This window comes from Rousettus aegyptiacus, unplaced genomic scaffold (genome assembly GCF_014176215.1).
Source record: "Rousettus aegyptiacus isolate mRouAeg1 unplaced genomic scaffold, mRouAeg1.p scaffold_m13_p_11, whole genome shotgun sequence".
Classification (NCBI taxonomy): Eukaryota; Metazoa; Chordata; class Mammalia; order Chiroptera; family Pteropodidae; genus Rousettus; species Rousettus aegyptiacus.
The window spans coordinates 16,166,458-16,285,238 of record NW_023416286.1 but is presented as its reverse complement, the minus strand read 5'-3'; the positions used below and the strand labels follow the sequence as shown (position 1 = coordinate 16,285,238).

The following is a 118,781-nucleotide window of genomic DNA, read 5'->3' as shown; positions in this document are numbered from 1 at the left end:
ATGGGCTGGACTTAGTGATTGCTTAGAGCATAGAAATGGAACATTAGACCCAAACAGAGCATGGAAATGGCACATTAATAACTTTACAGTGGAGAACCTTACAGACACTGCCTTAACCAAATGATCAAGGTTAATAAAGTAATGTCATGTTGAGATCACTTTCTCCCTGATATGATGTGAAGGGAAGAGCACGTCTCATTATGAGGAAAACATCAGACAAACTCAAACTGAGGAACATTCTACAAAATACATAACAAGTACTCCTCAAAAATGTCAAGGTCCTGAAAAATAAAGACTGAGAAACTGTCAAAGACCAGAGGACACTAAGGATGACTAAATGTAAAAGCATAAATAAATTCTGTGGAAGTGAAGGTCTATACCACAGTTTTTGTGTTAAAATTTTTTTTAAATGTTTAAATCTTCAAAGATGTATGTATTCCACATTTCAGCAGATCCTTATTAATGATTTTACTGTAGTTTCACAACTATTTTCCTCCTATTCTTCACTTGATCATTGTTCCCTTTATATCACATCAGGTCAGGCTTATGCTGTTCTCACACCTGCTCCTGTGGGATCCACTGGGAACAGCCTCTTTCTCCTTTAGTAAAATATTCTTGCCTCACAAAGCATCACAGAATTAAATGACAGGACCCAGTGTGTCACGGTGACCCACACATGCTGGTATCCTATCCCCTCCATTAGGTCCACAACATTCTAGTTTCTGATACTTTCCATACTGATTCCTAACCTGTGGCCCTATCCCTTTCTCATGTACAGGACTGACACCTTCTGACAAGATATAGAGTCTACCTCACTCTTCCCATGGCAGATCCTCTGACCTGGGCGCTTGTGTGTATCCTAGGAGGGCCTATATTTAAGGACAGCTAGCAGTCAGTGAAGATCATTGAAGACCACTGATTACTACCCTGTGACCAATGAAAAACTGCACACATCATTGAAAAATTGCACACATTATATTTAGATCCTCAAATTTTTAGGAAATGTAAAAAGAGGTACACAGTAATAAACACAAGTCCTAACAACACAAAAAATAACATTATGGACTGCTGTCATGCTCTACCGTCAGCATCCCTAAGAGGTAGGCATTATTATCCTCATGTTATAGCTGAGCAAATCCAGACCCAAAGATGTTACTTTCCCACAATCATACAAACAGTAAGAAGTAGCATCCAATTTCTGTTCTGACGCAAAGCCCACAAAGCTCACACCCATTATGCTACACTTTCTCCTTTGAATTCAAAAATTCACAAGAGTTGTAGATTTTTTTTTAACCTCATAATACTAATCAGGAACAAGTTTAAATATTCACAGTTTCCCCTGTTTCCGAGGGAAAATATACATTCTGTGAGCTAATATTAATTCCTCACTTTAAACATCTATTCAATGTGACTAAGAAACATTTCCTTGGGCGTTAGCCATCAGACGCTCCTTGCCAGCCAGCTCGGTGCTTCAGTTCTGACACCCAGTCAAGGCTGTCGTCTTCCTCCTCAAAGTCCCTGTGAAAAAACAATGTGGATGTTAATCCTCCATGTTAGGGGCATGGTAAGTATTTGTTCAAAGCTGAACACCACCACAACAATATTTACATTTTTGAAAAGTGAGCTCCATAAGGCAACTGAACAGAGAAAAAACTGTCAGCTTTTCCAAAAGATCACTTATTTCACGGTCTATAATTTTTCAATGTAAAATCTAATATATTAAAAAATAAGTCCAAGCTGAATGATTATAAACACATGGCTCAGTTAGGAATTCTGTAATTACCATTACGCATTACCTATCTCAGACAAGATCAAGATGTAAATATTCATTTATGATATAAAATAATATATCCTATTATTATCCAGCTCCTATTAAGCCTGAAATTATTAAGGTATAATTTAAATTACATGGATACAACTAAAGCTTTCTAGGTATATCAAGACGTACGTGTCCTCCTCATTCACTCCAGGTTCAAGTCTCTCTGGATCCAAAATGACAGAATCGTAACCTCCGTCAACATTGTCTGATGTTTCTGTTTCTTCAGACAGGGGGCCTTTCAAGAACCCTTCTGAACCTTCAGAGGAATATTGACAGAAATCATGCTAATTTAAACAGTATTTACTTATTTCATACATGTTGGACAAAACCCCCCAAATGCTTGCTAGCTGAGGACAATGCCATGTTCTGTATTTCGTTTGCATGCCTCCCCACATTACCCAGCATGATTTCTGGAATAAAACAGGCCTAGTAAGCATAGGTATGTGTATTAAATTTAAAAATATGCCTTTCTTCAATAGCAAGAATTCAGAATACAATTAAAAACCTCATTTATTAAAGCATTAAAAGTTATCTTTAGATAGTCAGATTATAGTTTTTTACTGTGAAGTCTGAACTGTAAAGTCCCTAATGTATCTGCATAGGAAAAATGGGCTACTCTTCAAAGAAAATAGTCACATGATTATTAAAATAAGCAAACAAATGGGCAAATAGAAGTACTACAGCTCTGTGGAAATTTTTAATTATAGCTTAAGACTAGCTAGAAAAGATTCAAGAAAACCTAAAAGTACAATGCTCTGAGTTATTTATAACTTTAAAATCAAAGGTTTTCTGGGAGAGGGCAGTGGGGAGTTATTGTTTAATGAGTACAAAGTTTCAGTTTTGGAAGATAGGGAAAGTTCTGGAGATGGATGGTGATGACTGCACAACAATATGAATTACTTAATGCCCCTGAACTGTACACTTAAAAATGGTCAAAATGGTAAAGCTTGTTATGTATATTTATGTATATGTTATGTTATGTATATATTTCACTATCATTTTTTAAAAGTCAAAGGGTTTCCACAGCTACATAATAGATATGAATCACCTGGTCTATATATTGTGTATGTCTGAAACGCCGAGCTGAGATCAGCATTCTGCAGGATGTTCAATAAGGTTTCAGGAGTCTCTTTGAGCCACTGCCTACGGGTATTATTTCCACTGTACTTTATTACAGAACCACCTGGTTGTGAAGAGAAAAATTAGGACAAAATAAGAAAGATTTTTAGCACATATCTTTCAGATCATATTTCAAACAAATTAATTACATTTTATTCTCTACTAAAATCTATTTCACTCAACTGGCTGAGCCATGCTCTAATGTGTGACACCAAATATCCTTCACGGAGTGACATTTAAAAAAAAAATGAAAAACTCTCTAGCCCATTAAATCACTATTAGAAAATATTCTGTAATAGCAATATTCAATCTGACTGCTAACCTCTATCGTCCTCCGCCGTTAAACTGGAGGTGAGTATAGATGCATTTTCCAAAGCTGTAAGTGCTGTATTGGATATGTTTTTTTCCCACTGTCGCCGGAGAGGACTTGGTGAACTGACTTTCTTCAGATGGACTGATTTATTATCTGGTTTTAAAATATAAAAAAGGATTGCTGAGCATATTCTTTTATTTATTGCATCTATATCCACATAGTATTTATCTAACACAGAAGTAATTCTTTTCTTTCAAACTCAGCTCTAACAATCTTCTTCAAGTCTAAGTACAAAAGGAAATGAAAATGAAATGAAAAATAAATTCAGATGAAAAGGCAACACAAATCATTAAGGTGAATTTTAAAAAATAATATCAGTAAGTATGTACTTAACATACTGAATGCCATGCTTTTATGGTGGGGAGCGTAACAAATACTAGTTTTTCTAAAGGCTCTTATTAATAAACAATATTCTCAACTTTTTTATGGGTAGATAAAACATTCTTAAAATAAATAAATTACAGGATAAGCCAACAAAAATCCACCTGTCCATTTGTTTGTGACACCTACAACCTAGTAATGTAAAAACCGGTATTCCCTCTATACTCTCCAAGCCCTGACTTCTACAATGATTAGAATTTGAGTAACTTACCTTTCTCTTCTCTGTTTACTCTCCTCAATGCACTTTCAACTGAATTTTTATTAATACTTTCTAAATCAGTGTGGCTACACTTTCTGTCTTGTTCTTCCCCTTGCTTTAAAAGAGATTAAAAATAGTTTAAACAATGCATGAATTGCTACAGAAAAAGTAAACTATGTGAAGTCAGATATTTTAATTTTAAATAAAGATTAATGAACTGAAAATTAATATCCATAGAACCCTACATATAAGTGTATATTAACAGCCATATTACATATATATTAAAATCATATATATTCATGCATGTATATTAAGTTATATACATTACTAGCTGTTAAGATTAATCCTGGCAATTATGAAGAGAATATATAAAAACAACAAAGATTATGAGAAATTTTTATAGAGGAAATAATAAAAAATTTCAATATGGTTTGCTATACTGGGCTTTTCATGCTGGAAATATCAAAATGAGATATTTTATAAAGTTGTTATATAAGGCCAAAATGTTCCCACTTAATTTAGTATTTTTCCAAATACCTACACTCTTGATTTCATTACGCATAGGAGCACACTATCTAGTCTTTAAATCAGCATGCATTTTGAGAAGGAATATATATCCAGTGCCTTGATAGTCCCCAACACATAGGTTCTCAATGATGTGTTAAATGAATCAATAAATTAAACATTAGGCTGTAGCTAGCACATTTTACTTGTTTCTATCTGGTAGTTCTCAACCTTTTTTCCCCACACATCCAGAGGGCATGATTTCAAAGACCCCTCCCCCCCAGTAAACAAAGACATCTCAATCTTGGAGGGGTGGCTGTGATGAGCAATTCTGAAAAGCTCTTGGGGGATTCCCAGCTTCCATCCAGCTCAGAGTCAGTGCTCTATGCAGAGACCAGCTTCCCACACCACTCCGGGCCCAGCGACACCCAGCTCTGCCTAGATGCCCATCGCACCTGCGGGCCTGCCCAGGACTCCTTTCCTCCCTCAACTCCTGTTACCTAACTTACTTTGTTGCCTCTTTCCCCATTTTGTTTACATATCGTACCTTTTTCATCCTGTGAAAACACACTGACTGACACCCACTCTAGGTGGTATTAAAATCACAGAAGTGGCGTCCGGCCTGGGACGGGAGTCAAGACTGGCTACAAAGGGCCAGAAGAAAACTTTTTAGGGGCATGGAATTTCTATATCTTAATTGTGGTAGTGGTTATATGACTATAAAATTACCAAAATTCATCAAACTGTATACTAAAAAATGAGAAAATTTTATGCATGTAAAGTATGCCTTGATGAAGCTGGAAAAATTATTATCATGCAAAGAAAAAAAAGTACAGAGGCAAGATATACTCCATTTACAGTGACATAATTATGGTGAGATATTACTATTTACAACCTAAGATTCATTCAAAAATTTATAAATTACTAGTACTTTCCATAAATAGAATAATTTGTTAGTACACCCTTTCCTTTTTGTTTAAAGATGGATTAAAATGCTGAAGAAAGAAAAAAAATATCAATAGGACACAATTTAATGAAAGAGCTGGGACAACACCAGGAAGTAGATGGGCTGTTATGAAGCCTGACTTTATTGCTGCTTTAGTGTAAAAGTATTCACAGCTGCCTAGGGCTACACAATGAGTAGGACTTTGAAGGCCAGGCTGAAAAATGTAGTTGATTCATGGGATAATGTGAGGCACTAAAATTTTTTAAACAGAAAGATGTCAATAGCAAAACAGTGATCTAAATAAAACGGAAATTCTGATACATGCCATAATGTGAATGAACCTTGAAAATATTAGCCGAAGCAAAACAAGCCAGACACAAAAGGAAAAACATTGTATGATTCCACTTACATGAAATATCTAGAATAGGTAAATTATCTCCTAGAGACAGAGGGTAGAAAAGAGGTTACCAGAGACTGGGGTGGGTGTGGAGGTAAGAAAAGAATGAGGAGTTACATTTTAATGTGTACAGAGCTTCTGTCTGGAATGATGAAAAAGTATTGGAAACAGATAGTAGTGATGGTTACACAATTTTGTGAAGGGTTAGAGTTAGGGTAATTAATACCACTGAATTGTATATATAATACCACAGAAATGGCTAACATGGTAAATTTTGTTATATATATTTCACCACAATAAAAAACAAATCAAAAGTGAGGCTAAAATGAAATTTTCATGACTGAAAGCTGAACAAAGTTCTCTCACATTTATATTAAAACTACTTGTCGCCAATAATTAAAAACGAAAAAAAATAAATGGTGATCTAAAGTGGCTCACTGGCAGCACAGGACAACAGCTACCAATTACTTAACATGCCTAAAGATGAAAAACTATTAAACTGGGGAGACCAGGTTACATTACAGTCTTCCAAATATCCCATAACACCTAACAGCACCAGTACCCAGGAGATAGTTGTTTCATAAATTTAATTTTAAAGCATTTACCACTGTCCTTGCTTCTTTTTCCAAAGCAGTCCTGATTCTGCTGGGGTCTGCTGAAAGATAAAAGAGAAGGTAAAAAGAGAAAGCACAGAAAGGCTCACATTTTTAAGCTGCTAATGTGATTTGCATAAAGCTTAAGGACAAATGAAGACACGTGAAGTTTTTAAAGTCAAAGAACCAAAGTATTAGCCTGACTAGCGAGACCAAGCTTTAACCATCTAGTAATACACCTCAGCTGTTTTATTCCTAACGTAATCTGAAAGCTGACATCTGTTTACTTACGCTAACTCACTTAGACTCTAGGAGGTAAGATACTCTGCATACTGAAGTCATTATCATTTTCAGCGCAAGCTAGCTATGAAGTCTGAGCTTTTGCTGACAGCTGTGATAGCAGGTGGAACAGACGTCCATCACAAGGGACCAGCGGCAGTCAGAGCGCACTCAGACAACAGACCCCTTTGGTAAGGATGGCTCCTGCCCGGTTTTCCTCTAGCAGAGGCCTGTACTCCGTGTTCCTCATCCATTCCACATTTTAAAAACTTGCAATTTGAGCATCTACAATGACAAGTACTGAAGACACAACAGTGAGCTAATGAGACAGGGTCCCTGCCCTCACATAGCTATTATTATGTTTTGGTTTCGCTGTCTATAGACTAGATGGTGATGCCACCAGACACACAGCCCCAACATGGTGACACCTTTCCGCTGGTTTACGCCTTTTTAGAAACCGTAAAACTACACTTTTCCAAACTATCTTGAAACTTTTCTTGGACGCTTTAGTTGTTGTTGTTGCCCAGCATTTTAAGACTAATTTCCCACCACCCTGGGATATGAAAAGCTACATAATAACAATACCTTAAGTGAAATGTACACTAAAACAAACTGGTGAAACAAAGATTACTGGCAACCTCTTAAGTCATGGAGAAAAAGGCTAAATTGTAAAACTGAAGAGTTTACATGACTAAAAGGGTTTACATTACAAAAATAACATTTAAAATTTAACTCTAAAAGTGTTTCTTTTGTAGTATATAACCCTGAGATAATGAGCCACCAAACTGGAGGTTTTGCAACATGTCCTTGCAGTGGATGACCTTCTCTATGTCTTAACTCTTCTCTTTTATTCTGGTCATATATACTTTCTTTGTTGGATCTCTTCAGATGGAAGATCTGAGTCACTGATGACAAATGAAAAGGAACAAAAATAGCTTTGAAAAAATTAAGAGATGGCAATTTCCAGAGATAGTAAATTAAATTTGCTATTTGCTCAGGAACGACAACAGATGTATGAAAATTTTGTGCAGCTATTATGTTAACAGTTCCAACTTTCGTAAAGGCTCTGTCTTTAAGAATTTGTTCACAAGACAGTTCTTTAGAAACTTGAGGATAAAATTTCCTATAAGATTAACATTATATTTTCATGGCTGGATTCCTAGGCTAATCCACAGAAGCCAGAGTAAACATGTTAGTAATAATGAAACAGAGAATAATCTTTGTATCACTAAAATCTCCAAACTGGGCTTTTCAATTCTAACAAACTACGTGTGTAAGATTTGGTATGGAAATATGTCTTAGGTAACAACAACAAAAAAAAAATTGTTGATTTGAGGAGTATCTCTGAAAAACCTCTCTAATAACTAGAAATTATGTTTTTCTTTTTTGGTATACTACATTTAAAAGTAATGTCCAGTAAAAAAAAATAAGCTTTCTAAAATTCTTACCCTTTTTTCTTAGTGTACTATGTTTAGATTTTTTAGTTTCTTCCAACACCTGCTCACCATATTCTGTGATGATCTGAAAATTTAAAGCAGAGAATCTAAAGAAGTGAAACATACTTTAGACACTGCCATGTCATTTATCAAAATTCTTCCCAATATTGAAAGTTGAAAAGTAAAAATGCCATTTAAAAATACATATAATATAATAGACACACAGACAGATACTTATATATATCTGAAAGAATATGCAAAACTACTTGTGATCATATTTGGGGAATAGCATTGTGGAAAGGAGAAGAGAAAAAAGAAGTTTTAACTTTTTATGTCTTTTATACACTTCTGCACTACTTGAGTTTTTATAAGCATGTATAACATGTAACTGTTTAAAAGATAAACTGTTTTACCATACACTTGAAAACTGTTCAACCAATCACACAGAGCATACCTCAGGTGTTAAGCACTTCTGGATAAGCCAAGCTAAAGCGCCTCTAGAGAGAAGCGTGGTCGCTGAGGGACGATGGGAGGGATTCCTTTTAAACATCTGCTTGATTAGATGCTGAAGCTCATAGGAATAATGAGATGGCAGTGGGCTCACAAACCCCTGACATATTTTGAGGATAAGACTTTTCCAACTATTTGCCTGAAACTAAAAAGTAAAGCAGATACAAGGGAGAATGAAAATAAGAAAATGCCAGTGGAACTGAATTCATATGAATTATTTTAATTCTATAAATATATACATGTAAAAATGCTGCCTGGTCATTTTTCTTTCTAGAGGTGTCCTTACGACACTATTCAAAATCTTATTATGGTTCAAGAGAAAGGAAAACATAAGGAATAAAAAATACTTCCCCATCCAGAAAAGGTCTCACCATTAACACCAGCTTTGGGTACTTTATTACTTATAATCAATGTTTTTACAGATACACATTTTAAATATATTTTAAAAATCAAAGTAATACATACATACGACTTTTTAAAAAGTCAAATGACACTAAAGGCTTATAATTAGTACTGGTTTGCTTCACTCCTCCCCAGAAATACCCAGGCCTGCTCCCTGGTAAGACGCACTCAACTTTTCCAGTTTTAAACATGTACTGCAAAATCCTTTTTGCCTTTCATGTTATCAAAGTAGCTATTAAAATCTGACAACAGAACGAGATATAAAAATGACATACCAGAATAACAATTAAAAAGTTTTCACTGTACAATAAATACGAGAATTAACATTAGATGTCAGCCTTGATAATACTTATGTAAGAACATATTAACATTCTGCCATAGAAGTGCATTATCCTATTAATAAAATATTTGAGTGACGATATAAAAAAAGAAAACTCAACATATAACAAAGGAAAAGTTCATATAATGAAAAATAAGATTGAATCTGCTTTCCCTCAGGCTTTTTAACCATTTTACTGAGTCTTTCTGCATTTCCTAAAGGCTTGAGAACTACTTTTGCCTTAAAGCAGACGACAGAACACACTGTGTGTCATATATTCAGGGCACTATACTCATAAACTTATTATTGCTACAAAAAAATAAAAACATGCATATGAAAGTTTAAGAAAAAGACAAAATCAGGGAAATAAAGAATATATTAATAAGATATCAGAATTTTCAAATAATTTTATTTGTATACAACAGTGGTTTTCCACTTGGGCTTCACATTAGAATCATCTGTTTTAAAAACACTAATGGGAAGAGGAAAAAATGGCGTAGATGATAGAGGCTCTGTTTATCCCCTGGCAACCAAATCAAAGTTGTGATGGAAACAAGGAGCAGCAGCAAAGAAAAATCGTCTGGAATCTAGATGAATAAGCTATACAACTAGGGAGAAATTCAAGAAATCATCCTGCAACAGCATAAGGTAGGACGGGGCGAGGACACGGGGCTGCCAGATCCCGAGCAGCTGAATGAGATGGAGGCTGTGGCAGATGCCACTTAAGGGGCTGTGTCCACAAGCGGATTTTCGCAGTGATGGACCTGCTCACTCTGAGCACCAGTGCCCGTTCTGCTGCGCACAGCAGGAATAAGGGATTTACAGGGAGACATTGTCAGAGTGAGGGCTGAGGAGAGACTCAATCTATACAGAAGTACTAGCGGTATCCATTGTTCGCTGTGGAACTCTTCCCCACTACCGCTGCACCAGACACAGTGCCACCATAGTAATGACGTCATCAAACTGGATAACAGAGGTCACTCCGCCCGAGGAGTCCCTGAAACCCGTCTCTCCCTACTCGGGCCCCCACCCAAGCCACATCCAGGTATATCCTTAGCGAATCAGGTGCTCCTTGCTGAGCACTGTCTAGACTCACACTGGTGGCAGCTGGCCTCAGTTTCTGGTGTGGTTTCTTGAGGCAACTATAAGCACAGCACCTGTGGGTTGCTTGCTGAATCTTAACAGGTGGCCCTGGAGGGGCAGAGGCTTGGACTAAATTTGGCCTGCAGCTGAACCCCTCTCAGGACTGTGCCACAGGACACCTACTTCACAAAGCCACACTAGCAAGACCAGGAGACTTAGGAGCTTTGCTTAGTATATAGAAACAGACACGAAAAGGCAGCCAAAATGGGGAGACAAAGAAACAAATCATATGAGAGAAGAGAATAGAGATCCAGATATAATGGAGTCAAGTAATCTAACAGATGCAACACGGCTTATAAACACGGGTTATAAAGATGCTCAATGAACTTTTGGGAAGTGTAGATAAATTCAGTGAGAACTTCAATAAAGAGGTAAAAAAACTTAAAATTGAAATAGAGATTATAAAAGGGAACCAGTCTGAAATGAAGAATACATTATCTGAGATGGGAAGTATATTAAATGGAATAAACAAAGTGAATAAAGAAGAGGATCACATGCCCTGTCTAGAGGATGGGAAAGCCAATCAGTATACTCAATCAGAATGGCAAGAGATAAGATGCCAAGACTATAAAGATGATTTAAGGAGGATATAGAACACTATTAAGGCTCCAAATATTCATCTGCTCAGCATAAGTGAAGAAAATCACGATGTTGAACAGCTGTTTGAAAAAATAATGATGGAAAACTTCCCTAACCTGGTGAAGGAAATGGACATAAAACCCCAGGATGCTGAGAATTCCAAATATCAGGGATCCAAAGAGGCCTACACCAAGACACATCATAATTAAAATGCCAGCCAAAAGTTTAAATACAAAGAAAGAATTTTAAAAGGAGCTAGAGAAAAAAAAAATTACATATAAGGGAACACCCATACGATTGGCAGCTGATTTCTCAAGAGAGACTATGCAGGACAGAGGGTGTGGCAAAGATATTCGACAGGATGAAGACCCAGGATCTACAACCAAGAATAATTTATCCAGCAAAGCTCTCATTTAGAGTTGAAGGACAGATAAAGAGCTTCCTAGACAAAAATAAACTAAAGGAATTTATTGTCACCAAGCCAGTATTACAGGATATGTTGGAGGGACTTCTTTAAGAAGAAAAAACATGTATCAAAAACAAGAATAAAGAATAGTAACAACTACATTCCTATCAATAAGTACCTTAAATGGAAAAGAATTAAGTGCTCCAACCTAAAGATAGAATGGCTGAACAGATAAGAAAACAAGACCCCTACATATGAAAAGAAAGGGAATGGAAAAAGATATTGCTGTGATGAACCTAGAAGGTATTTAAGTCAGACAGAGAAAAAAAAATATATCATATGATTTCACTTATATGCGGAATCTAAAGAATAAAAAGAACAAATTAATCAAAAACAGGCTCACAAATATAGTGGACAATTTCACGACAGACAGAAGAGAGGAGAGAAGGGGAGATCTGGGGAGCTGGGAAAATGGGGTGAAGGCTTAAAGAAGTACAAATTAGTAGCTGATGGATGGTCACGGGGATGGGGAGCACGGCATAGGTATTGCAGTTAGCATTAATGCGTTGGCTAGGTGGAGGGTTAGGGGAGGGAGGGAGCAATTGGGAGATCATTTTACTAACTATATAGATGTTTAACCAATGTACTGTATACTTGAAACTAATTAAAATTTTTTAAAAAATATAAGTACAGAGACTAGAATACCCATTATAGAGGTTAAAAATGAAATGGCAATTAATATACTTTAAAGCATGAGGAAAAATCAAATAACTCAAACCTATGATTCAAATTAGGGGCCGAGAAAAATTTTTTAAATTTTAGTTGCTAGTCAACAAGCTATTCTAATGATAAACAGAGAAAATAAACTTCAAGCAATGTGTTATTTATGCCAAATTCAGAAGCTGAAATGCATTGATAAAACATGACGAAAGAAAATTAATAGTCTAGCCATTACTGAAACAATTCATATGCTTCTGCAAAATGATTAGGGGAAAAACAACCTGTTCTTTCAATATGACATGAGTAATCACTTTAAGCAATGTAGTCCAAGAAAAAAATTTATGAAATAATCCAAGATTAAATATGATTAATTCTCTTTATAAAAACATTAAAACAAACAAACAAAAACCACTAATGCTCAACACCCTCAGAAATTTTAATTCAGTTAGCCTGGTGTGGCCTAGGCATCAGTATTTTTTAAAGTTTCTCAAGTTGTTATAATTATGCAGCTGGCCTTATAAGCCATTCACATTCAGGGAAAACTACCTCTCATTAACACTGCCCTCAGTCTGAGTTACTTTCATCTAGTGGTGATGAAGGATTTTTCTTATATAGTCCCTCAAGAGCTCTATGTGCTCTTAAGCACACCTGTAAAAATGCTTGCTAGAACCAAGTGTTAATCCGTGCCCAAAGAACAGAATTTATTTCTATGCAAAGCTAATACCTAACAGGAATCAGAGATATGACTGCTAATTCTGTGTAATAAACAACTCCTGAGCAAGAAGGACAAGTTATTTCACCTCTTTTTGGTTAAACTATTTCTTAAAATATCTTGAGAAAATATATAATAGGGTTGAGTCTATTTTCTAATAATAATTCAGTTAGAGAAGAAACTCACATAATAAGTGAAATCTAACTACAAAAAGATAAAAATGGTGCTGCCACTCTGGAAAACAGTTTGGTGGTTCCTCATAACCGAGCAGTTCCACTCCTAGGTATACACCCCAAACAACTGAAAACAGGAATTCCAAAGATATTGGTGCACCCATGGTCACAGCAGCATGATTCACAGTGGCCAAAGGTGGAAACCCCCTAAATGTTCTACAACAGATGAATGAATAAACACATGGCATAAACACACAATAGAATATTATTCAGTCATGAAAAGGAACAAAATTCTGACATATGCTATGGATGAACCTTGAAAATCTTATGCTATGTGAAGTAAGCCAACACAAAAGAAAAAATGTTGTACAATTCCATTTACATACAATATCTAGACTATGGAAATTCATATAGACAGAAAGTGGATTAGAGGTTACCAAGGCTGAGGGGAGGGGGCTACAGGTACAGAGATTGTGTTTGGGGTGAAGGGAAAGTTTTGTAAATAGGCGGTCATGATGGTTGCACAATATTGTGAAGTAATTAATGCCACTGAATTGTATATTTAAAAATGGTTAAAATGGCAAGTTTTAGGTTTTATGTGTGTGTGTGTGTGTGTGTGTGTGTGTAGCCCAAAAAATTAAGAATAGCAAAAAAGGGGGGAAGGGAAGGGGAGGGAAGCTATAAAAAAACTAAAGACTGTAAATTCCCTATTGGTATCTGCTACAAAAGTGGCTCAAAAAAAGATAATAACAATGGAAACATATGAATTCATCCTAGGGAAGCAACCTTCCTATTGCAGACATGACAAGAGGCTGCCTTTTCCATTTTGCCCACCATACTTACTGGATGCTTCAGGGTACAGAGTTCATACAGAATACAACCCAAGGACCAGATGTCACTGGAAGCATAAAGAAGCAATTGTGGGTTATGAGTTATATGAAAATATATATACTTTCTAATATGAAAAATGAAAAATTAACTTTAATAAGAACAGGTATCACAAGTAATTCCTAGCTATTAAAATAAAACGTGGTAATTTTGGTCTAATACTTAATTACTAACAGTAATGTTCACAATAAACTCTCTGCTTCCCAACCCCCCACTCGTCCAAATCAGACTGGTTCACTTCAGTAGCATTTGGTGCAAGAGGGAATCTTTGTGGAATCTTTGATTATCATAGTTGGAAAAAAGACTTCAGAAGTCCTCCAGTGCAGCTTCCACCCAGACCATCCATGCACAACACCAGGCCTTTGATCACATCTCCTGATGGCCAGCAAGCTACATCAGGCACAGTCTGCAGCCCTGTTGGAGGGCTCTAAGACACAGCGTTCTTTATCATAAGCCAAAATGTGTCTTCTGGGGACTCTCTCCATCCCATTAGCTCTACATTCCAAAATTAAGAGATTACCCATTCTTCCACAAAAAAGCTCTTCAAACATCATGTCTACAGTGTCCCCAGTACGCTCACCCTTGTTCATGTTAAGCATTTTCATCATCCGCACCTCCTTGCTGTCATCCTCCAGACTTTTTCTAGATGATACTCAAATTTTAATGGTTTTAATCAATTGTTTCCCCAAATTTTAATTTTTTAAAAGTTTGAAACCTACAGAAAAGTTATAAACACCCACATGCTCCTTTCTAGTTTCTCACTATTAACATCTGCCACGTTTAAGTGCTGTTTCCCTCCTCCATTCATATCTGAACCTCCTGGGAAAAAACTGCAGATATCAAACACTCCACTCCTAAACATGTCAGTACTAAGAGCAAGGACACTCTCCCTCATAAACACAGTATCATTATCACATTCAAGAAATTGAACCTAAATTCAATAATATTATTTAATATTTTTGTCAAACTGAAAATTTCCCAACTGTCCTAGTTAATCCCTTTATAGATATTTTGTCCCCAACTCAGTCAATTTTACTCTTAAAGAAACTATTCAGTATGGATTATCATACTCTTTTCAGAAAGCAACTTGACAGAGAGTAATAAGAGCCTTTAGGTGTTGCTACTTCTATGAATCTATGCCAAGAATATGATACAAAACAATTACATATTTATGCACAAAAGGTGTATTAATCACAGCACCATTTATGACATTGAAAACTGGAAACCACACAGGAATGCTACATAAATTTTGAAAGAGCCATGTAGTAAAACATTATGCAACCATTAACAATATTTATGAAGAGTTTACATACGGGAGAAAATGAATATGAAATGACAAAAAGTGAAATAAAAGCAAGATACCAAATAATATAGAGAGTACAAAACTAGGTTTTGGCGGGGGGATGAATAGATGAAAAAAACACCAAAATGTAATTAATAGTTGTGAAAATGGAGGTGATTGCCATTTCCTTTCTTGTACATCTCTATATTTCTAATCCCCCCTATCCACCCACTTGTTCGATGGGCGCATATTACTTACATTCAGAAAAAAAAATTAAGTTTTAAATCATAAAGTCTTCCTACTATCTCCTTGTAATCAATCAATCAATCAACCTATCAGTCAAGAGCCTGTTATCTAGTCCTAGAAATGTTAACTTGGTGACCCAGTCCAGTGATTCCTGAATTTTGCTACTTATTGGAATCACATGGTAATCCTGGAAAATTACTGACACCTGCTTCAACCCAGAAATTCTTATTTAACTATAATGCTTGCGACCTGCACAATGGGATTTTTAAAAGTAAGAATAGCAAAGTTGTAGAACCAGTGATATAATTCACACTAGAAATGATCAGAAATGCCTCTTTCAGCATTTACATCTAGCTCCTCTCAACTCTGATTAAAACCGTTGGAAAACCATGACTTCCATCTAGAAATCTGCTTTCAGATATTTTATTTAAAACCGAATTTCATTTGTAGGCTATAATGCCTGTCACTAGACAGTTATACTTACACCAAATAAGTACATCGCTTACCTTTTATTGTTATAAGGCATATTTTCCCATATTTCTGGGGGCACGTAATAAGGCGTTCCCACATATGTACAAGCAAATGCCATGGGACTAAAACCACAGAAAGGCAAAAAATGAGTACAGAGCATTCCCGAATAATGGGTATTTTGATTAGTGTTACTACTATAGAATAGACATACATACTTGGAGAGAAGACGGGCAGATCCAAAATCTCCCAGTTTTACTTTTCCATTTTGGGTGAGAAAGACATTCTGCATTAAAAAAGAAGAGTTCCATCATTCAAATATAAGGCAGAGGACTCCGGAGAAGCTGTCTTTCAAAGCCTGCTGACGATGGAGATTAAGGATAGATGCTGATAGCTGAGCTCCCAAGTGGAACACAAAAGACAAGATAGCCTCCTAACAGCTACACATCCCCCTGCTTGGGAATTTAGGATGACTGCTTAGAAATTTAACAAGCAAGCTTCAAATTATATCAGCAGACCCTGATCAACCAGCTGGGAATCTATGCCAGGATAACTCCATGTGGCAGGCCCAGGTCACAGCTGTTTTCCATCTGAGAATATATGGTCTTAGTAAGCAGTCACTAAGAGAGCTTGGAATATATTAACATATACTACTAAAAAGACTTAATGACCTTTTCTGGGGTAGTACCTTATTTGGCTAGTATGAATATTAGGTTGACAAATATTTCTAAACTAAAGAAAAATATCCCAAAATGAAACAGAATAACATAGAAAAAAAGACTAAATGAAATAGTTTGGGTTTATGGGGGGGGGGTGGCCCAAAAATGTATTCCACTTACCTTGGATTTGATATCTCTGTGTAACACATGTTTCTTGTGAATATGATTTACTCCAAGGCACATTTGTGTAAACCAGTTCAGTATCTGTAAGATAAAAGCATGAAAATCTGCAAGAATGCAAAAACTGGTGTGTGTTAATCCAAAAATCCTCGAATCCTCACTAAGTCTTAATTGACTGGGTTTTACATAGGTAAATATGGAATTCCTAAAAATGACACAGTTCAACTAAGATTTGGTGTTGCTGGAGAAAGTCAGAAAAGCTATGAATTCCATGTTTTATGTATGGTCCAAATAACAATTTATTTTAATAAAACTCCCACTATATTTTTCTTGTATTCAACCAAGGTATTTCTTAAATCCACATATAAAGATAGTTTACCATTTAGAAATGAATATGCTGTAAGTTTATGGTGTAACCAGTACATCAGATTTTCATTTCCCTTTTCAGAATATTCTTATATTAACAATAAAAGATCTCATATTGTCAACAATCCTTTGAGGTCAGTATTCTGTTTATAAATCCCTAGTTAGCAGTGCCCAGAATTTCCAGGTGCCTACAATTAAATGTCAAGCTGATTTTTTTTTTCTTTTTTGCCATGGAGATTCATCCATTGGAAGCCAAGTTTGACTTTCTATAGAATCTATACTTTTAACAAAACAACTGCTGATTAAAAAAAAATTCCTTGATAATTTAAAAAACTTATATATCTATTTTAATTCCTAAAAACATCCCAGGCAGCCACATCCTGACAACACTACACAGCAGCACAGATACAGAAATGAGGCCTAACTAGTGTGTAATCACGGATATCATGCTTTTATTTAAATTTATGCAGATTTTATAAGAAAGTTGCTTCTAAATCTTGAAGGAAACCATGTAATTCAGTTTCTTACCATATCTTCAGGAAACAACTTTCCTTGCTGATGTTTAATCTTTTGCATGAGGTCTCCTCCATCACAATATTCCATCACGATATACAGATGTCCTTCAGCTAAAACAAATATAGGACTCTTTAGGAAAGTACAGTGGCCATAAATCAAATTCAGAAATGTACATACATGGGGGGATTCATATTTACCTTCAAATGATTCTTTGAAAGCAACAATATTGGGATGTTTCATTTTGGCTAACAGAACAGCCTCCTTCCTAGAATTCTGGGTATCAGAGAAAGACTGGAAGAAGATTTTAAGTAAGTGTAAATGTAATACTTCATTTTAAAGTAGAGAGATTCTCAATAATATAGTTTATTTGATACTTCAATGCTAGATGCTGTGTTACAGCACTGCACCTTGAGACAACTTGAGTTTATCAAACTCAAAACATGTGATGATTTTTCAACTATGGCTATATTTTGCATGTTTAAGCTGACCCCTTATATCCTCACAAGTGTAACGTAACATCAGCCTAAGCATAACCTGATTTGGAGAGTTATGCCATTAACAATGGTATATCCTTATTAAAAAAGAGAGAGAAAGATTTCATGCTTTTACTGTCTGTATCATTTTACCAGTCCGCTGGCTCAGATAAAAAAGAATATACTGGTGTATTATTGCAGCAAAGATGGACGGCCACATGCAAAGCAAGTTTCCAAAACTGTTTATCTCCTAACTTACTTTATGAGGATGAAATCCTGAATAATTTCAATTGAATTGCAATTAAGAAACACAAAGGCCTAGAGCCATGCCATCCTGAACACGGCAGATCCCATCAGATCTCAGAAGCTAAGCAGGGTCAGGCCTGGTTAGTACTTGGATAGTAGACCACCTAGGAAGCCCAGGTGCTGTAGATGTAAAATAATTAATTTAAATTTTTTTTTTTAAAAAAAGAAAGAAACTACACAAGGGTTCTCAGACCAGCAACCTCAGCACCAAATGCGAACCTGTTAAAAATGCAAATTCACAGGCCCACCCAGACAGCCTCAAGCAGACACTGGGGGGTGAGGCTCAGCAATCTGGTTTAACAGGCCCTCCAGGTGATTCTGATGCCCACTTAAGTTTGAGAATCACTAAATGAGGACAAGAAGGCAGTTGTGAAAAAAATAGCACTCTGGGAATTTTATTAAAATGTATTTTTTAAAAATTGATCAAAACGGTATTAAGCAGCCTCCGTGGCAGATTCTTTCACATAACAACTATGGTACATAGTGATAGTGATAAATCAGTACCTTTCTCAGCTTACAGGAAAATAAAACCTAAAGTATTCACAGAATAGTTTCCCTGATACCAAAAATTAGCATTTTAGATCTTTGTTCTTCACTATATTTTTATGTTCCTTTTTCATTAACATTGCACCTGAGTTATTTTTTGGCAAAAACTCCCTACACCCTTAAGTATATGAAATTGGAAATTATTTCAAATTATTCTTATTGAGATAAACAGCAATCATCTCCTATGACTATTTTTCTCCCTGTTGTTAATTACAATATCCTAAGAACCACATAAAATATATCAAGACCTTATAAAGCTAATGAATAAACCCATTACATCTTTTGCATTGAGAAGCAATTCCACGTTAAATCTCAAGAACTTATCTTCCTATATGAATTGCATGTACACTTTCAACATGAGCTAATTTCTTCAGCAGTGACCTTGGGAAGCCTGATTTCCTTCATGGCAAACATCCAATTACTGCTGTCCTGCTGAACCAAAAGGACTCTGCCAAACGAGCCCTCCCCGATCACTCTCAGGACTGTGTAGCCGTCCATGCTGGGCACCCACGCAGCCGGCTCCACTCCCGCAGTCACACAGGCTCTCCCAAACTATATTTAAAAACAGAAACATTTGAGAATTACACTTATTTTCAAAAGGCAGACTTAATTCAAAGTAGTTCTAATCATCATGACAGGACAACAGCAACTTACTCCTTTATCATTCAACAGGTAGACACTGAGGACCTGCGCCAGGTTTTACAATCCTGCCCAAATCTCTCATCATCTCTGCCCTCAGAGACGCCCCAATGCAGACAGGACCACAGATCTCAACAATGCGGGGTGGTAGGTCTTACATAAACAGCTATGCTGGCACACAGCAGAAATGTCTAAGGGAATTAGGAAAATAATATTTAAGCTGAAGACTGAGGGATGAATTGAAGCTGGCGAGGCAGAGGGAATCATATATTGAAGAGCAAATTAGATTGTGTTCAATTTAAGGAACTGAAAGAGGACTGAAACAGGCTGGTTAGAGCAGACAGGGCCTGTCTGAAGGCCACTGTAAGCCAAGTTCAGGTAGCTGGATTTTATCCTCCAGGTAACTAATGGGCTGTCTCTGAAGAGTTTTAATCAAGGGAGCAATACAATCATATCTGTATATTAGAACACTCACTCTGGCTACAGAGTGAATGGACTGGACAGGGGAGGGGCAGGAGGGCCAATGTGGAGACTCCAACAATAGGTAAGGCAGGGAACGGAACAGGGTGGTGGCAATGGGGATAAAGATAATGGGCAGGAAATAGGTATAAAAATTGGCAAGATTTTTGGTGATAGATTTATGCGGGACAAGTAAGGAGAAGGGGTCAAGGTAGACTCCCAGGTTTCTGGTGTAAGTGGGTTAACAATGATGGCATGAGCACAACAGTTGTATGTGTGGTTTTGTTGGATTCTTCTGGCAGTGGTAATGTGACAGAGGTGGAAAAAGGCAGGTTGAGTTGGCGGTGACAGGGACTAAGAAGAAATATTAAACACACAGAGTCTTTGAACTTCAGTGTCTCCTATACTTCCAGGATGAAGCAGCTAGTTGGATTGCTTAATATAAAAGAGAATAAATATAAAGTTCCTAGTACTTTGGTACATAGGAGACTCCAAATAAATGGCAGTTATTTATTATTGTTATTAAAATCTTAGAAAGGTGTTTTTCTTTTCATTACAGAAAAAACACTGGAATGAGTCTACTTGGTTTTCAGGAAGCAAGTACTTGTAGTGTTTTGGTTTTGTTTTTGTTTTTGTTTTTTTTTAAATCACACCACAGGGAATTACGAGGCATAAAGAGTAGGGTAGGTCAAGAAAAAAAAATCACAAACCAAACCTATAGTATAGCGCGACCTGTAAAACTGTATTCCTGTTTATCATAGAATTACCAGGAAACTCTAGAAATAATTTCTCCATACAACCAAATCAGATGCATTGTCTTCAAGATAACTTTCAAGAACGGTTAGGTCTTTCAGTATATTTAGGGACCTGAAAGAAAAAAAGTTCTCTGCCAGTATTCTAAGTGATCCCTGGTATTACATGATTTAACAAGGAGGCCAAATTTTCTCATATTCCTATTCTTTTTTTCTTCAAGGTCTTTATTCTATGTAATAGACGGCAACCAATAAACACAGCAACCACAGACACTCTTGGCTGAAAACCACATTTGATCTCTGCCACATTTGCCCTGTTACTCAACATTACACCCATAAGATTAGTAAGAGACTTGTATATACTCTGAATGTGACAAAACTGTCTCTTCGCATGCCTATGCAAACACCAAGAAAGTGATGCCCAGAAGTGGGATCACGGGTGAGATACAGGTGAGGCTGAGAAGGCGCGTGCGGGGTGACTGCACCATGGGGGAGACTAACCATCCAGTTCACCCGCGACCAAATCCTTGCTCGCGGGGATCCCGCTCACCTGGCAGCCCCGCACCCGCGCCGCACCCCGGGGGCTGGGGGCCGCGGGCGTGCAGCCAGGCCCGGGCGGCGTGGGGCGCGGGTCCTCCAGCGTCCGGGGCGACTCTCCCACGCGCCCCCACCCCGCGCGGGCGCCGCCCGGGCCGCAGGCCCCATGCCCGGCCACCAGCCGCGTTCCAGAGGCCGCCCGCCGCACCCGCCAGCTCACCCAACTCTCGGCGACCGGAGGCCGCTCCTCCGCCCCGCGACGCGCGCGTTTCCGCGGGGCGGGCCGCCCGGCCGTCTCTCGGGCTGCCGCGCGGGAGGCTTCCCGCGGCCGGCGGGAGGCGCGGTTCCGGAGTAGGCGGGTCTACGAAGGGCGCGTGTTAAACACTGTTCCGCGCGGCTCTAGAACAATTCCAACAGTACTGAGGGAAAGCGGCCGCCAGTAACATCAGTTTTGTCTCCAGTTTATGTGAACAGCCCACGTAGGTAAAAGTTTCACGGGCACAGCAGCCAGTTACTGGCTGTGGTCTTGGGCAAGTATGGAGAGAGGAACAATACCCTACCCCCGCAATAATACCCTTTCCGCCCCCGCCCCCACACTCACATCGCACTTCCTGGAATTTGTGCATTTGTTAAATTACATGGGAAAGGGGAATTAAGCTTACAGATGGAATTAACGTTCTAACTAGCTAACTTTAAAATGCAGAGATTATTTTGGATAATCCCAATGGGCCCAATGTAATCTCAAGTGCGCTTTAGGTGAAAGGGAGAGGCAGAAGAGGCGGCCTAATCCGAGTGAGATCTGACTGTGGAGGAGAGGAAAGGGCCACCAGCTAAGGAATGCAGGTGTCCTCAAGAAGCTGGAAAAGGCCAAGAAAGGGATGGCCCCCTCGAGCTTCCAGAAGAAACTCAGTCCTGATGATAGGTCGATTTTAGTCCAGTGAGATCTATTCCAGACTTGAGACTTCCAGATTATAAATTTATGTTTTTTAAGCCACGAAGTTTGTGCTAATTTGTCATAGCAGTAATCAGAAATTATTACAGCAAGTAATTAAAATCTCTCTATGTAAAAGTAAAATACCTATTGCATAGGACTATTGTGAAAATTAAAATATATTAAATATGTTAGGATGTGTATGTTAGAGTATATGTTAGAATTATATATTAGAATTTGTACATAGAACGATGTCTGGTTATAACTTGTAAGTGCTAAATGTACATACTATAATATGTCAGATTTAATGTACAATCATTCTGCAGTGTAGTGATAAGAGTAGCCGTATAATGTTTTAAATGGTCAGCACTGGCAACACCTGCACCGCTTGCTTTCTTTGCACACAGTGAAAGAGACTTGTTTCAATAAAGAACAAAAAACAGAACCACTGCATGTGCCTATACCTGCTACAGCTTAAGTGGCCATGAAGTGCTGTGCCTGCAGATTGAGCAACGGGCACAGAACACAGCCATGAATGATACAGTCATCACAACATCGGGGAAAAGGTAATAAAAGCGCCTAACTCTTTCCTTTCCCACTTAGTGTGGACAGTCATGAAAGAGACTCCTTCCCTTGGTCCACCACTGTATTAGTTTGCTAGGACTGTCATAACAAAGTACCGCAGACTGGGGGGCTTAAACAACAGAAATTTATTGTCTCACAGTTTGGGAGGCTCGAAGCTCAAAATAAAGCTTGGCAGGATCAGTTCTGAGGCCTGAGGGAGGGACCTGTTCCAGGCAGAGCTGCGGCCAAGGTCCTCTTTGGCTTGGAGAATGCCATCTTTTCCTTGTGTCTCTTTACATTATCTTCCCAGGCATATTGGATCAGGGGCCAGCCCAAAACCAATATGATCCCATCTTAATCACATCTGCAATGACTATTTCCAAATAAGGTACATTCTGAGGTAGTGGGGGTTGTGGCTCTAACAGCCTTTAGGGGTGACAATTCAACACATAACAATCAGCAAGCATAGACTGGTAAGGATGAGAAAGTGGGGACACTGAGTTCAGATCTGGCCCCTCTTCTCTACAGCTATGGCCAACCTTGGATCCCAGCCAGGGAAGCCTCTGAACTGGGTAGGGATTGGAAATAATAAAATATTATTATTATTGATGATATATATAAGTTGCTAGAGGTTAGGCACTGTTTTAAGTGAGTTAATACCTATAAAGTGCTTAGAATAGGACTGAATAAATGTTAGCTATTAATTCATTTAATCTTCAAAATAACCCTAAAGATAGATGCAATTATTATCACTGAGGCACAGAGAGGTTAAGTTACTTGCCTCACGCCCCACAGCTAGTAAATGGTAGAACTAGAATTAGAACATAGGCGGTATGGCTCCAGAGTCTCACTCTTAACCGCTACACTACAATAATGTTGCATTAGTAAAGTGTCAAAAGGTGACCGAGTTACAAAGTCTGATGAGGACCCATTAGATTTAGCAATAGGAGGTCATAGGTAATCTTGTGAAAGGGAGAAACCAGATTACAGTAGTTGAGGTGGGATGGTCAGAAGAACCAGAGAGTATAGGATACTTTCAAGAATCTTAGCCATAAAGGGAAGGAGAGAGGGTGATAACTATGGGTAGAGAGAAACACAAGATTATGAGAGTATTTTATTAATGGGGAAATTGTAGGTACAGTTATATGTTGAGAGATAATAAATCAATGGAAGTAAAGAAAAGCTGAAAATACTAGAGGCAGAGACCAGAAAGGTCTAGTTGAGACTGAAGCAATCCGAAACTAATACAGGAAGTAATTAAACCTTTCTATGTAAGAATCCAATAAGAAGATTAGCCTTAGACTGGATAGATGACTGACAGATTTGCTTCTGAGACCAGAGGAGGAAATAGGGATGTGTATTGATGTAGACAATATTAGAAAAGAAGGAATCTTGAGGGACTCAATTTTCTCTATGAAATAGAAAATTATAAGTAATGTATATAGTTTGGGACAGAAATCTTGAAGAGGAAACTTTTTTATCAAGATTTTAATATTTGTTTATAAGTTAAATACAGTACAACTCTGAGTAGTGAAGTTTTGATTATTGTTGTCAGGATATGAGAGGAAACTAGTGTGGACCAAGGCTTCTGAGCAGCTCAGAGGTGATGCCAGTGCATAGCTATGTAATTGTCTCTAGCACTGAGGAGGTTGGATTAATCTAAAATTGAGATTATACAGATAAGCAAAACAGAAGAACACTGGGACGAAAGAATTGGGGGTGCCGTTGTAAGAATGGTTGGAATAACACACCTTGGCATCTATTCCTGTGAAGGAACTGAAGTCCAGACTGGCACCATCCAGTATGTGGCCACGAGACATGTGTGGCTTTTGAGCACTGGAAGTGGCTAGTCTGAATAGAAATGTGCTCTAAGTGTAACATACACAAAGGATTCTAAAGAATTTGTACAAAAAAAAAGTAAAATGTTCCATTGATAGTTTTGTGTATTGATTAATGCCGAGCTGATATTTTGAATATATTGGGTTAAGTAAAACATTATGAAAATTAATTAATTGTACCTGTTTCTTTTTACTTTTTTAAACCATGGCTACTAGAATATTTTAAATTACATATGTATCTTGCAATATATTTCTATTTCTAGCACTGGTCTAAAAAGTCATGATATGGGGAAAGGAAGCATTTGATGAACTAGAAGTCTAATGAAGTAAAAAATACATACAGAGAGAGCATGGGAGAAAGAAAGCCAGCAGGAGAGTAGCTGTGAAGAGAACAGGACCATAATATCAAGATTTCAGAAGTGGAGCAGTTTTTGGCAATCCCCAAGTCAGTGTTGTGGCCTAGGAATCAGTTGCTGAAGTAGGAGGCAACGTTCATTGGAATGAGAGGTGATGGAGTGACTGAGCGTCATTAGATAGCATTAACAAGGACAGAGAAGGGGGTCATGTAGTTCAGGGCTTCTCAACCTCAGTGGTGTTAATAGTTTGTGCTGGATAAATTTTTGTTACGGGGGCTGGGTGGAGTGGGATGGTCCTGTGCTTTGTAGGATGTTTGGTAGTGTCTCTGGCCTTCTCCCACCCCTGCCCTCACTCATGACAACTAAAACTGTCTTTTAATATTGAAAGTGTCCCTGGGTGGGGGTGGGGATGGGGAGAGATGGAGGCAATGCAAAATCACCAGATTGAGAACCACTAATATCGTTGGATGCTCTGAGCCCCAAAAGAAAGTGGAAAAGTAATGGTCTTCAGGCAATAACACAGTAGGCAATTGCAGACATCGCTCTCAGCTTTGTAGTACATGGGGTACAATGAACAGGCAGGAACTGATTAGAGAGCAAGATTTCTGTCCTGTTAAACAGTATAGATACAACAAACATTTTCAAAATATTAAATTACTATGATGCCCAATGACCTTTGAATTTCAAAGTTAATTTTCCTGAATTCCTAATAAGTTTTTTAAATTCCAGGCCTTGTTAATAGAGAAAAAAGAATTGTCTTAATTTTATAAGCTTTCTCTTATGTCTCAAGTGAGCTAGGTCTTAACATAGTTTCACTAAAAGCCACGAATATAGAAATGAGGGATGCTATAAGGGCAGTTTTAAGCAGGCACAAAACACTGCTCTGCTTCTGAAACATTGATGAAAATAATTCAGACCTGAGAACCTGCTCCACTTAGCATCAGGTGGGGGTAGCTTGAAGGGTGGGAGCTGTAGTTATCAGAGAGGTGAGTTCTCTCTAGTTCGCCATTTGGGCTGGAACAGCTGGAGCTCCCCATGCATCTGTGTGATTAACTCCGTGGGGTTGAATACCTTGTCGGATACCCCTACTTCCTCAAAATGGTTGGAGATACATAATCTATTTTTATGTTTTTAGTAGATATCCTTGTTTTTAGAGGTAAGAGTATACTGTTTTGAGATATGATTTACATATGATACAATTCACCCATTTTGAGAACATTTCAATAAGTTTTGGCAAATGTATAACCATGTAACAATTAAAATACAGAACATTTCCATTACTCCCAAACATTTCTCACCTCCAATCCCCGGCCCCAGGTTAACTTCTGATCTGCCTTGTCAATGTTTTTTTTCTAGGATTTCAGATAAATGGAATCCTATAGTATGTAACATTTTGTCTGGCTTCTTTTATGTCTTAATTTCCATTGTGTGGACACAGCATACAATGTTTTTTCATCCTAGTTGATGGACTTTTGGGTCGTTTTGTTTTTGGCTAATATGAATAAGACGTCTTTGTGTACAATCTTTGTTGGGGCATGTTTTCATTTTTCTTGATAGGAATGGAATTGCTGGGTCCTACCCTCACATTTTATATTTTTCATATTTAAACCCCTAGTGCTTAACAAGAGTACACATAAATTTCTGCATCCTGCCCCCAAACAAGCTGGTTAGCAAAATTAGCTTTAATTCTCCGCTTTGACACTTCTCCTGTTGAAATCATTGGAATATTTTCATTTCATATCGTTTTTATAATCTACAATTATGTAGACTTCACTTTTTTTTTAACTTTTATGTGCCTAACAATTCTTTTAAATAGACTTACCTCACTGGAATAAAACCTTCAGGAATACTTTCAGAGAAGTTTATGAGCAGTAGACTGAATCCTTGCATGTTCGAAAGTTATTTTGCCCTCAACATTGAATAATATCTTAGGCATAGGGTTCTAGTTTCACAATCCATCTCCTCACAGAATTTTGAAGATTGCAGGTGTGGTAATTGGTCTGGATCCTGAATGTCATGCAGTCGTACACAGAGGAAGAACTAGTCCTGCTAAGTGCTGCTTAAGTCTGTGTGCTCTACCGTACCTTTTAAAGATTCCTTTAGAAATGTCTTGCTTAAGAAAGCTCTATCCTAAGGAAAAAAATGTCTTTTACGTTTCCTCCTAATATACTTATTTCTTCTACCTGGAATTTATTTTTGCAGGTGGTATAGAGATTGAAATTTCTTGCTCTCAAAATGGTTGGGTGGCTCAGTCATTCTTTACTTTATTGAAATGTAAAATTTATCATTTACTAAACTCCCATGTAGTCTTAGGGTTACATTGATCTATGCCAATGAAAAGTTCCTTGACTTAGTAAATTAGAAAAAAAGCAAGCTGCATAACCATATATAAAGTATGGTGCCATTCATATCCAAAGCAAAATCATCCACAAAATCTACATACACACGTGTTTATGTACTTGTCTATGTATATGTTAAATACAGAGAAAAAGTTTGGAAAGTTACCATACTAATTTTACATTTAGGATGGGTAGTGAGATTGGAGTAGAGGGACTCTGGTTTATCTGCATTCAGATTTAACATGAGTATATTTGTATACACAACTGACTGTCAGTAGTAAAACTCCAGGCAGGAATCTTTTTCCCTGGGTAGTTACTTTCTTGTTCCATTGACTGGTAACCTTTGCTACCCAACCTTCATATGATCATCCAGTGCCTCATACTTACATATTTCAGGTCTAACTACATGGAAAAGATTGGTTGGAAGTCCCGATTCCAAAAACTTATGAAAAGGATTCTGACAGTCCAGCTTGGGTCAGGTATCCATTTTGGCCATTCAACCAGGGGGGATAAGCACATGACATGGTACAAAATGACCAGAAGCGATTATCTCCACTTTACCCTTCACAAAGCCAAGGTTCAACTAAGTAATTTCTCCAGGCTAACTTAACTTTTAAGGGAAGGCAGGAGTCAAGATTTTGAATATAGTTGTCTGTTGGACTTCAAAGCTCATGTACCATATATCACATCCTTAAATGTCACTGAAATATTATTATGTAGACATTTTAATTTATTGTATTCATATTGGGTATATAGTTTAAAAAACAACAATTCTATTCTCTAGAGAGAAAATAAATAGAAAATAGATGCTATTATACAAATGGATATATGAATGTAAATAAGACTATGTGTGAGATTTTCAACCACATTCATATTACAGTTTTAAAATTATCCAATCTTACAATGACCAATTACTTATTTGAACAGTTGAGTTGGTAGAGGATCTATGCCACTTAAATATCAGTTCAAAGACATAAAAAAAATTTCATTGGTAGTACTTATGTGTGTGGGGAGAAGAGAACTGTTAACAATATTTAACTATCATGTTTCAAGGGACATGATTTAATAGTGAAGTTTTTATATTACAAAACAAGATTACATGTTAGTTATTTTAGAAACACCAGTGAAACATGAATGACATTTATTAATCATATTCAAGGAACATAGTTAACTAGTTGACAAAATTTACCTATCTTAGAGAAAAATCTTTGCAGAGATAATGTAGGATTTAGCTTTCTGACGCATAGAAGGCAACACCTACTATAATGTCAATGTTAGTGAAAGAGCTTACTGCCACGAATACTTGGGTACCTGGCCAACTCCTGACCTAAGACATACAAAGCCACAACAAACAAAACACCCCAGGAATAAAATCCTCATTCCTTAGCATAGCCTTATTTTTCTTCTGTTGTTTCCATCTCTGTATACATCCGGCACAGTGCTGCATTAGGGCGGCATATAAAAGCATCAGTTTCATCTCCCAACTCTGTTAACTGTTCCAATGAAGACACGCAAGGATAATGGTCTTTTAACATATCTGGCAATTTAGAATTCTTGTCTTGAAGACGTCGAGAACGTCTAACTGGTGTTAGAAACTTAAGCTCTTTAAACATAGAATTCATTTCATCAAACTGAATCTTCTTTTTTACACTAAAAAAAAAAAACCCACAAAATTATTTGCATAATTAAGAAGCATGTTAATATTTTTACTTTGTAGTTTGATGCTATTTGTCATACTCTAACTTATGATGTTACAACCATGTGATTCTCTTATAGAAAAGAGGTACTGCAAGCTCCTTGAAATAAAGAACTTATTCTTTTCTCTATTTTTGTTATAACTTATAAACAGTAGGTGACCTGAATATTTGTAGAATTGGCTAACCGATGAATTATAAAATCTGTTATCAATAGTACTGTCAGTAATGAAATAAAATGATGTAAATTTTTTTTTTCAAAATGGCAATATTTACAGAAAGCAAATACGATATTTAAAAGGTGAAATGTCCCAATGACATTCAATTTGTTTGAAACCTTTCTATTAACAAACAGTACTTCTAATCAAGAAGCAATCTTAAAGATCTTAAAATACCATATTAATTCCCTTAAGTGTAAAAACAAATCATAGCACATGACAGTTTAAGAGCTTACCTTTGCAAGTATGGTGTAGTAGACACATTATATTTAATTAAGCAACTCTCCCTAGTTTCTGTACTAGGGGTTTTAATATCAGTGGTTGGATGTTTTGTTTTGTCATCTTGCTCTATTTCACAATCTTGAAATACCACATTTTCTATTTCCGGGTTTCCTGACTCTAGATTACTACCACCAATATCTTCAAAGTTGACTTCTTGGATTGGTTCCTTGGTTGCACAAGCCTCCTCAAAATTTTGTCCTATAGAAATACATTATAGATTAAGCTTTCAGTCAAATTTAAAGAACAAAATCAGAAAACACTAAAGTATGCATAGTAGGCCAGATTTTCAAAATAAAATAACCAATCCATCTCTTAACCATTACTTTTCATAAGCAAATACTGCTGACAACTATTTAATAAATATTAACTCTCATGTTTCAGGGATTATAGATACAATATAAGAATAACATCACTCCTGTTCTTTAAGTTCACATTCCATGGAAGAGACATATAAAATAATTATAAAACAAGAAAAAGGCTGTAATTGAAGTAAGAATCCATTAAAAGAATTAACTAACTTTGCTATGGGACAGGGAGATGGCTAGGGAAGGGTTCATGAGTGGCATTCATGCTGGATCTTGAAAAATGAGTACTTGACAAGACCAAGGAAGATAACCTTGGTATGAAACTTAAAGAAAACAATCTCTTAAGACAACATTAAAGGGCCAGTGTGCTCTGAATACAGGATAAGGAGCAAGGTCAGAATGTGGGTAGGAGGTGATGAGTTTTGATAGGTAGGAAGGGGCTAGATTGTAATGAACTTTATGTGTAAGAAGTTTGGTAAAAAAAAAAAAAAATGCACTGGAGAGAGAGAAAGATATAATTAGATTTGGTCACTATAAAGGATGGTTTAGAATGATAGGGAATGAAAACTAATAATATGTGATGGTAAGAAGACAAAGCTGTTAAAACAGCCTAAGCAAAGCGTCAGATATAGGCAGTGAAAAGGAAGAGCCCAATATAAGAGTTTTTTCTGAGCTAGGAGTTAATAAACAAATGAATGCATGTGTATATCTCAATTAATGTACATATTAGGAGCAACCCTTCAACAATTTCTTGCTTAGGAGTCTTTAATGACAAAAGAGAATTTTTTTCTTTTTCCTTTCTTTTTGGGAGGAAGAGATGGTGGTATGGGGAAGCAGTAAAGGAAGACGAAGAATTCAAAATAAAACATGTTAGATGTAAAATACTTGGGATACATCTGATAAATCCATTAAGCTGAAAAGACCTCTAGATTTGATTATTAGGAAAATATTAGAGGTTTTAACTAAGATATTTCAGTTAAATGACAAAGTGAATGTAGTTCTTTTAGTGGGAAGAAGTTGGAAGTGGAAGAGAGGGAATAAGAATTATTTAATTCAACAAATATTTATGAGCCAAGCATTGCATTAACACTGGGGATGCAATAATGAGGAAGATCAGACACTGTCCTTGTCTATTAAGTTTACAGTGCAAAAGACAAGGCAAACAAGCAATCAAGTACAATAATACTGCACGGAGAAAAAAACAGGGAGCACAAAACAGATACATCTAATCTAGTTGGGCCAGGAAAGAAAGGTAGCTATTGGAGAATACTCCAAGGGGTAACATCTGAATTGAGGTCTAAAAAATAAGGAGCAATCAGGTTAAAAGTGGAAGACTGGCAAGACCCAGAGGCAAAATAGATAGATAGTATAGTCCTTTCCAGGAAATAAAAAAAACAAGTAAAGAAGGAAATTCAGGTATGTGAAGGAGTGAAAGAATGACAGGCTGGAGTCAGGAATTTAAGCAGTTAAGTGACAGGGCATTTTGGTTGCGGTGTTGAGAATGGATTGAAGCAAGAATAGAGAAGCAGGTAAGGTATGGGGACTATTATTGTAGTCCAGGCAAGAGCTGTAATGAAAGTAAGGGTGAAGAGGAGTAGATGGATTTTAAGAGATGCTTATGAAGTTAAACTGAATTTGACTGGCTGAGGAACAAGAGTGTGTTTGTGGGAAAGGAGTGAAATATAATATAATCCCAAGGTTTCTGGCTTGGAGAGCAGTATGAGTTATTGAGAAAGGGAACCAAAAGAAGGATAAGGTTTAGGGGGAAATGATGTGTTCAAGTTTGGATATGCAGGTTATTGAGGTATCTGAGATACACACAAGTAGTACTCGTCTCTCTTATTTGTCTTCTATTTCCCAATGCTATTTAGAAATAATCTTAATTTGTAAAATTGATTTTAGTTCTACCACTTTTAATTACCTATTTCAGAAAGCCAAGAGTTTTATCAATAGCATTTCTTTTTCCACCTAAAAAATATTCTACCTGCTAGAAAAGGTTCCACTAACTAGTATTACTCTATTAAGGAAAAATAAGATAGAAAACTGAATCAGATTTAAATACTGTTTTCTCTCTTTCCACATCTCTCTAGAGCCAGTAAGAATTATGAGAAAGAAGGCTTTTTAAATGAAATTCTTATTTCCACTTTGCTCTCTTTAGACCTAAGACACAGGAATGATCAACACAATAGGTCTAATTAACATCTGATCTATACAGTTACGAGATTATTTTTTTATCATAAAGACTTTTAAGATCTATTTTTTGTAAATTTCAAATATGCACTACAGTCTTATTAACGGTAGTCATGCTGTACAATACATCCCCATGGCTTATTTATTTTATAACCGGAAACTTCTATACCTCTGGACCCCCTTCACCCATTTCTCCAAGTTGGGTTATTCTTAAACTTTGAAATCCTCCTTGTTTGTGGTATACTAGTCTTTCCTGATTTTTCCTTCTATCTCCCTGACCATTCCTACTCCAGCTCCATCATTAAATATAACTAGTAAGATCAGATCATATAAATCTTCTGTATGTCCCCTGGGGGCATATTTACAGTGACCATAAATTGAAATACTCACTGTTAAACTAAACATACTGCCAATAAAAGATAACCACCCCCACACATGCATAAACATTAGCATATTAACCTCATTGAAGGGGTTTTTTTTGGTAACATGTAACAAAAATGTGTATAACACACTTAGAATTTCAATATGATCTTTGATTTTATTTAAAGTTTAGCCATTGACATAGGTCTCTATATTTTAAATTTATTTTGTCTACTGAAAATAAGGTACTTCTAACTAATCTGGAAAGCAATTTAGCAGCATGTCACATGAGCCGTAAAAAATTCACTGTTTGACTTTTGAAAATTATTCAAAAGAAACTAACCAAATATAAGCAACATGACAGGTGCTCAAATATTTGTGATTGGGTAATATAGTTACAGTTAAAAGCTGGTAATAACTCTAAATAAGGAAACAAATTAGCTCGCATTTATGTAGTGATTTCTCCTCTCTCATCTAAGCTAATTAATATTAATGGCTAAAGTTTAATGAATTTACTATGTGCCACAGAATTTGATACTTATATACATTATTTCGTTCAATGGTCCCAGCAATCTTGAGGAAGACAGTAACATTATCCTATTTTACAGATAAGGGGTTAAATTTCCTGTAAAAGTTTACAGCAATTGGCACAACCTATATCTGAATCTAGAAAACATTTACATTTTATATACTTGACAGCTAATGAATCTTTTATCACCTCTCAATCTACTATTCCTACAAAGAGAATTCCTAAATGAGCTTCTCTATAGCATAGAACAGATGACAGAATTTAACATGTAAAAAGTCTTTAGATATCATCTAGTCACACTGCCTCATTTTTAAGACAGGAAATTAAAGCCTAGATAGGTAAGGTAACTCCCATAGATACTCAATGACAGATTTGGGTTTTGAATGAGACCTCCTAATTAAAAATTCTTTATACTATACAGAACCACTGAATCTCAGAGATATGTCAACAGGACTATGAGGAAAGGTTAACCTATATATTTAAAAAATTAAAAATAATAAAATAAAAAGTTTAGCAAAGAAATTTAGTAAAATCAGAATTCGCCTGAAGAAAACAAAAAAACAAACTTACCAAATTTAACTTTTTCTTGACTCTTCATTGTTAGAATATCTACAATTGCATGTCGCATCTCTTCAATAGGCTTGATTTTTTTAAATGAAGAAAGCAAACCCATATAAGTTTTATATTCTCAGACCAGACATTAACTATGTTGTTCAAGTTGAAAATATTAAAACCAGTAATTATAAACCACTTACTTTGCTATTCAAATTGAAAAACTATGGCTGTCTTTTCTAATTTATACAATAAAAATGAACTTAAAGGAAAGAATTTTATCAGTTTAAACTTTTTCTCCATAATTTTTCTTAAGCCTTAATTAAGCCACTTACTGTTTGCCTGATACGAACAAAATTAGTGAACAAGTAGAAAATTAACATTATTAACATCTATTAAAGAGCTGATTATATTTAAATTTACTTTAAATTTTTATTGTTTACACCTTTCCTCCTACATTCAAGTACATAATTATATTTTTGTTTTGCATGGTATTAAATGCATCTTTGAACAGCTCGTTTCAAAAATTCAACAGTTCACTAAGTATCCATCATATGCCAGGTACTATGAGTACTTCCTGTGTTCCTCTGAACTACCACGCCTGCTAACGCAATAAATTAAAGACATTATATAAAAGGAATATTCTGGCTCATATTCTTAGTTTTAGTACTTAGTCCTGAACTACTCGTCCATCCTGCTTTCAGTTTTCTTGGCTAATTTTGATCCTTGTTTTCCAATTTCTGCTCTAGTGTCACATCTTTCTCTTTACACCGCTGCTTTCTATGAAAACCTTTGCTACAGTTATACATCCTAGTTATACTGCCATAAGCCACCTTAAGTAATATCCCTTCTCCTTCAGTGTAGTAGGGACCTAACAATCCCTTCCAGGTGGGATTCTTTCAAATGCAATTATCCTTTGGCAAAGTGATTTATACATAATAGCTCTTGAGAGAATAACTACTGAATATTTGATTTCTGATTCAGGTGAAAGGTCAAATAGCATTTGTTGGTTTTGTTGGGACTATGGTGAATGGACCTTTTAAGCTTAATGAAGGGCTAAAAAGAATTTTTTTAAACTCTTTGTAAACAATCTCCAAGAATACATTTTTGAGAAACCTGGTCTAAAGGAAATACATTTTAGAAACATTTCCCCATAAAAACAAAACAAAACAAAAAACGAAACTAACCCAAAATCCTCAAGATACAATTTATTCTACCCAGGGTTTTTTGTAGCAAGAGTTGGAAGAGGTGAGATTATGGTATCAAACCACTATGGTGGTAAAAATGTCAGAGAAACTAGTGTATTGCCATTTTCCATATGTGAGCAGGACCAAACATATGGCATATAAATGTGAGTTCATTAAGATACAATCCTAAAGTAAGAGTTCTCTTACAAAGCCATCAGAGCTTGCTAACATTTTAAAGTTAATTTAATTCCATTGGTGTTATATTCAATAAATTTTAACATTAAAAATTCAATTTCCCAGATTTCTTTATCAATGAGGAATGTGCAAAATGACATTTTATGCTAAAATGTTTCTTTCTCCTGGCAAGTTTCATTAAATGTACATTTCAGCTTACAGTTTATCCATTTTCTAAGGTCTGATTATCCTGACTATATAAGCAAGTTTTAGAAGGTTGAGAAACAGCTTTTATAACATGCAATCTCTGTGGCCTTTAAACATTCATTACCACGACATGTATTTCCAGAAATTTTATTGTTATGATGTGTTCCAAATAATCCTGAATCATTTACACTGTAATTAATAAAGAACAGTAAGTTTTTATCTCACCTGAGCTCCCGCCAGAATGGCCTTCTCATAGATTGCAATAATATTTTCAATAGGACTTGTGAGTGATTCAATACGTGCCAGGCATATCCAATATTTAACAAGTTTTTTAGCATCTGGAATATTTTTAATCAGGTCATTTAGTGTGTCCAATATTTCCTCCTTTGGGCATCCCTAAAATATCAAGAAATAAAGTGAGTGATATTTTTTAGCCAAGAAAGTATGAACAATTAATTAAGCTTTCTATAATCAAGATCATTGATAGGGAAAAAGTTGATAGAAAATTATCCATAAACATATTCATATTCATTATCACTTACTCCAAATTTATTCTGAATAGCTAGCAAAAAGCATTATCAGTCCTAAGTACAAGGCACACATACACAAAAGAAATACTAGTTGAGAAAAATATTAGTAAAAAAATGACTAATATTTTATTTGGTCTTGATGTTTTTCCCTTATATATTATGGGATTCCATTTATTAATACTTTATTTAGTATTTAGAATTTTTTTTATCTACCAAATGTTTATGAATAAAAATAGCACGCAAGTTTTTTTTTTGTCAAACTGTCAGGTTTTGATAGTAAGGTTAAAATGAACCTGTAATGGTTTATGTAGTAAGAGCTATATATAGGTAAGTAGTAGGACAGAAAAATTCCAAAGTATCAATAAAAAAATCCCAACTGAGCAGAAGAATCAGAGTTCCCCGGACTGTAATTTTCACTGGTCCTCAGAACTACAGAAAGTTTAAGATGCTCAGGAAGACCAGAGTAAGGTCAGAAATTACACTGTGTGTACTCAGTCTTGCTCTGGATCTTAGACAGTAGTGTGTGACGAAAGCAAGATTAAAGATAGTCAGGAAATAAAGAAAACATTCTGGAGTTACTTTTTATAGTCTGTCAGATTTTGGTCCAAATTGTAAAATTCTACAGTGATGATGTTGAATGAGATTAAGGGATTTTGTTTGCAAATATTTTAACTTGAATTTAATCTATGATAACAATGCCTCACTAATTTGTTATTGTAAGTCTTTGGCAAATTAATAACATCTTAGAGGAATACAGTATTTATTACTCAAGTAAAATTCTATCCCTTTGATATATTTATATGAACTCAATGAAAATGCAGTCCATTAAAAGCTAAAGAGAAACAATCTCACAATTAACATTAAGTCTACATAAAATCACTGACGCAGAGTCTTGGTCAAAAAAGACTGATGATGTAATTTAATGAGATCATATTTATGAAAGTAATTTGCAGCTACAAACTACTACACGAACATAAGCTCTTCTACCTCATTAATCAGGTGAAGGCATTCAGAAAACGTTTTGTTTACTCTTTCAGTAAATAATCTTTGTTCATCTTCTTCTGCCATGGTAGTCCAAAAGGACCCAACTGGTTTTTCATTTTGTCCTTCAGGTTCAGGCTGGGTAACTACTGAGCTAGGAGGCCTTTTCAGCACTCTTCCTTTGCCAGCTCTCCACTCATTCAGACGAGCTCTACAATTAGAAGCAGAGGATAAAGATTACTGTGATATTGCTGATAGCATTGCTAAATAGAAGTTAAAAACATTTCAGGTCTTTAAGTAGTTACATGCTAGTGGCATACACAGTTCACAAATTTGAAGAAAAAAATATTAAACATATCAATGTTAATTATATTCTCAATGACCCAAGAATGAATTTTTAAATGGGAGGTTAGAAAATATTTCCCAATGTTATTAAGCATTTTAACTGATGTTACATGAAACAGCCTAATAAAACAAACAGTATAACTTATGTTGTACTGTTCCACAATATAAACTTGCTTAAATTTGTCTTCATATGACAGAGACAATCCACACCAAAATAGTTCTAAGACATTCAAGGAAATTATAAACCAAATTCACCAATGGCACGATATTGAAAATTAAGATAATTAAATCACACCTACTTACTTTCTCTCTTCTGCAGTTTCTTTGGGCTGAGCCGACCTACAATTGATAGTTGCCTTTGCTATAGTATGTCTGCGCGGGTCAACAATTTTTGCCTTTTCCATCAGTTTGGTATTAGCAGATGAAGCAGGCCTGGCTATAATTTCAGATGTGAGGCTTCTTGATAGTGTCTTATTTCTTTTTACTTCCTGAGAACTGGTTTTGATACTAGATAAAACTGGATTTAATTGCAGTAATTTTTTCTCATGAGGCCCTTTCCGAATTGTAACATTGACAGAGGTTCTACCAATGTCTTGTTTCACAGCGTCCTGGGTATTTATGTGGTGATTTCTAATGGGAGGACGCAAAAGTTGTCTGTTCTGAGGTACAGTGTTCACACATTTAGTGGTGGTCATCGTATCTGAGGCTTTGTCACTTTTCACCATCACATCGTGGGTGTTTATAGGCTGAGGCTTTGTGGCTTTAGAGATAGTGGTAGAAAGTTTCTTTGTTGGTGCAGAGCTCTCATCTTTGACTTGTACAGGTTTTCTAAATGAATTAACCTTAGACTGAACGATCTGGCCACGGTAAGATCCAAGCACGGGTTTCTTGAACGTGTTAGCATCTTGCTTCGGTTTTTCTGTAGTCATTGGTTTCTTTTTATTGTTGTTTTTAATGTGAAATGCTTGGCTTAATGTAATACGTTGACTTTGGGGCTCGTCTTTAATTGGTAACGACTGCAGAGTTTGATTATTATTCTCCAGATTATGTGTATCAATTGTTATATTTGAATTGGTTAATTCATTAGAAGGTTTTAAAGGAATACAAAGTGTTTCCACTGTTATATTATTTTTGCTTCTTGTAGGTCTACTGACATTCTCTTTATCAGCCTAAAAGAGTTATTTAAGACAAATCAATATTTCGGAACTCATTTCTTTCAGAAAGAGTTTAGGAAAGAGAAAGGGGGAAAAGGGACAGTTTATGAGGACTATGGCCATATCTTACCATTTTTGTCTTAAGTTTCAGAACTTTTGTTTCTTCTCGGACCTGACCCTCCAATGTCATCACTCCTTGGTCTCTGCTACTCAAAAAAAAAAAAAAAAAAAAAAATTAACCCTATACCAAAGAGATTTCCTTTGTTGGGGGTGGGGAGGGGGAGGAGGGAAGAGATAGAAAACTTAATAGTTACCAAACTTCATTTTAAACTGAGGCAAGAACTTAAGAGATTTAGCTGTCCTAAGCAATACATATCTATATTATAGGGTTATTAAAAGGTATAAACAAGATTGCTGAAAAATTTAAAGCTATTTTCTTAAAAGTCTTAATAACCTACCCCCCACAGAATATGTAAGCACTCTAAACCATTCCATTACAAGTCATTCAGATAAGTCTTCAAAAGCTTTATTAAGCAATACTTTCTTTGATTAATTTTAGTTTTAACTACTCGGTAAGAGATTTACACTAAGAAAAATATTTAGTCTTCTTAAAAGAAATACAAAATTTTCATACATACACATCTAGTTTAATTTATTAAGAATAAGGACTTTACAAGACCAGATGGCTTTACCAATGAATTCTACCAACCATTCAAAAAAGATTTAATAGCTATTCTCCTCAAACTCTTTCAAAAAATTGAAGTGGCAATATTTCCCTACTTATTTTATGAGGCAATTATTACTCTGATACCAAAACCTGGTAAAAAATAATACACAAAAAAGAAAACTTCAGACCAATATCTCTCATGAACACAGATGCAAAAATCCTAAATAAGATACTAGAGAACCAAATACAGCAACATATTAAAAAAGATTATACACCACGATCAAGTGAGCTTCATCCCAGAGGTATAGGGATGGTTCAACACACGCAAATTGATTAATGTGATACAGCACATAAACAAATTAAAAAATAAGAATCGTGTGACCATATCAATAAAAGCAAAAAAAGCCTTCGACAATATACAGCACCCATTTATGATCAAAACACTTAAAACAGGTATAGAACGAAAGTACCTTAACATAATAAAGGCCACATATGACAAATCCTCAGCCAACATTATACTTAATGGTAAAAAAAAAACTAAAAACCTTCCCTCTAAGATCAGGAACACTATTGCCACTGTTATTCAATATAACATTGGCGGTCGTAGCAAGTACAACCAGGCAAGAGAAAGATATAAAAGGCACCTAAATAGGAAATGAAGAGGTCAAACTGTCACTATTTGCAGATGACATGACTCTCTATATAGAAAACCCTAAAGATTCCACAAGAACACTACTAGAAACAGTAAGCAAATGCAGGAAAGTTTCTGGATTCAAAATAAACATTCAAAAATCTATAGTATTCCTATACTCTAATAACAAAGTGTCAGAAAAGAAGTGGAAAAAATAATTCCTTTTGCAATTGCAACAAAAAGAATAAAATACCTAGGAATAAATTTCACGAAACATGTGAAGGACCTATATAATGAAAACTACAAGACCCTAATTAAAAGAAATTAAAGAAGATACAAAGAAATGGAAAGATAATTCCGTGTTCTTGGATTGGAAGAATCAACATAGTTAAAATGACCTTATTACCTAAAGCATTATACAGATTTAATGTATCCCCCTTCAAAATCCCATCAGTACTTTTTAAAGAAATGGAACAAAAAAATCATCGGATTTGTATGGAAACACAGAAGACCCCAAATTGCCAAAGCCATCCTGAGGAAAAAAAACGAGGCTGGAGGCATCACTCTGCCCGACTTCAAATTATACTACAAAGTGACAGGAATCAAAATGGCATGGTATTGGCAGGAAAACAGACACACGGACCAGTGGACCAGAATCAAGAATCCAGAAATAAACCCATATTTATATGGCCAAATAATTTTCGACAAAAAAGCTAAAAACATACAGTGGAGAAAGGAAAGCCTCTTCAGTAAACGATGCTGGGAAAACTGGAAGGCCACTTGCAAAAGAATGAAACTAGATTGTTGTTTATCACCACACACCAAAATTAACAAAATGGATTAAGGACCTGAATATAAGACCTGAAACAATAAAATGTATGGAAGAAAACATAAGAACTAAACTCAAGGACCTAGTACTTATAAATAAGATTTTATGAATTCGACCTCAAAAGCAAAGTAAGTAAAAGTAAAAATAAATGAATGGGACTACATCAAACTAAAATCTCTTGCTCAGCAAAAGAAACTGTCAACAAGGTAAAGAGACAACCATCTGAATGGGAAAATGTATTTTCAAGCAATGCCTCAGATAAGGGCCTAATATCCAAAATATACAAAGAACTCACTCAACTCAACAACAAAAAAACACAAATAATCCATTCGAAAAATGGGCAGAGGATCTGAACAGACACTTCTCCCTAGAGGACATACAAATGGCCAACAAATATGTGAAAAGATACTCAGCATTGCTAGCTATTAGGGAAATGCAAATCAAAACCACAGAGATACCATTTCACACCTGTTAGAATAGCTATAATCAACAGAACAAGTAATAACAAATGTTGGAGAGGATATGGAGAAAAAGGAACCCTCATACACTGCTGGTGGGACTGCAAATTGGTGCAGCCACTATGGAAAACAGTATGGACGTTCCTCAAAAAACTAAGAATTGATCTACCATATGATCCAGCAATCCCTCTAATGGGTATTTACCCCAAAGACTTGAAAACCCATAATCAAAAATATATTTGCCCACTGGATGTTCATAGCAGTATTATTCACAGTGGCCAGGACATGGAAGCCACCAAAGTGTCCTACAATAGATCATTGGTTAAAGAAGCTGTGGTACATGTATACAATGGAATATTACTCAGCCATAAGAAAAGATGAAATACTGCCATTTGTGACAATGTGGATGGACCTTGAGATAATCATGCTAAGTGAAATAAGCCAGACAGAAAAATTTGAAAATCACATATCACATATATGTGGCATATAAACCATAAATGCAACAAATGAGCAGGACAAACAGAGACTCAGGGACATGGACAATGGACTAGAGGCTACCAGAGGGTAGGGGGTGTGAGAGGAGGGGAGAGGTAGACAGGGTAAAGGGGGTCAAATATAGGTTAATAGGGGGAGGGTGAAGTGGGTTAAAGGGATCAAACATATGGTAGCTGAAGAAAACTACACTTTGGGTAGTAAACACACAATAGAATATACAGATATCAAATTATAATGTATACCTGAAAAGTATATAATTGTATTAATCAATGTTATCCCAATAAACTTAATTTAAAAAAAAAGAATATGGACTTTAGTTTCCAGATGGCATTGCACGTAGAATGCAGACCCAAAGAAAATCCCTCCTCAAGAATTTGACTTAAACTAAACCTCTCTTTTTTTCTAAAGACAGACTGCTTAGTACAGGCCACGAGAATCTCTTGGCAAGTGAAGGGAAAAGCAGGATCATTCCATGAAGAAAAAAACAAGGTCAATTAATTGCCATTGAATCTGAGATAGATCCTAAGTTCGGAGATGTTTAAATGTGAAAAAATCACACATTTTGGAGTCAACAAAATTTGCTGACTCCACAGTTGATAATTTTGGTTCTAACACCTTTTACATCTATTTGCTCAGTCTGCTTGGAGGAGATGTAGCCTGTGTTACACATTTTGAATGACAGCAGAGAAACATCAAAACGTGCCACTGAACAGGGTATCTTGGTAGCTATCTTTTGAGTATAGGTGCCTTCTGTCCCTTCCAGGCATTGCCAGAGGTCCAGAGCATAGACATGTTTCCCCAGTTTCAGCTCTTGCAGTCACTACCTGAGGGCAAACAAATACTCCTCTTGTCTGTCTAGTGTGAAGTGGGAGATGATGCTCAGGGTCAACCTACCAGGTTGCTCCCAATGTGGTACCTTCACTAATTAGGCCCCTTATTGATCTCAGTCTCTGTTACATCTGGGCTTATAATGTTCTGTGATGTTATCTCACTGAGAAAATTAGAAGCACTCTTAACAAGAATTAGTCTATCTTTCCTCCACCAAAGACTACCTACCAGACTATCTGCCTCTGTACCCACATACTCTGCCTTCCCTCCTAATATAAGAACTGACACCATGCTGATCTAGAGTCAAACTCTCCATCTGTGTTCTCCTTCTTTCCTACTCAGGGACTTCGTTCCTCTGATTATTTGCTCATTCTTCAGCATCATTAATTTGTCCCTCTACTAGGTCATTTCCATCGGCCCATAAACTTTATGTATCATACCTCATTTTATGCTTTAAACCTCACATTCCATTTCAGCTACTGCTTCATTGCTCTTTTCTTTGTAGCAAAACTCAAAAGGAGATCTGTAGGTGCTGTCTCCGTTATCATATTCTATTCTCTTCTCAGCTGTGCCTATCAGGAATTTGTCCCCACCATGCTACTGAAACTCCTGTCATCCACTTCCATGTTTTACATACAACTCATGGTCAATTCTGTCTTCACCTTCCAACAGCACTTGATAACGGATAGCTATTCTTTCTTTAAAACACTTTCTTGGTTTTGCTACCAGATCACTATTTTCCCTCTTACCTCAGTAGTCCGCCTCTTTCCCCTAACCTTGCTGGGGGGCTCAAGGCCACATTCAAATTTTAAACTTTTCTTCTGCCTTTTTATTTTAGTTTTATACTTCTCAGGGAATCCTCTTTTTTGGTTAGTGCTAACAGAATTCTAGCATTTAGTCTTGAAATTGCTGGCCTTTCTAATTGCTAGCTAGAAATTCTCAGGATGAACAGAAAGACTCTAAAATACAGAGAATAAATTGGCGGTTGCCAGAGAGGAGGAGAGTGGGGAGACAGTAGAAATTTGTGAAGGGGATTAAGAGGTGCAAACTTCTAGTCTTAAAAGAAGTCGCAGAGATATAATGTACAGAATGGGGAATATAATTAATAATATTGTAATAACTTTGTGTGGTGATAGGTGGTAACTAGACTTAGTATGGTGATCATTTCATAATGTATAAAAATATCAAATTATTATGTTGTATACCTGAAACTAATATAATATGTTAACCATAACTCAATTTTTTTAAAAGATAAAAATAAGATGCTTAAACCTTTAAAAAAAAAGATCTCAGGATAATATGGAGTATCCCCACCTTACTCACATGTCCAATGTGGAGACTTTAATGGGAATATATAGCCTTATCCTATCTTGTTGATCAAATTGCCCTCAGAAGGGTGATCTTAAAATATCCACACTAAAGACTGTAAAATATAACTGTTTAATTGTGAAAAGCTGCTACTCTGATTGGTTGTCTACTTAATTTGTTGCTCAAGCAATAGTATTTAAATTGACACCTGTTTTCTGAAAAAAGTATAGTACTTATGGGGTTTCTTGGTAAAACTAGAGTTTTAGAATTTTTTCTTTCTATTGTGTGTAAGAGTATTATATACTCCATGACCCTGTTGATTTCCTTAATTTAGTAATCATTGTCTTATTTGAATTAATATTCTTTGCTAATTCTCTAGTAATCTCATTCCACCTCTAGATTTTCAATAAATATCATCTATACATTGACAGTTTCCAAGCTTATATCTCCAGTCTCAATCTCACCTCTGAACTTCAGACACATAACTATTTGACATTTCACTTGATGCCTACTGGTACCTCAAACTTAACCTGGTCAAAAAAGAACTCCTAATTCCTCCACTCCTCCTTCAGTCTTCCCGTCTCATGTATCACTATCTACTCACTTATTCAAATCTCAGATCATTTTGTTTGTTTGTTTTAAACAAAGAATGTGGGATTTGTGAAAATGTTTATTCCAAAGTAAAGCAGCTTATTAAAGTTAAAATTAAAAAAAAAAAAATTATTTGCAAATGCCAGACTTTAAGTTGCAGAATTCTATATAGTTCAAAGAATGTCCATATAGTCTTTACCCAGATTTGCCTATTGCTAACATTTTATTCTACTTGTATTATCATTTGCACTTTCTAAACATGTGTATGTGTGGAGTATATACAATTTTTCACCTGACCCTTTCGTGTTAAGTTATATACACGATGGCCTTTTATTCCTAAATACTTGTGTTTATTTCCTAAAAATAGGGATTTGATTTTCTCTTACGTAACCACAGTATCAAATTTACAAGTTTACATTGACATACCACTTTAATCTACTATTCATATTCTAGTTGAAAACTGACTCAATGTTTTTTACTGCATTTCCCTTTCCACTACAGGATCAGGTATTGAATTTAGTCGTCACATCTCTTTAGTCTCCTTTAATTTGGAACATTCAGGATCATCTTTAACTCCATTCTTTCTTTTATATCCCATACTTAATTGATTACCAAGTCCTATCAGTTCTATCTCCTAAATATAAGCACTTTCTACAATAAGGGTGTGAAGCATTCATAATGAAAAAACATATCAATAAGTACCTAAGACAAAGAAAATGCAAATTAAAACAAGACTTAAAAAAACCTAAAAAACCCATGAGGATAACAATGATGTTGGGAGAAAATTAGGAACACCAGGAGAATAAAGTATTTTAAGAACCAGTCCACTGTTGTAAAACCACCAAGAGATCATGAAATGGTAGCGACACTTATTAGACTCTCATATTCCAGGCACAGCATAATGCACTCCCTATCTCATTTAATCCCCAAGAAAAACACCTATTATTATCCCATTTTAATATAAGTAAATAGACTCTAAGAGCCATGTAACTCGAGATTACACAGTTGTAGTGGCAGACTTACATATTCCAGCCCAGCAACTTATCACTCGTAGACTGCACAGAAAGAGCCTGGAAGGATGTTACTAGCAGTTATCTCAAAAGAGTGAGGGGACTTTTGATTTTCTGCTTTATATACTTTCACAAGTTGTTTTATTGTACTATTTTTAAAATTTTAACAAAACAATACAACTATATTCCTATGGAAGACTGAGCTAAAACAAATGATTTCCAAACATTTAAAAGGAGGGTCACCTCTTAAAGAACAATACTCCGCCCTCCTCTCCTCCCCACGAACAGACACATTCACTAAAACCTTGCTAAATTATAGAAAGACTGGCTTTTGTAGCACTATATAAACCATAAGTCAGTATTTTGGTAAATATATAACTTTGCTTTAAAATTAATTGTTTCCTCTTAAAGTGTGAATTAATTTACACAAGAAATGATCTAATACTGTATCATCTGAGAAGGTAGCCACTAAGCCACATGGCACTATTGAGGTCTTAAAATATGGCTAGTCCAAACTGAGATATGCTGAAAGTATAAAATACACAGATTTTGAAAACTTAGTACAAAAAAGAATGTAAATATTTTTTTAAGTATTACATGTTAAAATGGTAACACAAGATATGTTGGATTAAATATTATTAAAATTCATTCCATTGAAAAATCTTTTTAAATATGGCTACTATAAAATTTTAAATTACTCATGTGGTTCACATTAATTTTTATTGGACAGCTCTAATATAATTTTATGAGTCTGAAAAAAAATTTGACCTCACCTGGATATTTGATTTTCTTGTTTGCATGCAGAAAAAGTTTTTCTTTTGAGCAGCTGTTCCTTGAGTTTTTGTTTTCTTTGTTCTAAGTAACAAAAGAGCTACAAGTTAACATTAGTTACAATAATTTCAAATAAATATTGACTGAATGAAGATCTTGCTTCGAAAAATGTTCTACTTATAATCACATCTTCCATATAACAGAAAATTTCCCAATTCAATATTGCCTTTGAGAATTAATCCCATTTATAAGAGGCTGTTACCATAAAAGGTCCCCACCACCACTCTGCACAAGAATCATATTATCTACTCTCTTAAAGCGGAACACCTGAAGATCATTTTCAACATACGGTTACTAAAAGCCAAACTTTAGGAAACCAAATAGTAGAGATGAGATACTCACTAGACTCCAAATTCGAATTTACCAGAACTGGGTTGAGGGAGAATTTTTCTTTTGTTTTCCCATGTGTAGGCCAAAGAAATAACAATATTACTTCTGAAAACCTAGCCAACCCTAAATTTATACAATGTCGCGGGCGTTAAACTGCGAGCATCAGCTGAGACAGCCCCACCCCTCCAGAAAATCGCTCCCAACTCAGGAGGGCGGACCGCCCCGCGCAGGCGCAATCGGTTCTCCGCGCGGACGCTGGTGGGCCCCCAGCCTGCCCGCGACCGGAGCCTGACCGACGCCCCCGCCCTAAACCGAGTCCCTGACCATCAGCCAGTCTCCGCCGCTAGAGGGCCAAGTCCTGGCGGTAACGACCGTACGCTAGGCTCTCAAGCCGCACAATACCACCACGGAGCGGGCACCACAATCAAGAACACAGCTACCAGAAGCCAAGTGACCGTTAAGGGTCTCATACGACTGTCGGGGTTGATGCAAGTCTGCAGACCCAAGGCCCTGGCGGCTGATCCCAAGCTGCCCGCCCTCGGCCACCACCTGTTCCTCAAAGAAACCACTTGCCCGTCGACTCGCGCGGATCCCGCCACTGCGGCCCTCACCTCTGAATGCAGGATGGGTCCTCTGACTCAGGTGAAGCTGCAAGTCCGAGGGCACGGCAGGGGTGCTCATCGCAGTGCGGGATAGGACAATACGTCTCCGATTTAACTGCCTCGCGATCCCTCTGCTTGAAGCCTCTGCTCGCTGCGCTCGCCGCCAGGGGCTTGGTTTTCAAGCGGCGCGGCCGCCGCCTCCGCCCATTGGTCCCGGCGTGAATTGAATGGGCCAATGAGCGCAGGGGGCGGAGCCTGGGCTATGGTTGCGGGGCGGGTCCTACGTCTTCGGGTTTCGGTTGGGGCTGCTCCCGGCTGTCCGGTTTTCAAATCAAAAAACGCTCTTCGTCCTGGACCTGTAACGTGGTAGGAGTCGCCTTGCAAAATCCCTGCTATGTAGCAGTTAGGACTTGTCTTTAGATGTTCACAGTCCATTGAGGAAGGCAGATGGGAAAAGTGTTGTTTAGCTGCTCTTATTAACTTGGGCGTGTTCACTGAGGAGGAAGAGAGTATAAGCCTGGACTGCGGGACCGAGGGCACGTGTATTTTACCTTTCATAAATATGACTTTATTGCCGCATATGTTATTATCTGTTTCACAGATGAGGGGACTGGGTCAGAAGTTATTTGAACACCTTTGCACAGTTTGCAAAGGGGAACTGAAATTAGGGTGTCATTTCGTTTATACTACGCAATAACCAGATACAAAAAAGGAGAATGGGATAAAATGAACATAGACTCTTATCTTATAATGCTCCTGTGAAGATTAAAATAACATCTGTGGTAGACATGTTGTGTATTTGTGCGTTTAAATGTGCTGCCATAATCTTTCAATTCTCATCTAAAAATATCATATTCACAAAAGCCTAGCAAACACCCAGTCCACAAGACAAAACAAAATAATTCAGAGCTAGGAAGATTTTGAGGGTGGGAGTAGGGGAGAGCTCGGGAGTTCTGGGCTGTGCCCTTCTGGTTTTAAGCACTGGGTTCATAGTATTTCTCCACCGTGGGGATAGGTGTGTTATGGCTGGGCAGGACTGGTTCAGCCTGGATTTAAGCCAGGAGACAGCATGCAATTTCTACCTCCACTGCACAGGTCTGAGGGCTTCCACAGCTGGTTCTCGACCATAGTTGATTTTTCCTTTTTCTGTTTTTTTTTTTTTTCTTTAGGAATTTAGTTTGGAATATTTCGTAGTTTTTTTTTCTTCTTTTTCTTGATGAAATGTCTCATTTTTAGTGTAATGTTGCCCTCACTTGAGGCCAGCTCTGGAGGAACCAACAACCAAAAAGCACTCATTAGCATCCTTAAGACATCATTGCTGTTTACACAGTACTGTTGTAATGGCTGAAAAATGACTGCTAGAAATTGATTACTTGCAGGAAAATTACTGCTTGGCTATGCCCATGAGAACATGGCTATGTCCATAGAAACATAGGCTGTTACCCATAGGAACATTACATTCTAAACAAGCTTTCTGCTTCTGTAGCCCCGCTTACGCACCTGACCTGTGAGTTGACAGGTAATGAATAGAAGAAGGATAGACCTTTGTGTTTAGACAGAATGAAGAATGGGATTTGGGGCTTAAAAATCCTGTACCTCTACATTTCGGGGCTGCTTAATTTGGGGTCTGTGTACCCCTGGCAGACCCAGCTGGCTGAAAAAAGAGTATTTCCTACAACTCACTGAGTTCTGGTGGTCCGTGTATCTTTGGGGGGGGGGAGGGCTGGCGGCTACAACACTGTTACTATTGTTGATTATTTACTAAAGTTTCATCACACAGATTGGGTAACTAGGGATTCCCATTAAGTGATAGAGAACAGTTTAACAAAATAGAATGGTTAAAAAGTGACTCGAGAACTTCCAAAGCATTTTACTAAGTGAAAGAGGCCAGCCACAAGAATTCACACATATGGTATGATTCCATTAATTTCAAATATCCAGAATAGACATATCCATAGAGACTTAACACAGATTGGTGTTTGCCAGGGGCTGATGAGGAGTGGAATAGGGAGAGACCATTTAACAGGTAAGGGTTTTTACTTAACAGTGATGGAAATGGTTTGGAACTATGTAGAGGTGGTGGTTGTACAACATTGTGAATGTGTTAATGTCACTGAGCTGTCCATTTGAAAATGGTTAATTTTACGTGAATTTCAGTGTTTTTAAGTGGGCATAGCCAAAAAAGGAAGTAACTCAAAACTACGGAGATCTCAATAGGCTCAGATAGTGAGTAGGAAAACCTACAGAACTTCTGGGTTTTCTAACAGCAATTCTCTAATCTCCAGGCTCACCCACTCCAAGAATGGTATCTTTTTTAATACACTTTTTTATATTATCATCCCACAATTGTCGAAAGGAAGGCAGACCGTTTTCTAAAAGGTCCAACGAGAAGACTTCCTTCCAGAACAGGTCTTCCCCAACACAGCTGACCATGAAACTACAGCCACCGGGAGTATCAATGATCAGCTTCAGTTGTTCCCCTGTGATCATGTGAAACAGGGAAAGCACCTGTGAGGGAACAGGGCCAGGCAATCCAAGGGATAGAAAGAAGACAAGGACCAGATGAGGACACAAATTCCAGGGAGGAGGGAACCTCAAGAAAGAGGGAATAGTCCAGTGTATTATAAAGCCATAATAATTAAGAGAGTGTGGTATTGATGTTAAGACAAATCAATGGAATACAATAGAAAATATACTCAAATTTCTACAAAGTTTCTAAGGTAGCTCAATGGAAGAGAAGGGTAATCTTTCCAAAAAATGGTGTGGGACAACTAGCTATGCACATACAAAATATTAACTGTGACTCTTCAACCCTTGTAAAAACAAAACAAAAATAAAACGAAATATAAAAGTCAAAATGAATGTAGACCACAACATAAAAACGCAAACTATAAAACTTCTGGAAGAAAACATAGGAGAAAATCTTAGTGACTTTGTGTTAGGCAAATTTTTTTATATAGGAGACAACATGAACTATAAAGGAAAAAATACATTGGATTTCACCAAAGTTAAAAATGTTTGCTCTTTGAAAGACACGTGAGAAAACTACAAGGCAAGCTACAAAGTAAGAAAAAATTTTTGCAGAACATATTTGATAAATGACTTTCATCCAGAATATATACAAACTCATACAACTCAATTTTTAAAATATGCTAAAATGTTTGCACTTCTCCAAAGAAGATACAGGAACTGAAAGTAAGCACATGGAAAGATGGCCAATATCACAGACATCAGGAAAATGCAATTAGAATCACAATGAAATACCACTCACTATGCAGCCACTAAAATCAATACTATTTAAAAAACAGAAATACCCAGATTTGCTGGTAGTAATGCAAAATTATATAGCTACTTAAGAAAACAGTTTGGCAGTTTCCTACAAAGTTAAACATGCACTTACCATGTGATCTAGCAATTACTTTCCTAGGCGTTTACCCAAAAGAAATGAAAATATGTACCCAAATGTTTATAGCAGCTTTATTTATAATAGTCCTAAGCAGAAAACAACCCAAGCTCCAACTGATGAATGGATAAACAAATTGTGTTAGAGCCATATAATTGACCACTACTCAGCAATAAAAAGGTACAAAATACTGATAAATGCAACAGGATGAGTCATAAAAATATGGCATTACATTTAAGAAGCCAGGTACAAAGGACTATGATACCTTCTGATTCCATTTACATGAAATTCTAGAAAAGGCAAACCTATAGTGATAAAAAGTAGACCAGTGGTTCTTAGAGGCCAGGAAGTTGAGGGAGTAAATTAAATGCAAAGTGTCCCAAGGAAACTTTTTGAGATGATGAAAATATTCTATTATATAATGGCTGTGGTTATGTGATTGTAGTCAAAACTCAAGTTGCATATTTAAAAATTGGTAATTTTTATTGTAAGTTACACTTAAATCAACTTAAAGGAAAGAAAGGAAGGAAGGAAGGAAGGAAGGAAGGAAGGAAGGGAGGGAGGGAGGGAGGGAGGGAGGGAGGGAGGGAGGGATAAGAAAATTGCTCCTTAGTGTCCAACTGAGTTTTGGGGCAAGGCTCTTAATATGTCAAAGTATTTATCTGTCCCTAAGATGTTTTTTTTAAATTAGAGATGTTGAATTGTGTCAAATGTCTTTTTACTATACCTTGATGATCATTTGATTTTTTTGCTCTATTTGTTAAATTTTAATAACAGATTTTCTAATGTTGAATTGTATTGTGCTCCTTCGATAAAATCTACTTATGCTATACCATTCTTTTAATATTATTTATTTGTTTTTGCAAATATATAAGATTTTGCATTCATATTTATGTATGACCCTTTTCTATATACTATCTTATAGTATTTTTGTTTTGGAATCAGTTTTTCTAGCTTCATAAAAAGAATTTAGAAACTTTGTGTTCCGGAAAAGTTTACGTGGTAAAATAATTCTTTGTTGTGTCAAGGTTTAAAGGTTTAAATTGTTTGATCCTAAAGTGTTTTTTGATTTTGTTTTTTTGTAATTCTTTGATAACTTATTCAATTTTAGGTTTTAAAATATCTTTTCTGGGGTTAATTTGAATATATTCTCTAAACATCAAGTTTTCATATTCAATTTCATATTTCAATCAAGTTTTCATATTCATTTGCACAGGGATTTACTTTACAAAATGTCTCTTATGAGAACCACAAACAGGGAATCCTATACCAGTTTCCCCACATGTAGTAGGAATCTCAGAGCCCACCAACTTATACTTTTATTATCTCTCAGGGATTTGACTGAGGAGACAGTCTTAATCACAGCATCTTGAGGATGAGAGTTCCTGCTGGCTTCTCGGCTTCCCCTCGCCCTCGCTGTCATCTGCAGATACTTCTCCCAAGTCAGGGGTCTGAGGATTGAACCATGGGAGTCCTGAAGTCCCTGTCTATTGGATATCTGGCTGCCATTATTTAAATGCTCGAAAGGTTCATTTTATCCCTCCCCCCTTTTAATATTCCCTCCCCTCCTTCCACCCCTTACCTATGGATGTTGCCATCTCCCTTTTAAAAACTGGATCTCTGAAAGCGGGACATCTCCACCCCCAACGAGCTCACGGTGAGCACCTAAGACCTGGTGCACCTGGGGTGTGGTCCGTGGCTCCACCTGGGGTGTGAACCCAGGACTTCTGCGTGTAAAGCAGATGTGCTAACCACTATACTATGGAGCCATCCCCAGATGGTTTATTTTCTATGTCAGCTTGACTGGGCCACAGGCTACCCAGATATTTGGCCAAACGTTATTCTGTGTGTTTCTGTGAGGGTGTTTTGGGTGAGATTAACATTTGAATTGGTAGAATCTGAGTAAAGCAGATTGCCTTCCATAGTGTGGGTGGGCCTCATCCAATCATTTAAGGTCTGAATAGAACCAAATGCTGACCCTCTCCCCGCCTCCCAACCCCAGCCAGAGCAATTTTGGAGCAGATGGCTTTCAGACTAAAACTGGAACATCTGCTCTTCTTAGTGATCCAGACAGATAGATGTCCTCTGGACTTGCACCGCAGCCTTAGCTCTCCTGGGTCTCCAGCCTGCCCCCAACCCTGCAGATTTTTAGATTTGCCAGCCTCCGTAATTGCATAAACCAATTCTTTATAATAAATCTTTCTGTTTCTCCTATTGATTTTATTTCTCCAGAGAACCCTGACTAATACAGACTCCCTATTCTCATTCTTGAATGGATCACTAGGCAGGTGCTAGGCCTCCTCTCATTTCTTGACATAGCTGACACAGATGACATTTCTCCTTGTTCCAGCCTGGAAACAGGAAACTCTTGTGTAAGTGTCCATCCCAGCAGCTGTCACATGATAGACTCCTAATTTCTATATGCCCCTAAAGGGCAGAAAATATTCCTTGTCTCCATGTCCTCAATGCCCAGCATTTTGATCATTGCAAAGCCCAGGAAAAACTGTACAGTTCCACATCAGACTAGGACACTTAGGTCACATGTTACTTTTAATTAAAAAAAGACTAAACAAATTATAAACAATATAATGTGCAAAAATCAGGAAACGACTGTAAATGGTGATATGCAATGATGGCATATTACAGTGATTGAAAGGTTGCCAAATAACTTTTAGTGATATATACTGGAAAATATGAATACAAATGAGAAAAGTCAGAAATAGACCAGAATATGCACAAGATTTCAGAACATGATAAAGGTGGCAATTTAATTCAGTGGAGAAAAGATGATTTCTGTTTGTTAGAGTGTTGGCTTTCTCATAATGCCTGTGCTACAGATCACTGAGTCCGTGATTTGGGGAGACATGGAGCTCCAGGAGCAGAGAGGGAGCCTAACCTCCATCCCCTGCCCATGTGGGCAGGCAACTGTGGGACTCAAAAGACTGACTCAAAAGTGAGGCAAGTGGTTTCCTGTGCATGGCTTGGCCTCAGTCTCCTTGCACTAATCCTGGCCTATGGGATCCTGCCTTTATTTAAAACAAATATTTTATTTATCATGGATTTTTAAAATAAATTTTGATTTTTAAAAACTTTTGCTTTAAAGTATCTTTTGTCATCACGGAGTTTTTTGGGTACCCTTTAAATTTTGCATCTGAGGGGAGTGCCTCACGCCCCTCACTCTAGTCCCTACCCTGCCCACCTTGAGAGACACCAGCTGTTTCTCTTGCCAGCAGCATTAGAAAGGAGTTGAAACACCAGAACAGTGCCTGACACATAGTAGGCGCTCAATAAATGTCTTAAAAATATTTGTTGAATGAATGAGTAGGTTGAGGACTGAGAGGCCTGTCTTGAAGTGATTCTGAAGAGAAGTTCTCAACTTACTGGCTTTATCACCTCTAGTCACCTGGGGGTAAAAACACCTGTTGATCCATTCCACATGAGATCCCGATAGGCTGTCCTGCATAGGCGTGTGTGTGTGTGTGGCGGGGGAGTCCCACATACCCTGATAAAGGCAAAAATAATTATGAACCACTTAAGGGAATGGCAATGTGCGGAAAGGGAAAAATTCTACCTTCTTTCCTATGGTTCTTTTGGCTGGTTAATCGAATCAACATGAGACAGAATAACAAGAGAAAATTAAATTTAATTTTGTGTGCATGGGACTCTCACATAAATAAGAGAGTCAGAAACTCCGCATACATGAGAGGCTTGGAGGCAGAAAGGGAAAATGAGGTAGATATGGCATTTTGAACCAGGGATGAGGTATCGCACCTTGGGGCTTCAGAAGGTCATTGCAGGGAGAACACATATTCAGTAATGAGTAGTTTGCCCTCCCATATAGGTAGGTCCAAAAAGGTTATCTCTGACAATCACTTATTATGGGCAAGGCCTCTAAATTCAAATTCCTCTAGATAGTTAAGAGGAGGGGGTGACAGAAGTTCCTCTTGAGCCCGCAGGGTCTCAGCTGCTTTTAGCCCCAAATAATCCACATACCACAGAGGCACATCTTGAGGTGACTCATTCCAAACCCTACTAACCCAAAGATAAAAGGCCTTTCAAAGTGAAAGGCAGCAGCATTTCTTTGAGATCAATAGAATAGCTGTTTGGGATACACTGATTCAGGCAGAAGCCCAAATAGTATTCTGATTAGGAGACAAAGATAAGGGGTTATGAGAAGCAGAAGAGGAACAATTACACCAACACAAGGCAGGCATTTCTATTGGTGCAGGTAACATACATAGTGATGTTAATTTTAAAGAATGTTTTTAATTTTCAGTCCGATAGTCATTAGTCCAGTAATTATAATATCTGCTTTCTTATAATTCTTGCAAACAGTTTTTCAGGACACGATGTGGCTTTGTCCTGTTTAAATGTTCCAAAGATTTGAGGCATAAAACATGCAAGGCAATTCCTCTGGGATGGTAGCACAGGCTTCATTTTAAAGTGGCTCCATTTATACTATCTTTAACAACTCCTACAGTTGCTTAAAGGAGAAAGATCAAAGGGATTAGAATAGAAGGCTACTGCAGAGTGCAGAACTCAGAGATGTAATAGAAGAAAACTATTAAAAGTATAAAACGAGAACGCTAAGTAGATGTAATTAGAACACTCAAGTGTTTTCAGAACTTAAAAATACTCTAGGACTTAAAAAAAAATCCCAATTTAAAAATTCAATAGAAAAATTGGAAAAGTGAATGGTCACTGTTAAAAACACAAAGTTGGCCCCAAAATATATACAAATTGAAACCAGATGTTAACTAGATACCAGTTATGTTTCCTTTTCTTTGTTTTGTGCATCTAGGTTAACATACCTTTGAAATGCCTCTTTTTCAGACCCCTCTTTTATAAAACGTGACCACCCTCAAGAGAGCACATAATCTTATTAACTATCCCATAATCCAATTATAGAGATTTCCTTACCTTGCTTTCTTCCACATTCATGTAATCTTCCTTATGTTCCCACCTTAATTCCAAATGTATATATGAAACTGCAAACTGTCATTGTAGGAAGCATTTTTCTGTCTGTTGAGGTCTTTCTTGCTTCCAGGTGTGTCCTCTGTAAGGCTCAGATAAACTTTATAAAAATTTTTCTACGGGGTTAGATGTTCTTTCTTAGACACATTTTTCTACCAATGGGCTTAGACCTGTCCTATCCAATCAGAACTGCACAATTTGGATACCTTATTTACATAAATGGGACCTAATTGGGAACCTGGGCTGGAACTTTTGCTATAAAAGATGGCCTCGCCTTTGTCTTGGTGGAATGCAATTTAAGTTGCTACCTAAATCTGTGTCTCCTGGGCTGCCAATGTTTTTTATTCTTTATTCCAGTCTAAAATTAATTTTGATTTATATACCATCCTTCCCTAGTGCCTTCATACTTCCTCTCACCCTCTCCCCTCTCCCAGCCGGGCTTCCTCTTCTGACAAAATTGAAATAATTGAGAGAATTTTTGCAGGTTTGCAGCACAAAATCTCTCAGCGTCTGCACCCACAAACTCTGTTCTCCTCTGGCCATTAGAAATAGCTCTGATCCTCCCGTGTGTGTTCTCTCTCACTTACTAAAGTGTATCACTTGGGCATCATTCCCCCATCTCATATCTTGTCATATATATATATATATTTGCCCCAATCACTGCTATCGGCATTTAAAAGTATTCTTTCTTCCACCTTAAAAGCAAATAAACAAACAAAAACAAACTAAACTCCCTCTTAAATCTCACTTCCCCTTCCCATTACCAACATATTTCTTTGCTCTCCTTTGCAGCAAAACTCCTTAGCATTGTCTATACTTCCTACCTATAATTCTTCTCCTCTTTTTCTCTTTGAAACCACTCCATTAAGACTTTTTCTTCCTCCATGCCATTGGACCCACTCTTGTCAAGGCTACTAATAACTCCTTGTGGTAAAAGCAGTGACTGATCACTCCTTAGTCCCCACAGCACTTGGCCATCAGCACAACTGTACAGAGTCCACCTTTCCTTTTCTCTAATGTACTCTCTTCACTTGGCTTCCAGCACATTACACTCTGCTGGTTGTCTTTCTTCCTCACTAGTAGTTTGTTAAAGAAAAAAAAAACCACAGGCTCATAATGATATCACTTGTGCTTAAAAGCCCATGTTACCAAACCTAGATTTAATACTTGATCTAAGTGCAATTTCAACCTCTCCCAGAAGCATAATCTTAATCAACCAGAATGAAATTTTCTGGTCAAGCACCAATAAGTTAATCTGTCACACAGGCTATCTCCCTCCTCCATAGAAAGAAGAGGCAATCTACATAATAGAACCCCTTCTCCCTTTCTTCCCCCAAAGAAAGGATGTCTCAGCCCCCAAATAATCCTTTCTTTTCTTTCCTAAAAGCTCCCTTGCCCCACTTTTCTTCCTATAAAATCTGTCCTCAGAGCACCCTTCTAGTTGCTAGATAAATAGCTTAATAAAGCCAAATAGATCTTTAAATTTACTCGGTTGAATTTTGTTTTTTAACAAGCTCCTTCTCCATCTGCTTTTCTGTGTCTCTTCTCCTGACCTGTGTTAATTTAGTCTAAATATTCCTATGCTTTTAAGTGGCAGCTGTCCCACTTCACAGAGTTAGCCATTCTTTAGGACTATGATTTTCTGTTCATTAAAAGTACTGAAAGATAGCCTCATGAGCAAATTTAAAAAAGAAAAAAGAAACAAGAATAAAGTGTAAAGTAAAAAATAACAAAATGATGTTTAATGTAGCTGAAGCTACTTGGCTGGTGGCACTGCATCTGGGTTGAATTAGTCCTGAATACTTGGCAGGCTCTCTAAAATGTGTTCAAACTCTTTAAACCAATAATTCTATTTGGGGAAGGCACTCTAAAATGGCCCTACAAGGAATAAATGTATTAGTTGTAGAAGTACAACTATAGGAGTTCCATTTATAATGCTAAATAGAAAATAAAATGAAAGGGGCAGCTGTAGAGGGCTAGCAGATGGGGGCAGCTGCCAGGGACTGGTTTGTGGGGGCCAACCCATAGGCAAATTATGAGAGATCAATATGTTAGAATATTGTCTAGATAAAATTCATGAGGTCTGTTAATATTGGAAATGTTTAAATGAAAATGATCTTAATGGGGAAAACAAGACAGGCAGAAAATATTACTTACAAACTGTTACCAAACAGGAAGAGTTCATCCATCCAGTGCAAGCAGAGCCAAACGCTAAATGCTGAGAATGCTGTGGAGAAAAATTGGCTATTTTATTATGAATGGCGCCTCCCAGGAGAATGGGAAGCTCATTCTCAAAAGGCTCAACTCCTAGATAGTTTACAGACAAAGAGTGTTACAGAGAAAAATCACGAGTCATCACAAGTAAGGGGTTTGGGTCATGGGTCTTTCTGATTGGTCGAGAGTGACCTAGGGCAGTAAATCATTAGTTCAAGTCTTGAGGTCAGCTTCGGTGTCCTTCAGTTTAGTTTCACAAGGATGTGCCAAGGGGGTCTTCCCATTTAAGGGCTCAAGAGCTGAAACAACTTAGGACACGATGTTAGCATTAGCCTAACTGAAACCCGTACCTTGTGCCTCAGTCGAAGCCTGGCTGTTCTTTCTTCCGGCTGTGTCAGGGGATTAATGACTAGTAAAGGCAAAGGCTAAGGCTTACAGTGCCTGCTGTGAAGAAACTAAAGAGTGTGCTGAGACTACATATAAATCGAAATCACACATTAAATCAGGACTCTCGTTTTCAATTGCAGCTATATAAAAATGCAGGCCATAAATATTCATTTGGAACAAAATTACTTATGGCCTTTAATGAACGTGTCAACATGTTGTGCACTGACGAAAAGCGGCACAAATATGTAGGAATAATGCACGATAAGGAAGTCCAGCTGCTGTCTGGCCTCCATCAAAGCCCTTTGTAAGCACCGGGTTTGCACCCCAGCTAGACAAAGGATGGGGTGAACGTCCCTGGCAGGCTATTGGCGGACCGAACGCCAGGGGACGCTCCAAACTCGTTTCCACGTCCCTAGGGGGCCCTTGGGGCCTGAGCGCTCTCTAGGGCGACCCGCCCGGCCGCTCTCGTTCGCCGCTCCCACCCCGCCAGTCGCCAGGGGGCGCCGGTGGCCGCCCGGCGCTCGCTCGCCAGGGGGAGGCCAACGCAGGCGAGCGGCTGGGGCGGGCCTGGGGGCGACCATGGACCGCTTCGTGTGGACCAGCGGCCTCCTGGAGATCAACGAGACCCTGGTGATCCAGCAGCGCGGGGTGCGCATCTACGACGGCGAAGAGAAGGTAGGGCGGCGGCGCGCGGCCCGGCCGGCCCGGCCTCGCCGTGCGGGCCCTCGGCGCGCGGTAGCGCCGGCCTCCCGGGCCTGCCCCGCGCCGTCGGTGCCCGCCCAGCTCTGCGCACCGGCTCCGACGCTGGGCCGGACCCCGGCGGGCGCGGACGGCCGCCGCTGCCCCTCGCCCCCTGGAATCCTCCCCAGAATGGCACAGCCTGCGCGTGCCGGGGCCGTTGCTGTACGCGCTCAGGGCGGCGATGACGACGGCCCTCCCCTTCGGGCGGTCTCAGGGCCCCTCGGACGCCGACCTCGGCGTGTTGCGGACCCGCCAGCCCCGCCTGTGTTAGCCCGCTGAGCCACGGTCCGCCAGTGGCCGACCTCGGGCTCTGGGTCCTGGCGGCAGCCGCAGCGACTCTAGTCTGTCCTGGCCAGACCCGCGAACGGATTGCCTTGAGAGGACTTCTGAGGAGGTGTCTCTTCGGGACGCCTATGCTGAAGGGATTTTTTTGTTTTGTTTTGTTTTGTTTTTAAATTGCTTTAGAAAGGACTTTTGAACGTTTGTTTTTAAACTCATGCAGTAGGCCGTGCCTTGTAATCCAAGCATAAAACCTAGATACATTTGCAAAATGAAAGAAGAAATAGTAACTGTAAATAATCTGCGGAGACTTCTATCAAACTGCAATCATCCTGTCCTGAATGAAATGTTTAAGCTGGAAAAAGAAAAAAAAAATTAGAAATCCATTTTTAGTTTCCAGAAGTTTCACTTGCTGTTTCTCCTTCTTTGTTCTGTTAATGAAACTTTTTTCTGTACCTTTGCATAGGTTCCTTGACTCATGGCTTTTCCTGCTCGGTGCTTACAGAAGCTTGAGGCTTCCTTCCGCCTGGGGAATGGAGGGCAGGGGTTACACAGCGATCAGGAGGCACCGCTGACCCAGGTGCTCTCCCGTAGGGCATTTTCCGTGTACTGTTGCGGTTATTGAGCCAAGGTCTTCTTAAATTATTTGCTTGGACTTAACACCCTTTACTGCCTCATGCAGTTTTATTAACTTGTTCTCAAATTGAGTTTCTCTCTTTTGGTTGGAGTGACAGCTAAATGTTTTTGTTTTATAAACCAAGGTTACCCCTTTAGGACTGTCTTAAATGGGAAGCATGATCAACCTCACCTCCCACAGCGGGTATGATGATGCCCCAGCTCTCTGAATTGAAGGCTGACAGTGGTAGATTGGTCTTCAGAGACTCCTTCAGAGCCACTCCCTCCTGGAAGTCCTGTTTTTTTGCAGAGCACCACACTCTATTCTATGTAATTCCCATATGCAAATTAGGAACGCCTTGGCTGACACATAACTGATATATTTAAAACAATACAAATTAAAACTATTAATACTTGTATACGAAAAACCATTGTCAAACCAGCAAATTCTGTTTTTTTTTTCCTTTGAATTTTTTGCTCCTTGTTTTAATGGATAAGTAGATTTGTCAGAGGATTAAGAAAAAACAGTTGAGACCCTTTAGTCAAGAATTCTTAACAGTTCTAGATGCAGGGTTGGTGAAGGAGGAGGGTAGATGTCTTGAAATTGAAGCAGAGTTTTAAGACAAGTCTGCTCACCACTGTGGTCCCTGGGTGGAATCTACTTTGTTATTTGCTGAGCCATTCTTGGTGTGACCATGGGCCAGACTCATTCCTGGGGGAAAGTCCTGTGTCCTGGCTTCCTCCGTCTGCTGGAAGGCTCCCAGACCTCACGTAGTCTGAAGACTCTAGGAAGCTGCACATCAGCCTCCACATCTGATCAAATTCCCTTTCAGAGTCTCTCACGTGCCCCCTTGGTCTAGGCACTGCAGTCTAGACTGTTTAGCCTTCCCAGCTTTGCATCTCAACACATTCTCAGGGCAGGTGTGCACATGGCTGTCTAATAGACCAGTTGGACACTCTTAGAGGGTGGGAAGTCTGCCTTACTCATCCTTGTATCTTCTCACTCATTGTCGGTATGAAATACATTAAAAAACAAATAATTAGAGCACTTACTATGTGCTAGGAACTTTATATACAATCTCTTTTAACCCTCTTTGTGGGTGTATGAGGTGTTTTCTTGAATGAGAAAAATAACTTTCAGAAAGTGACTTGCCTAAGGTCCACAGTTATCAGCAGAGACAGGAGTTAAACCTCTATTGATCAAACTCCCAAAGTCTCTGCTTTTGTTCACTATGATGCCATGCTTCAAAAATACAGCAGTCTCCAGTGCCAGACTGTATTATATTTAATACAGTTAATCTCCCCAGAAATGACACTGAGACCTTCAGCTGAAAGTTGAGAAAATTGTGACCTGTCTCAGGTCACACATCAGTAATTGGTGGAGCTAGAATGAACTGCTCTTCCCACAGGCCAACTGTCTCTTGTGAATAAATCTGTGTCTACTTGTTTATAGACGCATAGTTTTCAAGGGCTGTTATGACTGGATCATGTGTTATTTTCATAAGTGATGTAGACAGGTCATTTGTTCAAATTCATGTAAGAAGATAGGCAGCATATAAAGTGGCAAGTTGACAGCATATACTAGAAAATTTAGAAAATACTTCTTTCATGTAGCTATTTCACTTTTAGGAATTTACCCTTGAGAAGTAGAGATGCATAAACATATAATGAATGAGGATGCTGACCTTAGCATTATTGTATATGTTATTATTATTATGTATAGGGAAAAATTAGAAGCATTCCAAATATCCTCTATAGGGATTGGTTATTTAATATGACATGCCCTCATCAGCATGAGGAATTGCTAACAATAGGCTGCTAAGTGAAAAAAGCAATTTCAAAAACTATAAATATCATGATCTCATTTTATTTCAAGATTATACACATGCACACATGTATCCACATATACACATGCATGTTTTATTTTTTTAGACTAAAATATTTTCCAGATTTTCAACAGTGTATTTTATAACAGAAAAAAATGTTAACAAACAAAATAGGGTTAGAGCTTATTCATTGAATGCCAAATTAGGTTAACTTTTAAGTAGTTAAAATTATTCTAGCTCTGAGTGGTGAAGCAAACTAGCCTAAACTTGTCTATCAGGTTTAGCTCATAATCCCTTGGAATCCCCGAAGGGAACTGTTACACAATTTCTTCTCTTACAGCAGCAACATTTTGTGTTTCATTGTCAGTTGACATCTCAAGAGGATGTACTCTGGTTTCAACTTAAATTCACATCCTTATGTGTTGATTTCAGTAAGATAAAGTGTAGTTTCTTAATCGGAATTCTTTTACTCTACTTAGCATCATGTACTCTTAAATTAATAAGATATTTGGTGTTGGAAAAGGGGAATTTTACTCATTAGCAAAAGAAAGATTTTAAAAAATATCTTAAACTCCATTATTAGGTTTTACATACACAAGAGTAACTAAAACATTTGAAGCCAAACTGAATTAAGTGCCAGGTATATGTATGTTTTACTTCTGATTCAGAGGAAAACGTGGAATTTGTAAAGTCTTTCCTTTGAGGTATTGAATAATGTGTCACAGGGTATTTAAATTAGATGGTTCAGTAGGTCTCTTACCATTAAAGCTTATTGACCATATTAATACTTACTAATATTAAAATATTTATAATATAGTCATACCTTACTCTTGTCAAAAGTGTTCGTTTTTTAGCACACAAAGACTTTTTAACAAAAGAGTGTTTCCGCATGTTTAACAAAAATAATTAACATACATTTTAGAGTTAAATGGAGTTATATATGCCTATAACAAATTTCTTTATCTTTTTTTGTTAGACAAATAATAAAGTTGTTTAATATGAAGCAAAAGAAAGTTGGAATAATCAGTGATCCTATTACCAATAAATAATTACTTTTGGCATATTCTGTGTGCATGTATAATCATCCTATGTATACAATTTTGAAACCTTTTCTACATTAATGAGAGTATCTTATAACATTAAGTATCTACTACATACATTTATAGTTATTTTTACTTAAAAACAATTAGAACCATGATAATGTTCTAATTGGTTGGTTATTTACTTGACATATTTTAACCACGTTATTTTAAACTCAAAAGGATTATTATTTTTAGCAAATTAGACTCTCACTAAAATGCTTTCTTCGAGTTTATGTTGTAAAGCAGCCTTATAAATGGGACCAACCATATAACTTTTGAAATAATGAATTATTCCTCAAAAGGATATAAGCATGTCTTACCTTAAGGCAATTTCTACTTTTTAGTAATTAGAGTTAGTAGAAACTTCCAATATATTTCTTGCTTTTAACAGAAATTAAGTGGTTTGATTTATTAATTTCTTGGGTTCCAACTCTAAAATTTGCTATTTACATAATTTTCAGTGCATAATAACAAATTATGAGGATTAAAGTATTAGTTCTAAAGACCTAGCTGGCATTTTTTGTGATTGTATTATAGTTTTAAAAATCATTTTTACATTTATATTTTCAATAGGTGACACAATCCCATGATAATAATTCAAAACCTGCAAAAAGCATAAAATTAAAAATCTCCTTCCTACCCTGTCTCTTTGTCACCCAGATCCCCATCAGAGGCGAGTGCATCATTCTAGAGCTGTGTATGCATAGAGATTTGTATGTGCCAAATATAGGTATTTGTATAAAATTTTTTTTCTTTTTAAAGTATAAATTTATAATATACTATGCATAGAGTTTGACTCTTGCTTTTTTCTTTTAATGTGGAGAATTTACCATATTTCATCAATTTTAAATGCATATTCTCCCCCACATTTTAACAACTCTGGAATCAGGATACATCTGACAGTCAGTGGCTCTTTAGATTTTATCAAATACAGTAAGTACCTTCTTTTTAAGGACAGAGTAGTCCTTGGTGTGGATGTACTCTTCCCTTTTGATGGACTTTTAAATTGCTGCTTTTGCTTTTAGCAAACAGCAGTGGATTACATAGTAGTGTATCATTGTGCTCAGGTGTGAATTTATCCATGGAATAAATTTCTAGAAGTGCAATTACTGGATCAAAGGATTTGTGTATTTGTATTTTTGATAGGTATTAATGTACTGCCCTCCATAGAAGCTGGCCCTTTAGCAGTGTGTGCAAATGCTTATATCCCTAGCACTGTTTTATCAAACTTTTGGGCTTCTACTAGTCTCATGGATGAAAGGGATATCTTAATGGTCCCTTAGTTTGCCTTTTTCTTATCATTAATAGGGTATCATTAAGATAAAGAGCCATTTGTAGATCCTTTCCTGTGAACTTCCCGTTAATAGTCTTTACCTATTTCTCTAATGAATTCTAGGCTATTTTATTATTGGTTTTTAAGCGTACTTTATATATTATGGAAATTAGCCCTTTGTCTCTGATGTTAGTTATTTTCGCAGTCTGTCTTTGCCCTTGCCATGAAGAATTTGTGCGCATGTGTGTATGTGGAGTTGAATTTGTCAATCATTTCCTCTAATGCTAATGGGTTTACTATTTCTCTTAGAAAGACCTTCTCTCAAATTATTTAAAAAATTATGTCATGATCTTTTCTAATGCTTTTATAATTTTTATTTTAATTCATTTGATCCATCTAGAATTTATTTTGGTGCAATATATTGTTTGGTGCAAAATATTAAGTTGGTGTAAATCTAACTTAATGTTTGTTTTTCCTACTGGGCAACCCAGTTGTCCCAGTGCCATTGGTTAAATCTCTATTCACACTTATTTTTTATGTTTATGTATATTTCTGAATTTTATTACTATTTAAAAATTATTTTAAAAAAATTAGACGTGTGAGTGTTACACACGATTTCAGTCGCATTGTTAAAAAAATTCAAGCAGTAGTAAAGATTTGAAAAAGGGCCCTTTGCTTCTCTTCTTCCTGTTTCCTCACACTTTTTCTTAAATAATCATTGTTAACAGACCATCGAGTCTATTTAGACCTTTTTCTACTACTTACACACACACACATATATCTCACATGTAGTTTGGGGAATATGGAAATTCTGTTGATCTATCTGTCTTTCTGTCTATCTACCTGCCTATCATCGTGTATAATATACTGTAAGTAGATTTTTTCCCCCACTAACTTTATGTCTTAGAGTGACGTGATAGTCTAAGCAGCTCTACCTCATTGTTCTTTTTAACCTCTGTATGGAATCCATAGTATGAATATATCATACTTGATTTAACCACCCCTGTATTATTACACATATAGGTCGTTTGCAATTTTTTCCTAACTTAAGCAAGGCGCTCTCTCTCTCTATAATATGTGTATACATGCATACATATATACACATTCATATAGCTTATTAAGTGTACAAAATTTCTCCTCTTTAATTTGTGATAAGCCTAATTCTAAAGTGTCAATTTATGATTAACTTATTATTACGACATTTGTGAGGAGGAAAAACTGGACCACACTGAGTGATATATTATTAATATTTTGTGATTATCTTGTCTTTCTAGATAAAATTTGATGCTGGGACCCTCCTTCTTAGTACACATCGCTTAATTTGGAGAGATCAGAAAAATCACGTAAGAGTTTTTTTATACTTGTTTTAGGTTTTAAATCATTGAAGTTTTTCTTTTTCTTTTCTGGCAGAACTATAAAAAATTCAACAAGTAGATGAAGCAAATTTTCATTTTTACAGTGTCAGCAGAGCATGTCCCATATAATTTCTCTGAATGGAATAGAGATAGAAGAGTTAGAGTGTTGTCCCTCATTTAGCTCCTGAAAAGTCTGGAGTTACTGAATAGAGAATCATGTTGACGCCTGTGTTTTAAACACCAGTCAGACCCTATGCCTGAATGTCCGTGTTTAACAGGAATAATTCTTCCATCAGTTGTTAGGGATCCTTAGGAAAAAACTCATTCATCCTCAAAACAACCCATTCTGCTGGTGATTGTTGAGAACAAGGATGATAGGACTGTTGGCAAGTGTATACTTTTACCTAGACTATTGAGAAGAACAGATTCTAAGGAAGAGAAACCTCCCTATTTTTTCATTTATAGGAAGAGAGAATAAGTTATGTGCACAGAGATGATTTCTTTATTCCAAAGAGCTTTAACTTGAAAATGTATGTGTATAAATTTCAGTAAAATAAACAATCTCATATATTATTTTTATAATTGCTGCCCCTGCCATGTAATTTTAATTCCACAGATAAACTACACACTGTACCAAGGCTCTTTGAAAGGCCACTACCATTGCAAAATCTAAGACTTTTTTTTGCTCCTCAAGAACCAATTTTTGCCTCCTTAATGGTGATATTGCCCTTGTTAATGCGTGCCTTAGAACTGTTAATGTCTAATGCTTTTGAAAAGAAATCTTTTTTGGAGGAGTATGTGCCTTTAAACCATATGTTTATAAATTAATTAGCATACTTTTTTGATTATCATATAAAGAGGCTGATTTAGAAATCCTTAGACCAGCTAATAAATGCCATTCATTTATAATTTAAAAAATTAAATGTGCTAATAAAGGGAAGCTACATTAATATTTTCTGTTAAAAATTTATTTTGAGTGGATGAATGAAGTATAGAAAATTATAAAGAAGAAAATTTAACATATTCCTTAAAGTTATTTTGATTTACTTATTGCTTTTTGTTTTTCATGTAAATATATTGTATGTAAAAAGTTTTATATAAATACTGCCTTTTAAAAGATGGACCTACTGTAAAAACAAAGGTAATTACAGCTGCTTTTAAACCTCTTACTTTCTTCTACAAGGTAAAATGCCACCACAATATTGTTTTTCTTTCAATTTTAATTTAGATTTATTTAAGAAATAACATAACATTATTTTTATATTTTTTATTAAGTACCTTAAAGGTACTTGGCACTCTTTTAAATGCTATAAAACCAGCATCTCTTAACTAGTTGTATGAACCGTGCTTTCTCTTTGTTTCCTCCTAGGAATGCTGCATGGCCATTCCTCTTTCCCAGATTGTGTTCATCGAAGAACAGGCAGCTGGAATTGGGAAAAGGTAAGATTTGTGTATTATAGCCTTTATTCACAAAAAACATTTCCATTCAAGATATTATCGTCAATTTAGTTGAGTTATTGCTATGCCATACTGCGTATGTAGAAATGAATCTAATGATTGTATTTTGGGGCTTTATAAATAACAGCTTTTACTTGGGAGTTCCCATAAGAAGGTATTGTCATACTTTAAACTTGATATGTGGAAGTCATTCTTGGAGCATGAATCAAGTACTAAGATTTGCTATAATATCCTTAGGTTATAATAAATAAGTGTGGGCCAGTTGTCATTATATATATTTCCATAGACATTTGCTTTTAAATGTCTATGTATCTTTTCATTCAGTACTTAAAATCAGAAATGACCCATCTGAGATAAGGAACCGACATTGCTCCTATTTCTAGTTGATCATTAAGTTTCTCATTTTTAACTTTTCAGATGTTGGTGTTGGAGTGTCATAATAATTATTGTCCAGATTGAGACATTTATAAGTAATGGGAGCACTATTCATAATTAGACCAGGGCAGGCATAAAATGAGACTGTCCCAGGCAAACAAGGAGATGTGATCACCCTGGTTTAAAGCCATAGGTTAAAATGTTTCTATTTATTCAAGTATATCAAAAATTTTGGATTTATGTTTTAAGTACTTGTAATTGAGGGCAACTTATGATCAAATATTGCTGATAAGGACTTTTTTCCACATGGGCTGCTCTTTAGCTTTAGTGTAGCTAGTACTTCAACAGATGTTAAATAACTGTTGAATGTCACTGGAAGTGCAATGCATGCCTTAATTATAATGTAGCTAGCATAAAAGGCCACTTATTTGACATAAAAGAAACTAACCAATACTTCGAAAGGATTAGTAAGGTGTGTAATTTCAGAGTAGGGTCTATCTCTATATTATGCCCCTTGTCACTTTTCTCTACCCTATTACATTCTTTTTTTTTTTTAATTTTGTTTTAATTGGGGTATAATTGACATAAAACATTATATTAGTTTCTGGTGTACAATATAATGATTTGATCAATATTTATATTACTTGTTAAGCTCTATGAATTAAAACTTTAAGGGTACTCGGCGATCATTTGAATTTTCCTCCGCTGTGTTTCAAGGAAATCTAAACTCTATAACAAAAATATTTAAAATAGTTACCTTCACATTAATATATTATTTTTCAACATCTCTAGTGAGAAAGAAATCAACAATGTGCCAGGTTAACTTTTCTGAAATAGTCTTTTTAGTTTTCAACTCCTCCCTTGGCTCTAAACAATTACTATATCTCAATGATTCAAAGATGTATGTATGTTTTCTCCTTTTACTATCTCTGAACCCAAGATGCTTCTTTCATTTGGTGGATATTAAACTTTATAATACATGGTATTTAAGGACCTAAGAAATGAATATGTGAAAAAATTGGCATGGATCTTTTATGCTGACTAGGATTTTTAAACTTCATCTTGTATCATAATCTTTTAGCTTTTCATTTGGTTTCCTTTGACAAAATCTGATAGCAGGGCTCAGGTTTTTAAGTTTTAAAGATTGTATACTGCTTTTGCTAGGTCACCCTATCCTAATTGTTATAGTTTTTTTGTTGCTGTATCTAGCAGTTTGTTTCAAATAGTCCTGTGATTCTGCTTGCACAGTTTGTTTGCTCACCTCACTTAAAAGATGTTCACCATAAAAGAATAGATGGAAGAGTCCTTACACATCTGTCCCCAGTTCACTGAACATATGTTAAATTGGAGACCCCACACATGATGTTTCAATTTTACAGTGATATTTAGGCAACCATATAAGCCTAAATGAAGTAAAATCGAATAATAGGTGAATCTATAATGAGATCATAAAGAAAAAAGCTTTAGGCTAGGTATCTAAGTTTTTTGGTTTTGCAAATCTTTATAGAAGATTGTTTATTGAGCAGGTTGGGGAAAAAAAGAGGAAAAAAAGACCTTATAAAACTGAACAAATACAGTGGTATTTTTAATAACATAGAAGATGATGGTAGTCAGAAAGATTATGGTAATTTGTGTTCTTAGAGCAGCAGCATTTTGAAAATTGTTTTTGCTATTAAATATCTTTCTAGATCATGCTGTTGATTTAGTGGCCTTTTCCACAAATGACTCTGTAGAATGTTAGTTTTGGATGGAGTTTTAATAAAGGGTCAGCTGGCCAGTTTTACATAGATAAGTTTTCACATTTTGCTTTCAAATGAGTAAGGTAGTATGCTTTGGCAGAAATTATAGGGCCCCTGGTGACCTTGGGAGATGACTCTAAATGGAAAACCCTAATCATAAACCAAAATCATAAACCACCCCAGATTTTGCAGATTTATTTTGAACTTATTTCCTAAAAACACATTTTTGTATAATCTATAGACCTAGTAATGTGAACTTTTTTGTTTATAGTTTGTAAGTTTTAAGTAGAGATATTTTTGAATGGTTTATTAAGGCTGAATTAATACAGACTTTAAAAGGATTCCTTTCAGGATATTCTTTGTTTCTACATGAATTTAATTAATTAATTAATTTATTTATTTACTTACTTATTTATTTTTTTAACCACCTATAGCACCTAGTATTCCAAGGTGGTCTCCCATTCAAGTACTAACCAGGCCCAACCCTGCTTAGCTTCCAAGATCAGACGAGATTGGGCAGTTTCAGGGTGGCATGGTTGTAGACTACATGAATTTAAAAAATGACCTAAATTATAGCAAAAGTTATGGTAATAGAATTACTTGTAAAAGGCAATTTAATACATTACATTTGCTTTTTATTTAGTGCCAAAATCGTGGTTCATCTCCACCCAGCTCCTGCTAACAAAGAGCTCGGTCCATTTCAGGGTAGTAAGAACGCCTACATCAAACTCTCCTTCAAAGAACATGGCCAGATTGAGGTAAGTTTCTATATGAATAAAATTGGACCAGAAATTTTTGCTGTTGTTTGTTAACATAATGGAATGCAATATTGTTTCTCTATTGTTAATATGATGAAAGCAACATACCAGGGTGCACAGTATTTTTACAATAAAATGTTTGGTGTCTTATGCCTTATCAGTGGAGAATATGAAGTTTAGGTTTCAGTGGGAACAGGAAGCTGGAGGGTGTGGTCACAAGGAAAGAACAGAGACTGGAAATATGCTAAGTCATGCCGTTAGGCCACGAGTAAAGTTTTCAGTGGTCTATTACTGTAATGTGGGTAAAGGGACAGAGTATAATGTGACATGTTAAATTACATCAGTATCTGAAAGCTCACCAGCCTTAAATCAGATATTGTATCTTTATTAACTCCATACAAATCTAATCACTGAAGTACTTCTTCCATAGTGTGATAGTTTATATGTTCTGATTAATATGTTGCTGTATAGTCTTTAGACATTTATAAGTGTGTGTTTATTACCCCCTTGATGTCATAAATTAGTTGTGTTCTTTTTTCTCTAGTACCTCCTCCAGTGCTCTTCACACAGTAGGTACTAAACAAATATAAGTCACTAGCTAAAGTCCATCTTACTGTAGCTGAAAAATATAGTTGATTTATGTGAGCAGAGGTATGATTTGGGCCTAATTTCTGATTACATATTTTAACTAGACAAATTATTCTCTGCTTTTTCATGGATAATGGTTGTATATTTTTCTTGGCATGGTGTCAGTTTCACTATAGATTGAAAACAATCCACATAGGCAGGATTGTTTAAAGTAAGTCTATTTATTTCATGTCACTCATCTCTTTGTTGAGAATAGCTCACTTTATGTAGAAGGTCAGTTCCTTCTTTTTTTTCTTTGTTCTTTCTGAAGTCGATCCAAGAAAAGAACTTCCTTTGATTTTCTTTGATGTCTCTGAGAGTTCTAGACTTGTTGCAAATGACTGAACAGATTTTTCAACTAGAGAAATGTCAAGTAATGATTTATATGAGGATGCCACAACCTGACTGACTCATTTCAAGTGTATCTATATGTATAACAGTTTTATAGGCGTTTATCAGAGGAAATGACACAGAGAAGATGGGAGAATATTCCAGTTTCCCGGTCATTACAAACAAACAAAGGACCCCAGGTAGTTTTTAAACTATTTCTTAATCCAGTGTTTTCAGCTCTGTGCTTGCATCTTCATTACGGAAAAAGATTTCTGTGATTACAGAACTTTGCAGAAATAAAATAGTGATATTTGATTCAAAATTTATTTTTAAAGAACCTAATTTAGTGCTCTGTAGACAATAGGCACTTAGTGAAAATAGATGACTACTTACTAGAATAATTCTAGGGGTGGTACAAATTAGATTCTACTCACTTAATTTTGTTCTTCATAATTAGTGTGGCATCTGAGAGAATACACAATACCCCTGGCTGACATTTTCCAGGCCAGTCTAAATTAACTACCAACTGTGGACAGATACTCAAATGTGTAAAAGTAGTTTGTATAATAACTGTCAAGTACCAAAATTTTTACTACAATTTTTTGCACATTGGAGTTCTTAATATATATCTGATACATATGTAAAAGGTTGCCTAAGAACAAAATTGGTTAGGAAACTTAATTTATTATCTGAAATGAAGAGTAAAATGTGCTATTTACTATATGTTCAGTGCTTCCTTATAATGATTTGAAGATCGTTATTATATATGGCAAGGAACTGACAAATATTTTGAAAGGAAACTAGATGTAATTACGTGCTGTTTTTCTTTGGTTCTTTGTGGGTCCTTTCCCACCACTGAAAACACCATGTGGTGGGTTACAAAAGATTGTGTCCTTCCTATTTTGTGTGTTTTATTTTCTACTTTTGTTTTTCAGCCAGGAAGAATAAGGGCTGTAGGAATTGTAGGTATTGAAAGGAAACTGGAAGAAAAAAGAAAAGAAACCGACAAAAACATTTCTGAGGTAACACACAAGTTCTGGTCAGCTGTCTTTTTCAGCCATTTGTGTTTATTTTTTTGAATATAGCTGTGACTAATTCCATTCCGTATATTGGAATATGTTTAGTTTGCCTGATGCTATACAATATCTTATTCCATTTAACAGGTCTACCTCAGGTTGGCATAATTCAGTCAAAATGTGTTTCAAAATTTCTTCCAAAAAAGAATGAAAAAGAAGTGCCAATTTGTTTTCTGTGATGTTAGAAAATACAATGATCGTTATGCGTAAATTTTAAAATCTAGATGGAATTTATTGGAGGATATGCCTAATCAATTCAAAGTCCTCTATATAATTTAGAATTTTGGTTAACTTAATTGAGGGAAAACTGCTATTCTGTGGTCCTGAACCCTGGTCATACACTACAATTTTATGTTGATGACTACTCAGGGACCAGACACAGAGACAGTAAGAATGGCTCAAAACAGCCAGCCTATCAACTAGGACACCAACCCGAGCATGTACATTACATTTCTGAAACTTCACCACATATGAGGAGATTCAAGTGAAAGGAAGATAATGCTAGTTAAGAAAATCAGTTCTGTGTTAGATTCTAAATTAGTCAAAACATCTAAACATATCATTGGATTTATGTTTATATAAAAGTGGTTTTGGATTTTTATAAAATGAGTCTGTGAAATAATTCTTTAGTTTTTATAATAGTTTGTAAGTAAATAGTTTGTAAGTAAACTTCCATTGATTAATGCTGTTCAGAGAACTTCAAGGTCTAAATTGCAAATAGTTATTGAATACCTATATTAGTCAAGGTTCTCCAGAGAAATAGAAGCAATAGGAGACATATAGATATCAAGATACAGATATATTGATATCTATACATCTCTGTACATATAAATATCTATCTGTGTACACAATGAAGTTTATTATAAGAAATCGGCTAATGTGATTATGAGGACTGAGAAGTCCCATAGTTTACCACCTGCAAGCTGGTTACCCAGGAAAGCTGATGATATAAATCCTAATCTGAGTCCAAAGGCCTGAGAACCAGGAGAGCTGATGGTGATAAGTCCTAGTCCAGGGGCAGGAGAAAACCGATGTCTCAGCTCAGCAGCTGGGCAGAGAAGGAGCAAATTCTCCTTACCTCCAACGTTTTGTTCCTTCTTACCCTCAGTGTACTGGCTGAGGCCTACCCATGGGGGAGGGCAATCTGCTTTACTCAGCCTAATGATTCAAACTCTAACCGCATGTGGCAGCACCCTCACAGATACACTCAGAATAATAGTTGATCAAATACCTGAGCATCCCATGATTCAGTCAAGTTGACATGTAACATTAACCATATAATATCTATTCTGGGCCCGCTAATTGAAAATATAGATTATTGTTGAGGAACTAAGGGCATTTGTCTTAAGGGCCCGTGGTCCAGTTTTTGCTGATTACATATTTATGGTAAAGTTGCAGTTGTTCCTCAGACCTATATATTTCTTGCGAATTGGCACCTAGACCCTGAAGCTTGATGAAACTCGTGTTTGATCCTTTAGTAAGACTAGAGGTCTGTGTTCTTTCATCAGGAGGCACATCGTATCTCTTTTTATGATTTTAGTAGCTGTTAATGTTCAGTCACAGATCTGTTGGTTCATTGGTTGTTGCAGATGGTGATGTTCTATGATTTTTTATTTATTAGTTAGAATACTTTTTAAAGAGTTGCTTCCCTTCACCTCCTGTTTGGCTGCTCAGTGATACCATTCACGTAGGGAAAGCAGTGCAAGTGCCTTTTCCTTTATCTTCAGGATAATAAATTGGTTCCTTATCCTCCGAAGATGACTAATTGGTTTTTTTAACATATTATTATGAATTCATAAATATTAACATAGTTGGTAAGTTTCAGTCAGTTGGGTTATTCTGTATAGCATCAATTGTCCTGTCTTTGGTCAGTGAGAGCATATTCAGATCAGCTCCTGAGTGCTTTGTTGTGACCTGGTAGTCTTTGTTAGCTTCCTTACAATCTGGTGTGGCAAAAGTTCCAGGACTTTCTTGTATATTTCCTGCCCCAGAGCTGGAATCAACCATGCATGAAAAGTTCTGCTTTCTTTTAGAGAGAAATGGTGTTTCAAAACCACAGTCAGCCTGTTAGGAATACACATCTCTATTGGATTGATCTTTGGATTGATCTTTATTTCTAGGCCTTTTTAGTGGGAAGAGCTAGGATTTTTTTTGAAAAAAGTTGCCTTATGAGGTCATATTAATACTTTCTATTCAAATTCAGGATTACACTACCAAATAATTACTAAAACATTTTAAAAGATTTTTTGGGGGGGGGGTTCTCCCCATTCTTCCCACATTTTAAAAATAGATATGTTGTATCTATACTGTCTGAGCATGCAGCCACTACATATACTATTTCCTCTCTAGCTTATTTAGTTTCAGTTTTACAAGCAACTACATGTGTAATACGTTGTCTTGATGTTGATCCCACTCTATTCATTTTGATTGTCTGAAGCTCATCCTATAGTAGGTTTTTCAGAAATTGTTCATTGGTACAATGTTCCCTGAGTTCTGTCTGCCATGTTTGTATTCCTTATATGTGAAAATCAGTTTTGCTGGATTTAAAATCCTTGGCTCACACTTCCCTTCCCTGTTTCTTTCAGTTTTTTTTTTTTTATCTGGCTGAAGTGTGGCTGCCAGAGTGATGAAAATCTTTTATTTTTTCCTCCTCTTAAAAGTGACTTGCTGTTTTTTCTAGATACTCAAAGAATTTCTTTTTTTTTAATCCCAGTAACTTTACTGGAATGTGTCTGTGTGTTTACTAGAATGTGTTAGTCATTCTGATATTTTTTTTTCCCCCAAGTCTTCCTTCTTTCCTTCTTTCCTTCCTCTCTCTCTCTCTCTCTCTTTCTTTCTTTCTTTCTTCTTTTTCTTTCTATTTTAAATTAGTTTCAAGTATACAGTACATTGGTTAGACAATATATATAGTCAATAAAACGATTCCCTCATTTGCTCCTTCCCTCCCCTGGCCCTCCACCTAGCCAACATATTAGTGCTAACTGCATTCCCATGCTGTGCTTCCCATCCCTGTGACCATCCATTATCTACTAATTTGTACTTCTTTAACCCTTCATCCCATTCTCCTAGCTCCCTAACCCCCTCTTCCCTTCTGCCCATTAACAAATTGTCCAATATATTTGTTAGTCTGTTTTTGATTAATTTGTTCTTTTTGTTCTTTAGATTTTCCGTAAAAGTGAAATCATATGATATTTCTCTTTCTCTGTCTGACTTAAATACCTTCTAGGTCCATCAAGGCAATATCTTTTTCCATCCCCTTCCTTTTAGTCTGTGTGTGTCTTTTAATCTAAAGTGAGTTTCTTGTAGGCAGCATGTAGGGGTCTTGTTTTCTTATCCATTCATCCACTATATCTTAGTTGGAGCACTTAATTCTTTTCCGTTTGAGGTACTTATTGATAGGACTGTAGTTGTTACCATTCATTATTCCTGTTTTTGATACAAGCTTTTTCTTCTTGAAGTCCCTCCAATATTTCCTGTAATACTGGCTTGGTGATGATGAATTCCTTTAGCTAATTTTTGTCTGCGAAGCTCTTTATTTGTCTTTCAACTATAAATGATAGCTTTGCTGGATAAAGTATTCTTGGTTGTAGATCCTTGGGTCTTCATGTCAGATATTTTATGCCAAGCCCTTCCGTCCTGCATAGTTTCTTTTGAGAAATCAGCTGTCAGTCTTATGGGTACTCCCCCGTAGGTAACTAACTGCTTTTCTCTTGCTGCTTTTAAGATTCTCTCTTTGTATTTAACCTTTGGTATTTTAATTATGATGTGTCCTGGTTTTGGGGATTTTCTGAGCTTCCTGGGGTTTTATGTCCATTTCCTTCACCAGGTTAGGGAAGTTTTTCATCATTATTTCTTCAAGTAGCTGTTCAACATCTTGTTTTTCTTCCAATACACCAATGAAATGGATATATTTACCTTTAAGTGTCCCATAGGCTCCTTAAATTATTATTATAGTCTTGGATTCTTTTTCTTGACATTCTGATTGAGTGTCCTTGGCTTTCCCGTCATCTAGATTTGATCGTCTTCTTTATTCACTTTTATTCCATTCAATATACTTCTCATCTCAGATAACGTGTTCTTCATTTCAGACTGGTTCCCTTTTATAATCTCCATTTATCTCTTCATTGAAGTTCTCACTGAATTCATCTGCACTTCCCATAAGTTCATTGACCATCTTTATAACTGGTGTTTTAAATTCTGCATCTGTTAGATTTCTTGATTCCATTATTTCTGGATCTCTGTTTTGTTCTCTCATATGGTTTCTGCTTCTTTGTCTTCCCATTTTGCTTGTCCTTCTGCCTCTGTTTCTATGTCCTAAGCAAAACTGCTAAGTCTCTCAGTCTTATTAGTGTGAATTTGTGAAGTAGGTGTCCAGTGGCACAGTCCTGCGAGGGTTCAGCTGCAGGCCAAATTTAGCCCAAAGCTGTGCCCCTCTGGGGCCACCTGTGAAGATTCAGCAAGCAATCCACAGGTGCTGTGCTTATAGTTGCCTCGAAAGGCTGCACCAGAGACCGAGGCCAGGTGCCACCAGTGTGAGTCTAGGCGCTGCTCAGCAAGGAGCACCTGACTCACTGAGGATATACCTGGAATGGGCTTGGGTGGGGCCTCAAGATGGGGGAATCTAGGTTTCAGGGAATTCTCTGGGCTGAGCACCCTCCGTTATCCAGTTTGATGACTTCTCATCTATGGCGGCGCTGTGTCCACGCACTGGGAGTGGGAAGAGCTCAGCAGAGGAACATTGGATACTGTTGGCACTTCTGTACATCTCCCTGTAAGTACCTGGTGCCCCCTGTGTGTAGCAGCTGAACCTGTGCTGGTGCTCAGAGCAAGCAGGTCCGTCACCACGAAAGTCCTCTTGCAGATGTGGCCCCTTTAAGAGGCGTCTATTGCTGCTGCTGCCACAGCCTCCATCCCACTTAGCCACTAGGGACCGGGCAGCCTCACATCCTCTCCCCATCCTACCTTCTGCCATTGCAGGGTGATTTCATAGACTTCTCCCTAGTTGTATGGATTGTTCTTCTAGATTCCAGGCAATTTTTCCTTGCTGTTTGCTCCTTGTTTCTGTCACAACTTCGATTTGGTTACCAGGGAGATGAACAGAGCCTCTATCATCTACACCATTTTTTTTCCCTCCTCATTCTGGGTTGTTATTAAATATGCTTTCTGTATTTGGTTTCAGAAGTTTTTTCTTTTAATTTCAGAGTTTTTCTATATAATAATTTTCAATGATTGCTTTGATTTCTTTTTATTCTGAGACTCATATTAGCTGTATGTTGTAGCTTTACTGCTTATCTTCACTATCTGTGAATTTCAACCCCTTTTCTTTATTTCTTTTTTATTTTGAAAATTTTCCTTTTTTTTATTTGTTTCTCTTAAGATATTATGTTGTGTTTATTCATTCTTGTGTTCTGTCTAGTCTTTATTTCAGAAATGATTTTAAAAAATCCTTTTCTGTATCTTGTCATTTCATTTCTGATTTATTTTGGCCTTTCCCAGCTTGCATTATTTTTTAAAACATTCTTTAGCTCATTTTGAAGTAAAGATTACATTTTGATCTGACCAATGAACATGTCTTTTGGCATGCCTTCATTGTTTGTAATGTTGTTCTGCTCCTTATTTTTTTCTTATAATAATTTTGTGTGGAATTTGACCTTGATACCTGGCTGTTGCTAATTTTCATGTTAAATTTTTCTGAATTTTTAGGGGAGTATCTAGTTCAGAATAGCTTTTCTTACTACACAGAGCTCAGTCTTCTGTTGTGTTCATACAGTGTTAAAAAGGTGGTGGCTTGCTTTCTGTGATTTCTTGGCCCTGTTTTCATCCCATTTTTATCGGGACCTTTTTTATTCCTTCCTCTCTGTTATCTCTACTATGCTCAGTTTTTAATCCCCTCACAGGAGTTATTCCCCGGTGTCGTGGAAGAGAAGCCTGAAGGGTCAGTCTGATGAGTTCATAGGCTGCTTCAGCCCTTCCTGAGAACCTCTTGTACCGACCCAACACTGATGTGGACAAACCCTTCCCGTTTGAGTTACTGTCCTCAAGTTTGGCCCATCTTACTTCCCAGTGACCACCTGTTGGATCTTTGGGGGTTCTTTTATTCTAGATCTGTCAATTGCCCTGGTGCCTCCCTTTCCTTTCTCCTGCTTTGACGCTGATATTATGCAGGTCTTGTGGCTCTTGGCGGTTTGTCTCCACTTGCTTGTATGTTGGGTTTTTGTGGCTATCTTGTTTTTTAGTTTTGTAGTATATGCTGCCTGTGAGTTTTTGGTTTTGAGATTTAGTTGCTCTGTTTTTAAGTTGGAAATTGAAGATGTTAAAAATCTATGCCGCCATAGCCACCATCTTTCCTGAATCCTTTATTCCCATAAAATTCCAGTTTTTTAGCATTAGAAATGTTCTTACTATCCAGGGAAGTAATCGTCTCAGAGCTAGCGACGGGATTTGGATCCAGGATTATGAGAACTCAGGTCTCCTGATTTGTAGGCAACTGTAGCCTACTACATCATGGCCACTCTTTGCCACTCAGAAGGTGCTGTCAGTGTCTTCTTTCAGTGACTTTTGTTGTCATCCTTTTGAATAACACTTATGGAGATGGTATTGAACAACGAGGTAACTGTGCACCAATCGTCGTCCTTTTTCCAAATGCCACCATATTAATTTAATGTTCAAAATACTGTTTTTCTTAATTTGTAAAATGTTACTGTTTTACTGTAATTTTCACAAAATTAACATAACTCAAAGAATTCTACACAAGCATTGTGTTCTCTTGCAGGTCACTGATTTATTCAGTAGATAGTCTTTGTTTTCTACTTTGTGTGAGTCCTGCATCAGATGTTTGGGATATTCTGACGATGCTCTGGGCAGGCAGGCAAACAGGCTTTCTCTGCAGTGTGAGAATGTTGTTTTAAGAGGAAATAGAGGCCTCAACGGGAACATGTAACATGGCCTCTTATTCCATTTGGGTCAGGGAAGGCTCGTTAGTAGCAGTAATGGAAGTCAAGTCCTGAAGTTGGGCCGGTGGAGGGAATGGATATGCAAAGGTACAGAATCAAGAACATTAAAACAGAAAATTCAAGATTATATTAATAGTTACTGAAGCTTATAACCAAAGTAATGACTGAAAATAAGAAAGAATGGGACAAATTGGCCTTAGAGGGTACCCCCTGGTTTTAAGTCAGATGCCGCTTTTTTCAAAATTGGAGTGGAAATTTAATATGGTAGAGGGATAGAAGGTTTTATAAACTGGCAGGTGAAATAATAGGCTGGGCATGTGCTTCTAGTTTGCACTTGTACATATATAGCTTTAATTTTATTGTAGGTAGTTTCTGTTTTTTATTTTTGAAAACTAGGTGTTTGTGTTTTTTATTTTTGAAAACTAGGTGTGTGATTTGCCCTTCATGTAAGCATTAGAATTGACTTAGTTTCAGGGCTGGTGCCCATACTTTCCCACAAAAGGTTTCCTGCATCTGCTGGCTGTTGCTGATAAGAATCCAGTGTTAAGCCTTTTGTTTATCTGAGGAAATTCCTGTTAGGTGTGTGCACATTCCCCTTTGTTTTCAGTATTAGCCTCAGTGAATCGGCCATAAGAATCCTACACAACACTGTATTCATTCTTTTAGCAAAATCCTTTTGCAGATACTGTCCTGCATGTAATTAAGATGGGTATAAGCTAATCAGAACCTATTGATCACTAGTATATATGGATCAAAAGATTTTCAGTTAATGGTAAGTTGCTCAATCAGTTTTTAAAAATAACACCGGTGCACATCAATTAGTATTTTGTACTGGAAGTATATTTTAGTAATTTGAAACAAATTTATATAAATATATCATTAAATTTGAAGAGGCCTTTGAAGTGGATATTCATTATAGTAAGTTAACCAATTGATGGGTTTTATTTAGACTTGTTTTGGTGCTATTTGGATGTTTTTCTTTTGTTAAATCCACTATGCCCAAAGCCACAGGTATAATTCGTTAATCAGCCACAGGTTTCAGTTATGTCTCAGCTGCTTTTTTTAAAAATCAAATATTACTTTATTTTTTATTTTTATTTTATTTTTTAATACCTGCTATTAAAGTTAAAATTGTTGTGTCTAAAGAAGTATTCCCGCAGCTGCACATTGCCATTTTCAGCCAGGAAAGCTTTACGACGTCTTTGATTCTTGACCTCCTGTCAGGAAATGGTTTGGGGAAAAGCCAGTGACACATTTTCTTAATTGTGTCAAAGAACAGTAAATAATATTTTCTGAACTATTACTTATGTCACCTTTTGTTTGTGTTTTATCAATAGTTACTGTTTTATTTTTGAAAACTTGAAAAATTGTTTTTTACAGTTTGTTTTGGAAAATTAATGCTTTTTTAGCTAAATTGAATTCTTAGAATAAGGTATCTTTATTAGTTATATATATAAATTGACATTTGTAAGAAAACTTCATAAATTGGTATCATGGGGAAGAAAGTAGTGTTTTATTGCTTTAAAACATTTTAATTCTTTAGACAGATTCCAACAAAAACTCGTTTCTCATTTCAGGCCTTTGAAGACCTCAGCAAGCTAATGATCAAGGTATATGTCATTTACATTTATTAAATTCATACCAATTATGATAAAATTTTGAAAATATATTTTGTTCTTAGACATTTTGGGGACATTATTTCTTGTCATTCTTTTACTGTTCTCTTGACAGGCTAAGGAAATGGTGGAGTTATCAAAATCAATTGCTAATAAGATTAAAGAGAAGCAAGGTGACATCACAGAAGATGAGGTAAATAGGGTGCTTTTTAAGGCATTAGAAACTGTACAAATAATGCAGTAATATTTTAGTGGTTTACCAGTTTGGTCAATGTAGTGTTTTATTTCTTCTAGGACTTGAGGATATGTGAAAGAGCTAAAGAAAAAATTAACCATAAAAATTTTGTTGATTCTAGTAGGGTTAAAGGATATTTCAATAGCTTTTCTTGGATTGTAGAAAACAAAGATATTGAAATATGTAAGGAGTGGCTGATTTATAAATATTTACTACAGTCTGGTCACAGCCATTGGTTGTATCATTTGGTTGACATTAAATATATCGTAGTTGTCATCTAAATCGCTCACACTGAACTTGTAAGGTAAATGGAATATGAGCTTTCAAGATAGAGGAAGAAAGATTAATTAGATTTATGTAGAGAACTACTAGAAATAGAATTTAATTTAATTTATGGTGAAAGGATTTCAAATGTTGGGAGGAAGACTAATTCTAAATTCTCTTTTTTGTGCATTTTTTTCCTTTCATTATAGACTATTAGGTTTAAATCGTATTTGCTGAGCATGGGAATAGCTAATCCAGTTACCAGGGAAACCTATGGCTCAGGTACACAGTACCACATGCAGCTGGCCAAACAACTGGCTGGAATATTGCAGGCACCTTTAGAGGTAAAAAAAAAAAAAAACCTAAGTGGGCTCTTTAAATTGTGTTGTTATTTTTATGTCATCAGAATATTAACAAAAGCATTAACTCTTTTTATGATGGGGTTACTATTCAACAAACATACTATTTTCCCTACAGGAATATTAAATTAGTTCATTGTACTTATTAATGGATTCTTTGTCAATAATCTAAACTGTTTTCAGTTTTCATTTTAGATATCTATAATTTTCTAAATCTATTTAATATGAAGTTTTCCTTTTAAAAGGAAATATATGGTCTCTATATATTTAGATATATTTCAATATAAGTAGTCTTAATATGTATATACTATTAATAATTTCATAATAAGATTCATCTTGTCCAACATTATTCAAGTAATCAAAATTTTATTAAAGCACTTGTATCAAAAAATAGTTCAGGTATATGACAAAATAGAATAGTATAATGAATCCCTGTGTGCCCATCATCCACCTTCTGTAAGCTAGCTTCCACTTACTGTAAATCCCAGATATCACATCACTTTATCTGTAAATATTTTAGTATGTAATTATAATAATAAAGATGCCTTGAATGTAACTATAATCTCATTTCATTTTTAAAAAGTTAAAAATAATTTTTTTAATATCAAATATCTAGTTAGTGTTCACATTTTCTCTTACAGTTGGTTTGTTCAAATCAGGATACATTGCAATTAGTTGCTTTGTCTCTTGATTTTTAAAAAAATTTATTAGGTTTTTCTTTCTCCTATATTCCCTGTCCCCGCCCCCCACACACAATTTATTATTGAAGGAGCTAGTAGGTTATATGATAGAGTGCCTCAGAGTCTGGATTTTGCTGACTTGTATATTAACATGCTTCCCTATCCTGTGTAGTCCCTGTAAATGAGTAGTTACAACTAGAAGGTTTTTTTTTTTCTGACAAGAATGTTTTATATCGAGGTATTGTGCATTTTCATAAGGAGGTACCTAATGTCTGATTGTCTTTTCTTTGTGATGTTAGCAGCCATTGATAGTTGTTATCTAGATTATTAATTCATCAGGGGTTACAAAGTGGTGACATTGTAATTTAGTACTGTAATTTCATCTTTATTAGCTAGAATGACTTAAAACATTTAAATATACTTTTGAAACATGGTAAAGAGCCCTCTTTTCATTTAAGTATTGTTAAAAGAGCAATAATGATATTAAACTGCAACTATTGAATTTGAAATGTTGTATGGTATTGAGTTAAGTTCTCCTGTGTGTAAATAGTGTTTTTAAAAGCTTCCTAAGAAATTTTGTAATTTCTGATTTCACTCTGATTATGATTTCTAAGAAATGCTAACTGGTGCTAATTATAACATAATAGTTTTTAAAATTTTCATATTTTAACAGGAACGAGGGGGAATAATGTCACTTACAGAGGTGTACTGTTTAGTAAACCGAGCCCGAGGAATGGAAGTAAGCATAGAATATTTAGATACTCTTTTTCAAACTAAATATAGACTTTCTTAATATAATATAAATTCTCCCACAGTGAATACAATTTGAGGAAGGGTTGTACTATATCTAAACTATTTTGAGAAGTTTGTTTTACAATGAAAAGAATACTGCTCTAAAATCTAGGAGGTAGATTCTGTTTCTGGTTTTGCCGAGTGACCTTGAGTAGTTTACTTAACCTCTCAGACTCAATTTTCCACCTTTAAAATAAGGATTTGAACTAATACCTGTCAGCTCTAATAGTCTGTGTTCGTATTGTGATTAATAAGGTACCTGATGTCCTTTCCCTGTGATCATCGTTTCGACTTAACTGGGTTGGGAACAGAGTGCCTGTGGATAATACAGAGGGCAAGCTGCCCTGCTCCTTTGGCTGTGAATCAGCAGTGGCTATTTTTCAACTCTCATTGCCCCTTGACACCCAGACATCCTTGGCCTCCAACACTCTGTCAGTGCGCTCTTTGTCAGGCAAACACAGTTCTGTGGTGTCAGTGATTATCTGCATGCCGTTGAGTTACACATGTCTTTCCAGTGCTCACCCCAGTCCCATGACTTAAGCCCGTGCTGTGTGTTTTTATTCAAATAGTCATCATAACTACCAGTGACTACTTACTGTCTATCAGATTTCTGCATGTGTTACCTTATTTATCTTCCCCAGTAGCTCAGTGAGGCAGCTACTTTTATAATCCCCATCTGTGACTAATTTGGGGATGCAGAAATTAAGGCTTAGATTAAATAATTTCATGTAGGGTACACCTACATGAAACAGTGGTTTGGCCTGAGGCTGGGCTGGCTCCATAGCAACACTGGGCTGATGCTTTAAGGCTGCATGGTCTGGAAGAGTAGCCAGTAGTTGGCTACATATGACAATTGTGAGCTTGGACTGTATTAATCCAAATTGATAATGTATTGCAAGTGTAAATTACACACCAGATTTAGAAGACTTAGTACAGAATAAAGAAATGTTAAATTTCTCATTAATTTTTTTATCAATTATATGTTGAATTTTTTGATGTATTATGTATTAATGTATTAAAATTAATTTAACCTGTTTCTTTTAATTTTTTAAAATATGGCTGCTAGAAGATTTTAAATTACGTATATGATTTACATTCTGCTTTTATTGGCCAGCATTGCTTTAATATTTAATGAATAGGTCTTTGCTTCTTTCTTAATCATTTTGCCTTATAGTGATTAAACTACCTAAAATCCATGAAAAATTCTAATTTTTAAATTTCCTCTTCTGTTTTAGTGATCATTATAATTATATAGCACTACTCTATTAATTTGCAGTGTAAACTGGATTTTTTTCCCCATTAGTTGCTTTCACCGGAAGATTTAGTGAATGCATGCAAGATGCTGGAAGCTCTGAAATTACCTCTCAGGTAAAGGAACCTCTGCAAGAAGTTTGCCAACTAAAGACACTATTCTGCACAGAGTAGACAGGAAAGCCTTGCCTGGTCTGCCATCCTCTGTGGCGAGCCAACATTCTGCCCCTCTTGAAATCATATTACATGTGAACAGAATCACTAAGCACCACAAGTACCTCTGTCATCCTGGCTTCCCTAAGGGGCCTAGTAGTCTGACTCTTGTCAGATTTGCGATTTGCAGTGGTGAGATAAGAATGTGGGCTCCTCCCATGAGGTCAGGGTAACTAGCCCCTCTTCCCTTAGACATTTTGTGATTGTCTCTGGGGGCTTAGAAGTACAAATGTTCAGCTGTGAATTCTATTTTCCTTATCCTCAGGCTAAAAAAAATTAGCCAGATGAACTTTATTCAGCATGTGGATTATAGTTCATGATTTTATTAACTGTTTATTCATGCTTTTTTTAGTTATGCCACAGTTGCTTGTGGTCATTAAGTTTTAAATGTTGTTTTGTGTCTATATTACCCTCATACCTGGGCATGAAAGAAAGTGAAAAATATTTGTGCCTTCTTAGTGGTTGAAGATCTTAGGTATTCATGGCTTTGTTCTCCCGTCTGTGGCTTTTAGGCTACGAGTTTTTGACAGTGGCGTCATGGTAATTGAGCTTCAGTCCCATAAGGAAGAGGAAATGGTGGCCTCAGCCTTGGAGACAGTATGTAAACCAGTTTCCTTCAGTTATTAAGTCTTGTATGAGGACCTGAGTGCCTGGCAACTTGGGAAACAGGATTTCCTTTTGAATTTAACTTTACTAAAAGTGATGTTTGCAGACCCAGTTAAAAGTGGTTATCATTACAATGAATACATATTCATCAAAATTATACTTTGAAAAATTTAAAACTTAATAACATTAACAAATTTTAGATGAAAGGAGAATTAGAATTAGTGGGGTGCTCTCTTTTGTCTGAAGCTCCATCTTGAGAACAGGATTTTACTTTTGTTAATCAGATGTTATCCATGATTGAACTTTCCCTTTCAGGAACACCTACATAAGCAGCATTACAAACCATCACAAGTTGTTTTATGAAATTGTTGCTTCAAAATATATGAAAAGCAGTGAAGTTGAGACCGATTTTATGGTCAAACTGCTATTACTCATTAGGATACTCGAAATATTACGGCCTTCATAGCCTCTATCGTGAGCCTGTATAATTTAAATAACTCACATTTATATTTTTTGTTTTAAAGTAGATGAAAAACCCGAGAAAATAGATATTTCAGCCATATATTTTAAACTAAACCTAAATGTATATGTAAGTGTATGTTATATATACACACATATACATGTATGTGTATATATATATACTCAATTAGGATTTGTGCCTTTTAAGAATATTGAAGTTTTTTTTTTTTTTTGGTCAGACTTTAATACAAAGCCGTTGTTACATTATTGAGAGTTTCATGATATTTTAGCCTCTATTTGGTCTGGGCCCTTTTTGTAGTATTAAACATTAGTGAAGAAGATTTGGCTCTGTCGTGAATATTCTTTGGATTTTAGCAGAAAATTCAGTAAGTTATTTCTTGAGTATACTGGTAGACATTCTATGTAAGTTAGTACCTAGGTAGTGTAAATTTTGACATTTTTGCTGCTGTGTGTTTCTTTTAGGTTTCAGAAAAGGGATCCCTTACGTCCGAAGAGTTCGCCAAGCTTGTAGGAATGTCTGTCCTTCTGGCTAAAGAAAGGTAAGTAAGGTCCTGGCTCCTGGTTGCAACTGTGGTTGTATTTCTTCTGAATGGACTGATGATTGTGGTTTTCTCCCCTTGATTCCTAGGTTGCTTCTTGCAGAGAAGATGGGCCATCTTTGCCGAGACGACTCAGTGGAAGGCTTGCGCTTTTACCCGAATTTATTTATGACACAGAGCTAAGGGTTTTGTATTTGAAATACTTTTTATTCATATATCTGCATCATGTGGCAGTTGTATGACATTGAGCTAAGAGTAAACCCTGATAAACTGAGAATTTACTGGAACTTCAAAGTATAATATAAAACACCTTAAATTTCTCCCTAAATATTATGGTCCAGGAAGTTTATTTAGGATAAATATAGGAACATATAGAAAAATGAATGCCACTATCAATTTGAAATCATGCTATAGTTGAATAGAACCATCAGGGTTTAACTTGAAAACATGGTGGATTTTAATTAGATCCTCAGATCTAACCGTTTATTAAAGAAAGGAATTTGGTTCATGGTTGAAGAAAAAGAAGTTGCATGTTTAGACAGGTTAGGTCTTTATTTTCATGCGACTAAAATTCACTGAATTTTGAGTAAGTGAAGTTTTTTTCTGTGCCTAATGTGCCCATTTGGGGTTTTTTTCGTGAAGTGAGTCAGGTACAGCGTAGTTTAAGAACCTGACAACATTGGAACAAAATGTCAAACTGCGGAATGCCGTGTGAGGCTCCTCTTCGGGGCTTTTCCTTAGAAGTAGTCCTAAACGTGTCTGCAAAAGACCAAATACAGCACCTTAAAAAAGAGAAAGTTTTATTTGACGAACATATATATTATCTGACTAGTTGTTTTTTTTTTTAAAGTGATGATTTCATGGCTGGCATTTAAAGAATGCAACTACGTCATTTTGTTTAAAAAATACTGTGGATTTTGAAACTAAATAAAGAGCTGTAGAGACACGCCCGGAGATATGATTGCAGATTGGGAAAGATGGCTCAGGGGTTCCCTGGGGATGTGGGTGGGTGGAGGGGCTGGGAGAGCCTTGAGCTTGGGGGCCTGGGTGCTCTTTGACCTCAAAGCCAAGGGCTGGAACACAGAGGTGGAAAGTTATATGTCTCCTTTTCTTTCCCTCAAGGAATTTCAACTCTGAACTTTTAAAAATCTTTCTATCATATTCTAGCAATATTTTTTTCTTTACCGCACACATTCTAAGTTGTGTGGAGAAGCTTTCCCACTGAAAAGTATCACGGAGGCAACAAAAACTGGCTAATACCGCATTCAGATTGGTTGGGTGTTAAAGTGAATTCCCTGACTTCATATGTTCGTCCTATGCAACAGTGTGTTGGCATTACCTCAAACTCAGGGACCCCACAAGCATAGGAGAGACCCTCTTTCTGAGACTGAGAAGTGGAAGGTAGTTTTTGGCCAGGCCTCTGGAAGGGATAGTATCCGATTGAGAGACTGTTGAGACCAGCAGGAGGCGATGCCCAGGTTCACATTCTGGGGTCCTCTAAGGCATTTTCACTGAGGTGGAGGGCCACTGCTACAGGCTGCTTGCTACAGGCACTTTTTGGCAAAGTCGCAGGGATCTTCATCTGCAAATTCAGGAAATCCCTCCAGATAGAGTGAGGCAGTCCTGATTGCTGTCTAAAAGGTGGTTTTGCTGCTTTGCATCCTCCAGGAAATATGGCTGAGGCATCCTGCCTTAGTCTTCATTTTCTAAACCTGTCACTGATTTATGATGTAATGACAGATCACCTAATTCCCTCATTGCTCAGCCTCAGGTCTGTTTGGGGGGAAATGCAGTGTCTGTCAGCCCAAGCTTTTCAGGCCATTGTGTAAGCTTGTTTGTATGTCACTCCCCTCTCTGGGCTGCGCTCATTCTCTCACACTGCTCTGGAAGACTTGTACTTGCACGTGTGCACACACATGTACTTACACACACAATATCTCATCTGGCTAAGGTTTTTAAAAATTACAAAGATAAAGAATAATCTGTTTCACCATTTGGAATGAGTTGGAGCTAAGATTGTTTGAGCTATTGGGATCTAGCTTTACTGGTTTGGATTATTACAGCAAACTCCCGTAATTCAGCATATTTACTTACATTAGTGTGACAACACATGAACAAAAATAGAGCAGTCTGAATTCTATAAAGTGAACTAAAGAGGCAGTAAAGTGACATGAATATGATCGCTTTTATTGTTTTATTTGAAGTGGGCATTCTTCACTGTTTCCACACCTCTGTGTGTGTGTGTGTGTGCATATAATTTTTTTTTTTTGTCAAATAAGGTATTTTGGTCCTCTGTTATGTTTAAATACAACCAATCAGGCCCTAAGGGCAAAAAAGTTCTGTCTTGGTGCTTATCATTGGTATAATTATTATTTTCGCTTTCCTATCTTTGCTCTTAAGAGCATAAACCTGTAGCTTTATGGTAAATATTTCTAGTCAAATACTGATAAAAATTTTTTACATTACACAAGTAAAGATTGTTTTTAGGGTTAAATGATTGGTAATAATGTATATAGAGTAAAGTTATTGCAAAATTTAAAAAAATGATTTTTCTTAACTTGGTGTCTTTTTAAATACTTTTTGAAATATAAAGATGATAAACTTTTATTCAGAATAAGCCAGTATGTTACATTTTGTTTTTTTAGATTTTATTATCAAGACTTGATTATAAATATTTATGACCTCAAGCTCTTAGCATTTTATTTGTTTTAAAAAAATGGAAGTGGCTAGTGAACTGGTTTTTTTTTTTTTTTTAATTTTTGATATGAAGTTCGCTGTCGATTGATGACATATATTCATGTGAATGTACTATCTCTTGTTCCCTGTTACCGGACTAATGTGACCAGATGAGGATTCATCACATCATTTTCATGTTCCAATACTTAAAATGGTCCTTTGCCCAACAATCTCAAAGTTTTCATTTTGGTACAGTGGAGTCACAACTTACAAGGTGGTTAGGTTTTAAAGACTGCCTAAGGATGAAATCAGACATGCTCAAAATGATGCTTGTCACGCAGTTAAATTGCCAATAAACTACAACATATAGTCTTACAATTAGAATCCCTGTAGAGTGATACATGGGTATAAATACTTTATGAATATAGTGAGTACAATGTATAATAAAAACTACATATTTACAGTAGACTTTTACAATTAAACTATTTAAATGTGTATCTTTTTTTGCCTACAGGTATGGTTGAATTTATGTAAATTTATTGCTGATCTCATTTCCTATGATAGATTTAGAGTGTAAGCTCTACAGGGGCAGAGATTTTTATCTGGTTTGTTCATGGATATAGCCTCAGAGCCTTGAACAGGGCCTGGCACACAGTAAGCACTCAATAAATATTTATTGAATGAATGAACTCTGATGTATAGACCTATTTATAGTTTGGCTCCACTTTATCCTACTTTATCTCCCATTCAATTAAACTAAAAAAAAAAAACAATCTTTTGACTACACACCAACTGAGTGTGAGGAGCTTTTGGGCCTCTGGTGGGTGGGACTACAAAAGTAAATAAGATAACAGTGTTTATCAAATAAGGCTACCCTTAAGAGGTAGCCTAGTTGGGGAAATGGACATGTGAGCAACCATAATTGAGGATGGAATGAAGTGCATGCCCTGAAGACAGAAGAAGGAACCCTTAGTTTAGGTGGAGGGATCTGGGAAGGCCTGTGGGAGAGGAAAAGCTTGGTAAACTAGGCTCACAAGGACCAAGAGATTGGCAGTAGATGGAAGGCATCGGGTCAAGGGAACAGCACAGGGTGTGCCCTTTTCGTTCCTGGGACATATTTCCCTTGTCCGTCCAGACTTCCTTTTGTTACTTCTTCCCACTTACTTCCGTTAATCAATCCCACCTGCTGTAGGAAAATTTGTTTCCAGTACAGAACTCTATTTTTAAAGTCCATAAAAGTTATTGTCTGTTCAAAATGCTTGACTATATTTTGTATTCTCTAATTATTATCTTGGTACTATAAGAAAATAGAAAAATTGGGCTTCTTTAAGTTCAAGGACTGTCATATAACACTTCTTTGGAATTCCCACTGGCCTAGGTAAGTGATTGTACCTGGTATATTCCTAATTAAAGTAACTGAATTGAGTGATTTGGGGATTATAATATATCATGAGTTGACTTGCAAAACCTAAATCAGTGTCTTTTACTATCTTCCCAACAGGCTTCTCAACCAGACATGTCAGAGCTTAGCTTGTCTGAGATACAGTCTCTTATTCAATTCCATGACATGGCCATATCCATGATGTGGGAAGCACTCCAGAAAAGTCAGGTTAACACATGTAAGATCTTGTTATTACAGTGTGAAAATTGGGTCATTCGTATTCTTCCTTGTGTCCTACCATGAGTCAGATAAAGCTTTTCTCTCAGAATATTAGCTAGGAAATAAAAGATCTCTCCATTTGTACAAAGTGAATAAATTTTACACAGTTTGCACAAGATCATTAAAGCAGCTGCTGACCCAGAAAGAGAACTGAAGATATCTTGACAGCCAGCTTGTTTTAGTTAAATATGCCAAGACTATTCCACTGTTATTTTGATAGCTTTTTTTTCTTCACATCTGTGTTACCTTCTTTTAGAAAAGCTTAAACTATTTTAACTGTCCAATAAATACAATTATACAATTTGGGAAGAATTCTAATTAAGGCAAAAATGGCCAAGCACATTGATCCAGCCATTTGTACCTTGATTTAGGTTCTTCTACCCCCCAAGAATGGGCCTCTAAAGGAGTGTATGTGTCTGAAAGTTTGTGCAGAGCAAGTTGCTTTCTATATGTTTCTCTCAGTCACTAAGAAACTTCAATGTAACTAATACTATATGCCTTTTACAGTGGAAGTAAGGAGGGATTAAGTCATTTGCCTACCATTACAGAGACATGTCAGCTTTATGTATAAACTCCAAAGACCACTTTTTCCATTGAGCTTTTGCTTTCAGAACTGAAAATGCCAGTGACCATGGCCTCTATTTGAAAAGGAGTCCTAGCTTGTGTCGATGAATGGATAATGGGCTAGGTAATTCTACTGGCAGTTGAATTGGATGATGGCCGTAAAGCCTTTCTTGAAGCTTGGGATAGATTTAATTAGTACTGCCAGAATTATGTATTTGACAAAATTTGGTACCTCTGAAATTCTCTGATAACTCTGATAATTGAATAATTATGCTATCTTTTAAAAGATTAAGGTGATAGTCAAGGACTTGCAAAAGCTATATTTTTTATTTATTTTTTTTAGGCAAGGCAACCCTTGGTTGACCTCACAGATTGCAAGGACCTTGTCAGTTTACAATCCCTTATTTTTTATGTTTTACACCTACAGCACCTGGTCTTCCTTGGTGGTCTCCCATCCAAGTACTAACCAGGCCTGACCCTGCTTAGCTTCTGAGATCAGAGGGGATTGGGCTTGTTCAGAAAGCTGTATTTTTTGAGTTTTAAAAATTGAGGTAAAATTTACAAACAGAAAAATGCACAGATCTTAAATTGGTTGAATTTGGACAAATACACAATCCATGTAACTCACACCCTAACCAGTAGATTTCATCATCCCAAAAGTTCCCTGGTGCCTCTTTCCAAACACCTGCTTCCCAGTGGTCACCACTGTACTGTGATTTCTATAACCAAACATTAGCTTTGTCTATTAAATGGTATATTTTGTGTAAAAGAAAAGCAAATGGTGAACGGTGCATTATAGTGTACTCAAAAACACTATGTTCGTATTTTTTTAAAAAGAACTTTTAACACCTGCAGATTAGAATTTTAAGAATGTGATTTTAAAATTAACCAATTCTGGTGCCTGAGAAAGAAACATGGATATGCATTTTACCTGAACTGTTTTTAAAGTCTTTAATGACATTTGAGAAACCAATTTTGGGGTGGAAGCCATGTTTACAACCCACCAGTTATGTCACTTTAATAACTTACTTTGTGTTCCCCCAAAAGAAAATGACACAAGGGAGAAGTGATTGAATTTGAAACGTCCGGAGACCTCTGGCTCGCCCTCAAAACCCGGGTCCCGCCTTCGGGCTGTGGGTGTGTGGGTGTGGGTGGGGGGTCCGCGCCCGCTCCTGCAGGCCCCGGCGAGCTGCGCACGTTTCCTGCCGCGTTTCCCGTCCCCAGCTGGCCAGCGGGCCAGCGGGCGCGGGCAGGAAAGGATGCGCTGCCCGGGGCGGGCGGGGTGGGGCCTCGCCGGCTCGCGGTCCCCCGCCCTCTCGGTGCCGCCCACCCGCGCCGTCGGGGGCGGGCCCGGGTGGGGCTGCGGGAGGCCAGTGCGGCGGGCCGGGCGTGCAGTCCCGGGACGCGGGATGCTCGGCGCGAGATCTTGTGGGCCCTGAGGCCTCTTGCCCGCGCCCTCCTCGCCACCACGCTCGTCCCGGCCCGGGCCGCTGCTCCCGCCAGTCCCGAGAGGTAAGAAGAGCCCTCTGCGACCCGGCAGGCGCTCCTGTGCCGCCAGGGCCGCTGCGGCTCCGCCGGGATCTGACAGTGCCTCCCGGACCCTGCCGCCCCCACCTCTCCCCTCAGGCCGAAAGCACAGGTGGACGGTGCCAGTCCCTCGACGCACCCAGTCCCCTTTCCTGGCCTCTTGGAACTCAGCTCCTCTCCCAGGGGACAAGCTCTAAATGTGCGCGTCTCCGTATCTTACGAGTCCCGACTTTAGCCTGACTTAGGCTCTCCCGGGGCGCAGGTGTGTTGCCAAGGGACGGAGGCCGACTGTAGACGGGTTTTAAGTCCGAATAGTTGAGACCCTTGAAGAAGAGCGTCTTGGGATACTAAGAGTTTCAGAACAAGTTACCAAGGTTTTCAGAACAAGTTGGCTTCTTATGGAAAAGAAATCCTTTCTGGGATATAAAGAGTATGAGATATAAGCATTTCAAAACGGACCTCATTTTAAGAGAGCTTTGACGACACTCACAGGGCTCCATTTCCAAGCTTGAACTTGACTCGGGGGATTTTGGAAAACTGAATAGATGTGGGGAGTGCACACAGCTTCCCAGGGAAGCTGCATCGAACCCGTGGGACAGGGCAGAGCCCACTGGACTGCATATATAAATAAAGCCAGTTTACACAGGCCACTTTGGTATTAGGGATTTCTTCCTAATAAATACCATTATTATTAGGTGTTTACACACGCAAGCAAGTGCAGGATTGTCAGAAGGGGCAAAAGCACTTTGCCTCTTTTTCTTTTCCCTTTTATTCTCATTGGTCCCATGAGTTTTAGGCGTAATTTATTGTCTTTTTTCTACAGCTGTGAAGACATTGTAGGCTTTTATCTTTACTGGTTTCACCAAAAACATGGGATCTGAGCTTGGCATGATGCCATTAGCCATTGAGAATATTCTCAACCTCCACCAACCCTGACACATTTAGAATTTTAAATAGTTATGTCTATAAATGCTATATGGAAGTATTTTTAAATGTGCAGAAAATATACCTAAGTTCTTATTTTCTTAAAAAACAATTCTCAAGTCAAACATTATAAGTAGCTGAACTGTATTAAGAACAACACAATGGGTTAAATTAAGCAAGCAAGATTACAAAAAATATGCTATATATTTTTTACCTTGCATGCTCATTTCATTCTGGGGTACTCTGTTAAAGTCTTCAAATTAATGGTCGAGCTAGTTGAAGTAAGTATTTTCAAAGGTTGGGAACACTAAAAATATTCATAAAATGATTTCAGATAGGCTGGTTTATTTTATAATTCCATTCCCATTCAGTCCAAAACATAAATTATCACACTGTTCTAGGTTTTACTACTCATTTTCTTAAGGAAAATGTGTCAAAATGACAAAATTAGTTGTAATTAGGAGCTTCTTTAAAAAATGTTTATCGCAGGGAAGCAAGCATGTTAGGAGAAGCCAGTTCAACTTTTGGGAGCTAGGGATGGTTTGTTTTTCCTTACTATAGTTACTGAATATCAGTGTTTTAATTGCCCTAAGCACCCCATCTTGCCAGGGTGATACATGATGCTCACCTTCTGCCTTTGGCCAAGTTTACTAGTCCATGTTCAAAGAAAGGATTTAGGTAAAATCTGTGCCTAATTCCAGCAATACTGAATTTTCTTTATTTTTGTTGTTGGGGAGGGAATGGAGCCATAATCATCTGCATAGTTATGCTTCAAATTTCTGCTTCCCTTTGAAGAAGTACAGTATTTCCTTTGTTCAACCAACTCCTCTAGAAAGAAAGCTAATAGAGACACATCAGTTCTTTTTTTCTGGTAAATTTTTGATTATTTCAGTCCTTTTAATTCAATTAATTCCTGTCTTATCTAAATGGATATAACATACATATTTTTGGAGTATACTATATTTATTAAAATTATTAACTGGATAATGGGAATATAAACATGAAGAAAATATATATTTGGTTATGTTTAGTAGCCTACAGTTTACTAGACTCTAGTGTGGGAAAAAGAGTACTTAAATGCCCTGCATCTTATTCTGTAGTCTAACAGTTGTTTATATCAAAGCAAGTGCCTCCTCCTACAAACCATTCTGAAACACAGGCTGACAAGGTCTTTCCTGCCCTCCTAGGTGGTCTGGGAAGATTGCTGCATGAAATCATCTATCTCCTGATGCATGCCAGCAGCAACAAGTACTAGAAGACTGACAGATGATGATAATTGTTATTTCTCTGTTTTCTCTTTAGAGTTCCCTAAACAAGGGAAGTCATGGCCACATGGAGTTCACAATGCTCTTTGATACCTTTTTAAAAAGGTTTTATAGTTTTGGTATAGCTCCTAGGCATAAAGAAACGAAGCAATCCAGATAACATACCAGTTGTTCAAGAAAAATAGTAAGCCTATTTGTGAAAGCAAGGCAGGGCTACACAGCACAATGCAAAGTAAAAGTCTGGCAAAAATTTTAGTAAATTTGCTAAAGTTTAGTAAATCTGTGAAATGTCAAGCAGATAAATATGTGAAGACGTATTATCCAGATTAGCTATTAGCTTTGATGACATTAAGCAAATAACAAACTCTGCTTTAGGATGTACTACAAAGATGAGACTTGGTCTTCTGCAAAAATAATCTTGGTGTTGGGTATCCCAAATGTTCTTAACAGGTAACCCGTAATGGAACAAATGGGACATGAATAATTACGGGTCATTTCCCCAGTGAAAATTAGTGTAATTTCTGTTTTCAGTACCACCTAGGAAGTTTGACTTTTAGAATATTTTTTATCATTTCATTATTACTGTTTTAAGGGTCATATTGAACAGAGCCATCATCTTTTTGAGGTTCTACTTTCAGGTGTTTTTGAAAAAAAAAATTACTATTTGGATGGGAGAAAGGACATGAGGAGACCAAAGACCTGGGATTTTGCTGATCAGAATGAAACGAATGTTGAAAGACTTTTCAAATCTATTGTTCGTGGTGCTCTGTGACTGTGGTGAGTTTTGTGAGTATACTAATGCTGTAGGGATCAGTGAGGAAACACAATTGTGAGGTTTATAAATGAGTAAATGTTGATGTACCTGCATGAAGGAGGCAAATAAGGGTGCAGTACCTTTTAAATTGTCATTCTTGCAACCCTGGGTTCTCTTAAGGTTCTGCACTATTGATTCAAATTTCACTTTAGATGTATTTTTAAATCTTTAAAAAGATAATAAAAACTACTCACTTTAAATTTAACAAATTGTAGATAAATATATTACACACACACACATATGAAATAGTGTTTTATAGATTGGAATTTCACTTGACATAAGATTTCACTTGATAGGAGAGTTTTTCTGCTAGAATATCTTTGGAACCAATCCAAATTTCAGTCATTGCCAGTCATGTGCCTTAGATGAATTTCTTAATCCCTTTTAACTTTATCAATAATATTGACTTCACAGGGTTGTTGTGATGATAAAATAGAATCAAGAATGTGAAACACTTTGAATGTCTGAGCATACAGTAGGTGTTTAATATTAGTTTTCTTCATTATGTTTGTTTCAACTAAATATGTAGTTAATTTCTTAGACATATGCAACTACTGAACCAATAGACTTCATAGTATACTAGCTTTGATGATTTCCAGATATTTCACAAACATCTAAGAAGTTGATGGTGTAGGGTGGAAATTGTTTTCATTTTGATGAAAAAACTATGATCCAAAAGAAGAGAATCCTGGCTCATGTAATGTCACTGGCCAGTTAAATGGACCAGAGTGTGTACTGTTAATTTTTTCCGGTGAATCTCCTTCCTCAATCATTTTTTTTTTTTAAATAAGTTTATTTAAACAAGAAGACGCTTGGTTTATGGAAAACCAGTCTGGGATTCATTTCTTTTAAAGTCATTTCTTCCTACTTAAAAACAGATTACATGTAACAACCTCATACGAAAACTTATAGACGTGTCCGTGGTATCATAGTGATAAAGACATCAAAATCTTCCATTTGAACAAAGTCTGCAAGGATGTTTATTGAGTATAAAATGTCTTACTGGAATAGGAGAATAAAAATTTTCCTATTATATACACCTATTATGCATGAAATCATCTATCTCCTAATGCATACCAGCAGCAACAAGTATTTGGCAACACAACAATCAACAATCTATGCATAAATGGAGCATAGATCATAAAAGTTGAGTGTACAGGCTACAAATGGAAGAGGAGGTAGTTTCATAGATGTGGGTTTTCCCTGCTTCTTCATTTGATGTTGATCAAAATATGCCATTACGAATTAGTTGTTTGTTGTTTTTTTTTTTTTTTTAAAGCAACACGCTTATGTTGAGACACTAGTTCCTTTAAATACAATACAGAAATCAGGGGAGAGGAAAAGAAAGAATACAGAAAACTATACTGTAGTAGTCAGGATGGCATACAACTAAATTTTCTAAATGAGACGGTATTCTTGTCAGTAAAAACAGGAGTTGTAGAATAGCAAACTCTGTCTTTAGTGAAAGCCTTCTGTCTGCTGCTGCCGGAACCCACTGTATCTTTTCTCTATTTCCAACTTGGCCATGTATGTCTCTTTCATTCATTCACTGTCCATCAAATCAGAATCTTATCTGTTTCATCGATAATCCTTGTCATTGTCAATAGGCTTCCATTAATTATTAAGTGGTGTATGACTCTTAATCCAGTGAGCACTGGAGTCTCTTCATGCACCTGTTCACAAAAAGGTGCTGGGTCAGCTCTGAACGAGCATACAAACTGCACCAGAATCAGCCACTTTCTTCAACTTTGAATAGTCTCCATGGAAAAGGAGGTATCTTACAACTTCTGTTTTGACTAAATAAAGAAACAAAAACTCACAGACACAGACCACAGCTTAGTGGTTACCAGTGGGAAAGCGGGGAGGGGGCGAAGTAGATAAGGGTAAAGAGGGTCAAATATATGGTGACGAAAGGAGACTTGACTTTGGGTGGTGAACACAGTGCATTCATTATACAGATGATGTATTATTGAATTGTACATTTGAAACCTATATAATTTTATTCACCAGAATCAGCCCAATACATTAAAAAATTTTTATCCTGTTAGGGTAGGGTTTTCATGTTAGTGATGATCAAGCATTCAGGTCTATCCAAGCTTTATATCTTGTATTTCACCTCATCTTAAATAAGAAATAAATGAAGTGCTGAGCTGATGAAAAACCAAAAACCTCTATGTGCCAATATATTCATGTGCCGATTCTAATAATCACTGAATACATATAAGGGTATATTTAAAATCAGCCAAAACAACACATTGAGGCCCTTTGGAGATACACACACACACAATGTGATATGTATGTATGATATATGCATGAGGTATACATAATAAGAATAATAAATTCATATTTACACATGTGTTTTTCATGCCAAAAGGGTACAGCAGTCCCTTGAATCTAAAATTGTTTCTTACACTAGCCATGGGCCAGTTGATTGTTGCATTGCCAAATTCTGTCTCCTTTGATTTGTATTTGGATAAGGTTCAAAATAGAAACAAGGATTCTGTGTCTGTGTTTTTTCCATTCTTTACTTCAGGTGCTCTGATGGGTCTCTTTTTAAAAAGATGTGATTGATCCTAACAGAGTGATATTTGTGGCTAGTAGTCATCTACCCTATCTGGGCCAATAGCAGTTGCTATAATGCCATTAAAATTGCCAGCAACAAGCCTGGGTATTTCGTAAATGTCCACTTTAACCCTCGAATGACCCATGCAGAATAGAGAGTCACCATATCTTATTTGCCTCAAAATTTCTGGCTCATATGACCAGGCCACTGGTTTCTTTTAGGTGAAAATGCCCAAGTACTTGTCTTAAGTATCAGAAAATACTGATTTTGAATAGGGTCTCATATTTTAAGTAATCAGAGCAGTTTATATCATTTAAACCAAGCTTTCTCTCACTTCACTTTAAATCCATTTCCCCCAAATACCTAAACACCAAAATATGATTAAAATGAGAAAAGAGAAGTATTAGATTTTTATCTAATGAATTGTCAGTTTTTACTCTTGCTGTATAGATTTTCATTGCAGATATGTTACATTATTGAATGTTTTGAATTAGAGTATCACTAATTTGTCATTTTAAACATAACCATAAAAGATGAAGATAAAGGAACAGAGGCACTTTAGAATGGAAACCGTACAGTGCCCAACCCCCAGAATCAGTGCTCAGCATCATTTTACATCAGCCTTAGCTCAGTTTCAACTTCTCTTGTGTCTATAGTGATTTTTTTCTTCGATGCCTCCAGTAGTGCTGCTCAAATATAGCTTTGTAAAATGCATTCTGAACGTTTCATTGCAGTTCTTGGAGAAGCTGAGTATCTCCTTTTGGGAGAGCCAGGACATGTAGCGCTAAGCAACACCACAGTGTCTGTGGATTTCCGGTTTTCTGATGGTGCTAATGGGACGCTGAGGAATGTATCTGTGCTGCTGTTGGAGGCCAATACCAACCAGACTGTGACCACTAAGTACCTTCAGACCAACAAGTCCCAGGGGACACTCGAGTTTGAGTGCTTCTACTTCAAGGAGGCTGGTGACTACTGGTTCATGATGACTCCGGAAGGAACAGACAGCAGCATTCCAGTCCCCTGGTGGGAGAAAGGTGCCCTTCTGAAGGTGGAATGGCCCGTCTTTCGCGTCGACCTCAATAGGACATCCAAGACAGCAGAAGGCACCTTCCAGGTGGGCCTTTTCACCAGTCAGCCACTGTGTCCATTCCCTGTGGACAAGCCTGACATCTTGGTGGATGTCATCTTCACCAGCAGTCTTCCCGAGGCAGGAACAAGTCAAGGACAGCCTCTGGAGATAAGAAGCAGCAAGAGGACAGAACTCTCTCAAGGTCAGTGGGTCGAGTTTGGCTGTGCGCCTGTGGGGCCAGAAGCTTATGTCACTGTGGTACTGAGGCTGCTCGGCCGAGACTCAGTCATCACCTCCACAGGACCCGTCGACCTGGCTCAGAGGTTTGGATACAAATTGGTGATGGTGCCGGAACTCACATGTGAGTCTGGGGTGGAAGTGATGGTGCTGCCTCCACCGTGCACCTTCGTCCAAGGGGTGATTGCCGTCTTCAAGGAGGCCCCCAGACGCCCTGGGGAAAGGACCGTTCGGCTGGCTGAAAACAGCTTGACCTTGGGACAGAGGAGAACAGTATTCAACTGCACTTTGTTTGACGTGGGGAGGAATAAATATTGCTTTGACTTCGGCAGTACAAGCAGAAGCCAGTTTTCCGCCAAGGAGCAGGAGTGCATGCTAATTCAGAGAAATATAGGTTGGTATTGAGGTTTAAACTTTTTAAAAATCAAATCGATTCCTTTATGCAGTCAAAATTATTATTTTGAGTTTAGACGAACTTAATTTTCTATGAACTATACCTTCATTTTCATGGTTCACTTCTCATGAAGTCCCAAATAGCATTATCATCCTTATCTGAGACATGAAGAGTGCTGGTAAGCATACAAGGCTCACTGCTGACTTAACCTATGTCTCAGTTTCCCCACCAGTAAAGTGGGGTTATTAAGAGTATCTACCTCAGAGATTTATAAGAATTGAATGAAATAAATGTGTACAGTTCTTAGCATAATGCCCGGCATATGGGAAGCACCAATAAACATTAGCTATTATTGCTTCATACAGCAAGACCATGGCAGGTAAGATCAGAATTCAAAGCTAAATCCCAAGCTGTATTTAGTAACTTCTGGCTTGCTCTAGCTGAGCATGTCTCTTCACTCTCACATCCTTCATTAGAAGAATGAAGCCTCTTTAGTGAGATTTCAGAGCAAGATTTCTAAAAACTTTAAATTCTTTGCATAATGCCCTGCCTAGTCACAAAGAAGTGGGTTATTATAATTCCATTCATGTCCATGCCCTTATTTGCATTTCTTTCCCTTTTCCTGAGTGCAAGCCTGGTCTTGGCAAGAGGTTAACCTTACAGGGACTGTGTGCTACACGTACATGCTTCTTCTGTCTTCATCCCCACCAAGCCTATGCCCCTCGATGGCCCAAACCTCCAACCACCTCTGTAACCCCAAGTGTTTCTTGCTCCATATTCACCCACTTTTTCTCCTTTGAAGAAATCCCTTTCCTTTGACTGTCTCCCTGCCCGGTGGCTACTTCCCTGCTTGCACTTACCTCTCTCTATGCAGCCTGGGTTCTTGGCCCATCCCATCAATCACTCTCCTACTGATACCCTAAACGCTGCCCTGTTGTCCTTCCAGTGCACCTGCCAGGTCACATCCCAGCTCTGCATGGGTCCAGCCATCTGCTGGCCACCCACTGTACTCAAGCTGCACGAGAAGGTAACACTCAGGCAGGCTGAGGCTGATGTGGGTGGGTCATGCCTCCACCCTCAGCTTGGACCACGGTGCTGCCCAGCAAGGTGCTCTGGCTGGCTCTGCTTCTGTCTTCCACAACCACTCTTCCCACCTCCTCTGCTCTCTTCCCTCACATCTCGCCTCTGCCCCTTGGTTAACTCTGAGCTGACTTTGCCTCCTAACACACCAAGCAGCTGGGGGCCATCAAGAGCAAGCTCCCTCACCCTCCCACCAAATCTCTGTAAGCCTGCAGGCATCCGTCCCATCCTCTTCACCTCCTTTGCTGTCACTGAGGAAGAAGTGTCATTCCTCCAGAACAAAGTCATCCCTCCCCTCCACTGTGGTGCCCAGCCTCTCAGCCATTTCAGGAACCTTCTGTTAATCCTTATGTCCTCTATCCTCTGTCTCTGTCCTTTCTTTACTGGCTCATTCTCATCAGCTTTGAAATGTACTTAATTCTCATCTAAAAGCAAACCAAATCAGCCCTCATCACCTGGTTCTTCCTGAGAAATCCTTTTAAGCTCTTCTTTGTTTTATAGCCCAGGTTCTTGAAAAAGTCACCTACACTTTGGGGTGCATTTCCTTGCCTCACATTCATTTTTCAACCCACTCCAAACTCACACCCCTCCCCTAACAATGCTCTCATGAAAGCAGACAGTGGGTGACTTTTAGGTTCCCAAATCCCCGGAAGCTTTTCAGTCCATCTCTCCATTGACCTTGTGTCTGTGACATCACACTTGCCTTGTTTACCTCTTATTTTACTGCTGTTCCCTCATGGTCTTCTTTGCCTGCTGGTTCCCCCACCTCACCACATCCCCTAAGCGTTGGACTTCTGCTTCTTGTACTAGAGTGTCTACATTTTCTACTCTTGACACACATCTGGGTGATTACTGTGCTGATGCTGGTGACTCCAGATTGGCATCTCTCCCCTACATTTCCAAGCACTGCTAACTAGCTGTCACCCCTCAGATGTCTCTCAGACACCTCAAAAGCAACATGCCTCGAATTGTACTCATCATCCTATCCACCAAACCTGCTCTTCAGTGTAGGGCTGACTCCACCATCCATCATTGTTCAAGACAAAAACCAAGGAGTCGTCCTCTTCATCACCAATAAGTAATTCACTAAGGCCTGTGCATTTTGTCCCCTCAAAAAAATCTCTGAATGTCTGAATCTCTCCACATCTCCCCAGTTCCACTGACACCACTGGTTTAAGCCTCCATCTTCTCTTATCTGGAATCTTGCAATAGATTCCTAATTGGTTTCCCCCTCCACTTCATTCTCTCAATGTAGCCAGAGGGATTGTTTAAAATTCAGGTCAGCTGAGGCTGTTCCCCTGTCAGTCACTGCACTTGACAGGAGGATGAGAGTTCACAGGGTCCACCCTAGCACTCACCCCGTAGTCACTGTGGGACGTTCCCCTCTCCCCTTCACCTGTTAACATTAACCCGTTTCCTAAGTCTCCACTTGGGATACTCTTCCTTGACCCAGACTAGTTAAATTGCCTTGCCATCAGCTGGCACAGGTCGGTTGTTATCCTCAGTTCCCCTTCATGGCCTTTATCGCTTCTGTCATTGCTCGTTCAATGTCTGTCTGCTAACATTGTCACCGCTACCATCACCTCCCCACTCCCAGATTGGGGAAGCAAAAACCAACCTGTGCAGCCATGAAGCTGTTTATGATCTTGATTTGGCCCACTCAGAATGCCTAGCATATTAACAGTACTCAATACATGTTTATTAAAGTGAAAATTGAACTCAGATGTGCTTAATCTCGGCTAAGTATTAGTAGAAAAACAATTATATTGAATTAATCATTCAAGATATACTTGCCTTTTCAAAAGAAGTTACTTGTTAAAAGAAAAAGAATTTTAATTGAATTTAGTGGAAACAAACCAAGGGGAGTAAAGACATTTAGGCCATTGGATGAACAGACGTTGGAAGCAGGAAGCCTACCTGTTGGCTCTCCCAGCTCCTAGGCTTTCCCCAGGTTCTTCTACCCAGTGTGTAAAGACTGAGTTTTTTCCCCACAGCAGTAGGAGGAGATGCTGGAAAGGGGCAGAACAGGGAGTGGTTGTCTGTATGTCCAGGCTGAGGGTGCTCAGGGGCTCCCTGTGGAGTTGCAACTACTAGACACAATCTAGCAGCAGGACTGCAAGCACTACCTGGAGGGGCTCAGTGCTCCTGGGGACCCCAGATTCTCTGTGTGGCTGCCCAACAGTTGCTCTGACTTGGGCTGATTGATGAAATTTATGCTAGCGATAGGAACCTCGGTGACTTCCTGTGTTTTTAGTATAAAAATTTATGGCTGAATCAAGTTCCCTTCTTTTAATTTTTCATTTAAATTGACAGCTCTCATCATTAAAGACTGTCTTTTTTTTTTTTTTTTTTTTTTGCCAAATGGCATCATTCAAGAACCTCATGAACTCTACTATGATTTTTGTGAGCCACTGACTTGACTCCACTGAATTTCTTATTAGTTCTTTTTGAAAATGGAATAATGTGCTGGATACTTGTCTCTTTTCCCAAATGTGTCTTAGGACCTTAAGCTAGTATGTAAATATATAATACATGTTACCAAAAATGATTATTTATGATCTTCATTTATCCTACTTAGTGTGAATGTTTATAATTTTCCCTACAGAAATGTTAATGTGATTGATTATGGGATGCTGCCCGAGATCCTGCTAAAGGAGTGTTAGTAATATATGACACAGGCTCTGTAATAACTTGCAAAAATCTCAATTGAGAAATTCTGTATTCTGAACATATCTGCCCCAAGGGTTTCAGCCAGCGAGTATGGAGCCTGCATCTCAAAGCAAAAAAAAAAAAAAAAAAAGTATTTAGGGTAAAGTTGAGAATTAATAATAGAGGTTATAAATTCATATTCACATAGATTTTGGGGGGGCAAATAAAAATCATATATAGTTAATACATAGTTTACTCGATAATTTAAAATTTTTTGGCCAGCTTGTTTTTCTGATTAGTTGGTCTTGTTTTTCTTCATAGTGACTGAACAAGAGCTTTTTACCGATAATAGGTATACTTTCACCTATGTCATTTTATTTTTATTTGCTGGTGCTTTCAATAATAGCATTGTCTTTGTTTTCTGGAATCTTTTTAAGCCACTTGTCCACCTTATGAAGTTAATTTACCTAAAACTAGAAAATGTAATTTAAAAACTTCATAAGCAGATGCTTGGATGCTTTCCTATTCCACAGTTCTCTGCAAGTGAACAAACCAGTAAACCTTTCCACCTAGTGGAACTCCTGCGGTTCTTCGGGATTCCTTTAGGGCATCTGACATGCTGTATGTGACCATCTGACGGAATAAAGCACACATTTACATGGTGGTTACTTTGCTCAGGCACTGCTCTGAGTGCTTTATGAATAGTAAACCATTTAATTCATATAACAACCCCATGATTAGGTTTATTATATTGTCAATTTTTATAGGTGAAGAAGTAGAGGCACAGAAAGGGTAAGTAACTTGCCTAAGGTCATTGGTGGCTAAGTGGCTTCACCACCACTGGTGGGTTAGGCTGTCTTGAGACTTTACTTTTACCACTATACTATACTGCCTCCCATACAACCACCTGTCAATCCACATATATAATGATATAAAGCTCTTAGACTGAAAAAAAGTTCTGATAGTTTCCTCTTCATCGCACTGGTTCATCTTGTGCTGCCCACCTCCCTTAGTAGACATGTAACAACTCCCTTTGGAGTCCACTGGCCCAGGCATGAGCAGCTGGTCCAATTCAAATGAGCTTTGTTCTCTGAACAGAAAGTCTGAAATGAGGTGCCTTTGCTCCCACTGCTGCTTCTAGCTCCTTATTCATGTCTATAGAATTTTATTATAACCATCTTTTGTTTAGTTACTTAAGTCTCTTGAGCAAAATGTCTTGCAGAGGTGAACCTTTCACAGGCTATACTCCTTCAAATAGTCTTAGAGGGTGGAAACAAATCTCCCTTTCCCAATTCCAGACAAATTTTGCTCATTTAGAATTAATATCCTCTGAAGTATCTGGAAAGATATTTTTCCTGGCCTAACAGGTTTGTCATGTAGTGTGAGGGCATGTATAGACATCTTAACATAGTAAAACAAAACAGCCTTTCATTCATAAGACTATTTCGAATATTGGTCATCTTGCTTTTCATTTCTAATACCTGAACTCCAGTTATATAATGAGCTCCCATTTTGCCAAGTAGTTTCCCCAAAGTTATTAGCAGAAATCTTCAGGGAACAGGTAGATTTCCTTAAGGTATTTTTAAAAATTTACCTAATTAGATTTATTCATTGCTCTGAGTGATTTTCTGTTTCCTGTTTGATTAATATGGTTTAGAAATAAAAAGACATAAAACTTAGCTTAAATATTTATTTTTTTATTGTTGATTAACCTACAAACCATGATTTTACTTTTTCGAGAAAAAGATAAAAGATTTCAAAATGAGATTTTTTGAAATTAAGATTCATGCTTTTATCAAAACTGATTTTTTTCTGGCCCCAACTAATAGAATTTTTGTTTTTATTTTAACAAATGACTATGTATTTAAATAAATTATATTTATTGAAAGTAAAGAAGAGTTAAAAAATAGCAAAAGGATTTTTAACTCTTGTATGAGCACAAGAGAAGGATAAACTGTACATTGACTTAATTTTCAATTTAGATTTCACAGTGGTAGAATTCCCTGTAGATTTTTCAAAAATAAATCACAATACTTTAACTCAGAGAAATTTTAATATCAGATTCCCAAAGCTTTGCAAGTGCTGAGAGTTTAGTGTCTGAACATCTCTGAAGCTTGAGGACAAAGCTGGCTCATTGTTCTGCCATTTGAGGAGCTGCAATGTGATCTGGGAGGCACAGAATCAATATTGTGTTCAGCTGAACCTCTGGATGGAACATAATTACCACACCTCAGTTGATGTTGGTCCAGAATACTGGTTTGTAATGCTTTCACTCTTGTGTAAATTCCAGAGACTTTTAATTGCCGTAAAGAACTCATGTTCCATGACTCACTCCAAAGATTGCACCACTTGGCTTACCTGGGAATGTATCTGCCTTACGCAGTCTCCTGTTTTGGTAGTGCTTTATGTACCTTTGACTGCATTGTGAGTTTTTGCTTATGAAGGATGAAGAGAGACCTTTATGTAGAGGGTGTTCTGGTGCCTGGTGTTGGCATGACTAGATGGCTAGGCCTAGTGTTGAGTTGTAGGTTTGGATGGGTGCCAATAGAGAAGGGACTTAAGATAATTCTTTATAGGGGACTATTCAATTATTCTATCTGGAAGCGATTGCCTATATGCTTGAAAGAGAAGTTTGTATTTATCAGTCAATAATAACTTCTGGGAGTGTTTGTACGTATTTTGAAACTCCGATGTTAGGTATATCCCCATTTAGGGTTGTTAAGGCTCCTTGCTGAGTTGACTCTTTTATCATTATTTAATGTCCCTCTTTATCACTGGTAATATTCCTTGTTCTGTAGTTTACTTTGTTTGATATTAGTTAGTATAGCCACTCCAGTTTTCTTTTGATTAATGTTCCCAAGGTATAACTTCTTCCATTCTTTTACTTTTAACTTCTTTATGTTTTTATATTTAAAATGAGTTTCATTTAAACAGCAAGTGATTGGGTCATGCTTTTTTATCCATTCTCAATCTCTGTGTTTTAACTGGTGCATTTTGATTATTTATATTTAGTATGATAATTGCATGGTTGGATTAAGATCTACACTCTTGCTAGTTTTATATTTGTTTCATTGTTTTTTCTTTTATTCTTCTTTTATGACTTACTTAAACTACTCTATTGTTTTATTGTGCCTTAAAATGTTTTTAATGGTTGTCCTAGAGTTGACAATATATATCAAATTACTCTTAATCTACTTTCGAATAACACTTTGTTTCATTGTAGTGTGAGGACCTTTTAACAAAACACTCCCAATTTTTGTGTGATTATTGTCATACACTTTATATATGTTATAAACACATATTACATTATTACTCTTTTGCTTCAGATCATATTTAGATCATTTAAAATAAGAAAAAAAATGGATGTGGTTCCATAATGTAGTGGTTAGCATGTCTGCTTTACATGCAGAAGGTCCTGGGTTTGAGCACCAGTGGAGCCACAATCCATGATCTATGGCCAAGCCACCCTGAATAAGCCTGATGTCTGAAGCTGAGTAGAGTTGGGCCTGGTTAGTACTTAGGTGGGAGACCACCTAGGAAGACCAGGTGCTGTGGGCATAAATAATAATAAAAAGTAAAAATAAATAAAATGAGAAAAAAATAAATTTTATCTTTATAAATGTCATTTCCAGCACACTTCATTTCTTTATATAGATGTGAGTTTTTGTGTTATGATATTCCTTCTGCTCGAAGGAATTTCTTTTAACATTTTTTTTGTAGTGAAGGTCTGCTGGTAATTAATTTTATTAGTTTTGTTTGAAAAAGTCTTTATTTCTCCTTTATTTTTGAAAGATATCTTTACTGGTCTTGGAATTATAGGTTGGTCAGTTTTTCTTTCAGTACTTTAGAGATATCATTCCATTATCTCTGGCTTGCATAATAACTCTCATCTTTATTCTTCTCTGTGTGATGTATTTCCACCTTCCTCACTCCATCCTGCCACAAAGTTTTTATTTGCTTTTTAAAATTTTAATTAATTTTAAATTATTTCAATTGTACAGTACATTGGTTAGACATCTGTATAGTTCATAAAATGATCCCCACAATTGCTTCCTCCCTCCACTGACCCTCCACCTAGCCAACGCATTAATGCTGACTGCATTCCCTGTGCCGTGCTCCCCATCCCTGTAAACATCCATCAGCTACTAATTTGTACTTCTTTTACCCTCCACCCCATTCTCCCAGCCCCCAAACTCCCCTCCCCTCTGTCTGTCACCAAATTGTCCACTATATTTGTGAGTCTGTTTTTGATTAGTTTGTTCTTTTTATTCTTTAGATTCTGCATATAAGTTAAATTATATAGTGTTTATCTTTCTCTGACTTAAATACCTTCTAGGTCCATCATAGCAATATCTTTTTCCATTCTCTTCCTTTTCATATGTAGGGTCTTGTTTTCTTATCCTTTCAGCCATTCTGTCTTTAGGTTGGAGCACTTAATTCTTTTTTCATTTAAGGTACTTATTAATAGGAATGTAGTTGTTACCATTCTTTATTCCTGTTTTTCATACATGCTTTTTCTTCTTAACGAAGTCCCTCCAACATTTCCTGTAATACTGGCTTGGTGGTGATAAATTCCTTCAGCTTATTTTTGTCTGGGAAGCTCTGTTCTGTCCTTCAACTCTAACTGATAACTTTGCTGGAAAAAGTATTCTTGGTGGTAGATCCTGAGGTCTTCATCCTGTCGAATATTTTTTGCCAAGCCCTTATGTCCTGTATAGTTTCTTTTGAGAAATCACCTGCCAGTCATATGAGTATTCCCTTGTAGGTAACTGTTTTTCTGTTGCTGTTTTTAATATTCTTTCTTTGTATTTAACCTTTGGCATTTTAATTATGATGTGTCTTGGTGTGGGCCTCTTTGGATCCCTGATTTTTGGAATTCTCTGAGCTTCCTGGGGTTTTATATCCATTTCCTTCGGCAGGTTAAGGAAGTTTTCCATTATTATTTCTTCAAACATCTGTTCAACACCTTGATCTTCTTCAGTTACATCAATCAGACAGATATTCGAAGCCTTAATAGTGTCCCATATGCTCCTTAAATTATTTCTGTAGTCTTGGCATCTTTTATCTCTTGCCATTCTGATTGTGTGTTCTTGGATTTCCTGTCCTCTTGATAGGACATTTGATCCTTTTCTTTATTCACTTTGTTTATTCCTGTGTTTATTCCATTTAATATACTTCCCATCTCAGATAACGTGTTCTTCATTTCTGACTGGTTCCGTTTTACAATTTCCATTTCCATTTTTATGGTTTTTTTTTTTATCTCTTTGTTGAAGTTCTCACTAAATTTATCTGAAAGTTCATTGAGCCTCTTTATAACCAGTGTTTTGAACTCTGCATCTGTTAGATTACTTGATTCCATTATATCTGGGTCTCTGTTCTGTTCTCTCATATGATTTCTGCTTCTTTGTCTTCCCATTCTGGCTGCCTTTCTGAATCTGTTTCTATATACTAAGCAAAGCTCCTAAGTCTCCCGGTCTTATTAGTGTGGATTTGTGTAGTAGGTGTCCAGTGGCACAGTCCTGAGAGGGGTTCAGTTGCAGGCCAAATTTAGCTCAAATGTCTGCCCCTCCAGGACCACCTGTTAAGATTCAGCAAGCAATCCACAGATGCTGTGCTTATAGTTGCCTCAAAAGGCCCCAGCAGAAATGGAGGCCCGCTGCCTCCAGTGTGCGTCTAGGCACTGCTCAGCAAGGAGCACCTGACTCGCTGGGGATGTATCTGGATGTGGCTTGGGTGGGGCCATCAGTTGGGGAGGCAGGGTTTCAGGGAATCCTCTGAGGGAAGCGACCTCTGTAATACAGTTTGATGACATCATTACTATGGTGGCGCTGTGTCTGGCGCACTTGCAGTAGGGAGGGCTCAACAGGGAACAATGGTTACTACTGGCACTTCTGTACAGAGTGAGTCTTACCTCAGCCCTCACTGCAACAGTGTCTTCCTGTAAGTCCCTGGTGCCCCCTGAGCACAGCCAAATCGGCACTGGTGCTCAGAGCAAGCAGGTCCATCACCACGAAAATCCACTCGCAGATGCAGCCCCTTTAAGAGACGTCTGCCGCCGCCACAGCCTCTGTCTCACTCAGCCCCTCAAGACTGGGCAGCCCCACATCCTTGCCCTGTCCTACCTTCTGCCGTTGCAGTGTCATTTCTTGGATTTCTCCTTGGTTGCATGGCTTGTTCATCTAGATCCCAGGCGATTTTTCCTTGTTGCTGCTCCTTGTTTCTGTCACAACTTTGATTTGGTTGCCAAAGGGATGAACAGAGGCTCTATCATCTACTATTTTTTTTCCTCCCCTTTATTTGCTTTTTAAAATTTATCTTGCTTGGTATTTTCTGAGCATCTTGGACTTAGTTTGCTGTCTTTAATTAATTTTGAAGAATTTTTGGACATTATTTTCTTTTTCTCTTCCAGGATTCTAATTGGATGTGTAAGAGACTGTTTGATATTGTCCCACAGCCCTTGGTTCTTCTATTGTTTTATTCACCTTTTTCCTGTTTGTTTTTCAGTTTGAGTGATTTCTATTGACCTATATTCAAATTCACTCTTTCTTTCCTCAGCTGTATTGAGTCTACTGAGGAGACTCTAGAAGGCATTCTTCATCTCCGCTACCATGCTTTCAATTTTAGCATTCTATCTACTTTTTAGTTTACAACTCTCTGATGAAATTTTCATCTGTTCACTTTTTCCACTAAAGTCTTTAACATATTAACCATAGTTATTTTAACTTCTCTCTCTGACAGTTCATATATATGTGTCACATCTGAGTCTGGTTCTCTTGATTACTTTCTCTTGATAGTTTATTGTTTTTTTTTCTGGTTTCTCCTGTGTTTCATAATTTTTGGTTGAAATTGGACATCTTATTTAGAACCATAGACACTGGTAAATAGTATTAGCCTGGAAATGGGCATACCCTGTCTTTGCAGGCCTTCAGTGTGGGGATTGGGTCAGTGTAGTAAGGAACTGAGCTGTGCTTGGGTTGTTGCTATGTCTGCCTTCAGTGCATAACAGAGTTCAGAATTTTCTAATGTTACTTTGTGTTTAGGGTAGGATTTGGGTTGCCAGAGGGTTTTTCTCCGTGCTTCTGTTACATCCTCAGCTTTAGGCTTGAGCCTGCACATCAGAGAGGTTTTCACCTGTCACTTGCCCACGCCCCTGCAGTAGGCTGTTGTTATTTATACTCGGTAGTTGCTAACATGGTGCAGGGTTGGGGTTGGGCAGGGGGAGTGGGAGAGCATATTTTTGTGCCAGCTGAGCCTTAGGCAAGTGCTGTGCTCCAGAGCCCCAGGAATGGGGCCTATTGATGATCCTGCCCCTCCAGATGTAGGAGCTCTCTAATAATCTGGGCCCAGGATATTCTCTGCTTCTTTCCAAGGGTGAAGTGCTTTCTTTTTCTTTTTTTTTCATTCTCAAGCAGCATCGAGTTTCACCAGGTACTCTTTGAGTGACAGGGCTTTCTGCCTTGCCCCCAGTGCTTGAGGCTGTTGTTGATTGACCAGATGGGGAGGGGGTTCCAGGTGAGGTTTGAGTCTCACAGCAAGGCTCCTTCCCTCCGTAGGCCTCCACCAAGAGAGAGACTTTCTCTGGCCTTGCGCCTCCCCGCAGCCCTGCTAGCGTCTGCTGAGATGTGTGGAGAAGAGCCCCTTGGACAAGTGGCTCCCAGGGCTTCTGTGTTCTCATGCTGGCCCACACTAGGCTTCTGGCAGTGCATTACATTTTTAGATGACTTCTTCTCACCAGTTGTATGAAGCCTGGCACCTGTCTCAGGAAGCAATGTTTGTATCTGTCTTTACTTAGAGGAGCCTGGCTTTTCTTATATTTCAGGCTCTTTGGCTGCCATGTGACCTTAGTTTTCTGATGGGTTCTAGAAAGGTTAACATTTTGTAGCTTATACAGCTTTCTTTTAAGGATAGGAGCAACACTCTTTCCAGTTTTCTTCATCTTTGGAAATGTTTTTATTTACTGACTTTTCGAGGCCCAAGGTTTGAGTATTGTTGCTTCATTTGGGGGCAGTTCTGATTCTCAAGTGAACTAGCTGTAAAAGCATGGCTAATGTCCTTCCAGAAACTTGGGGACTGTGGCAGCCGTGGAGCCAGTGTAGTGCCACGTGTGGGGACGGTGTCAGAGAACGTCGCCGCGTGTGCCTGACTTCCTTCCCCTCCAGACCTGGCTGCCCTGGAATGTCCTTGGAGACCTCCCTCTGTTCCCTGGAGGAGTGTGCTGGTAGGTATCCTTCTTCCTTTGGGATCCTCTCCCTAGAGAGGCTACTGAACCCAGATCTGACTGAAAACCAACTGTCTGATGAGTTCAGGAGTGGATTCATTGAAACTTTGTTATTGTTCCTGGCAGTGCTAACCCTGTACTTATGAATGTGTCATTGACTGGGGACAGCTTGCCTGTGAGATGACAGAGGGTTTAACACTGCAGAAAGAAAGGAAATCTATCTAAATTATGGATTCAGACATATGAAACCATTTTTAAAATTACAAAAATGGGAGAGATGGTTATTCCCAGTATTTTTTGTTTTTGTTTTTATTTCTTACCCCTTTACTTCTCGTCAACAAAATCATAGAAAAACATTAATTTTTTTTCTTATCATCCCATTGAAGCTCCAGGAGACCACACAGATCATTATTTGTCAAAATGAAGCAAGGTACCCTTTCCTATCCTCTGGACGGCCCTGTATTTATTCTTTACCTGCCTACCCAGAGGAATGTAGGGAGAGTTCTTCTATCACCTAGACTCTAGGTTCTAGAGACTAGTCTTACCTTCATCCTCTAAGCCAGGGGTCAGCAAACCCTGGGCCTCAGACTGGTACCTGTTTGTTGCCTGTTAGGAACCTGGCCACACAGCAGGAGGTGAGCACTAGCTTTCCAGCGCTAGCATCATCGCCTTAGCTCTACCCCAGATCATCAGTCATTAGATTCTCATAGGAGCACTGGTCCCTGGTGCCAAAAAGGTTGGGGACCGCTGCTCCAAGCATCTTGAAGGCACACACTAGTAGGTGCTCAATGAGAATTTAATGTGAATTGTCCATTGATGTGATGCACACATGGCTGAGCTTGGATTTGTTTTAGCTTATGGAGCATATGGAGCCAGATCCAATTTATTTGCCACAGGTTACAGTTACCAATCCTGTTCTTACACACCATCCTACCTTCTGATACACAACTGGTCCTACATTTAGTTGGCTGGCTTTTGCTCTGCTCCTGACTCTTAAATCTAAGTCCTTCTGTCAAGTTCTGACTTTTTCCACTTCGCAATTCCAGGTTAAAAAAACACCATCCCTACTTCCTTGTCTCATTCTGATGTAAAGGAGTTAGCTGTTTTCCTGTGTTTGGATCTCAAAGCACCTTTCAGTCAAAACTACAGGCACCTGGAAACACCTTGGTCAGCGTCTGTGTCTTGTGACCTTAAAAAATCATTCTTTCAATCTTGCCTTTCTAGCCAATGCTACAGGCCTTTTCACTTTATTCCAGTATCCTAGGACATTCTCTCCTTTTTACCTGTTACAGCTTAAGATTTAGGCTCTTCTGCTAGTCGTAGGCCTGCCTCTTTTTAATAAGCTCTGGGTCATACCCTGAATCTCTTCTTTCTCCAGTTATATCTCCTACTGTTTTTTAAGGCTCTCTTCTCTGTCTACTCTTTTCTTTATAAGTCCCTTCACTTTTCACAGTTCTTTCCTTGTGTATAACTTCCTTCAACTCCACCTGTTCTTCTGAATTCTGAGATGGCATGTGGTATCAAGATATTTTGTCTAGAATTCCATAATACTCAAACGAATTTAGAGTCAATTTCCACTGGCCTTTACTGCATCTTTGAAGTGAAAAAAGCATCAACCATTTATTGACCATCTGTTATTTGCCAGCACTTTAAATAAATCATCTCACTTAAAGCTCACAATAACTCTACATTAAAGATTATTATACTGGGCTCAGATCTAGAGAACTTGCTGCCTACCAGGCACTTTTCTAAGTGCCTTGCACATATGAAGTAGGTACATCATTATCTCCACATGCAGATGACGAGTTTGTGGCACAGGGAAGGCAAGTGACCTGCCCAAGATTATGAAGCTAGAAAGCAGGGGACTAGACCTGACCTTATACTAAGAACCTATCTCAAATACTTTGCTTTTATATACAGGCTGTTCTAGCTTTCTAAGAGCATCAATATCCTGAAATTAGTAATCATTTTTGAGGATACGTGGTGCTATTTCATGTTCTGGCATCTTAATTCTTTAATACTGGGTGGGAACTAGAAATATGTACATTACATATTAGCAAAAGGGGTAAATGCTACAAGGCACCCCTACTTCTGCTGTAAGTGGTCCTCAGATAAATGCGTATGTGGGTAAATATGATCATTTCTTACAAGTGCTCTCTTTTTCCTGTTCTACCTGTTTTCCACTCCTTGGAAATGTAAAGTTTTATTTGAAGGCTACTTAGCATCAGGAAATCTTAATTTCTGGTGAAAGAGAAAAGACTAGACAAGGCAGAGATGGATGAGGCCAGCGGCTTTGGGGCCTTTCTCCAGCTGTGGTTCTGAAGGGAGCCAGCCGGAGTCACAGGTCACAGGTTAGAGAAGAGGCCCACAGTGTGCGGCGGCAGTGGTTCTACCCCCTGACATCAGCAGCCACTGCAGATGAAAGAAGTGGTAAGTCAGGAAACAAATCTTTCATCATTCAACTATTTTCCATTGGTTGGGAGTTTAGAGGCTTTTTGTTTGTTTCGTTTTTGTTTGTTTGCTTGCTTTAAAATGATGTTTCAGTGCCAAGGTCCAGGTGTAGTAATTCGGCCACCTTGTTCAATGAAAGGAGGAGGATTCAATTGCCATCACACCGACATCTTGTCTGGTGGGATAGTGATCATTTTGCTATTACCTTTTTAATAATGAATCAGTACTTTTATTAATCTACCATTTATTGAGTACTAACCATGTGCAAGTTACTGGGGTTGGGAATATATAGATTAGACATGTCCCTGTCTGGGAAGGGCTTATGATACAGTTGCTCAGCAGACACATAAACATGGATAATATACAGTACAGCATAAAGCCTGCACCAGTAGAGGTAAAACTTGCTATGGAAGCTTTCAGGGCTGATAATCCATGCTGGGAATACCTCTGTTCTTGGAGGAGGTGATCTTTGAGCTGAAGTTTGAGAGCTGAGTAGGAGTCACCTAGGTGAACTCTGTGAGAAAGAGAATTTTAGCAAAGGTGTGAAAGCATGGAAGAACATGGCACGCTGAGGCCCAGAGAACTGAAAATAATTAATGTGGCTAGAGGATAGCGTGCCAGGAGAGAGTGGTAAAAATGAGGCCAGACAGGTGAGCAGGAGCCAGAGCCTGAGGGGCTGTGAAGGTTTGGACCTGGGTTTTAGGGGGACCTCTCAGCTGTAGTGTGGAGTCCACATCAGGATAGGTAGGAGTGGCAGCAGCAAGGCCTATTAAAAGTTTTTCAGTAACCCGGGTGAAAAGTGAAGCACCAGCAGTAGAGAAGGATTCACAGACTCTGGATGTGGCAAGTGATGGAGACGGAAGCATCAGGATGAAATCCAGGATTCTAGCACTGGCCACTGAATAGACAGTTGTGCCATTCCTTTGAGACCAGATGTATCGGAGGAGGCTCAGGTTCTGAGAGGAAGATGGAGTTTGAGGCATGTGGAGGTGATGGTGTTGGTGGCACATCAATGGAGAAAGTAAAGCTAGTGGAGTCATGATGGGATCTAGACCTCCCTGGCTCCAAAGTTTATGTTCTTCTCCCCAAATTAGATAAATGAGTGTTATGAATAAAACCAAGAAGAGAAAAAGTCACAGGACATGTTCAACAGAGTCACGGAATATCAGGACAGAATTCTTTGAATTTGGCAATGAGGTCATCAATGACTTTGAAGCTGTTTCATTGGAATCCTGGCAGCAGATTGTAGGAGCCAGAGGTGATGATGTAGAAGCAGTAAGTCAGCAAAGGTGGACTCCTCTTTCTGTAAGCTTGGCTGGGAAGACATGGAGCAAGATAGGGCTGTGGCAGTAGTGAGGGGGTTCTAGAGATGGCTTTTTAAAGTGTGAAGAGCTTGAGCATGTTTCTGTGGAGGTGGGTAGAGAAGCAGCTGGAGGTAACTGGTATAGAGGGACTATCCTGGAGAAGGGTGGCCTAGAGAGCACTTGGCGGACTCCTCTTTATAGGAGGATACTTCTCCACTAAGTCCATAGAGAAAGAAGTAAATAGAGGTGCAGCTGCTGCTAAGCGTATGGAGGAGGAGAGGATGGCAGAAGCAGCTTGGGTGCACTTGCCTGAAAGCTTCTATTTTTCATGACCAAGAAGATTGCTGAGGAAGAGGATTAGATAGGAGGCTTGAAGAAGGTGGTGGAACTTTGATGCAGTATTACAGGGAATGGAAGAGAGAGTTGCTTAGGAACCCATGGAAGGATTTGTGGGCAGCTGAGGATGGGTGCTGTCATCATGCAGAGGTACTCGCCTGCATGGGTGAGCTATTTTCTTTACCAGGACCTGGCTGCAGCAGCTGAGAATTCATGTCTGGGTTTATCTAGGGATGGAATTCTGCTACAGAACAGGGAAAGGGGTATAGCTCAGTAGTAGAGGTCAGAGAGTTGAGGTTATTGGCAGGAGAATGGTTTCAGTGATGGATCATTGGTGAAAGGAGAGAAGTGAAGCCAGGAGGTAGTTGACAGATTGGGAGAAAGTCGAGGGGTTAGTGAATCAGAAGTTGCAGCAAGGTTGGATAACCAGCGCAGTAATAATGAGTGAGCGAGAGGAAGAAAACAGCCAGAAAGTGGGCTCTGAAGTCTAAGATTTCAGAAGGAATCTCAGGAGCAACCACAGACAATGGGAAGGTATGATACGTTGTATGGACATCAAAGTCATCCAGATGGTCCTAACTATGGGATGATGAGGAAGACAGGGCCCCAGGTGCTGGTGACTGATGGCTGCCATGAGATTGGGAGATGACAGTGTTGAGGGAGGAGTAGGAGTGCCATGTGATTGCTTGAGCATCACACTTGATCTTAACCGAAAGACCGAGAAGTGATGGCTTGGGCATCAAGAGAGTAGAAGTTTGATATGGAAGTAAAAGAGTTGGTTGAAAGTGACAATTAGAAATAAGAAGGCTGAGGACATACCTGCTGCTGGCCCTGTTGGCTTATAAAGTATGTGTCAAGCTTCCCCCCAAGAGGGTGGGGAGAAGCCATGCCCTGCAGGACATCCAGGCCTCACGTAAGGCAAGGAGGTAAAGGGAGCGTTCTGTGGAAAGGTTCTGGATGTTGAGTTTGGTTGTCAGGTGTCCCATAGGGTATGGTAGGAAAGAGAAAGGGGAGCATGGAGGGACAGGTTCAGGGTCACTGACGATAAGACTATGGGGAAAAACAGATCAGACAGGTGACTGGAAGGCCTGAATGGTAGACAGTGACCAAAGGGAAAAGAGAGGTGAGGCCTGGTGATATAAGTTGATCTTAGATTCCCAGGTATTTCAATGGCAGCACAGGCTACGGCCCTAGGTGGCTTCTACGTCTTGGTGAATCTTTGTAATGACTGTAGGACAAACCAGTTTGAGAGAGCAGGGAAGAACAACAATCAATGCCACATGGAGGATAGGAAAGGGAATGTATAGATGAAAGTAGAAGAGTGAGAAAGCCGAGGCTTCGACATTTTGGAAGACAGATCCTGGATATTAGAAGGGAAAAGTGAGTTACGATGTCAAAAGCTTTATTTTCATGTATTAATTTCTCTTGACATGATCTAATTTAGGTACGACCTACCTAAATTATTTTGCATTTCAAGTTTTATACTTGTAAGAATTTTCCCATGTGCATCTCACAAAGGTACATTTAACTACAGATATCCCATATGTACCTTAAGTGAAAACGTTGATTTTACCTTCACACTTTCTTCATGATGCTTCTATGTAGAAAATTTGAGGCAAGTGTCAGCAAATGCTAGCGAGCCCAAGTCACCTTGATTGTTACTTATCTGGTCACCTGACTTCTACGGGTCAATGTTTTTCAGTTTGGCTTAAGCTGCCAGCATACACACACACACACACACACGCATACACATACATACATACACACACATACATATATATGTATATGTATTATACAAGAACTAGGATTTGTAGTCATACATATAAATATATATGTATGACTACATATCCTAGTTCTTGTTTATTTTACTTTCTTTAGTTGTCACATAACTAGAACAAGCCACCCAGAGACCTTAAACACATGCAAAGAAAACAGTACATTTGTTCTTCCTTTTTTTTTTTTTTTTTTTGTAGCTTTCCAGCCATCCAGTCCATCTCCTCTTCCGCCTCAGGGTCCAGTGAAGTCCAACAACATTGTGACGGTCACCGGGATATCCCTGTGCTTGTTCATCATCATTGCCACGGTCCTCATCACGCTGTGGCGGAAGTTCGGCCGCCCCACGAAGTGCAGCACCCCCGCGCGGCACAACTCCATCCACTCCCCCAGCTTCCGGAAGAACTCGGACGAGGAGAACATCTGCGAGCTGAGCGAGCAGCGCGGGAGCTTCTCGGACGCGGGCGACGGGCCGGCGGGGGGCCCCGGCGACGCGGGCATCCCGCTGACCTGCCGGCGGGGCGCGCCGAGCGCGCCGGTGGCCCCGGACGACGAGGCCTCCGGCAGTGAGAGCTTCCAGTCCAACGCGCAGAAGATAATCCCGCCGCTGTTTAGCTACCGCCTCGCGCAGCAGCAGCTGAAGGAGATGAAGAAGCGGGGCCTGACGGAGACCACCAAGGTGTACCACGTGTCCCAGAGCCCGCTGACGGACACCGCCGTCGACGCCGCGGCCACCGCGCCCGTAGACCCGCCAGGCCCCGAAGAAGCGGCCGCGAGCAAGTTCCGCATCCGATCGCCTTTCCCGGACCAGCCCGCGCCGGGCGCGGGCGCGGCGGAGAGGCCGCCCGCGGGCGCCCCGCAGGCCAGCTGCGCCGTCAGCCCCAGCCAGACCCTGATCCGCAGGTCGCAGGCGCGGCACGCGGGCGGCCGAGGGGGCCCGCCCGACCGGAGCCACCCCAGGGGCTCCCACTTCAGGAGGACGGCCAGCTTCCACGAGGCCAGGCAGGCCCGGCCGTTCAGGGAGAGGAGCATGTCCACGCTGACCCCGCGCCAGGCCCCGGCCTACGGCGCCAGGGCGCGGCCCTGGGACCAGGCCGACGACCGCTGTCGGCCTCCGAGTCGGGGCGCCGGCGCGTTTCCTGAGAAACTGGACCATTTCCAAGGGGCAGGTGGAACCAGCGGTCCGCTAAGCCCTCTCCCTAAATCTTACACCTTGGGGCAGCCCACGAGGAAACCAGACCTGGGGGATCGCCAAGCAGGATTCTTGGCAGGTGGTGAGAGAACGGAGCCTCCCAGAGCTCGGAGGGGCCCATCCCCCAGTCACAGGAGCATCTCGAGGAAGCAGCCTTCGCCCACTGCCCCCAAAGATAGCTACCAGAGGGTCAGCCCTCTGAGCCCTTCTCAGGGTAGAAAAGACAGGTGTCAGAGCTTCCCAGCACAGCCCGAGTTCGCCTTCTATGACAATACATCCTTCCGCCTCACCGAGGCCGAGCAGAGGATGCTGGACCTTCCGGGATATTTTGGGTCAAATGAAGAGGATGAAACCACAAGTACCCTTAGTGTGGAAAAGCTTGTCATCTAGACCCAGATCAGTCTGGGGCTTCTGCAGTTGGGGTCCTTTGCTCAGCTTGGGTGTCAGCTGCTCACGTTATTCTGGGGACTGTTTTGTGTGACTGTACAGTAGGATAGAATGTGGGGAGGAAGTAACTCACGTGCATATGCATGCATTTTAATTCATAAGGAAAATGTTCTTTCTCCTGAACTTTTAGTTATCCTGTTTCTATTAGTTTATTACTAATAACTATGATAATAAAATTTAAACAAGAGTGCAATAGGGCTTGGTCTCAAATGGATGTGAAAGATCACAAGATGTGACTTGTGAGGATAAAATACTTTGAACTCTTCATTAGCAGTTTCCAACTTGAAACAAATTTGGGAGTCTTTAATAAGGGCTGCAACAAAGTGAACTTGTTAACTGAATTGTAACTTATGAAGTTATAAATACTTCAGATTTTGATGCCTATGAAGGCAGTACTGAGTAGGTTTCATGTTTGGATAATTAAGTCAATTAGGACTATTACATACTAGGCTACCTAGATATGGTGATACCATGAGATATTCCAAAAGAACTTTC

General features: G+C 37.9%; 4 protein-coding genes and 2 pseudogenes across 16 annotated transcripts; 3 read left to right on the top strand and 3 right to left on the bottom strand.

Annotated features, from left to right (window-relative positions):
* Positions 1 to 956: 956 nt before the first annotated feature.
* On the bottom strand, positions 957 to 21,866 carry NEK3 (NIMA related kinase 3). Of its 7 annotated transcripts, none has more exons than XM_016131391.2 (17): positions 21,548 to 21,866; positions 19,322 to 19,770; positions 17,813 to 17,906; positions 17,628 to 17,725; positions 16,734 to 16,817; positions 16,113 to 16,180; positions 15,933 to 16,019; positions 13,854 to 13,908; positions 8,501 to 8,701; positions 8,059 to 8,131; positions 7,432 to 7,515; positions 6,344 to 6,390; positions 3,904 to 4,006; positions 3,261 to 3,404; positions 2,868 to 3,002; positions 1,949 to 2,075; positions 957 to 1,518 (listed from the first exon to the last, which is right to left on the bottom strand). In XM_016131391.2, exons 2-17 carry the CDS (start codon positions 19,436 to 19,438, stop codon positions 1,434 to 1,436), a joined length of 1,602 nt encoding a protein of 533 aa, XP_015986877.2. In that variant the 5' UTR covers positions 19,439 to 19,770; positions 21,548 to 21,866; the 3' UTR covers positions 957 to 1,433. The 7 variants fall into 7 exon arrangements, with proteins under 7 accessions (XP_015986877.2, XP_015986878.2, XP_036084417.1 ...); XM_016131392.2 differs by having other exon boundaries at positions 19,322 to 19,492; XM_036228524.1 differs by lacking the exon at positions 21,548 to 21,866 and adding an exon at positions 21,341 to 21,356 and having other exon boundaries at positions 19,322 to 19,492.
* LOC118609683 lies at positions 18,405 to 18,523 on the top strand (annotated as a pseudogene).
* Positions 21,867 to 27,264: 5,398 nt separating the features above from the next.
* CKAP2 (cytoskeleton associated protein 2) lies at positions 27,265 to 46,822 on the bottom strand. 3 transcript variants are annotated; one of them, XM_036228522.1, is made up of 9 exons: positions 46,653 to 46,822; positions 45,649 to 45,751; positions 38,194 to 38,272; positions 37,213 to 38,078; positions 36,571 to 36,775; positions 35,279 to 35,449; positions 33,504 to 33,573; positions 29,504 to 29,747; positions 27,265 to 29,005 (listed from the first exon to the last, which is right to left on the bottom strand). In XM_036228522.1, the coding sequence occupies exons 1-9, from the start codon at positions 46,720 to 46,722 to the stop codon at positions 28,750 to 28,752; spliced, it is 2,064 nt and encodes a 687-aa protein (XP_036084415.1). In that variant the 5' UTR covers positions 46,723 to 46,822; the 3' UTR covers positions 27,265 to 28,749. The 3 variants fall into 3 exon arrangements, with proteins under 3 accessions (XP_036084415.1, XP_015986881.2, XP_015986882.2); XM_016131395.2 differs by having other exon boundaries at positions 45,654 to 45,735; XM_016131396.2 differs by having other exon boundaries at positions 38,194 to 38,269; positions 45,654 to 45,735.
* An 11,300-nt stretch (positions 46,823 to 58,122) lies between these two features.
* Positions 58,123 to 88,508, top strand: VPS36 (vacuolar protein sorting 36 homolog). 3 transcript variants are annotated; one of them, XM_016131377.2, is made up of 14 exons: positions 58,125 to 58,296; positions 64,712 to 64,780; positions 66,162 to 66,232; positions 69,008 to 69,122; positions 70,190 to 70,279; positions 71,015 to 71,101; positions 79,686 to 79,718; positions 79,840 to 79,917; positions 80,433 to 80,567; positions 81,936 to 82,001; positions 83,358 to 83,422; positions 84,031 to 84,115; positions 85,067 to 85,143; positions 85,233 to 88,508. In XM_016131377.2, the coding sequence occupies exons 1-14, from the start codon at positions 58,201 to 58,203 to the stop codon at positions 85,324 to 85,326; spliced, it is 1,161 nt and encodes a 386-aa protein (XP_015986863.1). In that variant the 5' UTR covers positions 58,125 to 58,200; the 3' UTR covers positions 85,327 to 88,508. The 3 variants fall into 3 exon arrangements, with proteins under 3 accessions (XP_036084414.1, XP_015986863.1, XP_015986864.1); XM_016131378.2 differs by lacking the exon at positions 58,125 to 58,296 and adding an exon at positions 62,553 to 62,894; XM_036228521.1 differs by lacking the exon at positions 80,433 to 80,567 and having other exon boundaries at positions 58,123 to 58,296.
* On the bottom strand, positions 68,790 to 68,908 carry LOC118609510 (annotated as a pseudogene).
* Positions 88,509 to 91,414: 2,906 nt separating the features above from the next.
* Positions 91,415 to 118,479, top strand: THSD1 (thrombospondin type 1 domain containing 1). 3 transcript variants are annotated; one of them, XM_016131375.2, is made up of 6 exons: positions 91,415 to 91,555; positions 93,682 to 93,742; positions 94,398 to 94,536; positions 97,871 to 98,836; positions 110,625 to 110,783; positions 116,848 to 118,479. In XM_016131375.2, exons 3-6 carry the CDS (start codon positions 94,479 to 94,481, stop codon positions 118,227 to 118,229), a joined length of 2,565 nt encoding a protein of 854 aa, XP_015986861.2. In that variant the 5' UTR covers positions 91,415 to 91,555; positions 93,682 to 93,742; positions 94,398 to 94,478; the 3' UTR covers positions 118,230 to 118,479. The 3 variants fall into 3 exon arrangements, with proteins under 3 accessions (XP_015986861.2, XP_015986860.2, XP_036084413.1); XM_016131374.2 differs by lacking the exon at positions 93,682 to 93,742; XM_036228520.1 differs by lacking the exon at positions 110,625 to 110,783 and having other exon boundaries at positions 93,682 to 94,536.
* The last annotated feature ends 302 nt before the right edge of the window (positions 118,480 to 118,781 follow it).

Bases quoted from the DNA above. Each gene is read 5' to 3' on its own strand.
- NEK3 (XM_016131391.2), bottom strand. From the start codon at position 19,438: ATGGACGGCTACACAGTCCTGAGAGTGATCGGGGAGGGCTCGTTTGGC. The intron at 8,132-8,500 runs GTATGCTCTGTG...TTAAATTTTCAG, and splicing joins AGAAGTGCTTAACACCTGAG to ATCATCACAGAATATGGTGA. The intron at 1,519-1,948 runs GTACGTCTTGAT...GTTTTTTCACAG, and splicing joins GGAGTGAATGAGGAGGACAC to GGACTTTGAGGAGGAAGACG.
- CKAP2 (XM_036228522.1), bottom strand. From the start codon at position 46,722: ATGAGCACCCCTGCCGTGCCCTCGGACTTGCAGCTTCACCTGAGTCAG. The intron at 35,450-36,570 runs GTAGAAGAGCTT...TTGATATTTTAG, and splicing joins GCCTTCACCTGATTAATGAG to GGATGCCCAAAGGAGGAAAT. The intron at 29,748-33,503 runs GTAAGTTTGTTT...GTATTTCTATAG, and splicing joins TCAAGAAAAAGTTAAATTTG to GACAAAATTTTGAGGAGGCT.
- THSD1 (XM_016131374.2), top strand. From the start codon at position 94,479: ATGAAACGAATGTTGAAAGACTTTTCAAATCTATTGTTCGTGGTGCTC. The intron at 94,537-97,870 runs GTGAGTTTTGTG...GTTTCATTGCAG, and splicing joins CGTGGTGCTCTGTGACTGTG to TTCTTGGAGAAGCTGAGTAT. The intron at 110,784-116,847 runs GTAGGTATCCTT...TTTTTTTTGTAG, and splicing joins TTCCCTGGAGGAGTGTGCTG to CTTTCCAGCCATCCAGTCCA.
- VPS36 (XM_016131377.2), top strand. From the start codon at position 58,201: ATGGACCGCTTCGTGTGGACCAGCGGCCTCCTGGAGATCAACGAGACC. The intron at 70,280-71,014 runs GTAGTTTTTAAA...TTTGTTTTTCAG, and splicing joins AAACAAACAAAGGACCCCAG to CCAGGAAGAATAAGGGCTGT. The intron at 71,102-79,685 runs GTAACACACAAG...TTCTCATTTCAG, and splicing joins CCGACAAAAACATTTCTGAG to GCCTTTGAAGACCTCAGCAA.